General features: G+C 47.9%; 4 protein-coding genes across 4 annotated transcripts in view; 1 reads left to right on the top strand and 3 right to left on the bottom strand.

Moving 5' to 3' along the window:
* The window catches only part of VWA5B1 (von Willebrand factor A domain containing 5B1), a 49112-nt gene extending 1241 nt beyond the window's left edge, over positions 1-47871 (bottom strand). Inside the window, exons 1-20 of the mRNA XM_056865361.1 lie at positions 47733-47871; positions 46670-46819; positions 44710-44932; positions 43823-43968; positions 42737-42868; positions 41220-41344; positions 36353-36529; positions 32975-33085; positions 28702-28904; positions 28213-28327; positions 23191-23376; positions 21196-21391; positions 19138-19317; positions 10830-11075; positions 9011-9322; positions 6044-6181; positions 4025-4159; positions 2777-2851; positions 2249-2309; positions 422-545 (exon numbers count right to left, since the gene is read on the bottom strand). Of these exons, the coding sequence (XP_056721339.1) occupies positions 422-545; positions 2249-2309; positions 2777-2851; positions 4025-4159; positions 6044-6181; positions 9011-9322; positions 10830-11075; positions 19138-19317; positions 21196-21391; positions 23191-23376; positions 28213-28327; positions 28702-28904; positions 32975-33085; positions 36353-36529; positions 41220-41344; positions 42737-42868; positions 43823-43968; positions 44710-44932; positions 46670-46819; positions 47733-47871 (3174 nt within the window). The remainder of the gene's footprint in view (positions 1-421; positions 546-2248; positions 2310-2776; positions 2852-4024; positions 4160-6043; positions 6182-9010; positions 9323-10829; positions 11076-19137; positions 19318-21195; positions 21392-23190; positions 23377-28212; positions 28328-28701; positions 28905-32974; positions 33086-36352; positions 36530-41219; positions 41345-42736; positions 42869-43822; positions 43969-44709; positions 44933-46669; positions 46820-47732) is intronic.
* Positions 47872-70231: 22360 nt separating this feature from the next.
* On the top strand, positions 70232-100264 carry LOC130491495 (ATP-dependent RNA helicase DDX19B). The gene is made up of 12 exons (XM_056865242.1): positions 70232-70310; positions 77666-77714; positions 78983-79036; positions 81276-81411; positions 88626-88718; positions 89134-89236; positions 91681-91795; positions 94376-94553; positions 96564-96801; positions 97869-98031; positions 99318-99509; positions 100136-100264. The coding sequence occupies exons 1-12, from the start codon at positions 70254-70256 to the stop codon at positions 100195-100197; spliced, it is 1440 nt and encodes a 479-aa protein (XP_056721220.1). The 5' UTR covers positions 70232-70253; the 3' UTR covers positions 100198-100264.
* A 5511-nt stretch (positions 100265-105775) lies between these two features.
* On the bottom strand, positions 105776-113147 carry UBXN10 (UBX domain protein 10). Its single transcript, XM_056865360.1, has 3 exons — positions 113056-113147; positions 107707-107827; positions 105776-106750 (listed from the first exon to the last, which is right to left on the bottom strand). Exon 3 carries the CDS (start codon positions 106733-106735, stop codon positions 105845-105847), a length of 891 nt encoding a protein of 296 aa, XP_056721338.1. The 5' UTR covers positions 106736-106750; positions 107707-107827; positions 113056-113147; the 3' UTR covers positions 105776-105844.
* Positions 113148-133270: 20123 nt separating this feature from the next.
* FAM43B (family with sequence similarity 43 member B) lies at positions 133271-134398 on the bottom strand. The gene has a single exon (XM_056865367.1). The coding sequence runs from the start codon at positions 134393-134395 to the stop codon at positions 133271-133273; it is 1125 nt and encodes a 374-aa protein (XP_056721345.1). The 5' UTR covers positions 134396-134398.
* Between the last annotated feature and the right edge of the window lie 8292 nt (positions 134399-142690).

Here is a 142690-nt window from a genome sequence, read left to right as displayed (position 1 = left end):
CTTCGTCGGAGCTCTTTCTGAGCAAAAGAAAAGCTTTTTAAAACCAAGGCTTGAATTTCTCTCCCCTCCTTTCCTTTCAGATTGCTCCGTTTTTGTTGTTGTTGTTGCTTAAAATGCTTTTTTATGGGGCAGTTAGGTTTGGGGGGGGGATTTCCTCTCACAGTAAGCACTACAAGTAAGCCAATTACAAAGCAGCATTTATAGAGCGGGGACTTGATTTGAGCTTGGAGACTGATGGTGCATAGATTCGCAACAGGAAAGTGTGGGTCTAGCCAGCAATGGACCTCAGGTAAAACTCCCATGCAAAAACAACCTGTGTGCACCTCGTAAGAGACTATTGGGGTCCTTGCTATCCTTTCTGGAGGGCCATAGTCTGTTGTTCCCTCTGAGTTGTGGGGAACCCACAGCGTGAGATACTTACGAGAGGCAGGTAGTCGATGTTTTCATTGTCACTCTCCAAACTCGACTCGCTGGTCCTGGTGGAGGATTTGCCCATGAAGCCCTTAGCCGCTCGAGTCAGCAGTCTTGTTTTGTTAAAGGTCAACCTGGGCCAACAAGGCAGAGATGTCACAAAGGAAGGCCATTCCACACCGCCTCAAAGTCCCACTGCCCCCTCTGCCCTCTCCCCAATAGACCCGCTGTTTTTGTGAGAGAAACTTTCAGCCAGGTTTTTCCTTCGAGATGTGACATTGCACGATGTGTTGATGCCACATCCAGGTGAAAACCCAGATTGTCACAGATATGGCCAGAAATATAAGGAAACAGTTGCTGGACCTGACCAAGAAGATCACAGAAGATGTTGTGGCACGTATAAACAACAAACCTGGCCTCTCAGGGAAAGATGCCAAGAAGGAGGTGTGTGTGTTAAGTGCCGTCAAGTCGCTTCCGACTCATGGCGACCCTATGAATGAAAGTCCTTCAGAATGTCCTATCTTTGACAGCCTTGCTCAGATGTTGCAAATTGAGGGCTGTGGCTTCCTTTATTGAGTCAATCCATCTCTTGTTGGGTCTTCCTCTTTTCCTGCTGCCCTCAACTTTTCCTAGCATGACTGTCTTTTCCAGTGACTCCTGCCTTCTCATAATGTGACCAAAATACGACAGCCTCAGTTTAGTCATTTTAGCTTCTAGGGTCAGTTCAGGCTTGATTTGATCTATAACCCACTGATTTGTTTTTTTGGCAGTCCACGGTATCCGTAACACTCTCCTCCAACACCACATTTGAAAGGAATCTATTTTCTTCCTATCAGCTTTCTTCACTGTCCAGCTTTCACACCCATACATAGTAATAGGGAATATGATGGCATGAATTAATCTAGTCTTGGTGGCCAGTGACACATCCTTAAACTTCAAAATATTTTCTAGCTCCTTCATGGCTGCCCTTCCCAGTCTCAATCTCCTTCTAATTTCTTGGCTGCAGTCTCCCTTTTGGTTGATGGTGGAGCCAAGGAATAGAAAGTCTTGAACAATTTCAATTTCCTCATTGTCAACCCTCATTGTCATAGAAGGAGGTCTAGAGACCCGGAATAGAAGTTTTCAAGGCAGTAAGAAGACAAAATGGCAACAATTATATGGCCTTGTATAGATTAGAAGCTATGACGTAACCCAGAGGTTCCCGAACTGTGCTCCATGGAGCACTTTGTGCTCCCTGAAACATCTAGTGCTCCATGAAGATATTCTCTCCTGAAAAGTGCTGCTTTTCTCTGTTTTGAATCTCTCACCTCCCAGCTTCAGCAGATGACCCCACGTTCTGGCATTATGAGAGAGGGAGAAAAGTTTCTTCCTGTCCATTCTCTCCATACCTTGCATAATTTTATAGACATCTATCATGCCTCCCCTTAACCGCCTTCTTTCCAAGCTAAACAGCCCTAAGCGTTTTAACCGCTCTTCATAGGGCCGTTACTCTAGCCCCCTGATCATTTTGGTTGCTATTTTCTGCACCTTCTCAAGCTCTGCAATATTCTTTTTTTTTAGGTATGGTGACCTGTTTGTTGGTCCTCCAGGACAACAAGTTGACTGCTGCATGAAGCAGGATGCTGGGCCAAATGGGATGATCTGGAAGGCCCCTTTTATGTTCTTTCGTTCTTCTCCTGCACACCCAGAGGCCATTAGTGACTCCCCGCTGTTGTGCAAACCGGAGTCTGCTGTTATATCTGAACTGGCAAGCTACGGTTTATGCTTCAGGTGTAAACCATGATTATTATATCATTACCACCACCACCACCCCCGGTCTACCAAAAAACAGCCCTACCTGGCAGTAAAGAGGCCCTCGATGGATTTCTGGGAGGAAACTGAGGGACTGCGCAGGGGAACTGTGGAGAAACAGAGAGCCCAAAATTAAAACTGGGAATTGGCAAGCAAAGGGGCCACTAGTCTGCTATGTTCCCCCCTCCCCTTTCAATCCTCTGGCAATCCTACAGCTAGGATAAGGAACTGCTGGGGCTTTTCAAAACCAAGGCTTGGATTTCTCCCCCTCCCTTTTAGATTGCTCCATGTTTTTTATTATTATTTTTGGTGGTTGTTCTTAAAATGCTTTTTTCTGTGGCAATTGGGTTTGGGGGAGGGATTTTCTCTCACAGCAAACACTACAAGTTAGCCAATTACAAAGCAGCATTTAAAGGGGCGGGGACTTGATCTGAGCTCGGAGACTTCTGGTGCATAGATTCCCAGCAGGAAAGAGTGGGTCCAGCAAGCAACGAACCTCAGGTAAAACTCCCATGCATAAACAACCTTTATCTCCCACACACACACCCCGGATGCTTCACACGTCTTTCCTTACCATCTGGGAAAGTGTAGCGTTCCCAACCCGAGGAAGAAGGTGTGCTGCAGGGAGACAGGCTGCTCTCTTCTGTGTCTGCAGGGGAGAAGAAAAAAACAACCGGTGAGCACCTGAGGTCTCCCCCTTCACATCGCGGCAACTGCCAGGGTCTCCCCTGGATCCAGTTCCAGGCTCCAAGACAGCTGGCCACTCACTCGGCTTGGACAGCAGCAGAGGCAACAGGAGACCACCGCGGCCGAGAATTTCATGGATGTGTGCATTTCCCCAATCAGGCCATTTCACCCTGGGACCATTTCAGGTCAGGAAAAGATGGACTGGATCCAGAATAAGGGCGCTTTTCACACATGCTGAATAATGCACTTTCAATATAAAAATCTAAATTTAAAATAATAAAATCCCAATTAAAACTTAAAACACAAAATTGCAAAATTTCAAATGGCGCCTAACCACACTTGTATTGCTGGATATTTGCAGCAGGTTACCCCTCCGTTGACACTGATAATATAACAGGAAGGAAGGGTAATAGGGAGGCCAGCAGATGATATTTGTGGCTGTCCTCAGCCATAGGCCTGGCAGAATAGCTCTGTCTTGCTGGCCCTGTGGAACTCTTTAAGGTCCCACAGGGCCCTGATGTCACCAGACGGAGCATTCCACCAGGCTGGTGCCAGGGCCAAAAAGGCCCTGGCTCTCATCGAGGACAGCCGCACACTCTTAGGGCCAGGGACCACCAGTAAGTTGCTATCAGATGACTGTAAAGATCTTTGGGGGGTATACCAGGAGAGGCGGTCCCAAAGATACAAAATGACAAAATCCGCTTGCAAATGATCACTAAAGTGCATTGAAAGTGGACCGAAAGTGCATTATAAGTTTTATATCCGCAGAATGATACTTTCCCGTCTCCTCCCCGCCTCCCGCCCCCCTGCAGCTTCCATATCTCCCAGAATGCTCGTCCTGGAGGACTGGGGACCGAGGAACATCCCAAGTGGGTTCTGCAGCAGGAAAGCAGAATCAGTGGAAACTGTTAATATAGTTTGTCTCCAACCCGATTTGCTGTGCTTGCCTGGTACAGCACACCGTTTCTGCTAGAACAAACCCACTCTTTTCGCTAGGGAAACATCCTGAGCGTCGTAAATCCTCATGAGAGCATCAAGCGCTCTAGCTTCGGAGATGAAATTGCAAGGCTTAATGCCCTTGGGTCTCTGAAGTGAGCGTCCCCAGCGAAAAGATCGGAAAGAGCCCACGTCTTACTCATACTAGAGAATCCATCATCTGTTCCATCTTGCCCGTAGACCGACTGGGTGCATCCCAGGCCTGCAGAGAACCCTCGGTGTCTCCGGCTCTCGGAACCCAGGCTCCGCTGGCTGCCCGGTTTCAGAGCAGGACCTTGGCACAAAGAGTAAGGCACCATTCATATATTTTTAAAAATATATTTAAGGGGTGCAGAAAAGAAAAAAGGGAGGGAAGGGGAGTTACATATAGGGGGGGAAGTCAGTACATTCTATACATTCTGTGACCGTGCCCATATTAGCCCACTTTCCCATTTTTACCTCCGACTACAGTTTCTTTCTTAAAGATATACCGTAAATGCGTAAAAGAAAAAGACAATGGGTGAAAACACATGGTCGCTTTAGCCTCCTTTATTCCCTTGGTCAGCCAGGATTCAGCCAGAATCGAAGGCACGTTCGGAGAAACACATGCGTTTGAGCCTGGCTGTATCTTGGCTGAAACAGGGAATAAAGGAGGCTAAAGCGACCATGCGTTTTCGCCCTATAAATACTTCATTTCTATTCTATGCATCATCCTTATTCGGCCCACTTTACTTGAAGTCTAAACAGTTATGTGTTTGAACTTCAACTAATATCCTTTTGCTGAAACCCGCCCCTATCGTATCCCTTTACTCGTCAATTCTATATTATATTATGTAACTTCTCAGCTCTTATTTAAATCAACGTACTCTTTCATTTCATAAACATATTTTATTGTGCATATCTATCAAAAAATAATTGCCGTCTCTTCGGCACCGTTCGTATTATGGAGCGAGACAGAAAGAGATTTGAACAGGGTTGCCAGGCCAGAGCTGGCACCCTGTAGGAGCTTTAGGGAGCAGGTGCATGCAAAGAGGCATTGGGTCAACACCGTGATGTCACTTTTGACATAAAACAGGAAGTGATGTCACCCTGTTGGCGTGAGACTCTAGGATTCCCCCAGAAGTCTAGGTTTGGGGAATGCTAAATCATCATATCAACTCAATAACATCACTTCTGGGTTTGCGCCAGAAGTGTTGTTGTGGAACTGGTGCAACACCTATTCCCTCCCCCACATTTCCCCCTCACCACTCTACTGAGTGGTGGCAGGGGACACAAGGCTGCCAGGCGGATGGTTTCCCACTGGAGCGGGAAACCCTGGGAGCCCTAGACTTGAGTGTAGCCGTGGCTGCGATTCAAATTTGCTGGTGTTCCAAAAATTCGAAAAGATCTACTCTGGTCATTAGTTCTTATTTGGAGAAGTCCCCTTGCGGGGAACAAGGGCTGGATCAACTCTTGCACTAAGTCCTCTGCAGGATACAGCCCAAAGAACAGGTCTGTTGTAGGAGGTTCGTCAACTGGAGGATTCTCAAGGAAGTGCGCAGCCATCCAATTTCCAGTTGTTTAGTAATATGCTAGATCTACAGGCACACCTTGTTTTATTGCAACTCGCTTTGTCCCGCTTCGCAGATATCGCGGTTTTTTTGAGCAAGTCTATCGGTGCCATTTCCCCTACAGCATGTGCTCACTTCATGTCTCTGCATCACATTTTGCTAATTCTTGCAATATTACAGACTTTTTCATTATTATTACATTGTTTTTAGACATAATGCTACTGCACACTTTATGAAGTGTGCAGTAAATGTGTGTGACTCGCTTTATTGTGGTGGTTTAGAATTGAACCTGCAAAATCTCCAAGGTATGTTTGTATTTGGTTGCCTCATTGCATGCTGGTCTTTAACAGGAAGGATATTGGGAATGGACATCACTTTCAATAAGCTTTCTTACATCACATCATTCCCTCTCTCCTATCCTCTAATATTAAAGGGCCCGGCACAAACAGAATCCCCCTCTCTCCATTTTCACCCTTGTGCATGGGTTTGTATGCATTCACAGTTTACCCTTGGGTCCCCCCTCCCCTGTCCTCTGACCCAGCCCAGGTTCCCGACGAATGAGTACGGAGCTCTGGAGTACCCAGGGTGGCATCGCAAGCCTGTCTCAAGGGCCAGCCAGACTCCTTTACCTGCGTTGGGGTATTCAACCATGGTCGCCAAGTAGCCATTATTGCTCAGGTCAACAGGGAGGAAGGCCGTGTATTTGCTGATGACGTTGCAAGCTTTGCTGGTGTGCATGGCGTTCACCTGGTACCGCCGGCCAGACCCTGGAGCAGGGCAAAAAGCTGCCGTGAGGCCGGAGGCAGGTAATCGGTTTTCAAGAGAGATGCAAACAGATTGGGAGAGACTATGCTTCCACACACATATTTCTTTTGCCTCAGTGTCCTTTGGCCAAACAGGTTTTTGAAACAAGAGAGGGGGGTACCCTGTGAGTGGGAAGAGGGATGCCTACCACCAGCAGTGATTCCTCTTTCAAAGTTCATAAGAACATAAGAAAGGACATGCTGGATCAGACCAAGGCCCCTCAAGTCCAGCAGTCTGTTCACACAATGGCCAACCAGGTGCCTCTAGGAAGCCCACAAGCAAGATGACTGCAGCAGCACTGTCCTGCCTGTGTTCCACGGCACCTAATATATTCAGCATGCTCCTCTGAGCCTGGAGAGTTCCTACAACCCTCTGGGAAAAAAAACCTGTCACCTCTTTTCTGCTTAAGAATGAATGAGAACTTTGGAAACTCTACAGCAGTGCCTGAGAGCACAATCACAACTCCTGCACTTGAACACACGTGGCACTTGAACACATGAAGCTGCCTTCTACTGAATCAGACCCTTGGTCCATCAAAGTCAGTATTATCTACTCAGACCAGCAGCGGCTCTCCAGGGTCTCAGGCAGAGGTCTTTCACATCACCAACTTGCCTAGTCCCTTTAACTGGAGATGCCAGTTAACCTTGGGTAGGGTTGCCAACTCCAGGTGGCTCCTAGAGATCTCCCGCTATTCCGGTTGATCTCCAGATGACCACGATCAGTTCCCTGGGAGAAAATGGCAGCTTCGGAGGATGGACTTAGGGTCCTCAGTAGGGTATGGCATTATGCCCTGCTGAGGTCCCTCCCCAAACCCTGCCCTTCCATAGCTCAACCCCCAAAATCTCTAGGTATTTCCCAGCTCAGAGCTGGTAATCCTACTCTAGGGAGAGGGGCAGGCAAGCAAATGGCACAGCTATTGTGATTAGTAGGGTTGCCACGTCCCTCTTCGCCACCGGCAGCAGGTTTTTGGGGTGGAGCCTGAGGAGGGCGGGGTTTAGAAGGGAAGGGACCTCAATGCCATAGAGTCCAATTGCCAAAGCAGCCATTTTCTCCAGGGGAACTGATCTCTATCAGCTAGAGATCAGTTGTAATAGCAGGAGATCTCCAGCTAGTACCTGGAGGTTGCCAACCCTAGTGAGTAGTGCTCCTGGCTGCTCCCTTTCCTGGCTACAATTCTTGCACTCCTGGCTACTCTCTTTCTGTGGGGAGGCCGGCAGGGGGCCCACCCCCCAGTGTCTTTCCAAAGACTCCCTTTGAAAAAACAGCCTTGATGTGAAAACAGTAGAAAGGTAGGATAGAAATCTCCTTTAAAAACACACACAAATGTGTGAACAGGCCATAAGCGATATTGATTCTTTGCGGTAAAATCTTACGAAGGCTCAAAGATCTGATTCTTCCAAGGGAGTCTTCCCCGCCCCCCTTCCCGCTGTACTCTGGGGAGTCCCTTTTGTCTCCTAAGCGCGAGGCTTTTGCAAGAAGTCTGGTTTTTCCTGCCAGACACCTGCGTAAATGAGGACAGATCTATCTAATCATTCTAACAAGAGAGCGCAAGGCAATTTCCTCCTTCTTGTGACTAATGCTGAAACTTCAACAGATGCCGCAGGCTCTGGTCTCACGTTGGCACATTAACAGCCTCACTCCAGCAGCGTCAATGACTCCCTGTCGCCTTCAGGGCTCAATCCAACGGGCTGAGGCTTACCGATAAAAGCCAAGGCACACACGTTTTTAAAGATCAACTGGCAACGCTCCCTAGACTTAACATGCTGAGCCAGCATGGTGTAGTGGTTAAGAGCGGTGGTTTGGAGCAGCGGAGTCTGATCTGGAGAGCCGGGTTTCATTCCCCTCTCCTCCACATGAGCGGCGGAGGCTAATGTGGTGAACCGGGTTGGTTTCCCCACTCCTACACATGAAGCCAGCCGGGTGACTTTGGGCTAGTCACAGTTGTCTCAGCCCCACCTACCTCACAGGGTGTCTGTTGTGGGGAGGGGAAGGGAAGGTGATTGTAAGCTGGTTTGAGTCTCCCTTGAGTGGTAGAGAAAGTTGGCATATAAAAACCAACTCTTCTTCAGCACACCTTGTACGCATCCAGATAGGACTGCGAGACCATGCAGAGACGTGCTCTTAGAAACTGCCCCTGGAGCCTAACCTGAGTGATAGTGGAATCCCTGTTCTGCCGTGGAAGGCTGCTGGGCGACCTTGGGCCCATTGCACGCTCTCAGCCTAGCCTACCTCACAGGGTTGTGGCAAAGATAAAACAGAGGTGGGGAGAATGATGGAAACTGCTTTGCGTCCCCATTGGGGAGAAAGGCAGGGTATAGATGAAGTAAATAAATAAAATGAGGATATTAGATACTTGCCTGAATTACAGAAAATAAGGGTAGGGTAGAAGAGCTAGGGTGTGATACCACAGCAGCGATTTTCTCCAGGGGGACTGATCTTGGTCATCTGGAGATCAATTGTAATAGCGTAAAGACCTCCAGGTACCAGCTGGAGGCTGGCAACCCTAGTTAGGAAATTCCTGGTAGTTTGGGCATGGGGCTTGGAAAGGGCAGCTTTTGGGGAGGGGAGGGACCTCAGCAGGGTATAATGCCATAGAGTCCATTCTCTGAAACAGCTGTTTTCTCTAAGAGAACTGATCTCTGTGGTCTGGAGATCAGTTGTAATTCCTAGAGACCTTCAGGCCCCACCTGGAGGCTGGCAGCCTTAGCTTGAAACGTTCAGAAGAATCTCCCCGCGTCTCTCCCCCTACTTCCCTGAAAGGACAGAACTATTGGCCAAGGCAGGCAAGATACCGTGCTCGATTTCACATTCTCTCTCGGCGAGCTGTTCAAAGTCCCGGATGATGGACCTGGCAGCCAAGTGGTGAAAGGTCTCGTTCCAGAGGTCCTCTTCCTCTCTTCCTCTGTCTTGGAAAAGCGGCCCAACGTCAAAAGTGATCTCCCACTGGACTGGTTCGTTGCTCCGTAACCCTTTCACCACGGCTTTGCAAAGGGATCTCGGAGAGCGCGGCAAACTACTCCTGGCTGAGTCGACATCCGGGTCGTGGGTTTCCCAGGCAGAAGAAGACTCTGTTTCAAAGGTAAAGGAAGGGGGCTGGACAGAATCTGCAGGAGAATGACAGACAGACAAGTAACTTCTTCCATTTCATTGGAGTAAGAGATGCTTTAGAACAAGAGGCCAGGAGGGAACAGCCATTAGGGAATCAGCTGCCTCCATCACAGAAGAAAGTTTGGCTTGGAAGTGCCTAACATTACGTGGAACCACCCAGTTAGGGTTGCCAGCTCCAGGTTAGGAAATACCTGGAGATTTTGGGGTGGAGCCTGAGGAGGATGGGGTTTGGGGAGGGAAGGGACTTCAATGCCATGAGTCCAAGTGGCCATTTTCTCCAGGGGAACAGATTTCTATCGGCTGGAGATGAGTTGTAATAGCGGAAGATCTCCAGCCACCACTTGGAGGTGGGCAACTCTACATCCCTCCCCAAAAAAGGAGGGGGGGAGAAAAAGAAGAGTAGGCTCTTGCTGTGTACTGGTTGAGAGCGGTGGTTTGGAGCGGTGGATTCTGATCTGGAGAACCGGGCTTGATTCCCCACTCCTCCACATGAGCGACGCAGGCTAATCTGGTGAACGAGATTTGTTTCCCCACTCCTGCCCATGAAGCCAGCTGGGTGACCTTGGGCTAGTCACACACTCTCAGCCCCATCCACCTCACATAGGGTTGCCAACCACCTGGTAGTAGCAGGAGATCTCCTGCTATTTCAACTGATCTCCAGCCGATAGAGATCAGTTCATAGGGTTGCCAGGTCTCTCTTCGCAACCGGCGGGAAATTTTGGGGGTGGAGCCTGAAGAGGGCGGGGTTTGGGTTGGGGAGGGCCTTTAATGCCATAGAGTCCAATGGCCAAAGCGGCCATTTTTCTCCAGGCAATCTGATCTCTATCAGCTGGAGATCAGTTGAATTACCAGGCGATCTCCTGCTACTACCTGGCAGTTGTCAACCCTATCAGTTCACCTTCAGAAAATGGCCGCTTTGGCAATTGGACTCTATGGCATTGAAGTCCCTCCCCTCCCCAAACTCCTCCCTCTGCCCCAAAAACCTCCCGCTGGTACTGAAGAGGGACCTGGCAACCCTAACCTCACAGGGTGTCTGTTGTTGAGAGGTGAAGGGAAAGTGATTGTAAGCCGGTTTGAGTTTCCCTTAAGCGGTAGAGAAAGTCGGCATATAAAAACCAACTTCTCCTCTTCTTCTCTTGCACCTGCTCCATCTGGTAGTGCAGTGGCTAAGACAATAAACTGCGATCCAGGAAATGTCTGGTTCACAGCTTCTTCCTTCCCATCTCTGTCACCTGGAGATCAGTTGTATTAGCAAGGGATCTCCAGCCATCACCGTGTGGTTGGCAACCCTACACCCAACGCTTTGTGATCAGTCCCACCCACCTCAATGGCAGCCATTTTGTGGTAATGACCTCTACCTGTTTTCAAAAATTCTATAAGTCCCCACAGGTTCCCCAAAGTTGGGGGGACTCGTACCCTACATGGTTTGGGCTGTGCAAACCAACTCCTGGATGAGACCACCAGGATTCACTAGAAGGAAAGGAATGGAGGTGGGTTGCTTACCTAGATCTCCAGAGCTGCGGCTCTCCGAAAAGGATCCCACGACCGAGCCAGCCTCGAGCTGGTCAGAGCACTTCCCTGTCACTGTTTGAGGGGCTCCGACGTGCAGGTGCGGCGGATCCAAGTCCTGGCAAAACGAGAGTCGGCTCTGCGGCAGAAGAGACGGTCGCCTGGCCCCGACTCCCCGGATCCTTGGCGTGGAGACGTGGGGGCCGGCAGTGAAAGACTGAGAACATTGACGAGACAGAGCAGAGACGGTATGTTAAAACGGTTTCAGGTAGCCGGCTCAAGGTTTACTCAGCCTTCCATCCTTCTGAGGTCGGTAAAGTGAGTACCCAGCTTGCTGGGGGTAAAGTGTAGATGACTGGGGAAAGCACTGGCTTAGGGCTGTTTAGCTTGGAAAGAAGGTGGTTAAGGGGAGACATGATAAAGGTCTATAAAATTATGAATGGTATGGAGAGAGTAGACATATTTCTCATAATACTAGAACGCGGGGTCATCTGCCGAAGCTGGAGGGTGAGAGATTCAAAACAGATAAAAGGAAGTATTTCTTCAAACAACACTTAGTTAAATTGTGGAACTCCCTGCCCCAGGATGTGGTGATGGCCGCCAGCTTGGAAGGCTTGAAGAGGGGAGTGGACATGTTCATGGAGGAGAGGGCTATCCATGGAATATGTGGGAAGGGGGGCATCACGAAGTAAACAATGCCCACAAAACTATCGTATGATTTGCATTTAAGTTCTGCTAAGTGAATACAACAAATGGTATGATTTCTGTAAAAAGTACTGATGCATAATATTGGAACATATATTGGAACCAAGTATTGAAACATATCTCGACTGTACGATGTTTAACCTACTGTTGTTGTATTTTTATTTTGTTGTCGTTGTTATTATAAAATAAACTTAAAATAAAGAGTTAAAAAAATGGATACTTTCCCTTCCTTTCCTTTTATCCCTTAGAAGCTCCTTGATATCTTGAGCAGCATATATCTAGTGTTTGAGGGATATAAGGACTGAAATAAATCTTGCCACTGACAATGTAGCCTTGGGATCCCTATCGCTTAGTAGAAAAGGTATTATGTCAGAGACAGAGGCATTAGATTTGTATGTTAAAAGGGGGGAGATATAATGTGATCAAAGTTCCTCGTAAAAGCGGCATTCCAAGAGGGCATGAGCTAGTGAATCGATAGAGCCAGAAGAGCAAGGACAGGTCCTGTCTGGATATGGTATATTCAAAATTCTGCCCTGCGTAACCACAGAGGGGTTAGCATTCAATCTAGCTAAACAGAAGGCTCTAGAAAGACGAGGAGTTGTCAAATAATATGTATAAGCAGGCAAACCACGTGGTGGTGGTATCCCGAAGAACTGGGATGAACAAACGCGGCGAGCACGAATAGCAGTGCTGTTATAATCAAGCTCTTTAATGCGCTTTTTAATTTTGGTGAAAGCGTCACCAAAGCAGCAGCAGTTGTGAACGGAATGGATGGACCACCAGATCCCCTTCTAATGCTGCTAATTATTCATGCTCCTGCACAAAGCCCTTCCATGTAGGAAACAGAGCAAAACATCTCGTGCGAATAGCTGTCTGTGCGTGGCGGTCCCACGACAACCCTTCGAAGCGGGGTTGCACCTGCTACTTCTTTTGAGAATACTGTCACATCCTCATTGAGTTCAGAAACATGGCTTTTAGGGAGGCTTATCTTTCCTTCGAGGAAGACAAAGCAATATATATATATATGAATTTCATTCAGCCGGTTGTTTTAATTACAGAGAAAATGATAAGATACGATATACCGAGGCTCAGTTGCTTGGCAACCGAAACCCAACCAAGTTTGTAAAAAAGGCCTTTTCTAGGAAGTCTTAAAAACTCTGTTTGGGGGGGGGGGCTTTAAGCCTTCAAGCCCATGGTGTTTTCCTCATCCAAAACAACCCCGCAAGGTAGGACTGCCAACCTCCAGGTGGTGGCTGGAGATCTCCTGCTGTTGCAATTGATTTTCAAACAACAGAGGTCACTTGAAGAAAAATGGCTGATTTGGAAGGTGGTCTCTATGGCATCACACCCCATTGAAGTCCCTCCCCTTCTCACACCCTGCCCTCCTCAGGCTCCATCCCCAAAATCTCCAGGTATTTCCCAACCCAGAGCTGGCAACCCTACTGTAAGATCACATTGGGACAAATCTACACGTCCCCTGATATCGATTTCTAGTCCGTTGACAGTTCCATTCATCAGTGTAGGCCTTCTAAAGGTATTATTCTCTGCAAATAGATAAAAGCAGAGTCTGTAAAAAAAAAAACACCAAACTTATCTGTCAAGGCCAAGAAGAATCCCACATTGTTATGATTCCCTAGATGTACAATGGAATAGTTTAGAAGGGCTTCTTTTTTATGGTGAGACCTTGTGCTGTTAGTTCTATGCTTCACGATGGATTGTAATCTGTTTCCTTGGTTACCTTGGGCTAGCCCTTCTCTCTCCTTAACCTACCTCGCGGGTTTGTTGTGAGGATGGAACTGAGGAAGGAAGAACCATATCCATGAGTTCCTTGGAGAAAGGGCAGGATAAAAGTAGACTAAAAAGAGCTCCATGGCACAGAGTGGAAAGCTGCAGTACTGCAGTCAAAAGCTCTGCTCACGACCTGAGTTCGATCCCAATGGAAGTCGGTTTCTGGTAGCCGGCTCAAGGTTGACTCAGCCCTTCCATCCTTCTGAGGTCGGTCAAATGAGTGCCCAGCTTGCTGGGGGGGAAGTGTAGGCGACTGGGGAAGGCAATGGCAAACCACCCCGTAAACATAGTTTGCCCAGTAAACGTCGGGATGTGACGTTACCCCATGGGCCAGGAATGACCTGGTGCTTGCACAGGGGACTACCTGTACCTTTTTAAAAGGTAGACTAAATAAAAGTAACTAAGGCAGAATAGTGGGGTGAGGAGGGAATTTTACTTTGGCTTCTAGGCTCCTAGCAAGTTCAGGATTTCAAACTAAACTTTGGTGAAGATCAGCATATTTAATCCCAGTCCTATTATAGACAAGCAATTTCCTGTCTAAATGATTAACTGGGGCTCTTATCGCTCTGAATGCTATTTGTGAAGTAGCTCCTTGCTGTTTTATCTGTTTCTGAGAAGTCTGGTTGGCTGCTGTTTTAAATTATGGGATGGCTGCTCTTAGGTTGCCGTTGTAATTTGCTGGGCCTTGCAGCTTTTTAGCATCGTTGTTATAACGTGAGGCTGTGAACTGCCTTTGCTATTGTTTACAACAGAAAGGTGTGAGATGCATTTTCTAAGTAAATTCTAAAAGCCTACATTAATTCTGGGAGATCTCCAGGCCCCACCTGGAAGTTGGCTAGCCTACCCAGGAAAGCTTCAAGAGATCCCCAAGTGTCTTCCCAAGGCAGCCTCTGAAATAAAACACCTTTCTGTGAAGTACCCTCTACCACCCCCATGTTGTCTTATTAAAGATTTTCAAGTCTCCCGGGCCAAATGAGCCGCCCACTCTGATGGGCTAACCTTTTGGAGATGGGGAGAACAAACTCTGATGCCTTCCACCTTTTATGAAAATGCTGTTTCACTCAATAGCCTCATGGGGATCACGTGAAGCCTTCCTGGGTAGGCTGGCCAACCTCCAGGGGGGGCCTGGAGATCTCCCGGAATTACAATAGATTGCCAGACTACAGAGATCAGTTCCCCTGGAGAAAATGGCTGCTATACTGAGGTCCCTCCCCTCCCCAAATCCTACCCTTCCCCAAACTCCTCTCCCAAATCTCCAGGAATTTTCCAACCTGGAATTGGCAACCCTACAAATGAAAGCAAGCTGTCGTCGAATAACCAATGGCTTTTGAGAGCTAGCATGGCGTAATAGTTAAGAGCAGTGGTCTCTAATCTGGAGAACCAGGTTTTATTCCCCACTCCTCTGAATGAGTGGCGGGATCTAATCTGGTGAACCGGATTTGATTTCCCTCTCTTCCACATGAGCGGCAGACTCTAATCTGGAGAACCGGGTTTGTTTCCCACTCCTCCACATCCGCGATGGACTCTAATCTGGTAAACCAGGTTTGTTTTTCCACTCCTCCACATGAAGCCTACTGGGTGACCTTGAGCTAGTCACAGTTCTCTCAGAACTCTCTCAGCTTCTCCTCCTCCTTCTTGTCAATGACCGTAATCCCAAGAGCGGAAGGTTTCTCTTGCTCTCCAGCTTGCACGCTTTAATCCCTCACCACTGCTGGAATGTGAAGCTTTGCTGAACATCTCTGCTCATGCCAGGTGGGTCAGTGATTTTTCCTATGTAATGTGGAAATGACCCACCTGTCTTTGAGCAAGGATGATGCAAGTCAAAAACCTTGATTCACACAAACAGGAACCATGTGGGAAGTAGCAAAGGCGTACCAAATGACCTCTGCAACTGCAGGAGGAAGCAGGAATTTAGACACCCCCTAACTATTCAGCAAAGCCCAGTATTAGTGGTATTGTACTTCATTTCCCGGATTAAAATAGAGACATACTTGGTCCTTTATATTCATATGCAGATGGATGCCGATTTGATTGATTACACTCTGCCCAATCAGTTTACTATATTTCCTTTACCTGGGCAACAGCTCTAGGTCCGTCTTGGCAACAGGCGGGAGGTTTTAGAGGCGGAGCCTGAGGAAGGCGGGGTTTGGGGAGGGACTTCAATGCCATAGAGTCCAGTTGCCAAAGCAGCCATTTTCTGCAGGTGAACTGATCTCTATCGGTTGGAGATCAGTTGTAATAGCAGATCTCCAGCTAGTACCTGGAGGTTGGCAATCCTAGCTCTAGATAAACCAAGAGCATGGGAAACATCCATGTAGACAAATGCTCACGTCAATCTCCCTTTAGCAGGGATTTTGCAGTGTCCGAAAGAACAAATCTCCCCTGCCCATCTCCCTTTTCATCTTGCTTGTCAAATGTCTCCTTTCATATGCACGCACACACTGTCTTGCCCTCCTTTCTTATCTCTTGTGCCCTTTCCTCATGAAACTCTACGGCCACAGTTGTGATCTGCAGGTCTTTGCAAGAGCCTCAAAAGGCTTTGGATACCTTCTTTCGGGTTACTATAGAAACCAGGGCCCAGCAAATCCCTCGCTTCCCTTCTCAGTCAGGCCAAGATTGCTAAATGCAGCAACTATGAGGCAAAGGAGATTACAGTGGGAAAGAAGATGATGAAGAAGAAGAGTTGGTTTTTATATGCCGACTTTCTCTACCACTTAAGGAAGACTCAAACTGGCTTACAACCGACTGAAAAAGAATGGTCTTTGCCCAGCATGCTAATGACTTTAATGCTAGGTGAATCTCTCAGAGGACCTTATGCCATTTGCGAAGATGGTAGCATTTGATGGCAGCTCGTGACAAGAAGATAGGAAAAATGAGAAACACTAAAGAAGAAGAATTGTGGAACTCCCTGCCCCAGGATGTGGTAATGGCTGCCAGCTTGGAGGGCTTTAAGAGGGGAGTGGACATATTCATGGAGGAGAGGGGCATTCATGGCTATTAGTTAGAATGGATAGTAGTCATGCTGCATACCTATTCTCTCTCGTATCAGAGGAGCATGCCTATTATTTTGGTTGCGGTGGAACACAGGCAGGATGGTGCTGCTGCAGTTGTCTTGTTTGTGGCTTCCTAGAGGCACCTGGTTGGCCACTGTGTGAACAGACTGCTGGACTTGATGGGCCTTGGTCCGATCCAGCATGGGCTAGCTTATGTTCTTAAGAAGAGTTGGTTTTTATATGCCGACTTTCTCTATCACTTAAGGAAGACTCAAACCGGCTTACAATCCCCTTCCCTTCCCCTCCCCACAACAGACACCCTGTGAGGTAGGCAGGGCTGAGAGAGCTCTAAGAGAGCTGTGACTAGCCCAAGGTCGCCCAGCTGGCTTCGTGTGTAGGAGTGGGGAAACAAATCCAGTTCATCAGACGAGCCTCCACCGCTCATGTGGAGGAGTGGGGGATCAAACCCAGTTCTCCAGATCAGAATCCACCACTCCAAACCACTGCTCCTAACCACTACACCACGCTGGCTCCTGACCAAGAGGCACCTCACCAAGGGAACATGGGTGGGCCTCAGATACTGGGCAATTGACTACATCTGGGTGGGGGCTGTAACTCAGGTCATGGATGTATGGGAGTTTTACCTGAGGTTCGTTGCTGGCTGGACACACACTTGCCTGTTGGGAATCTCTACACCAGCAGTCTCTAAGCTCAAATCAAGTCCCCACTCTTTTAAATGCTGCTTTGTAATTGGCTTATTTGTAGTGCTTACTGTGAGAGAAAATTCCCCCTCCCCCAAACCCAACTGCCACATAAAAAAGCATTTTAAGATCAACAACCAAAAATCGGAGCAATCTGAAAGGTAAAAGGTAAAGGTCCCCTGTGCAAGCACCGGGTCATTCCTGACCCATGGGATGACGTCACAGCCTGACGTTTACTAGGCAGACTTTTGTTTACGAGGTGGTTTGTCAGTGCCTTTCCCAGTAATCTTCCCTTTACCCCCAGCAAGCTGAGTATTCATTTTACCGACCTCGGAAGGATGGAAGGCTGAGTCAACCTTGAGCTGGTTACCTGAAACCAACTTCCGTCGGGATCGAATTCGGGTAGTGAGCAGAGCTTGGATCTGACAAAATACTGCAGCTCACCACTCTGCACCATGGGGCTCTTAAATCTGAAAGGCGGCGGGGAGAGAAATCCAAGCCTCGGTATTAAAAGGCCTTTCTTGTGCTCAGAAAGAGCTCCAAGGAAGCAGGAAGTATTTGAATCCCCACCTCTGGACATGCTACTTTGTAACTGGCTGTAAGCAAAACCAAGCTTGTGTGTTCTGCCCTTTGCCTTCTGCATGGGGATTTCACCTGGGCTTTGCTCAGGGAAGATGGAAGAGTCAGGTTAACAGAGGAATGGGAAGACCCGGACATTGCGAGGGCTGGGCACGAGGTCATCTCTAATGGACGAAAAACTTATGCATTACTCCAAGGAACAACCGATAAAAATCTGGGGGTGAACGTGAGTGAACGTACCCATGCATAAATGACCTTTGTCATCCAAGAGCAGGGTCAAATCCCTGACACCCTGCCCAAGCCTTTGGACTGCATAGCCTGGACCCCTCATCAGCCATGGCAGTTACCACTAACTGGGAAGGGGTGGTAGCTCAAGGTAGAGCATCTGCTTGGCATGCAGAAGGTCCCAGGTTGAATCCCCGGCATCTCCAGTTAAAGGGACTAGGCAAGTAGGTGATGGAAAAGACCTCTGCCTGAGACCCTGGAAAGCCACTGCCGGTCTGAGTAGACAATACTGAGTAGGCAAGACTTGGCCAACCTGAGAAATCAGCAGTGGCTGAACATGGACTGACCCAAACAGGACACAGGGTCTTATTCCAAGACACTGAAATACTGGACAATTCTACTAAATATTTTGTCAGATTGCACAGAGAAGCCATTGAAATTCATAAACATCAGCACAACTTTAACAGAAAAGAAGAGAGTTTAAGAATGAATAAGGCTTGGCTTCCTGTCCTGAAAACCTCCAGACTAACAAAGACTACAGTCCACAATAGCCATGTGGATTAGCCTTGGATTCCACATGTTTAACAGATCACTTCAGGATACAGTGGTTCCACATTAACATACCACACCCTCATTAGCACATTATCTTGATACTTACAGGACAATGATTTGCACATTACCTTTAATACTTTGCAGGACAATGACTCAGCTCAAACCCAACCCCCCTTTCTGACTATATATTACTCTTCCTACACACTTGACACTAAGAGACACTGTCCTTCAGTGTTACTCCTCTGAAGATGCCTGCCACAGCTGTGGGCGAAATGTCAGGAAAGAAAATACCAAGACCACGGTTACACAGCCCGGATAACCTACAAGAACCAACAGACAATACTGACTTTGATGGACCAAGGGTCTGATTCAGTAGAAGGCAACTTCATGTGTTCTCTAGGGGAGAGGCTGTGGCTCAGTGGTAGAGCATCTGCTTGGCATGCAGAAGGTCCCAGGTTCGATCCCCGGCATCTTCAGTTAAAGGGACTAGGCAGATAGGTGATGTGAAAGACCTCTGCCTGAGACCCTGGAGAGCCGCTGCCGGTCTGAGTAGACAATACTGACTTTGATGGACAAAGGGTCTGATTCAGTATAAGGGAGCTTCATGTGTTCATGTGTAGCAATCTTTTTAGATTTTTTTTTTTATGCTGGCTGCTTTTGGTTAGATGTTCTTTTTTCTACACCCTTTTGGCAGATAAACAAGGAAGGCTTGGAGCGTTTTTAACTAAAAGAGCAAGAGACTTACCTGAAACTCCTTCTGCCAGGGCTGCAGTTCTGGGCTGAACTGACTGAGATCCTGTAGCTGGGTTTTCCGGAGAGGATTTTTGATCAGGGCGGAACTGGGATCGCTGGCTGTGGGAATCTTCCGGAACGGCTCACGGTCAGCAATTTGATTGGTGCTGTATGCCCTTCTCCGGGATGAGGTTTTAAGCTCTGTCCCTTTGGGGAACAAATGGTCTGTCTTATAGATCCAAATAACAGTGGAATGCCAGCCCATTTAACTATTATGGTTTTCCCAGAGCAGTAATTCCTGTGCCAGGAGAAATACATTGGGTTTCAATCTTACATACTAGTGCTGGGCGCACCACTGTGCCATTCACAAACTGCAAGTATGTCACAAGGAATAAATTACTTCCAGAGGCTCTGATCCCAAAGTAATTGCCTGCTGAGGAGGCTTGTGCTTGCGCCTCTGCCTAATTCACCGCTCTGACTTTGCCTCCTTCCAGTTGGCCTGGTGGTAGGAAGTAACGTCAAGTCACAACTGATTTATAGTGATCCCTCATGGGGTTTCCAAGGCATGAGATGTTTATAGCCCAGCTTTGCTGGGGAAAGGGGGATATAAGAGTGAATAAATAACGAAACAGAGGTGGTTTGCCATTGCTGGCCTCTGCGCAGCAACCTTGGTATTCCTTAAGAACATAAGAAAAGCCCTGCTGGATCAGACCAAGGCCCATCAAGTCCAGCAGTCTGTTCACACAGTGGCCAACCAGGGGCCTCTAGGAAGCCCACAATCAAGGCAACTGCAGCAGCACCGTCCACGGCACCTAATATGATAGGCCTGCTCCTCTGATCCTGGAGAGAATAGGTATGCATCATGACTAGCATCCATTATTACTAGCAGCCATGAATACCCCTCTCTTCCATGAACATGTCCACTCCCCTCTTAAAGCCTTCCAAGTTGGGGGTCTCCCATCCAAATTCTAACTAGGGCCGGCCCCGCTTAGCTTCCAAGATCTGACGAGATCAGGCTAGCCTGGGCCATCCAGGTCAGGGCTGCAATTGGCCTTGGGACAGACACATTCTGGAAGAAATTGGAATTTTCAGTCACTTCCAGTATATTTAGTCAGAGGCAATGCATCTCTGCATGAGTAACTGCTGTGGCTGTAGTTTGATCACTTGCTAATAGCCCGGGTTGTGTGTGTGTGAAGTGCCGTCAAGTCGCAGCCAACTTATGGCAACCCCTTTTTGGGGTTTTCATGGCAAGAGACTAACAGAGGTGGTTTGCCAGTGCCTTCCTCTGCATAGCAACCCAGTGGGCTGTTATTTGCTCCTTGGTGGCTGGGGAAGTTTCCTTAATGGACAGAGTCCAAGATCAGAGGTCCAGCACCGGACAGGGAATGTCCAAAAAAGAAGTAGCTTTGCAGTTTGAACGTGGGCAAAAATTGACAGGGAGCAGGAGATTTCGGAGCCCTTCACAATAGCTGCCTGGTGGGCGTATCACAGAATCGTAGAGTTGGAAGGGACCACCAGGGTCATCTAGTCCAACCCCCGGCACAATGGAGGAAATTCACAACTACCTATCCCACACACACACCCAGTCACCCATACTCCATGCCCAGAAGATGGCAACAAAAACCCTCCAGGATCCCTGGTCAGTCTAGCCTCGAGGGGCAATATGTGTTGCAGCTGTTTCCATCTGGAAATTGGATGCAGATTTAGCCATTTTTGCTATCTGTTTAATTAATTAATTGATTAATTGATTCCTGCTCACAACCTGAGTTCGATCCCAACGGAAGTTGGTTTCAGGTAGCCGGCTCAAGGTCGACTCAGCCTTCCATCCTTCCGAGGTTGGTAAAATGAGTACCCAGCTTGCTGGGGGTAAAGGGAAGATGACTGGGGAAGGCACTGGCAAACCACCCTACAAACAAAGTCTGCCTAGTAAACATCGGGATGTGATGTCACCCCATGGGTCAGGAATCACCCGGTGCTTGCACAGGGGACCTTTACGTTGCCTAAACCAGGTTATTTTACTTTTGCTACCACGATGCTAACATGCAAAGGCACCCTTTAAAGAGTGGAAAGGGGGGAGGAACAGACCAGAGTCAAGGTCAGACTCGCTCCCGAGGTCTCCGCCAATCCCTAGGAGTTCAGGGGTCCTGTCCGGAGGGAACCCGCTTTCCGAATCCTTGGGAGAGCTCCAGTGGTCGCCAGTGCTTCCTTCCTCTTGGGAGTGGAAAAAAACGGAGCTGCCTGACTCTTGGGAATACAGCATGCTGTACTTTCGCCTCTTGTCCTGGGAGAAGGAGAAATCAGGAAGGCAATGGATTACCATGGCGCTTTCAGTGCCCAACACAGCCATCACTTGCCATTTTTTCTTCCAGGGGCTGATTTCCAGGGGGCCAGGAACAGAAGATACTCCCCAAAGACTTGATGCAGTTTTTGAAAAAAACAAATTAGCAGATTTGGGCTTATGCTCTGAAGACTGGAGAAGGGTCGCTGGGGAGAGTGTTTAACCTTTTCCTTCTACGGCCTTTTACGCAGGGACGTATCCCCGCGGTCACCCACTCTGACTGCTTCGGGGCTTCCTTTGGATTATGTATGCCTTTTCTGCCGGTCAGAGGTCGCCTCGCCCTCCCCGTGCATTTTGCCCGTGTTTTCCAGATGCTCTTAGCCAGAATCTGGAAAATGCAAGCAAAACACGCGGGGAGAGCGAGACTACCTCTGACAGGTGGGAAAGGCATGCATAATCAAAAGGAAGCCCCGAAGCAGTTGGCGGGGGTGACAGCGGGGAAACGTCCCTGCATAAAAGGCCTATGACCCTTCCAGGATTTAAATAGCCCCTCCAAAGCTGCAGTTAGCTCTGTGGATCAGAAAAGACATATAATCCTGAACCCAACTGGCCCCCTGTGCACCTGCTATATAATTTTTTTAAAGGCCTGGAAGTTCCATTCATAGAACTCCTAGCCTCATGTCCAGTTTGGTCCTTAGTCGAGGAATCTGATCTCCTGGAGAATCCCCAGGAGATAAGGTATGATTCTGTTTTCTCGTCCCAGCTATTGGACCAGAAAACCCCAGTTTTGATTTTGCTTCTCCCTTGTGAGAATCAAACCTGTGATTCTTTATTTTCAAGCAGTTCCTTGCACTTCATTTCTCCCGTAAATGGAAGGCATATCCCCCGAGTGTTATATACGTATGTATATTACACATATAAAGACTGTGTCGATTGCATTTAAGAGCCAGCCCATACAAATGCGTACACAACACAAACCAACCTGCCAAACTAACAGCAAAAAGCAGACAACACGAACCAGAGAACAACAATTGAAATGAATAGAAATGAAATGTGTACGCAACACAAACCAACCCGCCAAACTAACAGTAAAAAGCAGACAACACAAACAAGATGACAACAGTATAAATGAATAGAAATAGAAAAGACTGTTATATATGTATGCATATCACACATATAAAGACTGCGTCAATTGCATTAAGAGCCGATACAAATATACACAACACAAACCAACCTGCCAAACTAACAGCAAAAAGCAGATAACACAAACCAGATGACAATATAAATGAACAGAAACAGAAATGACATGCGTACACAACACAAACCAACCTGCCAAGCTAAAAGTAAAAAGCAGACAACACAAACCATATTACAACAAAATAAATGAATAGAAATAGAAATGAAACAGGGAATTGCTCATCTCCTGTTCCTGGGTTCTAACCCATCAAGGCCTTACACCCTAAGGGAGGTGGTTCCTGATAGAAGCATAGAATAGAGTAATAGAATCATAGAGTTGGAAGGGACCACCAGGGTCATCTAGTCCAACCCCCTGCACAATGCAGGAAATTCATGACTACCTCCCCCCACACCCTCAGTGACCCCTACTCCACGCCAAGAAGATGGCGGGGGTGGGGAAAGAATCCCTGGCCAATGTGGCCTGGAGGAAAACTTACTTCCTGACCCCAAAGTGGCAATCGGCACTACCCTGGGCATGCAATATAATATATGATATGATATAATTTATATATATGATACAATTTCAGCAACAGCTCAAAGCTACACAGAAGGCTAAGCACACTCACCAGCCGGGGGTTAGAAACATACGGGGAAGTATCACAGACCGTGCTGTAGCCAACCAACCGGTCCCCTGGGAAAAGGCAGCTAGCGCTCAGTGGTGAGATTAAGACCTCCGTTGTTTCTGGGAAGACCCATTCCACCGAGACATCGCTGACAATGGGTGCCATTGCCTTCTTTAAAGACCTTATCATCTAGGGACACAGAGCAAGAAACTGGATTTCAACCTTTGAGACCAGTCATCTAAGGCTGCCAACTTCCAGGTGGGGCCTGGAAATCTCCCGGAATTATAACCTATCTCCATACAGCAGGGATTGGTTCCTCTCCAGAGAATGGCTGCTTTGGAGGGTGGAGTCTTTTTTTTGGGGGGGGGGTGTTGTGTCACTATTCATGATTGCAATTTGGCTCTATTGGGCTGAGATGAAGAGCCGAAAAACCTATTCGTTTGAGGGTTGCCAACCTCCAGGTGGTTAGCACAGGAGTGACACAACACTACAGTTACAAAGTGCAAAAAAAGTTCTATTTAGAAAAGCCACAAGTGATAAACCACATCAATATAGAAACAAAGTATCCAACATGAACAAAGTCCAATAGTCACTGATGCATGTATCTTCAAGGTACTAAAGCAGAAGAAACATTGCTTTGAAAGATGACACGGGGATACGGCCATTTCAAATTTCTTCAATTCAATTCTTCATGTCAAGAAATGTCAAGAAAACTTGATTCGAATAATTTTTGACTGCAATTAATGTTACAGGATAGTCACCATGTTCCATTTAGGATACAGCCAGTGTAGCAGTGCTATATTGATGTGGTTTATCACTTGTAGCTTTTCTAAATAGAACTTTTTTTGCACTTTGTAACTACAGTGTTGTGTCGATCCTGTGCTAATTTCCTAACTACTCAGTATCAGTACAGTGGTGTCTCTTTTTTCCTAGTAACCTCCAGGAGGTGGCTGGAGATCTCCTGCTATTACAACTGATCTCCAGGCAAGAGATCAGTTCCCCTGGAGAATATGGCTGCTTTGGAAATTGGACTCTATGGCATTGAAGTCCCTCCCCTCTCCAAGTCCTGCCCTCCTCAGGCTCCACTCCCAAAATCTCCAGGTATTGCCCAACCCGGAGCTGGCAACCCTATGTCAGGGTGGGGCATATGACATCAAAGGCAGCTCAGATATCCCATTAACAGGCAAACAAAAGCATGGAAATCCTGAGGGCCTGCTAGGGTTGCCAGGTCCCTCTTTGCCACCAGCGAGAGGTTTTGGGGGAGGAGCCTGAGGAGGGTGGGGTTTGGGGAGGGGAGGGACTCCGATGCCACAGAGTCCAATGGCCAAAGCAGCCATTTTCTCCAGGTGAACTGATCTCAATCGGCTGGAGATCAGTTGTGATAGCAGGAGATCTCCAGTTAGTACCTGGAAGTTGGCAACCCTAGTGCCCACTGCCCCCCCACCTTCTTTTTCTAGGATTCAGAGCTATATGGGAAAGGGCGAGGAGAGTCTAGAGAGAGGGGGCTTCCAGCACTGGAGACTGTAATTGATGCAGCCTCTTCTTTCGTGATGCCTATCTTGTGATGAAAGTTAACGGACTGAACCAGACAGGCCCTTCTTCCCTCGCCCTCCCTCCTCCACCCCCGCGACATACACAAAAGGGTAAATAACATCTCTCCGGTGACCGGGGGGTGGGGGAGGGCTTTTCATCTGACTCGCCTGGGCCCACTCACTGCGTGGGAGTCAAAAAGCAGGAAATTGTGCCAGCTGCCAACTGGCAGCCGCCCCCTCAGTCCTTCCAAAGAGAGAGAGAAAAATCATTCAGCGATCCCACGTTTGCTCAGCTGCAAAACCGACGTTATCTTGTCACGAAAGCCCAGAAAGTCCTAGCGGGACTTCAGAAGAAATGGAGGGAAAGAACGGGTAATGTTCCGCCAGGCCAAGAAAGCAACGTCAGGGTAGCCAAACTCCAGGTGGTATAGGTATAAGAATAAATAGCTCAGAAGGTAAGTACAGGTATGTTATTAGTCACAAGTATAAAGCACAAACCAAATAATCACAATCCTATATAACATCAAGGTCAAAAAAGAAAACCCCTCATGTGCAATCCACTAATAGTGCCTAAGATAATAGGCATGCTCCTCAGATCCTGGAAAGAACAAGTATGCATCGGGACTAATATCCATTTTTACTAGAAGCCATAAATACCCCTCTCCTCCATGAACATGTCCACTCCCCTCTTTTGAGAAAACCTTGGTTTCCTCAAACCCTGCAACTGGAAGCCAATGAAACAAGAGAGGGGGGCCAGGGGAATGCAAGCGTTCGGTTCAGAGAGAACACGAAGCTGTCGTTTATCTTCACTATGGCTGGTTTGCGAAACCAGGATTTGGTTCCTAGGGTGTCCCTCAAATGCCAACGAGTGATGGTAGGAGCCAGGGACTAGAGGTGCAGGACACGCCAAGGAACATGCTGTTGCAATGAAGCAGGACCCAAAGTTTCCTCTTGTGTGGGCAAAAAGCCTGATCTGCTATGGTTGCACTAGGGTTGCCAACCTCCAGGTAGTAGCTGAAGATCTCCTGCTATTACAACTGATCTCCAGCGGATAGAGATCAGTTCACCTGGAGAAAATGGCCACTTTGGCTATTGGACTCTATGGCATTGAAATCCCACCCCTTCCCAAACCCTGTCTTCCTCAGGCTCTGTCCCAAAAACCTCCCGTCGGTTGTAAAGAGGGACCTGGCAATCCTAGTCGCACCCCTAGTGTGGTTTGGTGGATAAACTACTGGACTAGGACCCAGGGTCAAACTCACACACACACACTCTCTCTCTCTCTCTCTCTCTCTCTCTCTCTCTCTCTCTCTCTCTCTCTCTCTCTCAACTTCACAGGGTCGTTGTGCAAGGATAAAATGAAAGAGAGGAGAACAAAGTTGTAAACAGCTTTGGATCCCCATTGGGGAGAAAAGTGGGGAATAAATGTCTTCATAAATACATTTCATTTCCCTGTGCCCTATGCCAATAAATGACTCAGTCATCTTTGTGAAATACGAGTTTTTATCTTGGCAGCGCTTTCCTCTTGCCCCTCGCAAGGAGCTTTGATCAATAATCCTAACACGCAGCGAGGAAAAATCCTCCAAGAAGCATCGGTCAAACACTTGGCGCCTTCTTAGCTCCCAAACTATAATGACCTCAATTACTGGTTCGGTCTTCACCTCTTGCTCCTTTGAAGTAGGTCCTACCCAACTAAAATTGAACTCATCTACCATTTTCTGGTTCCCCGTGCTGACTGATTGCAGCCTAATTCCTTTCATTACCCAAACTGAAGGGTCCATTACGCCAGGGCTTCAAAGTTTGCATTGGCTTCCTAGAGGCGAGGCTGGGAGCGGTTCTGCAGCCATGGAGAAATTGGAACGGTTCATCATTCTGAAGACCTCACATTTCGTTTTCAACAAACAGAAACCTCTCCCTGGATTGACACGCTTGGAAGTCACCTCCAGGCCTCTGCAAAGAGATCTTTGCCCCTCTGTATGACTCACAGAAGCAGAATATATTATGCAACGTTCATAAATGTCTGCAGATGAGCGCAGGCGGGTGGCTTTGTTCTGTTCTGCCTTTCGTTGAGAGTCTGTGGCCATTTGGCCACATTTCAAGGAGCTGATCACAAGCTATACCACTGAATTGTGTCTTCCTTTATATTCCACTATGATCGCCAAGACATCTGGAAAATGTCCTTTTGAGGTCAGCAGCGCATGAAGTTTTTGCATTTTCAGGTGGCATAAAGTTCGAGTTCCCAACGCTGCCTCGGCAAATGTCGGGAGATTTTAGAGAGCAGTGCCTGAGGAGGGTGGAGCTTGGGAAGGAAATGACATCACTTCCGGGTGATGCTCAAGGCTGCCTCCTCAAAAATGCTGCTCTGGGAGTTTCCCCTAGTCTGCGTCACCACAGAGACTAGGGGAAATCCCTAGAACATATTTTTTTTCTCCTGCTCTTCAGTTCCTCAGGGGCTGGAAAGAGGCTGGGGACAGGTAATACCCCTGCCCCGGGCAAGTAAATGGGAGGCCTACATAAAGAGCATCTGTTCAAAGATCAGGTAGTAGGTATGGTTCAAGACCTCTGCCTAGGATCTCAGAGAGCTGATGCCAGTCAAAACAGTACTGAGTTGACCTGGATAGACCAATGGTCTGGCTCAGTATAAGGCAGCTTCGTGTATTCATTGGCCCATCTAGTTTAATGTTATTGATTCTGACCAATTCTGAGGGGGCCATGGCTTAGTGGTAGAGCATCTGCTTGGCAAGCAGAAGGTCCCAAGTTCAGTCCCTGGCATCTCCAGTTTAGAGGATGAGGTAGAAGGTGGTGTGAAAGACCTCTACTGGAGAGCAGCTGCCGGTCTGAGTAGACAATACTGACCTTGATGGACCAAGGGTCTGATTCAGTATAAGGCAGCTTCATTTGTTCATATGTTCTGACCGCCACACAGAAGAAGGGTCTTCTCAGATCACTTACCGGAGATCCCTCAAATGGAAATACCAGGGATTGAACCTCGGACCTTTACACACAGAAGGAACGCTCTGGTACTGAGCGATGGTCCTTAAATATCAGAACATTTGAAACTGCCAGCTCAGGCTATTGGTCCATCTACAGTATTTTCTATTCTAGCTGGCAGCAGCTCTCCAGAACATCAGCCAGAGGTCTTTTCCAGCCCGGTCACCCCCCTTTTTAACCTAGAGGTACCACGGACTGGGGCCAGCTCCATGCAAAGGATGTGCTCTTCTATATCGAACTCCAACTTCTCTCTCATTTGATATGGATGAATAGAGTTGCCAGGTCCCTCTTCGCCACCGGCGGGAGGTTTTGGGGGCGGAGCCTAAGGAGGGTGGGGCTTAGGGAGGGGAGGGACTTCAATGCCATAGAATCCAATTGCCAAAGTGGCCCTTTTCTCCAGGTGAACTGATCTGTATCGGCTGGAGATCCGTTGTAATAACAGGAGATCTCCAGCTACTACCTGGAGGTTGGCAACCCTATGGATGAAGAAGGTTAAGAGGAGTACCTTCGGCTGCAGCCGCTCTCCCTCCACCAGGAATTCCGCACTTCCTTTGGACACAGCAGCCAACCCGTTCACCAGCCTCCGACAAGCGTTCTGCCCGATGCCAAAAGTGTAGCACCTGCGACAGGAGAAAAAGACAAAGGCCATTTTTGCATGGTCAGTTTTGATGCTCGCTCAAAGCTCTTTTTAAAAAATGCAACTTTAAAAACTGCCTATTCATGGTCCCAATGCAAAAGGAGAAATTCCACCACCACCCCTCGCCTGCTCCTTTGTTCCTGTTTTCATAGCCATTAGCTTGTGCATAGCTAACGCGATAGAGATCAGTTCACCTGGAGAAAATGGCAACTTTGGCAAGTGGACTCTGTGGCATTGAAGTCCCTCCCCTCTCCAAACCTCGCCCTCCTCAGGCTCTGCCCCCAAAACCTCCCGCCGGTGGCGAAGAGGAACCAGGCAACCCTAACCATGCCACCTTCTCTCCAGAGGCTCCTGTACCTGGTAGAAAAGGAGTTATTCCGGACGAGCTCAATGACTTTCCCCGTGTTGCTCACGGCTCCATCCGTCAGCAGGAAAAGCAGTCGCGGGTGGCCCCGGTGAATGGGCTGCCGGATGATCCATTTCAAAGGGGACAAGATGTTGGTGCCGCCCATGTCAGCCCGGATCTTCTTGATGCTCTCACACGCGACGACCAAGTTCTCCTGGGAGAGAGAAGAGCCACGCTGGCTGTGTTCACAGGAACAAACAACATGTGGTGTTTGCACAAGTAGGGTTGCCAGCGCCAGGTGGGGAAATTCCTAGTGATTTGGGGTGGATCCTGGGGAAGGTTTTGAAGTGTAAGGATGTGTCGCTGGCCACCAAGACTAGATTAATTCATGCCATCGTATTCCCTATTACTATGTATGGGTGTGAAAGCTGGACAGTGAAGAAAGCTGATAGGAAGAAAATAGATTCCTTTGAAATGTGGTGTTGGAGGAAAGTTGTTACGGATTCCGTGGACTGCCAAAAAAACAAATCAGTGGGTTATAGATCAAATCAAGCCTGAACTGACCCTAGAAGCTAAAATGACTAAACTGAGGCTGTCGTATTTTGGTCATGTTATGAGACGACAAGAGTCACTGGAAAAGACAGTCATGCTAGGAAAAGTTGAGGGCAGCAGGAAAAGAGAAAAACCCAACAAGAGGTGGATTGACTCAATAAAGGAAGCCACAGCCTTCAATTTGCAAGATCTGAGCAAGGCTGTCAAAGTTAGGACATTTTGGAGGACTTTCATTCATAGGGTCGCCATGAGTCGGAAGCGACTTGACGGCACAACACACACACACACACCTGGGGAAGGTGGCGTTTGGGGAAGAGAGCACGGCAGAAATGGGATGCCATAACGTCGATTCTCTGAAGCTGCCATTTTCTCCAGGGAAACCTATCTCGGTAGTCTAGGGATCAGATGGAATTCCAGAAGAACTCCAGGCCCCACCTGGTGGTTGGCAACCCGAGAAGTGCCAGTCATTCATGAGGCTGTTCCCTTATTCTGCAACTGTCCACACACCATTATAAGGAGACTATTCCATACCACCTACTCCCAAACAGAGAGAGACTCATGTTCTGTAAAGCCATGTGAGATAATCCCAAAGTTCTGCCCTCTGCAAAGGTCTTTCTGCCCTAGGGTTGCCATCCTCCAGGTAATCCAAACCAAAAAGAGCAGCAGAGTGCTGTAAGGAGAACTCAGATCTTTGCCTACTCAGGAATTTATTTATATAAGAATACTTTAAGAATTGACTGAAGAAGCCCAACGCAAAATGTGTGAAAATAATCTAGATCAAGATGTCGCGGCTCCTCCGCTTCCCCTTGGTATTTCATTTTCTCAGGTGTTTCAGACCTGTTTGTTCATTGCATTGCACAGCATTTGTAATTTTTTGAATTTTTGATATTGTGATTGGCTTATTCTTATAGTATTGTGTATTATATGTTTGCATTTTTGAGCTTGGGTGCTGGTTTTTTTATCCTCCAGGTAATAGCTGGAGATCTCCTGCTATTACAACTGATCTCCAGCCGATAGAGATCAGTCCACCTGGAGAAAATGGCCGCTTTGGCAATTGGACTCGGTGACATCGAAGTCCCTCCCCTCTTCAAACCCCACCCTCCTCAGGCTCTGCCCCAAAAACCTTCCGCCAGTGGCGAAGAGGCACCTGGCAACCCTATTCCACCCTCTCATTATGGCAGGCAAATGCATTCTGAGGAACAGCGCAGCAAGGCCTACTCTGGGTAAACTCACCTGGATAAAAGTTAGAGTCGCCAGCTCCGGGGTGGGATTTTGGGAGGGGGCCTGAAGAGGGCATGGTTTGGGGAGGAAAGGGACATAGAGTCCAGTGGCCAAAGTGGCCATTTTCTCCAGGTGAACTGAACTCGATCAGTTGGAGATCAGTTGTAATAGCAGGAGGTCTCCAGCTAGTACCTGGAGGTTTTCAACCCTAATAAATGTTACGTGTCGGTGCCCTTTCTTCGACAGCAGGGCCTGCTTTCTCTGCCAATTCCTTTTTAATGCTCAAGGTCACAGAGATATTTGGGGAGGGAGGGTTGAATATTAGCACAAAATCATATTTCATTACTTCTGCAATTGGGCGATTATTTGCTGGCTTTATTAGTCTGAGGGTTTCATTATCTTCCCCAGGCACTCAAGAGGAGGTGAATTGGAAATGAATCCATCGTGCATGTGAATTTCCCATGGGAAGGATCCTTCTGAGTATAGTCAGAATTCTGCTCGGCTTGCTACAAAGAGTCACTGTGGTATAACAAAAAGCTGGACCTGTGTCAGATAAGCTAACTTTCTGAAGGACCTTGTGGCCCAGGTACACCCTCTCAATTTAACTTAACTCGCAGGTAGCATTGCCAGCTCTGGGTTGGGAGATTTGGGGGGGTGGATCCTGGGGGAAAAGGGGTTTGGGAAGGGGAGGGACTTCAGCAAGGTATAATGCCTTCCTGGCCATCGGCGGAGGAAGGGTGGTAGAGTTGCCAGATCCAGGTTGGGAAACGCTTGGAGATTTGGGGATGAAGCCTGGGGGAGACAAGAGACCTCAGTGGGGTACAGTGTCATAGAGTCCCCCCTTCAAAGCATCCAATTCCTCCAGGGGAACTGGTCTCTGTGGGCTGGAGATGAGCTGTAATTTCGAGGGATCCCCAGGTCCCACCTGGATGCTGGCATCTCTACTCTGAAGTTCCCATTTTCTCCAGGGAAACTGATCTCTGTAGTCTAGAGATCAGTTGTCATTCTGAGAAATCTCCAGCCCCCACCTGGAGGTTGGCTACCTCACCCACAAGGTCAGTATGAGGATAAAACGGCGTGATCTATGCATCCTGCCCTTAGGAAAGTAGAACATGAAATAGTTGCTCTCTTGAGAATGGACAGAGGAATTCTGGGACGAGATGAAGAGGGCCCTACTTTGGGTATTGTTCCTCTTGCTCCTTTCTAACATTACCCTATATTCTCTCCCTGCTACAGCTAGTGGAGTGCAGCTAGGATTGCCAATCTCCAGGTGGGGGCTGGAGATATCCCAGAATTACAGCTCATCTCCAGACTACAGAGACCAGGTCCCCTGAGGTGAGGGCTCAGCTGTGGCTCAGTGGTAGAGCATCTGCTTGGTCTGCAGAAGGTCCCAAGTTCAATCCCCGGCATCTCCAGTTAAGGGACTAGGCAAGTAGGTGATGTGGAAGACTCCTGCCTGAGACTCTGGAGAGCTGCTGCCGGTCTGAGTAGACAATACAGGCTTTGATGGACCGAGGGTCTGGTTCAGTATAAGGCAGCTTCATGTGTTCACACTATCCACAGTGTCTCAATAGACTAGTCCCAGCCTTAGGCCAGGAAGTCTTGGTTCAAGCCCTTGCAAAGTCCCTGACAAATAAGGTTGCCAACCTCCAGGTAACAGCTGGAGATCTCCTGCTATTGCAACTGATCTCCAGCTGATAGAGATCAGTTCACCTGGAGAAAATGGCCACTTTGGCAATTGGACTCTATGGCATTGAAGTCCCTCCCCTCCCCAAACCCTGCCCTTATGGTTGCCAGGTCCCTCTTCGCCACCGGCGGGAGGTTTTTGGGGCTGAGCCTGAGAAGGGCGGGGTTTGGGGAGGGGAGGGAATTCAATGCCATAGAGTCCAATGGGCAAAGCAGCCATTTTCTCCAGGGGAACTGATCTCTATCAGCTGGAGATCAGATGTAATAGCAGGAGATTTCCAGCTATTACCTGGAGACTGATTAAACAAATAAAGGTATCACTATGCTTGTACCTGGAGGCTGGCAACCCTACCTGCCCTCCTCAGGCTCCACCCCAAAAACCTCCCGCCGGTGGTGAAGAGGGACCTGGCAACCCTAATGACAAATGAGAACAGTAATTTAAAATGTCTGTGATTTGTTAAACTAAAGTGACTGTATGAACGCAGCATCCGTCCGTCTCTCATATGTCACTTTGTGTTTTCCTTCTGAGCAGAAGAGCAGCTCCGTAATAACGAAGCAAACCATCTGTTTGCTTATTGCTGACAGCGTGTCTTTCGCTTGGGGGTGCTCCAGGCCTTGTTTTGGCCCAGGAAAGATACGCAGCTTGGAAACAGAGACTGCAAAATCACAAAAGAGAGTGAAATCCTGGGACAGGAGATAAGACCCCGGGGGGACCTGCAGCTTTAGGCCCACGATGTATGGAAACGCTACAAAGTCAGCGCCTGACATGCTAATGTGCTCGAAGAAAGGGATATACAAAGCAGACTCAGAAATGCCAGCTCTTACCTCAGAGTAGGCCTGGCTGGAAGGAAACAAGGCCTTAAACGTCGACCCAAACCCAATGATGTTGAACAAGCAGGTCGGCATGAGGCTCTTCAGTATGACCAACAAGGCGTCCTATAAAGGGTGGAAAGGAACAAAATATCATGACAGCGCAGCAATCTCCAACATGATGTTCATCATGGGCACTGTGGTGCCTGGAAATGTGTTCTCTGGTACCTGCCTGCTTCTTCCCCTAGAATAAAAAGCAAATCCTGGTTTTCCTTCACCTCACCAAAGCAGAAGGCTCTTCAGAAGAGTCTAAGAGGTATCACCTTTGAGTCTGCAGAGAGGATCCAATCAGGAACAGCTATCTAGGGTTGCCAACCTCCAGGTACTAGCTGGAGATGTCATGCTATTACAATTGATTTCCGGCCAATAGAGATCCTGAGGGCTGGCAGAGAGGTCATCTCTAATGGATAGGAAACTCATGCATAACTCCAAGGAACAACCGAGACAGACCGGGGGCAAACGAGAGTGAAAGTACCCATGCATAAATGACCATAGCTGCTGAAATGATACCTTTTTCTTTCCCAGGATTAGAAGCCCCCAGCTGTCTTTGAACCAAGTGACTGGATTATTGGAGCATAAAGAGTCTTTTTTCCAGGGTAGATTTAGCGGCATGTTCTTATTATTGAGGTTTTAAGTGGTGTTTTTATTTGAATTGATACTATCAGGTGTGCTTTGAGGAGCCAATGTGCGCGAAAGACAGTTTACAAGCCAACAGTCGGTCAATAAATAAGTATAGTACCACAACAAGCTAAAAATACTAAAAACAAATTCCGTCTTAGTTGCGCGACAATAAATCAGTGTTATACATGTACATGATGTGGTATAATCCATCAGAAATTGCTTATATCAACCGTTAAACAACAGTATCTTGAGCCAACCCTCGTTGCCCGATGGAATCGCTGTGTTCACTGTCAGGCTTCGAAACAATGAAAGGGAAATCAAGTAGCCTGAGACAGCAGAAGAGCGATTAATGGGAAGATCCTTGGGTTTTCTTGTCCAAACAATAAGCAAGCGTGACTTTATTCAGCTTAGAAGAGCCATTGAGTGCATTAAGGCCCAAGGAGCACATTAATTAAAAGACGTGAAGCTCGTTCTTAGGCATGTGGACTGCATGGCTATTGTGGACTAACAAAGCCTACAATCCACAATAGCCATGCAGATTAGCTTTGGATTCCACATGTTAACAGATCATTTCAGGATACAATGGTTCCACATTAACATACCACACCCTCATTAGCACATTACCTTGATACTTACAGGACAATGATCAGCACATTACCTTTGATTCTTTTGCAGGACAATGACTCAGCTCAAACCCAACCCCCTTCTGACTATATATATTACTCTTCCAACACACTTTGACACTGAGAGACACTGTCCTTCAGTGTTACTCCTCTGAAGATGCCTGCCACAGCTGCTGGCGAAACGTCAGGAAAGAAAATACTAAGACCACGGTTACACAGCCCGGATAACCTACAAGAACCGATTATATATCAGTCTATACCTAACTATTCTAGCAAATTATTTGTAATTCTGAAATATCAAATATAAACATGTCTTAAAAGTAGGGGGGAATCTAAGCATGTTCTCATACTTCTTGCAGGCTACATGAATTACAATATTTAATTATTATTGTTATGTATTGAGGGGATAGAGGGGAGAAGACTGAGAGGGGATATGTTAACCATCTTCCAGTACTTGAGGGGCTGTCATATAAAGGATGGTGCCGAGTAGTTTTCTGTTGCCCAAGAAGGTCGGACCAGAACCAACGGGTTGAAATTAAATCAAAAAGAATTAGGAAGAATTTTCTGACAGTCAGAGCGGTTCCTCAGTGGATCAAGCTTCCTCGGGAGGTGGTGAGCTTAGGCAGATGATGAGAGGGAAGGCATCTTCTGGTCATTGGGTGTGTGTGTGGGGGGGGGGAAGGTAGTTGTGAATTTCCTGCATTGTGCAAGAGGTTGGACTAGATGACCCTGGTGGTCCCTCCCAACTCTATGATTCTATGTAATTCCGCTTGTGTGTACTGAGCCTTTCAAAGGCCTTATCCATATGGCACCTATCTCACCTCTATAGTTGCCAACTTCCAGGAGGAGCCTGGGGATTTCCTGGAGTTACAACTGATCTCCAGACGAGTTAGATCAGTTTCTCTGGGGGGAAATGGTTGCTTTGGAGGGTGGAATCTATGGCATTGTACCCCACTGAGGTCCCTTCCCTCACCCTGCCTTCCCCAGGCTGAACTCCCAAATCTCCAGGAATTTTCCAACTCAGTGTTTGCAACGCTATGAGTCATATCTAATGAACAAGCTTCGGATGAAGAATAGGTAGGTTCATACTGAGGGAGATGGTCAGTCCTTAGGATACCCTGATCCTAGACCATTTAGGCATATTTGGTTATTCAGATATTTTGACTCCACTTCCCCCAATGGGAACCCAAGCAACTTTCAATGTCATTCTCCTCTCTTCCATTTTATCATCCCAACAGCAACCCTGTCATGTAGGCCGAGGCAGCCTGACTTGCCCACATTCACGTAGCAAGCTGCCATCAGCAGAGAGAGCTTTCAGTAGTTGTTTATGCATGGAGAGTTTTACCTGAGGTTCGTTGCTTGCTGGACCCACACTTTCCTGTTGGGAGTCTATGCCCCAGCAGTCTCCAAGCTCAAATCAGGAAGTATTTGAATCCCCGCCCCTTGAAATGCTGCTTCGTAATTGGCTGTAGTGAGAGAAAAGTTCCCTCCTCTCCCCAAACCCAACTGCCGCATAAAAAAGAATTTTTAGAACAAAAAAACCAAAAACGGAGCAATCTGAAAAGAAGGGGGGGGGGAGAGAAATCCAAGCCTTGGTTTTAAAAAGCCTTTCTTCTTCTCAGAAGGAGCTCCAAGGAAGCAGGAAGTATCTGAATCCCCGTCTCTGGACATGCTGCTTTGTAATGGGCTGTGAGCGAAACTAAGCTTGCATGTCCCTCACTTAGCCTTTTGCGCAGAGATTTCACCCGGGTTGAGCCCAGGGGAAAGGGAAGAATCGGGTTAACAGAGGAACAGGAAGGTCTGGGATTTGTGAGGGCTGGCAGCAGTCATCTCAAATGAAGGGAAAACTCATGCATAACTTCAAGGAACAACCGAGACAGATGGGGGGCAGGGTGAACATGAGTGAAAGTACCCATGCATAAATCACCAGTGTCTCAAACACTATTTTAGCACTCTAACCACTATGCGGCGCATGGAATCCCGCAATGAAATGGCCCCGAACCGGAGAGTAAAATGAACGCACCACACACAGACCCACACTTCCCACCCACCAAAGCAATTACCATAATTCGAACACCAGGCACAGTACCTTGACACGGTTGATGTTTACCCCGCTCATACTTCCGCTCCGGTCCACGAGGAAGATGAATTCTCCTTGAGTTTTCCGGAGGTTGGGCTGGACAGTCCTCAGGTCAGGGCAGAAGTTCAACATGATGACCGGGTGATGAGGGATGTCCTTGTGGAGACGTTTCCGAATAATTTCCGTCTGCAGTGAGAAAATCGACATGGCTATGATTGTCTTTTTCTTTGAAAAAAATGTCTTTAAAACGTTGAATCTCCTAATGGACTTACTTACACCAATTGCACAATAGGTGTGACACAAACTGAACACGCACCAGATTCACTGAGTTGAAGAGGCGGGTGGAGTGGGGGTAAAAGGAAACATTGTACTGGCCTTTTGTGACCATGGGCAGCCCGTGTGGATTTGGAGAGCCGGGTTCAAATGTAAACTCTGCTGCAAAGTTCATTGGGTGGCACATGAACACATGAAGCTGGCTTATACTGAATCAGACCATCGGTCCATGAAGGTGAGTATTGTCTACTCAGACAGGGAGTGGCTCTCCGAGGTCTCAGGTGAAGGTCTTTCACAGCACCTATCACCTGGTCTTTTTATCTGGATATGCCGGGGATTGAACCTGGGACCTTCTGCATACAATGCAGAGGCTCTACTACTGATATTGGTCCTGTCACTCTCCCTTACCCCATCTTACTTCACAGGATAGCTATAAGGATAAAATAAACAAGAAGAGGAAGAGTTGGTTTTTATATGCCGACTTTCTCTACCACTTAAGGGAGACTCAAACTGGCTTACAATCATCTTCCCTTCCCCTTCCCACAACAGACACCTGTGAGGTGGGTGGGGCTGAGAGAGAGTGACTTGCCCAAGATCACCCAGCTGGCTTCATATGGAGGAGTGGGGAAACAAGTCCAGTTCACCAGATTAGCCTCCGCCACTCATGTGGAGGAGCTCGGAGTCAAACCTGGTTCTCCAGATCAGACTCCACCGCTCCAAACCAACGCTCTTAACCACTACACCAAGAGGGAACTGTGTGCACCGCCTGAGATCCTCAGAGAAAGGGTGGGCTAAAAATCGGATACATCAAAAATTTGTACCCATTTACATTCAGGGGCACTCGAGTCAAGAGGTTTCCCTCACCTCACTCAGAGATTTCTCTTTGAAAGACCTGGGGAAAGGGGCTAAACTGTGAAGAACTCCTGCCGAATCACAACAACCCATTTCCAAGGCAAGGGAAACACCGTTGCAATTGGTTTATGAATAAAAGCCCCCGCAATACCCTAGGCATTACACAGAAATCAAATGAAAGAAGACTCTGCCTGAAGGCTTGCCTTCTTTTTAAAAAGAAAGAAAAAGAAAGAAGAGGGAGCCAGGAGGGAAACAGAGAAAACTGTGTACTGGTTGGGTTATACAATAAAAAATTAAATTTAGAGATTTTACAATGATTAATGGGGAATCAGACATCAAGTAGAACATCAGGAAAGAACGGGAAGAAGAAGAAGAAGGAGGAGGAGGAGGAGGAGGAAGAGGGGAAGTAGTTTGTTTTTATACCCTGCTTTTCTCTACCCTTAAGGAGTCTCAGACTGGCTTACAATCGCCTTCCCTTCTCCTCCCCACAACAGACACCTTGTGTGATAGGTGGGGCTGAGAGAGTTCAGAGAGAACTGTGACTAGCCCAAGGACACCCAGCTGGCTTCATGTGGAGGAGTGGGGAATTGAACCTGGCTCACCAGTTTAGAGTCCGTCGCTCTTAACCACTACACCATGCTGGGTCTTGTGGTAAAGAGGTTAAAAGATGAGTTTTTAAAATAGTTTTGTAAAGCAGGGCAAAGAGGATACCAGCCAAACATCAGAAGAAATAGCATTCCACACTTAAGAAGCCACAAGAGAGTAGGCACATATGCCATAGGGAACATACTCTGCTCTGGAAATGCACAGTGCAAGTGAGCACAGTTTGAGTAAGCAGGTACTTAGCTCTCCCAAAAGGCAAAATCGGAATAGTGGTTTACTATAGAGTGGTAGCAGAATATAGGGATTGTCCCTGGTTTATTGGGACAGTATGTGGAAACTGTACTGTAATGTGGACAGCAGTTTGGTGCTACATAGCAGAATGGCTCCTATCAGCATCAAATGTGATCTCTCTTTAACCATCTGGAACAGTCCCATGTGGCTGAACGGATGCAACATCTCCACACATGCCTGGTTGTTGTTGTTTTTAATGCACATTATCCAATTACGGCATAAACTAATAAAATCTCATTAGCGGCCCACAATTCCTGAGGACATTTGTTCCACATAATCCTGCTAGCTAACAAGCATTTGCATAGCACGTCAAAGACAAGAAATTAATTCCCATTCCCTGACGTTCCCAGGCTTAATGGCGTTTCAACAAAAGAGCAATGAGGCAGCCAACGAACGCTGTGAAGAAATGAAAATAAAAATGATCAAGCAGGTCACAAGATGCAGGATTGGCCACGAATCCTTGTTGATTGTACACTGGCACGCAAACCTGGGTTTGCTGCCAAAGGTTGTGCAGAATGGCCCAACGGGGTTCTACGAACAGACACAGCTGTTCTGTAAAATGCTGCAGCTCCTTGGGAGGGGGGAATTACCCCCCAAAGCTGGGCTCCTCCTATCCTTACTTTCACTGTTCAGCTGATGATTGAAGCATAATGCTCTAACGTATGAAAGCTTTGCCCAGGTTCTGTGGTGCTTTTAAAGGGGTCAAGGGTGTAGAAAAGAATATCTTTAAAATGATATAAAATGTTTTTAGGAGAAGAATATCTTTGTTTGCAGTAAACCCAATCTCTTGCTGATGAAGCATCTTAATGCATTGTAGGTTCAAAAATGAAAATGCAAGCACATTTCTCAGTGGAAAAATCTTATTATATCTTCAAATAGCGACTTTGATCTTCCATGTTGCTGAAAGATAAACTTCTTCTGAATTACATGAATTCCAGAGCTTTTGTTGGATATTTGTACAACCATTCGTAATATCTTCTTTGGCCTCTAAATATATTGTATATATAAGGGGTCGCCATAAGTCGGATGCAACTTGATGGCACTTTACACACACATGAATATATATATAGTATGTATTGTAAATATATATTGTGAATATATCATTACCCCACAAAGATGGGCTCCTCCTATGCAGTTCAGGGCTTCTGTTGTGACCCATTGGCAGAAGCAGAAGTCACGTTGTCCAAACGGGCCCCCTTGGTTAATTATCTTGCCCCCTGAAATGCCAGCTGAGAAGGAGGTATCCTTGCCCCTACTAATCTCTGGAATGCAATTAGCGAGAAAAGCTCGTGGCATCACTGCGGCTGCAGTTCTAACTCATTTGCAGTAGACCGGGACTATCAATCAATCTGTTTTCAGACTGGAGACAGGCTGTGGCTCGGTGGAAGAGCCTCTGCTTTGCATGCAGAAGGTCCCAGTTTCAATCCCCAGCATCTCCGGTTAAAAGGGATCAGGGTAATAGGTGATGTGAGAGACCTTGGAGATGAAAAAGACCTGAGATCCTGGAGAGCTGCTGCCAGTCTGAGTAGATGCATATCCGCCTTGAGTAGGTACAGATCTTGATGGACCCAAGGTCTGATTCAGTATGAGGCAGCTTCCTGTGTGTGTGTGTTGAAATACGATGGATAGGAATAACACCACCATTTTGGAAAACTGCCTTTCCTTAGGAACTGCTGATATCATACTGCCCTTGTACAAATCTATGGTGAGGCCACACTTGGAATACTGTGTACAGTTCTGGTCACCACACCTAAAAAAGGATATTACAGAGCTTGAAAAGGTGCAGAAAAGAGCAACCAAAATGATAAGGGGGCTAGGGCAACTGCCCTAAGAGGAGCAGTTAAAACGCTTAGGGCTGTTTAGCTTGGAAAGAAGGCGGCTGAGGGGAGACATGATAGAGGTCTATAAAATGATGCATGGTTTGGAGAGAATGGACAGGGAGAAGCTTTTCTCCCTGTCTCATAATACTAGAACACAGGGTCATCTGCTGAAGCTGAAGGGTGAGAGATTCAAAACAGATAAAAAGAAATATTTCTTCACACAACACATAGTTAAATTGTGGAACTCCCTGCCCCAGGATATGGTGATGGCTGCCAACTTGGAAGGCTTTAAGAGGGGAGTGGACATGTTCATGGAGGGGTATTCATGGCTACTAGTTAAAATGGATACTAATCATGATGCATATCTATTCTCTCCAGGATCAGAGGAGCATGCCAAATATATTAGGTGCTGTGTGCTGCTGCAGCCGTCTTGTTTGGGGGCTTCCTAGAGGCACCTGGTTGGCCACTGTGTGAACAGACTGCTGGACTTGATGGGCCTTGGTCTGATCCAGCATGGCTTTTCTTATGTTCTTATGTAAGCATCTGCAAAATGTCAGTGTTTCGAATCTGTTTTCAGTCAATGACCCGACTGCAAGGAAGATCTGTTTTTTGCTGGGATCTGTGTCAGAGGATCTCACTGGTGGGCAGATGGTCTTGTTGGAGTAAGTGTTGTAAGAGAGACAGCGTGGTGTAGTGGTTAAGAGCGGTGGTTTGGAGTGGCGGACGCTAATCTGGTGAACTGGGTTGGTTTTCCCACTCTCACACATGAAGCCAGCTGACTGACCTTGGTTCTAGGCACAGCTCTCTTAGAGCACTCTCAGCCCCACCTACCTCACAGGGTGTCTGTTGTGGGGAGGGGAAGGGAAGGTGATTGTAAACCGGTTTGATTCTTCCTTAAGTGGTAAAGAAAGTTGGCATATAAAAACCAACTCCTCCTCCTCCTCCTTCTTCTTCTTCATGTGAGACAACAGGGCTTTTTCCAAATTCAATCTGCCGATTCTCCAATTGTCTCAGCTGATACTTTCCCCTCTCCTCACCTTTTTCTCAGCACTGGGGTCCTTCTTTGTCCCTTTAATGAAATCACTTCGCCCCTTCAGGTGTTGCTCATACTCAGTGGAGGACATGTCACCTTCTTCCATCAAAACATGAGGCATGTGAGGCTCTGGAGGGCCAGACAAGAACAAAAATGAGGGGAAGGAAAAGAAAGCAGACAGAGTGGTTTATGTCTTGACAGACACTTTTAACTGTGGCCATGTCAATCTGCTACCGCAGTCTTGTGACACATAGCCAACACATATGTTTTTATGAGCCTCAATATACATGCTAAAAGTCGGCTACACCACAGGCAACACAAATTTATTGTATCATGCAATGTACTTTGTGTGAGATACTGCTGAAATGGACAATTGGGAAAACTTCCCCTCAAGGGAACCAGTAGTAATTTAGGGGTGACCTTAGACCAAATCTGAACTTCAAATCAAACCTTTCCCTCATTTCTTCAGAAAGTGACAAAGAACATTCTTTAAATTCAGGAGGAGTCTGCACAGCTTGCTTACCAGGTTTCTTGAACTATCACCTCCTGTTAATAACTCAAAAGGGGTTTTAATCTCTTCGGTTCCCTGAGGAGTACCACTACAATTATGTCTAATTTGCTGAAACTGAAGTAATTAAGGTCTCCCACTTCCTATAATAGTTACTTGTTCAAATGATATCATTATCTAATACATTTCCTGAAGTATAAAAAGCAGAGTCCAAACCACCACCACCCCCAGCAAAAAAAGCAAACTCCACACTTTGGGCCTCAAAACTGATTTAACTTTATAGCAGCTGGTCGTGTCTGAAGATCATTTATGGAATGTACCTTTCCTGTCTCTTTCCTAGAATCATATATACAGCTTTTAAAATCAGGTTTTCATGGTTTTATCTGGATAAAAGCACTCCTTCAAGAAGTCCAGCAGATATTTCTTAATATCATCTCTTCTTCTTCTCTTCATATATACACTGTGTTGACCATAGGAGGCCTAGTAGGCATGGCATTATACCCCACTGAAGTCATGGCTCAGTGGTAGAGAATCTGCTTGGCATGCAGAAGGTCCCAGGTTCAATCCCCGGCATCTCCAGGTAAAGGGACTAGGCGAGTAGGTGATGTGAAAGACCTCTACCTGAGACCCGGGAGAGCCACTGCCAGTCTGAGTAGGCAATACTGACTTTGATGGACCAAGGGTCTGATTCAGTATAAGGCAGCTTCATGTGTTCATTTGAAGCCTCTCCCTGTATCAAACCCCGCCCTCCTCAGGCTCCACCCCCAAATCTCAAGATATTTCCCAACCCAAAGCTGGGAACCCTACACAGTAAACTGATATTAAGGTAATCCAGTTTCTAGAAGATACAACGATTTGTGCATAGTTTGGAAGGGAATGCCATGGGCCTCATGCTTCAAACGATGAAACAAGAACACTCCATGTTTCCTGGAGAGCAGAGGACAAATCCTTGTTGGAGGAGAACACCCCCAACCGACCAGTCCCCAAAGTCTCAGAGAGTACAGCCCACCTACCACTGGGATGGATCAATATCTCCACAGGCCGGTCAAAGGTATGCTTGTTGGCGAGAGTGATCGCAATGCTCTTGGCAGATCTGGCTGAAGGATCGGCATCGGCTCGGATTTCATGAGTAGGACTTTCGACTCCTGGTTGGGGAAAACCAATGGAAAAAGAAGGGGAGATCCTAACGGAAGTGCGTGGAAGGGGCGGGATGAGTCCCACAGTTCTGATGAGGCATTTCTAACCCCCAAGAGGCTTCTCCTCAAAACTTTGTGACCTCCACTTAGACCACTTTGCTCTTTGGTTCAGCTTTCTTCATTGTCCAGCTTTCACACCCAAGACATAGTAATGGGGAATATACTATAATAACAATAACAATAATAATAATAATTTATTAGGTCTATGACTGCAGTCTTGCACCAAGGAAAGAGGGAAGGAGGGGAACACAAAGGAAAGATAGGAAACATAAAACGTAATAAACATAATAAACATAAGACAATATTAAATTAACAGTGCTAAAAACCAGGCGTCAGCCCGATAGAAAAAATTCCCAACTAAAATAAACTAGGGGCGGAGTGAACTAGCTAAAAGTTGCCAGAGGTAAGCAATGGGGAATACTATGGCATGAATTAACCCCAAGATTAGCCCTGTGTTAAATCTCATAAGAACATAAGAAAAGCCATGCTGGATCAGACCAAGGCCCATCATGTTCAGCAGTCTGTTCACACAGTGGCCAACCAGGGGCCTCTAGGAAGCCCACAAACAAGACAGCACCTAATATATTCGGCATGCTCCTCTGATCATGGAAAGAATGGGTATGTACATATCATCACTAGTATTCATTTTGACTAATAGCCATGGATGATGGATAGCCCTCTCCTCCATGAACATGTTCACTCCCCTCTTAAAACCTTCCAAGTTGGTAGCCATCACCACATCCTGAGGCAGGGAGTTCCACAGTTTAACTATGTGTTGCGTGAAGAAATACTTCCTTTTACCAGTTTTGAATCTCTCACCCTCCAGCTTCAGCAGATGGCCCCGAGTTCTAGTATTATGAGAGAGGGAGAAAAGCTTCTCCCTGCCCACTTTCGTCAGCTTACCTGCAAGTAAGCATGGCCCCCTGATTTCCAGGTAGAAGCTGAACTCATATTCAGTGGGGTTGGTTGCTTCTGTCTCCAAAAGCCGGGCCAAACAGAATTTACCGTCGAGATCTGGAGTCGATGTGCCACAGTAGTGCCTGTCTCTGCTAAGGGGAAGACAGTGTGTCAAGAGAACGCTTTTGCTGATTGCATCTTGCAATTGGTAAAATTCAAGACAAACCTATCAACTGATTAGGTTAACAGGGGCACCTGCTCTAGGTACACCTGGGACAGGACAGGTGTAAAATAATAACAGTTTGCCTTCCATACGGAATCATTATGTATGCGTAAGACCTCAGGATCACTAAGACCGCCCATGCCTGGACTTCAGAATTTTGTATCTCTATTTCCCTCCTCTCCACTGCCCTAATTGTAGTCTCCTCCCTCTCCTCATAACCCATAATTTACTAATGATGGGACATCATCATGTTTCTCTGCATTGGCCAATAGGGTTGCTTGTAGGGTTGCCAGGTCCCTCTCCACCACTGGCGGGAGTTTTGGGGGCGGAGCCTAAGGAGGGTGGGGTTTGGGAGGGGCGGGACTTCAATACCATAGAGTCCAATTGCCAAAGCAGCCATTTTTCTCCAGGTGAACTGATCTCTATCGGCTGGAGATCAGTTGTAATAGCAGGAGATCTCCAGCTGGTACCTGGAGGTTGGCAACCCTAGGTGAGGGCCTTGTCTGACTCACCTGGAGCATTCTGCTCTTGTTTTTTGCTGTGTGATTTCTGTGAGTCCTGCCCTGGCAGAGGGTATTTGGGGTCTTGGCAATCCTACAATGTGAGGAGTCTATCCCATATGTGTCCCCCTCTCCATCTGCAGCGCCAACAAACCCAGCAGGAGTCTTACAGTCGAAGGTGATGTCCAGAGAGAATGGTGGTAGCGTTGGTCACGTTCTGGGGGACCTTGGGGACACACACAGCTGGAAGGAGGACCCTCACGGCCCCACTGGGGAGGGTAGGCAGCTCTGAGGAGGTGCTGATGCAGATAGACACGCTTTCCTGAGGCGGCACCAGGCCCAAGTTGGCCACGAAGACTATCCTCTCCAAATCCTCATCTAGCACAATACGCCCTGCATTAAAAATGACAACAAGAACAACCACCCACGCTGGTGAGACACCAAAGCAAGATTTCCTCTGGCACCTACCGTATATTGCAGGCAAGATCCAAGGCAGTTCTTTTTGTATTATTATTATTATTATTTCCCATAATATTTTAGTCCAACATTTCAACAATTAAAAAGAGTTCTTTGACATTTTAAAAAAGACAAATAATATTGTTGATAATACATTATACTTTAAATTAATCAACTGTTGACCTCCCCTTCACCCCCTTCCATCTAATAATAAAATGTGTACTTTTTTGCATAACAGTACTAATCCCGATATTGTATTATACAGTAAGATATTATCACTTCATAGACTCATGTAAGCTATACTTATATTTCATTAAAACATACATTTCGTTATTAATATGATAATAAGAAGATTATAAAAAGGATTAGATCAACAAGTAACCTTTAAACATTCCCATTTGAAATTCATTTTCACAATAAGTTCTCCATGCCTCCCATTCCCCCAAAAACTGTGCATTGTCTTTTTGATTTATCAGCGCTGTGAGTTTCGCCATTTCCAAGGCAGTTCTCATTCAGGATGAATGGTTTAGAGCATGTGCAGAGTTCCCTTCCATAACAGGATTGTTAACTTTGAAGATCAACGGTAATTCTAGGAGAACTCCAGGCTTTACCTAGAGGTTATATCAAAATAGACACTACTGTGTACTAAATAGTTGAATGGGGAATAGTTCCCCATGTTTGGCCCACGTTTTCAAATTCGAGATAAAACAGGTCTCTGAAAAAGTGGGCAAAACGTGGGCAAATGCAGGGGTAGAGCGAGGCGACCTCTGACTGTCTGAAATGGCATGCATAATGAACACAAAGACCCAAAGTTGTGGGAGGGGTGGCGGTGAGGGAAACAGACAGGCATAAAAGACCTGTAAGAAGAAGCAGCGTTGGTTTTTATATGCCGACTTTCTCTTCCACTTAAGGGAGACTCAAACCGGCTTCCCTTCCCTTCCCTTCCCCACAACAGACACCCTGGGAGGTAGGTGGGGCTGTGAGAGCTCTAACTGAGCTTTATCTTGCCCAAGGTCACCCAGCTGGCTTAGGGTTGCCAACTGCCAGGTAGTAGCAGATCTCCTGCTAATTCGACTGCTCTCCAGCCGATAGAGATCAGACCACCTGGAGAAAAATGACCACTTTGGCAATTGGACTCTATGGCATTGAAGTCCCTCCCCTCCCCAAACTCCCGCCGGTTGAGAAGAGGGACCTGGCAACCCTAAGCTGGCTTCATGTGTAGGAGCGGGGAAACAAATCCAGTTCACCAGATTAGCCTCCGCCGCTCATGTGGAGGAGTGGGTTCTCCAGATCAGACTCCAAACCACCGCTCTTAACCACTACACCATGCTGGTGCATCCTGGTTGCCTAGCTTTTCCATATCCCTTAGAAAACCATCTGCCTGGGCCTAAGGCAGATAGGGCTAGCATTCTTGGGGCGAAAACGCACGGTCGCTTTAGCCTCCTTTATTCCCTGTTTCAGCCAGGATTCAGCCAGGATCAAACGCACGTTCGGCGAAACGCATGCATTCGATCCTGGCTGAATCCTGGCTGAAACAGGGAATAAAGGAGGCTAAAGCGACCATGCGTTTTCGCCCTTGGTATCCTGCCTCCTCTATGGGCCTGGAAGCTTCCCAGCCGAGCAGTCGGCGTTACCATCCCCTCAAGGTGCTCTTGTAAACATTTGTCTCACCACCTTCACCCGGAGCCCTTCCGCTGCAGCAATCAACGTAGCAATCGTCGATCTTGGCTTTGTCCTTGATCTGGACGGTCACCGCCCGACTGGAAATGACTGCTTCGAAGCCAACCACGGTTGTGTATTCATCCAGCGGATAGACAAAGAGGCCTGGGGAAAGGGAAGCCGTCGCTCAGGAAAGCCGACAGAGACGATACCGGCCACCAGACCAACCACATGCCTGGTGTCAGAGGTCGTCAGAGCCTGACGGGTGCCAAGGGCCAGACCGTTTGAGGGTCCCGTTTACTGGGATCCAGTGGGAGGCATCAAGACTCGCTTTCCTGGGCGGGTGTGCAAATGGTATCGAGAAATGCCAGGTACAGACCGTTGTTGAAGCTGTCTTAGCGGGCAGTGGCTTTGAGTACACCAGCACTGAATTTTGTGAGATCGTGCAGCTCTATGTGCGCTTATGATGAACAGGAAAAAGAGTGTGTTTTTATACCCCGCTTTTACCTTAAGGAATCTCAAAGTAGCTTACAATCACCTTCCCCCCCCCAGAAGAAGAAGAAGGAGGAGGAGGAGGAGGAGGAGAGTTGGTTTTGATATGCTGATTTTCTCTTCCTTCTAAGGAGAATCAAACCGGTTTACAATCTCCTTCCTCTCCCCACAACAGACACATCGAGGGGTAGGTGAGGCTCAGAGAGCTCTAAGAGAACTGTGACTAGCCCAAGGTCAACCAGCTGGTTTCATGTGGAGGATTGGGGAAACCAACCCAGTTCATCAGATTAGAGTCCACTGCTCATGTGGAGTAGCGGGGAATCAAACCCGGTTCTCCAGATTAGAGTCCACCACTCCTAACCACTACACCAACAGGCACCTTGTGAGGTAGGTGGGGCTGAGAGAGTTCTGAGAGAACCGTTGTGACTGGCCCAAGGTCACCCAGCTGACTTCATGTGGAAAAGTGGGGAATTGAACCCAGTTCTCCAGATCAGAGTCAGCCACTATTAACCACTATACCACACTGGCTCTTGACACAAACCCACAAAAAGGCACAGAAGTAGGCAAGAGGGCAAGTTCCCCTGACCTTCAAAAGGATGGCTCTCCGAGTTGCCGTAGGTGAGCGAGGCGGTCATCCCAAAGGCATAGCCGCTGACACAAGAGGTGACCTCCGAAGCTGTGAGTGGAAGGGGGCTGTTACTTGTCTGGTTGATAAGTCCAGGCATCCTGTTGACTGTATCTGGATATATATATTTAAAAAAAAAAGAAAAAAAAAGAATAGAAGAAGAGTTGGTTTTTATATGCCAATTTTCTCTAACTTTTAAGGAGAATCAGCCTGGCTTACAATCTCCTCCTCTTCCGCTCCCCACAACAGACACCTTGTGAGACAGGTGGGGCTGAGAAAGTTCTGAGAGAACTGTGACTATCTCAAGGTCACCCAGCAGGCTTCATGTGCAGGAATGGGGAATCATACCCGGTTCTCCAGATTAGAGTCCGCTGCTCTTAACCACTACACTGCATCAGCTCAGGAACGGGACCCTGCCAGGAGCCCAGATGCCAACTCTGTCCCCATATCCATCCAGACAACCTTATTAAAGAACCTAAGGACTTCACCTGCTCATCTGTCAATATGATATATGCCATCAGCCGCCAAGAACGCCCTCCTGCTCTCTACACAGACAAACAGGTCAGGCGTCATATAACAGAATAAACAGACACAAATCTGGCATCAGAAATGACAGCATTCAGAAGCCAGCTGGAGACGATTCCAATCTCCTAGGACACTCTGCAGCTGACCTGCGAGTCGCCGCTCTTCAATAATAAAAAAACGAATTTCAAAGGGAGAAATTTCCTGCATGAAATGGATGGCTGAACTCGGACGCGTAAATAGGCTTTGATTCCGTTTCATTTGGAAGGCAAACAAATCCAGGATTCTCTCTCCCGCTACAGGTGTTAAATTAAATCTCGGGAGATGGCGTTATCACCTATTACTGCTCTGGTGAATGTCAGCGTACTTATCTGTCTACGGTTGGGCTTTGCTTAGAAATGTCACAGACTGGATCTCTTGCATTTCATTTGCAACGCCACCCCCACCCCCACCCCCACCCATCCCTGGGTAGCCAACAGAGAATATACTTCAGGCACCGAGTGACGTGGGCTTTAGTCCACAAAGGCGATTACTCTTGAACGTTCCATAAAACTAGCTTGTATTTTTGCTGTAACAGACCTAAATGGTGTACAGGGGCTGTTCTCTCCAAAGCGGAAGCAGAAGCAGAAGAAGAAGAAGAAGAAGAAGAGTTTTTATATGCCGACTTTCTCTACCACTTAAGGAAGAATCAAACCGGCTTACAATCACCTTCCCTTCCCCTCCCCACAACAGACACCCTGGGAGGTAGGTGGGGCTGTGACTAGCCCAAGGTCACCCAGCTGGCTTCATGTGTAGAAGTGGGGAATCAAACCCAGTTCTCTAGATTAGAGTCCACCATTCCAAACCACCGCTCTTAACCACTATACCATGCTGGCGGGAGGCACCTGAGGCAAGGAAGAAGAAGAGTTGGTTTTTATACCTCAGTTTTCTCTACCTTTAAGGACTCTCAAACTGGCTTAAAATCGCCTTCCCTTTCTGCCCCACCACAAGCATCTTGTGAGACAGGTGTGGCTGAGAGAGTCTGGAGAGAACTGTGACTAGCCCAAGGTCACCCAGCAGGCTGTCTATGGAGGAGTGGGGAAACAAACCCGGTTCACCAGATTAGAGTCCGCCGCTCTTAACCACTACACCCTGCCAGCGCCTTGCGACTAGGGGGTTTATAAGCTTCAGTTTCCCAATTTAAGGCTGAGTAAGGCTCAGGACGAGGAATGATAAGTCCAGAAGAAAAAGCTGATGCTGGCGGCTCATTCCAGGGATATGAGTAGAAGTTCTCAGTGTCCACTGGAATTCCCTTTCCTGATCTGAGGCCCCTGCAAAGGGGGATGGAGGGGGAGCCCTTTCCCAATGGGGGAGGTATGGTCCAGGATCACCCCTGACATCTCAGAGGGCTTAGAAGGCTGCATTGATGCCTATCCTACTACCCCAAATTCACCCCCATGGCTACCTTTCTAAATCTAAATTTGGCTGCTCAAGCACTCTTGAGATCTGCTGCAAATTCCACCTTGATAGGACCAAGCAGCACCCGGATAGCTCCTTCTGTTTCCTGACCACTGTTGTAGTGCCACCATTTGGCCACCAGCAGTGATGGCGCTGAAGGACAGCAGATGCTGAGCTGTTGGCTTGCTCTCGGCTGTTCTTTAGCCCCATGACTGCAAACAGGCAGAATGTGGTATTGCAGCTACTCTTTTAACAGAGTCTGGGGACACAATGGGGCCGCTGGGGATCGTTTCAGGTGGGTAACCGTTTTGGTTTGCTGTTGAAGAGCAAGATTCAAGTCGGGTTGCACCTTAAAGACCAACAAGATTTCCAGGTTATTTGAAGAATGTGAGAAAAATTAGAAACTGTATTAAAGGTAAAGCTCCCCTGTGCAAGCACCGTGTCATTCCTAACCCATGGGGTGACGTCACATCCCGACGTTTCCTAAGCAGACTTTGTTTACAGGGTGGTTTGCCAGTGCCTTCCCCAGTCATCTTCCCTTTACCCCCAGCAAGCTGGGTACTCATTTTACCGACCTCGGAAGGATGAAAGGCTGAGTCAGCCTTGAGCCGGCTACCTGAAACCAACTTCCGTTGGGATCGAAAGCAGGTCATCAGCAGAGCTTGGACTGCAGAACTGCAGCTTACCACTCTGCGCCACAGGGCTCCTTAGAAACTGTATTACGACATCTATATTTAGATTCAGAAATGTTATAGAAGATGTTAAAATTGCTAATTATGATTACACGTGTTAAGAATTCTAATCTAATTTACTAACACAAACATATTGTTTAAGAAATGTCACTGAATAAGTCAAATGAGCTAAGAAATATATATAGACAGTGGACAGAAAAAACGAACAATTTATAGTTAACTATTCATATAATAACTTATACATCTACGGTCACATCAAATACGAAGATGTTCCAACTACATAATTATATAAGAAATAGCAAGGGCAAATTGTTAATCCATCCTTCTCCCTTGCTTTTTTCTTTTTAAAAAATATATATGATAAAATGCTGATAACGAAAGAAGGTAGAACAGAACAGCTATTCTGTGAGTAAAATAGATTAAGATAGATTATGTAAGATAGGTATGTAAATTCGAGATCAAGGTGTAATAGTCTGCATTGTGTTTGTATGGTGTTTATGTTTATGGTGTTCAATGTTTAGAAAAATAAAATTTACTTTAAAAAAAAAGATTTCCAGGGTATAACCTTTTGAGAATCAATGCTCCCTTTGTCATATACAAACTGCTGTAATGGAAGGTAATGGAAGGTAGATATAATAAGATTCCGCTTGTGAGGAGGATCTGTCCATGCGATCTTGGAGAAGTTGAGACTAGAGAACATATTTTCTTTAAATGCCCTATTTATAATCCACTTCGACTCACCATATTATCCCCACTATTGGAAAATCTATATGGTTATTCTAACAAATATAAACTTGGAAAACTACTGGCGGATGAAAACCCTCCGACCACAAGTCAGGTTGCCAAATTTTGCGTTGCAGAGGTTAAAGTACTATGTAAATTAAAAAGCAAGGATGCAGATAAATTTGCGATTAAACTACTGAATTTCAAAAGTGGAGAAACCTGATGGCTGTTTTGTTTATAGGAAAGAGATAATTGTCAAATTACTATGCAGTAATTTTGATTTTATATCCTATTTTATTTGAAATGCTGTAAGATTGCTACATATAGTGTGTATTTATTGGTCTTTGACCGCAAATAAAAACTCAATTCAATTCATATACAAACTAGGGGGCCACTGGGGTTTCAGTAGGGCTTCACTTGGTCCTCTGAAGCTCTGAGTCTCGCCAGCTTGCCTGCCTGATAGCCTTCAACCTGATGGTGGGATTTTCCTGAGCCCCCCCCCAAAAAAAAACTATACCGCTTGCACAAGATGTCCGGTGGTGTGACCAGTCCATTACATGGGAAAGCCTAACACAATACTGCTTGGTCTCATGTGATGTGATGGGAACATTTGTAGACGGGACTTGCTTTACTGAGGGGGATAATGAACAACGGAGGAGGCCCACTGATTCCAATCATAGCTCGTGGGCTTCCCAGAGGCTTCCAGTTGCATAAGGGATGCTACACAGATCTTATCCTTGCAGTTACAAACCTCACTGAATTAAGATAAAGCTACAGTTAAGGTGATGAGGGAGGGGTTTCAGCCTGCGACAACCACTGGTAAGATGCTAACGCCGGACACGCATGCCAACCGAGATTTGCGTAACGGGCAGGCAAAGCAACTGGGGAGCCGAAAAACAGCTGGAAGGATGTCAACGGAAGCACAGCTGGGAGTAAGGTTGCTAAGGGAAACACCAGCCCAGAGCTCAACCAATGGGAAACGCTCTGCACCCAGCATTGGAAACAGATATTAAGGAAATTCATCTGTTGCGAGTCGACCTCCAGCAGCTCCTGAATCCACCCAGACTTGAACAGCAACAGCTGACCTAGGGAGAGGCTGTGGCTCAGTGGTAGAGCACCTGCTTGGCATGCGGAAGATCCCAGGTTCAATCCCCGGCATCTCCAGTTAAAGGGACCAGGCAAGTAGGTGATGTGAAAGACCCCTGCCTGAGACCCTGGAGAGCCTCTGCCGGTCTGAGTAGACAAGACTGACTTTGATGGACCAAGGGTCTGATTCAGAATAAGGCAGTTTTGTGTGTGTGTGTGTGTGTGTGTGTGTGTGTGTTCATGAGGCACTGATGGAATTTATGGTTTTCCTGGTTCAGGTTTCATTGCTCCCATGCATGTAAACTACCGTCATGTCTCAGTCAACTCATGGCAATCCCTGAGGGTTTTCAAGGCAAGAGACATTCAGAAGTGGTTTGCCATTGCCTGCCTCTGCTTAGAGAGCCGGGACTTTTCCTTGATGGTCTCCCTTCCAAGTGCTAACCAGGGCTGACCCCGTGTAGCTGCTGAGATCTGATGAGATCGGATTAGCCTGAGTCATGTAGGCTGTTTCGTTCTTAGGAGGGGGCAAATGTTCTTGTTCTCCGTGTCCACTGGAATTGCCGGGATCGGTGCATATAAAATGAAATATGACTAGGTACAATATCATAGAATCAGAGTTGGAAGGGGTCATACAGGCCATCTAGTCCAACCCCCTGCTTAATGCAGGATCAGCCTAGAGCATCCCTGACAAGTGCTTGTCAGGCCTCTGTTTAAAGACTGCCAGTGAGGGGGAGCTCAGCACCTCCCTACGTAGCTGATTCCATTGCTGAACAACTCCTACTGTAAACATTGTTCCTAATATCTAGCCGGTACCTTTCCTCATGCAATTTAAGCCCATTATTGTGAGTCCTATCCTCTGCTGCCAACAGGAACAGCTGCCTGCCCTCCTCTAAGTGACAGCCCTTGAAACCTTAAAGAAAGCAATCTTGTCCCTCCTCAACCCCCTCTTCTCCAGACTGAACATTCCAAGTCCCAATAGGAATGGAGGAGGAGGAGGAGGAGGAAAAGTTGGTTTTTATATGTCAACTTTCTCTACCACTTAAGGGAGACTCAAACTGGCTTACAATCACCTTCCCTTCCCCTCCCCACAACAGACACCTTGTGAGGTAGGTGGGGCTGAGAGAGTGTGACTAGCCCAAGGTCACCCAGCTGGCTTCTTCGTGTGTAGGAGTGGGGAAACAAATCCAGTTCACCAGATTAGCCTCTGCCGCTCATGTGGAGGAGTGGGGAATCAAACCCAGTTCTCCAGATCAGACTCCACCGCTCCAAACCACTGCTCTTAACCCTACACCACACTGGAAGGGCCAACCCCCCTTTCCTTTCTATTCAATTCAGGGCTTCACGCATGCATCATTTTCCTTGTACCAGCTGACCGAGATCCGTGATCTCCGCACATCTGTTTTGTGCTTCGCAGGCTGTCAGTCAGAGAAGGGCCTTGTAGCCTGAGACCCTTTTAACAGAAGAATGCCGGTCACAGAGGAGGGGACTTTCTAGTTGCAAAGCAGGTCTTCTGCCACTGAGAACCCCCCACCCAGCTTAATGCTTCTGCTTCCCATGGGCGCCACGACTCCTTTCTCTTCCCTCGCTGTCTTTCCTCCTCCTCCTCCTCCTCATCTCCCTCCCCCACTCCACACACATCTACCAGGGAACCACTATGGTTATCATTTATCTCTGAACGAGGCCAGAGACGTGGACATTCTTCACTCACACAATTATGGCTGAGCCATATATATTACAAAATCCCAATCAGGGAACAAAGAGAGCAGAAGAGAAGGCCTTTGTGGTCTGAGCCAGGGTGGCAAAGTAGTTAGAGTGCTGAACTTGGGGAGTTTCTAGGGTTGCCAGGTCCCTCTTCACTACCGGCGGGAGGTTTTTGGGCAGAGCCTGTGGAGGGTGGGGTTTGGGGAGGGGAGGGACTTCAATGCCATAGAGTCCAATGGCCAAAGTGGCCCTTTTCTCCAAGTGGACTGATCTCTATCGGCTGGAGATCAGTTGTAACAGCAGGAGATCTCCTGCTGGTACCTGGAGGTTGGCAACCCTAGGATTTTCTGCATGGCTTTTTTTGTCGGTTCTGGCGCCATACTGCTTTGGTTTATTCCCTGATATCCACATGAATTTTGATGCTTGAGTTTTCATTTTCTTTCCACCACCACCCCGCCAAGGTTTTTTCCTGATGTTTTTCTGGAAGCCAATTTTGAGTTGGCTTTTTCCTAGTGTATAATTAGGGTTGCCAGGTCCCTCTTCACTACCGGTGGGAGGTTTTGGGGGCGGAGCCTGAGGAGGGCGGGGCTTGGAGAGGGAGGGACTTCAATGCCATAGAGTCCAATTGCCAAAGCGGCCATTTTCTCCAGGGGATCAGATCTCTATCGCCTGGAGATCAGTTGCAATAGCAGGAGATCTCCAGCTAGTCCCTGGAGGGTGGCAACCCTATGTATAATGGCCTTTTATGCATGGCTGTTTCACTTGGCATCACCCCCTCCAACAACTTCAGGCCTTTGTTTGGATTATGCATGTCATTTTCAAATTCGAATTGAAATTCGAGATGAAACAGGTCCCTCAAAACGCGGGCAAAACGCGGGGAAACACAGAGAAATGCAGGGGGAGAGCGAGGCAGCCTCTGACCACCGGAAACGGCATGCATAATCCAAATAAAGACCCGAAGTCGTCGGAGGGGTGACGGCGAGAGAAACAGCCATGCATAAAGACCTGTTTTGAAAAAATGAAAGGTGTAGAATACCGATGTTACATAATCGCTAGGGTTGCCAGGTCCCTCTTTGCCACCGGTGGTTTTTTTGGCAGAGCCTGAGGAGGTCAGGGTTTGGGGAGGGGAGGACAGGGTTTGGAGAAAGGTTTGGAGTAGGGTTGCTAACTGCCAGGTAGTAGCTGGAGATCTCCTGCTATTACAGCTGATGTCCAGCCGATAGAGATCAGATCACCTGGAGAAAAATGGCCGCTTTGGCAACTGGACTCTATGGCATTGAAGTCCCTCCCCTCCCCAAACCTGCCCTCTTCAGGCTCGCCCCCAAAATCTCCCGCTGGTTGAGAAGAGGGATCTGGCAACCCTAGTTTGGAGGGACATAATGCCATAGAGCCACCCTCCAACGCAGCAGTTTTCTCCAGGGCGAAGTGATCTCTGAGTCTGAAAAATCAGCTGGAATTCAGGGAGAACTGGAGGCCCCACATGGAGGGTGGCAGTTATTAGGGTTGCCAGCTCTGGGTTGGGAAATACCTGGAGATTTGGGGGGGTGGGAGCCTGAGGGGCGGGGTTTGGGGAGGGGCAAGACTTCAATGGGTTATAATGCCATAGAGTCCACCTTTCAAAGCAGCTATTTTCTCCCAATGAACTGATCTCTGTTGCCCGGAGATCAGTTGTAATCCCAGGAGATCTCCAGCCATCACCTGGAAGTTGGCTACCCTAGGAAGCATAGTGTCACATCATCACTACATACATGCAGCAATCAGTAAGTAAAGTGCAGAGTGATGTCGGCTGGGCGGGGGGGGGCAGTTTGAAATCACACCACAAGTAAGTCAAGTTGTCAAGAACATCGCTGTTGTTGGGAGTGATTTCCCCCCTCTTTTGCGCAAAGGTCAGGCATGTCACACCGGCTCCATCGATCTCCCGACGGAACTGTGCGCAACTTCTGATGGTATGAAATGGTTGTTGTCGCTACCGATGCAGCTCTATGGCTCCAAAGTCTTTTGCCCTCTGGAAGCGGCCAGAAGGACGTCGCTGTCAATTAGAACCAGAGCGTCCGACAAGCATTTTAATGAAACAAGTAACGTAAAGCAGATCATAGATCTGATGTCTTGCCAAAAACTGTGGCACTTGACAGCATCTCCAAAATATGTGGACAATTTTAAGCACCAGGTGTGCTTCTGGGCCAGTGTTCACCAAGAGCCCTGTGATGGAATTTATCAGGGCATGTGTAGCTTTGCATGCTGGTCGATCGGACACCTATTCATACATTGCAATCAAATATTTCCAGATATTCCTTGAAGCCCAATAGTGTCCCTATGTAGATCCCAACTTTCCTTGGGCATCATTGCTTAGGAGGAGGAGGAGGAGGAAGAGGAGGAGGAGGAGGAGGAAGAGGAAGAGGAAGACGTTTTAATGATACAAGGAAACAATTTAAGATAAAGAGTGATTCTCCTGCGGTTTGCTTTCTCCATTGCCTCCAGGTGTAGGTGTGTGTGTGTGTGTGTGTGTGTGTGTGTGTGTGTGTGTGTGTGTGTGTGAGAGAGAGAGAGAGAGAGAGAGAGAGAGAGAGAGAGAGAGAGAGAGAGAGAGAGAGAGAGAGAGAGAGAGTAGATCGGGCTATACCATGCTGCCTTCCCTCCCCCAGGCACTTACACCACTGGGAAATGGAAAAGTGACCCAATATCTCCAGAGTCGGCCTTCTGCCTAGGGTTGCCAACCTCCAAGTACTAGCTGGAGATCCCCCGCTATTACAACTAACTGATCTCCAGGCGATAGAGATCAGTTCACCTGGAGAAAATGGCAACTTTGGCAATTGGACTCTACGGCATTGAAGTCCCTTCTCTCCCCAAACCCCACCCTCCTCAGGCTCTGCCCCCAAAAAACCTCCTGCTGGTGGCAAAGAGGGACCTGGCAACCCTAGTTGCAAACCATACTTTTTACAAGGTAGGCAGCGTTCATTTTACGCTGCGTGCCAATCTGTCACAAGTTCCCTAAATAACCAGAAATCTTTGCACTGAAATACTTGCTAGTCTTTGTAGTCATAATGGCAGCAGAGAGAGCTGCGGTATAGTGGCAACCAGGACAGCCTGCCCCCCCTCTGCCCAGAGGTCTGGGGCAGCTACCCCTGCTGCCCCATAGCTAAGACCACCTATGATAGGGGCAGTGCCCTGAAAAAAACTAAATACAAACTCTGAAACGGCACCCTTTGACTCATAGTGTGTCCATTCATTATGCTACTGATTGATTTAATGAAACAGTGCATTTTTAGTAACCTGTTTGTTTTGGGTTTTTTGGCAGAAAAGCATAGTCATGGAAATTTCTTCACCCCATGTCCCTGGAGGTGGAATAGACTTTGAGACGGTTCTTTCCCTCTCACTCTTGCTCTCTGGAGCCATCAATCAAGGCCCTTTAACAAGCGCAAGGTTTCTTGAAAGAATAAACAAGGACGTGACATTTCTACTGAGCACAAATAAAGCAGAGGCTGGGTTGCCACATGCTCTGAAATGCAGAAGCTGGTGCTCCTTGGCTGGAGTGGTACCTTTGCGCCTAGAGTTTCACACAATCCACTGGCATACAAGAGAGCGCAGAGGGATTAACACATGGCAAAGTTGATCATTTGCATATTTAAACAAACCGTCACAGGGGTTTGCTTGCTTCTCCACAATGGAAGGGGGGGCATAGAAAGTCTGGAGCTCCCACAGTTATAGAGACAAATCCACAGAAAGCAGAACAGGTTTTTATGAGCTGGCACCAGGGCTTAACTAGAGCCCCAGAACCTGTTTGCAGTGCCAGCGCCAAGCCCAGAAATGGTAAGGGCATTAACAAAACCCTGCAAACAACAAAAACGTTGGCATCGTGATCGGAATCAAGGGCCCAAGCAGGAGTCAAGAAATCAGACTCGCTGGTGCTCACTGCCACGCTCTTGAGGATGTCTGCCCTACTTCACAGGGTTGTTGTAAGATTTAAAGCACAAAGGGGTGATCTGAGCTTTATCAGAAGCAGCAAGACAGTGCATACAGCGTGAGCTTCCGAGTGTCTGCAAAGGTGTCTTCTTCCCCCTCCCCTACTGACCACAACTATCATAGGCTACCAAAGAGGGACCCTGGGGTGGGGGCATGACTTCTAAGGTTTGGCTAGCAGAATTCTGTATTGGGACCACTGAAAAGTGCTAGATGCAGTTTACCATTCTAAACATGTTTTCATTACAAAGGGTTCATTGTACACACCAAAACAAAAACACACACCCTAGAACAGAACAGAACAGAACAGAACAGAACGGCATGGCATGGCATGGCATGGCATGGCATAGAATAGAATAGAATAGAATAGAATAGAATAGAATAGAATAGAATGGAATGGCTTGGCATAGAATGGCATAGAATGGCATGGCATGGCATGGCATGGCATAGAATAGAATAGAATAGAATAGAATAGAATAGAATAGAATAGAATAGAATAGAATGGCATAGAATGGAATGGCATGGCATAGAATAGAATGGCATGGCATAGAATGGAATGGCATAGAATATAATGGCATGGCATAGAATGGAATGGAATGGAATGGAATGACACAGAACAGAATGGCATGGCATAGAATAGAATAGAATAGCATGGCATGGCATAGAATAGAATGGCATGGAATGGAATGGTATAGAATGGCATGGCATGGCATAGAATAGAATAGCATGGCATGGCATGGCATAGAATAGAATAGAATGGCATGGTATAGAATGAAATGGCATGACATAGAATGGAATGGCATGGCATGGCATAGAATAGAATGGCAAGGCATGGCAAGGCATAGAACATTGTGCTATCTGCCCAAAAGACCTTTCCATTTACATTCCTGAAGTGTGTGTGTGGTGGGGGGAATGATAACAGGGCAGGAAGGAGCAGCAATTGAACCAAGAAAAAGGGTATGGGGAGGAATGACAAAGGCAGCCGGTCAGAATATTCCATAGGCGCTAGTGATTTAGCAGCCACAAAAACTATGATGGAAACGACACATGCGCGTGCCCTCCCTTCCCCACTCTGTCAAAACGCTGGTGTTTGGCACCAGGTAATCCTGCAGAGGAATGGGCTAGAGATGACCTTCAGTCCCCCCAACAGCCTCCTCCCTTTCCATTCCACAGCTCTGGCTTCTATCACCCCCAGATATGTCAAAGCAAGGGGTAGGCGAATCAGCCCAGACAACCAACACAGCCACTCTGAGAAGGTTTCATGATGACTCTCTGCTGCTGTTTGCGCCACACGGGCATCCCCTTCCCTATCCGAGAGGATTTGGTGCGAAGGAGCCCTGTCCCTGTCTCCCTTTCCACAAACCCCCTAGAAGGGAGTGATTTGGGTGGGCGCCGGCGCTCCAGCAGCTAAAGGACAGGATGAGATGCTCAAACTCTTTCTCCTTCCCTCCCTCCCTTCCCCAAAGTCTGCAGAAAGCAGGGGATTCGAATTGCCACTCCAACTAGTAGACACCGCTTTGGAGGGGGCCCGATTCCGGCCGCCCAGGGAACCCCTAGACACACACCAGCTTTGCAGAGATCTTCAGACCAGGAGGTGAAAACAGCTGCTGACCCATTCCCCCCTTTTCCTCTCTTACCTCTTTTGTCAGGCAGGAGGATGCTGGATCAACTTTGCAGGGTTTTCCTGACAGTCCCTTCCCTCCCCTCCTTCCTCGGAGTACCAGAAAGCTGGGACGATCCTAGGCAGCTGTCAGCACCTGCCACTTCTGCCGGCTCTGAAAACACAAAAGAGAGAGAGAGAAAACATAGAGATGAAGGGAGGGAGGCAGGGAGAGCCCGGCCACCTGTGGCAGCGCCCCCCCTCCCCCTGCCCGAATCCGCTCAGCATCCTCCCAGCCGCCCTGGACCACTGCTCCAGATGATGGAGGACTCCGCCTCACCTGGGACGACAGCGGCGGCTGCCTCTTCCCTGCCTGTCAGATCTGGACCGTTCCTTCCCAGCTCCCCGGAGCTGTTTGTGAGCGTGCGGGGAAGGCGGGAGGTTTTGCAGAGCAGGGGGGCCAAAAGAGCTTTGCATCCCTGGCAGCCCGCGAATCAACAGGCACACGCTTTCCCAGAGAGCTGTTTGGGTGACCATTAGGAAAATACTACCAGCAGAGAGGTAACCATAGCAATTCCGAAGTCACACCTTAGCCTTCCTTGGCATAACTTCAACCACCCCTTAGGCAGTCGAAGAAGAAGGAGGAGGAGGAGGAGAGTTGGTTTTTATATGACGACTTTCTCTACCACTTAAGGGAGAATCAAACCGTCTTACAATCACCTTCCCTTCCCCTCCCCACAACAGACACCATGAGGTAGGTGAGGCTGAGAGAGTGTGACTAGCCCAAGGTCACCCAGCTAGCTTCATGTGGAAGAGCACCTTGCCTTCCCCCCAACCCTGTGAGGTAGGTGTGGATGAGAGAGTTCTAAGAAAACTGTGACTAGCCCAAGGTCACCCAGCTGGCTTTGTGTGTAGGAGTGGGGAAACAAATCCAGTTCACCAGATTAGCTTCTGCCGCTCGTATGGAGGAGTGGGGAATCAAACCCAGTTCTCCAGATCAGACTCCACCGCTCCAGTCCACCGCTCTTAACCACTACACCACACTGGCTCTTTGGTCTCCTTCCTCCCTGTCCTAAGGACTCTGGAGAAGTTCTCCAATGCACAGCGATTTCCTTTCTCTTTGAAATGGTCTGGAGCTTTCAGTCACTCCAAGAAACAGGTGGTAAAACAGGTCATTCAATTAACCTTTCCAGTATGTTTGTCTCTCTGTGTGTGGGGGGGTGGGGGTGTCATATTTTTCCGATCCCTACAGACTTGTACTAGCTCCAACCCAAATTTACTTGCATCCTATTCTGTTCCCTTATGGTGGTTCTGGGAGGGAGGGGGAACAGCCTTGTGCTGAGAGAGAACTGCCTGGCATATCCCATTTGTGGAAGACTAAAAAAGAGAGCCAGCATGGTGTAGTGGTTAAGATGTCAGACCAGGATCTGGGAAACCCAGCTTCAAATCCCCACTCTGCCGGGGAAGCTTGCTGGGTGACCTTGGGCCAGTCACACACTCTCAGCCTCGACCCCGGCAAGTATTTGGATGGGAGACCTCCAAGGAATAGCAGGGGCGTGACGCGGAGGCAGGCAATGGCAAACCACCTCGGAACGGCTCTTGGCTTGAAAATGGAGGCAGGCAATGGCAAACCACATCTGAACAGCTTTTGCCTTGAAAACGGAGGCAGGCAATGGCAAACCGCCTCGGAACGGAAGGAAGGAAGGAAGGAAGGAAGGAAGGAAGGAAGGAAGGAAGGAAGGAAGGAAGGAAGGAAGGAAGGAAGGAAGGAAGGAAGGAAGGAAGGAAGGAAGGAAGGAAGGAAGGAAGGAATTTCCCATCCTGGATTTTGCAATCCTCGAAGCAGACAAATGACCAAAGTTTCAGCAAATCCCACAGCACGTCAGGGAATAACCCCAATCAAAAAAGTATTAGCAGCAAAAACGCCGGGGGAGGCCCAAAGGTGTGTGCTAAGCTCAAGATGCTCACTGAACTTGGAAGGAATTCCATACGGAGGTGCTACAACTGAAAAAAAGCCCCGCCTTGGGCGCTCATGCACCTGATTCCGGGAGATGGGGATTCAGAGAGCAGTGCCTCGCTCAGTTATCTTAACTGATGGGCAGACTTGTGTTGGGGGTGCTTGGTCCACCAAGTACCTAGTCATAAGAACATAAGAAAAGCCCTGCTGAATCAGACCAAGGCCCATCAACTCCAGCAGTCTGTTCACACAGTGGCCAACCAGGTGCCTCTAGGAAGCCCACAAGCAAGACGACTGCAGCAGCAACATTATCCTGCCTGCGTTGAACACATGAAGCTGCCTTATACTGAATTGGCCAACAAAGTCAGTATGGTCTACTTGGACCAAGAGAGGCCCTCCAGGGTCTCAGGATGAGGTGTTTCATATCACCTACTTGCCTAGCCCCTTTAACTAGAGATGCCAGGGATTGAACCTGGGACCTTCTGCAGGCCAAGCAGATGCTCTATCATTGAGACTATCTGGGGCTTTAATGGTTATAACTTTGAACTGGGTCCAGAAACAAATAGGCAGCCAGTATGACTGTTAAGATTTGATGATTATCAGAATGGGGAAGTGCCCAGCCTCTGTTTTGTTTCAAATTGTCACATATTCATGCATTTCAATTCGAATTTCTATTTTGTTTGCATTCGTTCTTAATACTGTCTGGCTCATCTGTTGCAATGTGCTGAACATACAACTGTCCTGGAAACACTTCTGCTAGTGCACGACACTGTGGCTCATCATGTGCCGGTAAAGGTGCAAACAATCCATTACCAACCCATGGGGTGATGTCATATCATGACATTTACTAGGCAGGCTATGTTTACGGGGTGGTTTGCCATTGCCTTCCCCAGTCATCTACACTTTGTCCCCAGCAAGCTGGGGACCCATTTTACCGACCATGGAAGGCTGAGTCAACCTCGAACTGGCTACCTGAAACCAACTTCGGTCGGGATCGAATTCAGGTTGTGAGCAGAGCTTGGACTGCAGTACCACACCTTACCACTCTGCGCCACAGGGCACCATTATATATGCCTTTCTAGTGGCACCATCCAGGTAATAGCAGAAGATCTCCTGCTATTACAACTGATCTCCAGCCGATAGAGATCAGTTCACCTGGAGAAAATGGCGGCTTCAGCAATTGGACTTTATGACATTAAAGCCCCTCTCCTCCCCAAACCCCGTCCTCCTCAGGCTCCACCCCCAAAAATATCCCACTGGGGGCGAAGAGGGACCTGGCAACCCTAGCGTGCAGGTGTGGCACTCTTGCTTTCCAATCACTGAACTTAGCAACAGGTCCTTCCTAACGGCAATGACGACGATACCATGGCAGCTCTATAGGACCCCGTGACGCATCTGCATGGGTCACGGGGCCCTATAGAAAGCTGGCGTGGTGTAGTGGTTAAGAGCAGCGGACTCTAAGAGCAGGGTTCAATTCCCCACTCCTGCACATGAAGCCTGCTGGGTGACCTCGGGCCAGTCACAGTTCTCGCAGAACTCTCTCAGCCCCACCTACCTAAGCAGATGATGAGAGGGAACACATCTTGGTCATCCTTCTGGGCATGTAGTGGGGGTCACTGAGAGTGTTTGGGGGAGGTAGTTGTGAATTGGGCTAGTCACAGCTCTCTCAGCCCCACCTACTTCAAAGGGTGTCTTTTGTGGGGAGGGGAAGGGAAGGTGATTATAATCATAGAATCACACAATCATACAGTTGGAAGGGACCACTAGGGTAATCTAGTCCTACCCCCTGCCCAATGCAGGAAATTCACTACTACCTCCCCCACATACCCCCAGTGACCCCTACTCCATGCCCAAAAGATGGCCAAGATGCCTTCCCTCTCATGACCTGCCGAAGGTCATAGAATCAGCATTGCTGACAGATGGCCATCTAGCCTCTGCTTAAAAACCTCCAGGGAAGGAGCATTTACCACCTCCCGAGGAAGCCTGTTCCACTGAGGAACTGCTCTAACTGTTAGAAAATCCTTCCTAATGTCCAGACAGAAACTCTTTTGATTTAATTTCAACCCATTGTTTCTGGTCCGACCTTCGGGGGCAACAGAAAACAACTCGGCATCATCCTCTATATGACAGCCCTTCAAGTACTTGAAGATGGTTATAAGCCAGTTTGATTCTTCCTTAAGTAGTAGAGAAAGTTGGCATATAAAAACCAACTCTTCTTCATCATCTCCAGTCCCCACCTGGAGGTTGGCAACTCTAGGTTGTACCTCCCCTGCTAAGTCATTGCCCCTTTTGCTTTTCAAAGCGGATCTCCCAGCCCTTCCTTCAAGAGGAAGAACTCCCGCGGTAATATCCAACTTGGCCCTTGGCCACGGATCTTTCCCAGCAGCGGCTAGGCCCGGGCTGAGACGCAGAAGGGTCGCGATTGTGACCGGCTGAAGGACGCGCCAAGAAAAAACAGAGACATCATAATGAGTAGGGCAGAGACGTTCCTGGCGGGCGGCCCAGCTTCTGCTCAGTCAATTAGATCATACTTCCACATTAACTTGTCAAAGCTATACAGTTCCCTGATGCTTGTAGATTTCAGGGAGGAAAAACAAACAAAAGGGAAAAGACAAGGCCCGGTGTCATTTCGCAGAGCGGCTTGGGGACCTTTTGGGTTTTTTATTATTTTTTACAGCTTTATTGCAGCCATGGGCTACGAGCGGTACTGAACCACAGATTGCTTCTCTCTCTCCCCCCACCCCCCGTTGAGAAGTGTAACTCATCTGCAAGCATCAGCGGCAAAGCACCCGGCCTTTTGTGACTCGGGAGCGACACAAGCCGCTATCCAGATGCCTGACAATCTGGATAGCACAATTTGCATGTCTTTGAAGTGTTCTTTCCCGCTTGAACTAGGGTTGCCATCCTTCAGGTGGGGCCTGGTGATTGCCTGGAATCGCAACTGACCTCCAGACTACACTAGGGTTGCCAATCTCCAGGTATTAGCTGGAGATCTCCTGCTAGTACAACTGTTCCCCAGCTGATAGAAGTCAGTCCACCTGGAGTAAATGGCTTCTTTGGCAATTGGACTCTATGGCCTTCCTCAGGCTTCCTCGGGCAGCTACCTCACAGGGTGTCTGTTGTGGGGAGGGGAATGGAAGGTGATTGTAGGCCGGTTTGATTCTTCCTTAAGTGTTAGAGAAAATCGGCATGTAAAAACCAACTCTTCTTCTTCTTAAATAGGCACGTGGGTCTATATAGAATGAGGCTTGGGGGGTACAAAAGCTCTTCACAAAACAGCTCTTTCCAAAATCTAGCAATTTTACTGATTGTCAGCTGTCAAATGCTGAATTCCGGGGCGCATTCTCAGCAATCAAATACCGACTGCCGTTATATGCCAGAGGCTTCTGCTTGTCTTTTGTCATTCAGCATTTCTGAGGCAACGTGAACCGCTTTTGACAATTCTTCTCTCTCTTCATGTTAATGACAACCTCAGGAAGTACGCCGATAAACGTTCCCATTTTACAGGCAGACAGCCGAGCCGAACAAGCAGCAGCCCACCGAAGGCCACACAGACTCATGAAGCTGCCTTATACGGAATCAGGCCCGTGGTCCATCAAAGTCTCTATTGTCTACTCAGCCCTGCAGAGGCTCTTCAGGGTTTCTGGTAGAGGTCTTTCACATCACCTACTGCTCCATCTTTTTAAACTGGATATGCTGGGGGTTGAACCTGGGACCTTCTGCACGCCACACCGATACTCTGCCACTAAACCACAGCCCCTCATCTCCCCACCACCTACTGGGCTCATGGCTGAAGAAGCACTCCAAATCTCCAGAAATTCCTCAACCTGAACTGACCCTAGAAGCTAAAATGACTAAACTGAGGCTGTCGTATTTTGGTCACGTCATGAGACAACAAGAGTCACTGGAAAAGAAAGTCATGCTAGGAAAAGTTGAGGGCAGCAGGAAAAGAGGAAGACCCAACAAGAGATGGATGGACTCAATAAAGGAAGCCACAGCCTTCAATTTGCAGGATCTGAGCAGGGCTGTCAAAGATAGGACATTTTGGAGGACTTTCATTCATAGGGTCGCCATGAGTCGGAAGCGACTTGACGGCACTTAACGCACACACACAGCTGGCAACTCCAGACCAGTGGTAGCTTTGTGATAGGACTGGTTTTTAGTTGTGGCTCTCCCATGTGACGCGTTAGTTGGCGAAGAGGAAGAGGAAGAGGAAGAAGAGGAGGAGGAGGAGGAGGAGGAGGAGTTGGCTTTTTTAATTTGCCGGCTTTCTCTACCACTTAAGGAAGAATCAAACCGGCTTACAATCACCTTCCCTTCCTTTCCCCACAACAGACACCCTGTGAGGTAGGTGGGGCTGAGAGAGATGTAAGAGAGCTGTGACTAGCCCAAGGTCACCCAGCTGGCTTCGTGTGGAAGAGGAGGGAAACATATCCAGTTCACCAGATGAGCTCATGCGGAGGAGTGGGGAATCAAAGCCAGTTCTCCAGAGTCCACCTCTCCAAACCACCGCTCCAAACCACTCCTGAATTATTATTATTTCTTCTTCTTCCTCTTCTTCTTCTTTTTTGAGATTCTCCTGTCTGTCTTTTCAGGCCCTCCTGCTTTGGCTCTTCATCTTGCCTTTCCGACGGCTGCTGTTTCCCGTTGGCAGTCTCCTTGTGGCTCTTGGTCCAGCGACACGTTGCCATGGCGAAGGCTGTGATGTCACCCTGGAAAAAAACAAGGCAGCGAGACCCCAAGTTCATGTTGGCGCAAAGCGAGCAGCGATTGGAAAGAGAAAGTGAATTGGGCAAGGGGAGGGGAGAGAGCAGGCCAGCGCTGCCCGCCCCCCCCCCAAATGCAGCACACTCTAACATCAAGGAGTGTCGTTCATACTGAACAGCAAATATTCTGGACGGAGGTAATTCTGGAGCCTGGAACAACAACCTCCAGACAGACAAGAAGAAGAAGAAGAAGAAAAGTTGGTTTTTAAAGGGGAGAGGGTCCATAGCTCATTCATACAGCACCTTCTTTGTATGAAGCTTCAATTTCAGGCATATCTGCTTAATATATCTCAGCAAGTGATAGAGGAGGAGGAGGAGAAGAAGAAGAAGGAGAAGGAGAAGGAGAAGAAGAAGGAGGAGGAGGAGGACGACGAGAGTTGGTTTTTATATGCCGTCTTTCTCTACTACTTAAGGGAGAATCAAACCTTGAGGTGACCTCTGATGGTCGGAAATGGCATGCATAATGAACACAAAGACCCAAAGTTGTGGGAGGGGTGGCGGTGAGGGAAACAGTCAGGCATAAAAGGCCTGTAAAAAGAAGAAGCGTTGGCTTTTATATGCCGACTTTCTCTATTACTTAAGGAAGAATCAAACCAGCTTACAATCACCTTCTCTTCCCCTCCCCACAACAGACACCCTGTGAGCTAGATGAGGCGGAGAGAGCTCTAAGAGAACTGTGACTAGCCCAAGGTCACCCAGCTGGCTTCAAGAGGAGGAGTGGGGAAACCAACCGGGCTCAGCAGATTAGAGTCCGGCATCATGTGGAGAAGCGGGGAATCAAGCCCAGTTCTCCAGATTAATGTCCACTGCTCCTAACCACTGCTCTTAACCACTACACCACCCTGGCAAAAAGAATGGGGAGGGGGAGATGAGAGGGGAAACAAGGGAGGAATTGGACATTTGTAAGGGGGGCGTTCCCCCCCTTTTTTCCTGATTGAGAGACAACAGAAATTCAAAAGGTATGGTGCCTTCTTTGTTTCTCTGGACAGGAGCTGTAATTTCTAAGAAAGCTGCACCCGTGAATTTCTGCATGTCCTGCAGCTAGATCAGTCATGTAATCTGGTTTTCCCAAACAGATAATGGGGATAAAACAATGGGAAGCCCCATCACTATAGTCCCATTCTAGATGTTTGGCTGAGCATGCTGGTAGGGCTGCCAGCCTCTAGGTTTGTGTTTGATTGACACATTTGTATCCTGCCTTTCCTTGGGGTTCAAGGTGGCTTACAACAATAGTTAAAGCATTTTCAATTAAAAACAAAAAATAAATTAGTTTACATCACTCTCCTCTCCTTCATTTTATCCTCACATGAACCCTTTTGTGTAGGCTGGGATGAGAATGTGTGACTGGCCCAAGGTCACCGAGCAAGATTCCAAAGCAGAGTGGGGATTCGAACCTGAGTCTCCCACACCCTAGCTCAGCACCCTAAACACTATATCACACTGTCTCTCTATCCATCCATTAAATATCAAATATTGCACTCAAAGCTCTGGCACAAAAGAAATATTTTGACTGCTCTTGTCCTTAAAAGGAAAGCTGCATATCTGATATTTTTTCTTGATCCCAACCCACTCAGGGCTCTAAAACGTAAAACCACTTATTTGCACTGGGCCGAGAAATGAATTGGAAGCCACTGAAGAGTCAAAGCTCTCACATACCTGACATCAAAGTGTATCTGACAAAGGGAGCGCTGACTCTTGAAAGATTATTATCCCCCAAAATGTGTTGGTCTCAAAGGTGCTACTGGACTCAAACCTAGATGTACAGAAATCGAAGTGTACGAACAGTTTTAGATGGATATGACTATTCAGGAATTAATGAATGAGTGACAGACACGTGGCTAAATGACAGTCAGGTGGTTAGCGAAGATGCAGCTAAAAACTGAGGATAAGAACATAAGTAAAACCATGCTGGAGCAAACCAAGGCCCATCAAGTCCAGCAGTCTGTTCACACAGTGGCCAACCAGGTGCCTCCAGGAAGCCCACAAACAAGACAACTGCAGCAGCGTTATCTTGCCTGTGTTCCAAATAGGGTTGCCAACCTCCAGGTACTAGCTGGAGATCTCCTGCTATTACAACTGATCTCCAGCCGACAGAGATCAGTTCACCTGAAGAAAATGGCCACGTTGGCAATCCCCAAACCCTGCCCCCCTCAGGCTCCGCCCCAAAAACCTCCCACCGGTGGCGATGAGGGACCTGGCAACCCTGGTTCCAGAGCACCTAATATAATAGGCATGCTCCTCTGATACCAGAGAGAATAGGTATGCATCTTGACTAGTATACATGTTGACTAGTATACATGTTGACTAGTAGAACATGACCACTCCCCTCTTAAAGCCTTTCAAGTTGGCAGCCATCACCACATCCTGGGGCAGGGAGGATAAGATGCTTTAGCAAGTAACCACGTGTCCTTCTGTTTGCTCTGCAAAACAATTGTAATTGACAAGTTAGAGTCTCTAGAAGAGGATGATACCACTTGTTTCAGGTTTCTGAGTCACTTGGCCATGAAGAAAAATGACTGGAGCCAGTGTACATACCACAAAGTTTGCGTGTCTACTTTATATCAGATGTGCAATGGGAGTTTTGTCCTTTTTGTCCTCCCAGAAGCATGCTGGCCTTTTTCTGTTCCTGATTGTAGAACGTGGGGAGAAGTAACTTCATTCTTCCCTATTGCAAGATCTCATTGTGTCCTCAGACCACCCATGCAGCCACTATTGACTCTGCTTCAAAAATTATGCATATCGACTGCATTATGAAATGCATGTGTGGTTTTAATGTCAGTGTAGAGTTGGGAGACCATTGGACTGCAAAATGGTGGCCCACAAGAGGAAGAACTACTTTTATGGGAGTAAGTCCCACTGAATCAAGTGGGACTTACTTCCAAGAAGACCTGCTTAGGATTGCTCGCTTCCTTGTAGGAAGGCTGAACTAAAAATTTAATAGTGAACTAACTACTCCCGGTCGTCTTCCAACCATTTATAAGCCGTGGTATCCAAAGACCCTTTTAAAGCGATGTTTTTTATAACATTTTATTTTCTTTTTTTAATTATAATTTTTTATAACATTAAACAAAACAAACAAACAAATACAACAAAAACGTTATAAAAATAATGTTTGCACTTTGTTTGGCCCCTTTAGCTGTGAAGACGTCTTCCAACCATTTATAAGCCGTGGCATCCAAAGACCCTTTTAAAGCGATGTTTTTTATAACATTTTCTTTTCTTTTTTTAATTATAATTTTTATAACATTAAACAAAACAAACAAATACAATAAAAACGTTATAAAAAACAATGTTCGCACTTTGTTTGGCCCCTTTAGCTGTGAAGACGTCTTCCAACCATTTATAAGCCGTGGTATCCAAAGACCCTTTTAAAGCGATGTTTTTTATAACATTTTCTTTTTTCTTTTTAATTATAATTTTTTATAACATTAAACAAAACAAACAAATACAATAAAAACGTTATAAAAAACAATGTTCGCACTTTGTTTGGCCCCTTTAGCTGTGAAGCCGTCTTCCAACCATTTATAAGCCGTGGTATCCAAAGACCCTTTTAAAGCGATATTTGTTATAACATTTTCTCTTTTTAAAAAAATTATAATTTTTTTATAACATTAAACGAAACAAACAAATACAACAATAATAAAAATAAAAAAACTAAAAGAAAATACAAAAGAGTATCAATTATATACTATTATTAATACATTCTTAGTGACAAATTTTATAACATTTTCAAGCTCTTTTTTAAAAAAATTTTTTTAATATACTTTTATAATTTTCAAGCTCTTAATACGTCGCTGGGAATACAAAGTGCCAGACAGGGGGAGGAGGACCTTGCCTTTTCCGGAACTGCAGCGAGGGGGTTGGCGTTTCCCGGACGGGCGCTTTTCACAGAGCACCCCTCCCGGCTCTTTTTCTCTCTCCTGCGCCTGCGCAGTCCCTTCCCGCGGCGCCATTGCGGGCGGCGGCGCGTGTCCGGCCTCACCCGCGCCCTCTTTCCTGCCCGCCCCTTCCTCCCCCCACCCCCCGGTCCCCACACGAAGCATGGCGACGGACTCCTGGGCGCTGGCGGTGGACGAGCAAGAAGCGGCCGCGGAGTCGGTGAGGGGCGGCGGCATGGCGATGCTACCGGGGGGCGGGGGGCTCCGGACGGGAGGCGGCGGGGTTCTTTGGGTGAGGGGTGGGCGCAGTGCTTCATGGGAGTGACTTGGGGTGGGGGTGGGGAGCAGGGGCCATGCCCCGTGGGGAGGCGTTGGTCTCCCTCGGAGCACGAGCGATGAGGCAGGCAGTGCCGCGTCGTGGTTGGAACGCTGGCCTTGCACTAGGAGGACCCGGGTTCGAATCCCCCGCTGCTTGACCTTGGGCTGATCCCTTTCCTGCTTAATCCATTTCACGGCTAAATATGAATGTGAGGGGGAAGGGGTAAAGATCAAGGTAGAAGAGAGGGGGGAAATTCCCCAAATGTTGAAATTATCAAATATTATCACATGTTACGGATTCCGTGGACTGCCAAAAAAGCAAAAAAACAAAAACAAATCAGTGGGTTATACATCAAATCAAGCCTGAACTGACCGTAGAAGCTAAAATGACTAAACTGAGGCTGTCGTAATTAGGTCACGTCATGAGACGACTGGAAAAGACAGTCATGCTAGGAAAAGTTGAGGGCAGCAGGAAAAGAGGAAGACCCAACAAGAGATGGACTCAATAAAGGAAGCCACGGACCTCAATTTGCAAGACCTGAGCAAGGCTGTCAAAGATAGGACGTTTTGGAGGACTTTCATTCATGGGGTCGCCATGAGTCGGAGGCGACTTGACAGCACTTAACACACACACATCACATGTAACAGTTTGCAAGATCTGAGCAAGGCTTTCAAAGATAGGACATTTTGGAGGAGTTTCCTTCATAGGGTCGCCGTGAGTCGGAAGCGACTTGACGGCACTTAACACACACACGACACGATTACAAAATATGCTTTAAATTGGGGAGGGGCTGTGGCTCAGTGGTGGAGCCTCTGCTTGGCATGCAGAAGGTCCCAGGTTCAATCACCGGCATCTCCAGTTAAAGGGGCTGGGCAGGTTGGTGATGTGAAAGTCCCCTGCCCGAGACCCTGGAGAGCTGCTGCCAGTCTGAGTAGGCAATACTGACTTGGATGGACCAAGGGTCTGGTTCAGTATAAGGCAGCTTCATGTGTGTTCATATGTGTTCAAATAAAGGCATTGCAGTTACAAAAGTAATATCACTGGCGTCAAAATGTGTATATTGGGTCACTGGGGGTGTGTGAGGGGAGGTAGTTGTGAATTTCCTGCATTGTGCAGGGGGTTGGACTAGATGACTCTGATGCTTCCTTCCAACTATGATTCTTTTTTTATGAGCCTTTATTTAAAACCTCTTTTGTCACCATTGTTTGTGTGTGTTAAGTGTTATCAAGTCGCTTCCGACTCATGGCGACCCTATAAATGAAAGTCCTCCAAAATGTCCTATCTTTGACAGCCTTGCTCAGATCTTGCAAATTGAGGGCTGTGGCTTCATTTATTGAGTCAATTCATCTCTATGTTAAACCATTGTTTAACATAGTAATATTGTGAAGCCTAAACAATATATGTGATTTGTATTGTTTTACACACATTTGTTAATTTGTAAGCATTGTGTAATAATACTTGATAACTCCAATATTTGGGGTATTTTTTCTACATTGGAGTGTAACCTACTTCTCAGGGTTGTTGCTACCAAGTGTTTTCCACTTCTCTGCAAACCACTTTTGGGGAGAGAAGCGAGTTAGTTACAAGTACTTTAAACACGTTATCACTATACTTGGTTCCTTGGATGATTTTAAAACAGGGATCGCCTATACAGAAGGATGTTCTGGCATACTCCACTGTTCTCAAATTCATGTTTCTATATATAATAAAGTATATAGACAGGCTGGGGTGGAACTGACCAGGAAACCTTATGTATTGTTTAGAGGATGGTGGCCCCAGAGGTGGCTTTTCCCCCAGAATATGACAGCCAGTCCTGGGTTGCCAGAGGACCTTCTAGGGAAAGATATATGTGACCACACAAAATTGCCTTTTGCTGAGTCAGACTCTTGGTCCACCTAGGCCAGTGGTTTTCCAGGGCCCTCAGCAGCGCAGCAAAGTCTTCAATCCCTGGCAACTCCAGTTTAAAAAATGTCAAGGCACTGGAGAGATGTTGCCTGTGCGCATAGAAAATGCTGGGATAGGTAGACCAGTGGACACAAAGCCAAAGCGTATGTTTGCAGTTTAGGAAGCTGTTTCTTAAAGAACTACGCCTTTGAAGCTGCATGAACACATGAAGCTGCCTTCTATTGAATCAGACCCTTGGTCCATCAAAGTCAGTATTGTCTACTCAGACCGGCAGCGGCTCTCCAGGGTCTCGGGCAGGGGTCTTTCACATCACCTACTTGCCTAGTCGCTTTAACTGGGGATGCCGGGGATTGAACCTAGAACCTTCTGCATGCCAAGCAGATGCTCTACCACTGAGCCACAGCCCCTCCCATATGCAGACCCTTCCCTTGCAAGATGGAGAGGGGAAGATTGTGCATTTATTTTACTTCTTTGATGTTTGGGGCATTAATCGAACATTGGTGCCAGGTGAAAATTTATTATTAGAAAATGGGAGCATGCAGATTACACAAAGTGTCAGCAGTCTTGGCATCAGCTTCGTTTTTCTGCAAAGCTGGTCCGTTGTTGTGGTGTGGAAGGGCAGAGAGAGATTTCCACCTGGCCCTTGTGCTGAGGTAACTAAAGGTATGGTGCTCTTTCATATTCCATTCCAAAGAACCTGATGCTTAGGAGCACTAAAGAGCAGTACTGAAAAATAAGTGATGTGATAATCGAGCTGTGTACATATTCCTCACTTTTTGTCTTTTTGACCTTCACATTTGCATAAAGCTTTTTCACTTCATATCTTATATAACTCAGCCTTATGCATCTGTTGTATCACGTTATTCCCAACATGTTTGCGTATTTGATGTGCCCTGTAAGACTAGGCCTGTTCTTCCCTCCTCCTCTTTCCATACTTGTTTGTATCTGATTTCTTGCTGAATCTTGATCCAGTTCTGATCATGCCATTCTAGGAAGTTCCTTCAGACCTGGTGATACTTTGCCATGTTGTAGTTTGTTCTGTACACATTATTCCAAAGTCCCTACAGTGTGACCTGGATAGTGCTTTTGCATGAAGATCCATTCAGAATGAGACACAGTGAATGAATCTGAAATCCTCAAGATCCCAGTCTGTTTTCTAGCATGCACAGAGCCAAGAGCGAACACTTTCTTGTTTAAGAATTTTTTTATCCAACCACACTTGTTGGGACTTATAAATTCCTCTGGCAGTGAGATTTGTGAGATTTGTTTCCCCACCCCCCCAAAAAACCCTGAGCCAGTATGGTATAGTGTCGGATTAGGGAGATCTGGATTCAAATCTTCCCTCTGTTGCGATGAAGCTTGCTGGGGACCCACCATTCTCTCTCAGCCTACCCTATCTCACAAGGTTGTTATGAGGGTCAAATGAGGAGGATCAAACTATGTATGCTGCCTGGAATGCTTGGAGGATAAAAGTGCATGAGGCAGATAAATTCTTAACCAGATCCTGATATCCCAGATTCTGCACAAGAAACCAAAAAAAACTTGAAGGTCACTCTTTAAATCTGTCCGGGGAAAGCATCATGGATGCCAGCGCCGTTAGTCAGCATTTTAGCCTGCCAGCAGGAATCCTGTTTTCTGATGTAGCACTGTTTCCAACCTTTGCTGAATTGAAACATGTGGCAGTGACTCAAACCCGGATTTTTCAATAAAACTCGGTTTCTGACAGTTTGGAAATGGAAGTTCACTGGGATTTTCTGGTGATATTTTGCTTTACTAGAACTCCAGCATTGTTTGTTCGTTTGTTTGATTTTTACTGCTATCTTTGTGTTTTAATGTTTTCAGTTTTATATTCTGTTGCCAGGGCCCTGTCTTTAAAATGTTTTAAACATTTTGGTGCTGGTCTTAGTCTGTAGGGTTTTTTTTTTTTTTTTTTTTTTTTTTTTTAGAATTTGGTGTTATTTCAGTGTCTTAATGTGACATATCGTTTTTATGTCTGGGTTGTTGGGTTTTTTTGTAAACTGCTTTGTTCTTGGTTTTGCAAGGTGTTGTATATAAATACACAGATTTTTGAAAAATTGGCTAGTTCACATGTACAAAAATATTTTGTTTTGAATGTGGAGGCAGAAATCTCTGACTCAGTGCGGGGGGGAAGGTCTTCAACAAACTCCTTCAAAACAAGAATGATTGTTTCTATTCAACAAGGGCTCAGAATTCTGCGTATTACTAAGCATTAGAGAAAATTGTTTTAAAACTGCTTCTCAGTTGCTCTTGGAAATGACATAAACTATGTCATTAGCAGCAATAAAGAAAGTCACATAGTTTGGAAGGGAAAAATACCCCCCCCCCCAGATAGACTAGTTTGGAAAATAATTGACATGATAAAACCGGCAGCATACCAAAACATTTATAAGTACACAAAAGTTTTGAATAGATGAACCCTTGAAGCTGAATGCATTATGGATGTAGATGGGATTTCTTGTACATATTTGGTTAATTGGAAACTGATATGAATAGTCGGTTTTGTGACTTGTCACTAAATCATAACATTCTGTATTTGTGTATTGAGTATGACAATCAAATTATGCATAATGTCTAAATCGCTTTGTGCTTTATTTAATTTGTTCCCTGAAACACATTATTTCATTTCGGTGTTTGGCTAACAAGGGGGAAAAACCCAACTTGACATATTTCTACAGCACATCAAATAAATACAGTGCTCTTTTACATTTTGCTTACTAAATATAAGTGGAGTCTCTATTTCCCTCACGTTGCAATTCTAATCTTCCTCCAGGCAGCTAGGGACACCATTAATGGTTTACCTCCCTCTCTATCCTAACCTCAAAACAACCCTGTGAAGCAAGTTAGGCTGAGAGAGAGAGACTAGCCCAAGGTCACTAGCATGGCCAAATGGGGATTTGAAGCTGGGTCTCCCAAGTCCCACACTCTTAAGCGCTGTGAAGGAGGGGAAAAAATTGAAGCTTCCTTCTAATGCTTTAGCCCAGGGTTGGGTCCCTCAGGTAGAAGGTGAGTTGGTTTTTATACCCTGCTTTTCTGCACCTTAAGGAGTCTCAAAGCAGCTTACAGTTGCCTCCCCCCATCCCACAACAGGCCCCTTGTTAGGTAGGTGGGGCTGAGAGAGTTCTGAGAGAACTGTGACTGGCCCAAGGTCACCCAGCAGGCTTCATGCGCAGGAGTGGGGAATAGAACCCTGTTCTTCAGATTAGAGTCCGCTGCTCTTAACCACTACGCCACGCTGGCTTTCTACAGGGGCCCGTGACCCATGCAGATGGGTCACGGGGTCCTATAGAGCTGCCATGGTATCGTCGTTGTTGCCATTAGGAAGGACCTGTTGCTAAGTTCGGTGATTGGAAAGCAAGAGTGCCACTCCTGCACTCTAGGGTTGCCAGGTCCCTCTTCGCCACCAGCGGGAGATTTGGAGGAGCAGAGCCTGAGGAGGGCGGTGTTTGGGGAGGGGAGGGACTTCAGTACCATAGAGTCCAATTGCCAAAGTGGACATTTTCTCCAGGTCAGGGGTCGGCAAACTCATTAGTCAAAAGAGCCAAATATCAACAGTACAACGATTGAGATTTCTTTTGAGAGCCAAATTTCTTAAACTATATAGGTAGGTTCACTGTTTATTAACTTAATAAACTTTAATTAAAGTTTTAAGTCTTAATTAAACTATAGATACACTGAATAAAACTTGATATCATACTTAATAGCGATCTTATTTATTGATAAAAATTAAATTGTAAGTCCCTGCCATTTCCCCCTCCCCGTCCGGAGTCCTCATCTGGAGGCCTGGTCTACCGCCATAAAAGCCTATTGGTAGACCTGGCCTCCGGCTGAGTCCCATTGGGAGGCCAGGTCTACCCATTGGCTTTCTTGGCAGTAGACTTGGCCTCCGGAGGCCCATAGAAGCCAATTGGTAGACCTGGCCTCTGAAGGGGGACTTTCCCCCCTCCTTGGAGTCCAGGTCTACCCCCAAGAAAGCCAGTGGGTAGACATGGCCTCCCAATGGGACTCAGTCGGAGGCCAGGTCTACCAAAGGAAGCCTGCCCCGCCCAACAGCTAATAGGCGAGCGGGGCGGGCCAGGAACCGCCGAGCCGCCCGCCCAGCAATCGCGCGGCTAGAGGGGAGGGGAGGCTTTAGCTTCCCAACCATTGAGGGCAAGGGCAAGGGGGACCCGGCCATTCTCCACGGTGGGGGGGGAGAGACAGCGCGCCTGCTCTCTCTCTCTCGCTCGCTCTCAGGCGCGCCAGCTCCACAGCCTGGCTGCCGGCGTGAGCGGGCGCGAGAGCAGGGGCTCCGAACCAAGTTCGGAGAGCCGCACTCAACGGGCCAAAGAGCCGCATGCGGCTCGGGAGCCACGGTTTGCCGACCCCTGCTCCAGGTGAACTGTTCTCTGTCGGCTGGAGATCAGTTGCAATAGCAGGAGATCTTCAGCTATTACCTGGAGGTTGGCAACCCTACTGCACGCCGATAGGAGCAGCTGGGACTGCAAAGTGTGAAGTCACTCAGAGACTCTGGCCCCTCCTCTTCTGTCGTGTCACTTCTGATGTCACTCAGGGGCTCCCTGCTACCGGCTGGGGATTAAAGATGGGTCCTAGTGCTAGAAAGGGGTGAAGACTTCCTCTTTAGAATGCCCACCATGTATTTTGAGTTTGGTTTGTGACCATGAGGTCTAGCAACCTTGTAGACAAATGCTGAGCCTTGGTATTCACCCAGGATGTGGTGGTGGCTGCCAGCTTGGAAGGCTTTAAGAGGGGAGTGGACATGTTCATGGAGGAGAGGGCTGTCCATGGCTACTAGTCAACATGAAAACTAGTCATGATGCATACCAATTCTCTCCAGGATCATAGGAGCATGCCTATTGTATTAGGTGCTTTGGAACACAGGCAGGATGCTGCTGCTGCAGACACCTTGTTTGTGGGCTTCCTAGAGGCACCTGGTTGACCACTGTCAAGACTGCGGGACTTGATGGGCCTTGGTCTGATCCAGCATGGCTTTTCTTATGTTTTCTTATTCTAATATAATCCTGTAGTCTGCAAAAAAGAAAATATCTGGTACAGCAAATTAGTGCAGCATAATATTTAAGCTGTGGAATAGGAAGGTGATACCGCAGCAAACCGTTCCTCCTTTAAGCCTCAGTCTCCCAGCTTCATGGGGCTGTAGGAAAGGTTACAGAAAACGTATTTGGAACACCTAAAATGTATTTAATATAATAAAGGGGTTTGTTTAGCTAAATTGAAGAAAGGGGTTTGTTTAGCTAAATTGAAGAAATGTCTTCAAATTCAGCTGCTGTAGATTTTGAGTGACTCTTCTTCTTTTTCTGTCTGCATGTGTTTAGTTGAGTAACCTGCATCTGAAGGAGGAGAGACCCAAACCAGAGTCCAATGGTGAGTATGGTGTAGTGGTTAAGAGCGGTGGTTTGGAGCGGTGGAGAACCGAGTTCAATTCCCCACTCCTCCACATGAGTGGCGGACGCTAATCTGGTGAACCGGGTTGGTTTCCCCACTCCTCCACATGAAGCTAGTTGGGTGACCTTGGGCTAGACGCAGCTCTCTTAGAGCTCTCTCAGCCTCACCTACCTCACAGGGTGTCTGCTGTGGGGAGGGGAAGGGAAGGTGATTGTCAGCCGGTTTGATTCTTCTTTAAGTGGTAGAGAAAGTCGGCATATAAAAACCAACTCTTCGTCCTCAATCTGGGTCCCGCCCACCATGTTGTAATGGCCTTCCAAAACCCACTTGTGGGGTTTTGGCCAGGGTGAAAGGAAAAAGTGAAAGCAAGCCAGGAATAGAAAGAAAAAAAAGGAGGAATGGGGGGCAGGGAGAATGTCAGGAATAGAAAGAGGGGGGAAAAGAAAGCTGGGAATTACGTTGTCAGTATTCATGTTGTTCCATCTTCTTAAATATGAGATAGGTCATCATAAGTCCAGAATTGCTCAGGGAGGTATAAAAAAAGTCTTGTGTTGCTTAAAATCTAGCAAGTATATAAGCTTTGGTGAGGTAGATACTTGGAAGTGGTAATCGCAGTGGGCTGGGCACGTCTAGGCACAGAGGAGAAAAAGTACAGTCATAAGGCACAGTTGTGTCACTACTAAATACAACGTGTGGGTGTGACCCACTACCAACTAACAGCAACGGGTTATAAATCTGCTCAGCGAGTTAGTTGGAACTCCAGATGTGCGACAGTCACTTTGTGTAGCAACAACGTGAATCTGTGTTTTTCAGTACCAAAACCCCCAGTGGATTTTGATCTGGCTGTTTCAGCCTTCCTTTAAAAAAAGGAATTTTAAAGGTGTGTTTACTTCACAGAACGTTCTGTTTTGATCCGCCGTGCGCAAAGGAGATCAACTGTAAAACTCATACTAAAATTAAAAGAATTTTAAAAAGCAAACTTGTGCTTATTTTACTCCAGTGAAGGTTTTGAGGAATTGGACTAAAGAAAGACACGGGGAAGTCCGTGGGCTGCATCTGGCCTGGTTAGATACGGAGCAGTGCCAGTACAGTTGCATAACGTGTGGTTTGGTTCTGCAGCATGAGATGCACACAGAACAAGTGGCATGAAACACTTTCCTGAACTAGCTGGCAGAACAGCTTCAGGTTATGAAGGATTGTTACGTTCAGGGGATCTGTGTTCTAATCACTCTTTGTCCAAACGACAGGCACCGTTGTCAAGACAGAGGATAATGCAGAGAAGACAGAAGAAGAGGAAAAGGGTAAGTTCTCAGCATCAAAGAGTGAAGCAAAAAAAAATGTCCTCACTAAGTTCTGACTATGTCCTGACTAGGGGAGCCAGCATGGTGTAGCGGTTAAGAGCGGTGGTTTAGAGCGGTGGACTCTAATCTGGAGAACCGGGTTTGATTCCCCACTCCTCCACATGAGCGGCGCACGCTAATCTGGTGAACCGGGTTGATTTCCCCTCTCCACATGAAGCCAGCTGGGTGACCTTGGGCTAGTCACAGCTCTCTTAGAGCTCTCTCAGCCCCACCTACCTCACCAGGTGTCTGTTGTGGGGAGGGGAAGGGAAGGTGATTGTAAGCTGGCTTGATTCTTCCCTAAATGGCAGAGAAAGTCGGTGTATAAAAACCATTCCATTCCATTTATTTACTAGCTCCTTTGACCAAAGGTCTTGTATAAAAACCAATTCTTCTAAGTGGGGAAGGGCTGTTGCTCCGGGCTAAAGCCTGTGCCAGGTTTTTGGCTTCTCCCGTTAAAATGGAGCTGTGTTGGCAAGCCTGGAGCAATCCTTGGAGCATTGGCAAAGAGTTGCCAGTGCCAGCCCAAACAGGTGTTTGGCTCAAACATGGCCTGGCTGCTTCTGTGATATAAAAATGCTCAGTTGCCAACCCAATATTGAGGGTTTCATGTACCTTCAGGCCATTCAATGAGGTGGGGGCCACAACAGAGAATGCATTTGTACCGGTGGTTGTCGAGCTTGCCCATTTGTAGGGTGGCACTGCAGAAAGGTCCTGATCAGATGAGCAGAGCTTCTGGGGCAGAGGATGGGGGAGAGGCGGTCCTGCAGATATGAGCATCCAAGGCCATAAAAGGCTGTGTATGTGATAGCCAGCATCTTGAATTGAACCCACTAACTGATGGGCGAGGAGCCCCATGGCGCAGAGTGGTAAGGTGTGGTACTGCAGTCCAAGCTCTGCTCACGACCTGAGTTCGATCTCCACGGAAGCCGGTTTCAGGTAGCCGGTTCAAGGTCGACTCAGCCTTCCATCCTTCCGAGGTTGGTAAAATGAGTACCCAGCTTGCTGGGGGTAAAGGGAAGATGGCTGGGGAAGGCACTGGCAAACCACTTCGTAAACAAAGTCTGCCGAGTAAACATCAGGATGTGACATCATCCCATGGGTCAGGAATGACCTGGTGCTTGCACAGGGGACCTTTACCTTTAACCGATGGGCAGTCAGTGGAGTGACTGCAGAATGAGAGTAATATGCATTCTCTGCCTAGCTCCTGATAATAATTGGGCATTTGTTTTTATTTGGGGCATTTTTTGGTACCCTTTCTAAATTGCCTTGCTGCTACCAAGGGCGATGCAGGATAAAACAACATGGCTCCCCTGTTTGAAAGAGTAATCGGTTGAACCAAGTATGTAGAAGCATTTTAAAAGCCTTTGCAAATATAAAAGTGTTTCACATGATGGCTGGGAATGTACCGAACGAGAGGTCCAGCAGGCCTCTTTAGGGAGGCCGTTCCTCAGCTGTTTGGCACAACTCAATAAGCTTCTGCCCTTAATGCAGTTGCATAACTACCTTAGGGGACTGAGCAATTGCTGTTGGCTCGGATGGCTTTAAGGAAGATTACAAAAAAGGAGAACGGAAACCTCTGAACAGCCAAGAACAAGGGGCACAGAGCACCCGAGGGTCTAAAAAAATAATTGTAGAAGCATCAAAAAAATACCAGAAGGTGTATATATAATTCAAAAATTGCAGAATGTAATGGAAAATACAAAAGATTATTACAGGTTGAGTATCCCTTATCCGGACTGCTTAGGACCAGAAGTGGTTCTTGTTTTGGATATTTCTGTATATTGGAATATTTTGGAATTTTTGCATATACATAATGAGATACCTTGGGGATGGGACCATTCATTTATGTTTTGTATACACTTTATACACATAGCCTGATTGTAATTTTAAACAGTATTTTAAATAATTTTGTGTACATTGAACCATCAAGCAATGGCAAACCCCCTCCAACCATTTTTTGCCTTGAAAACCCTACGGGGTTGCCATAAGTCAGCTGTGACTTGACAGCGCGCACACACACACACACACAGATGCCATTTTACCCACAACTTGCACAATCCACAATGCAGGGCATCACTGGCTGCTTCTTGGCTGCGCCGTTTAGCTTTGCCTGCCGCCTTTTCATCGCAGCGTTTTTTTCACTGTTGAGATAAAGCTGAAAGTGGTGTTTGTTTGTCTCGTTCCTTCCTCCTGCTAGAGGACCGAGCGGCCCAGTCACTATTGAACAAGCTGATCCGCAGCAACCTGGTGGACAACACAAACCAAGTGGAGGTGCTGCAGAGAGATCCCACGTCGCCCCTCTACTCCGTGAAGTCTTTCGAGGAGCTGCGGCTGTAAGTGCCTCTTTTTTTGCTACTGCTGTGGGTGTTGCTTGTTGCCGACAAGCCGTTCATAAGAACGGCCCTGCTGGATCAGACCAAGGCCCGTTGTGTCCAGCAGTCTGTTCACGCAGTGGCCAACCAGGTGCCTCTAGGAAGCCCACAAACAAGACGACTGCAGCAGCATTATCCTGCCTGTGTTCCACAGCAACTAATATAATAGGCTTGCTCCTCTGATCCTGGAGAGAATAGGTATGCATCATGACTAGAACATAAGAAAAGCCATGCTAGATCAGACCAAGGCCCATCGTGTCCAGCAGTCTGTTCACACAGTGGCCAAGCAGGTGCCTCTAGGAAGCCCACAAACAAGGCGACTGCAGCGGCATTATCCTGCTGGTGTTCCATAGCACCTAATATAATAGGCATGCTCCTCTGATCCTGGAGAGAATAGGTATGCATCATGACTAGTTTTCATGTTGACTAGTAGCCATGGCTAGCCCTCTCCTCCATGAACATGTCCACTCCCCTCTTCAAGCCTTCCAAACTGGCAGCCATCACCACATCCTGGGGCAGGGAGTTCCACATTCCGCAGCCCCCCTCGCCCATAATGCATGTGGCTCATTCCCACACTGCTTGGCTGGTGGCGAAAGACCCCAGCTGCATGGGAGGCAGGCAGTGGCAAACCACCTCTGCTCATCTTTTGCCTGGAAACCAGTCGCAATAAGTCAGCTGTGACTTGACAGCATTTTCCACCACCATTTTCCACCACCAAGAATCAGACTTACAAGCCTCTGCTTACCTGGAATATTTGTCTCCAGGCACTGATGCTTATGTAACTGCAGAGTCTGTTCTCTTTCCCTTCCTTTTTAGCCTGTCATTGTGCCATAAATGGGTAACAAAATACATGTGGGTAGACAGGCAAGTAACTTTCGTGGGCATTATTTGCAATGCTGTTAAGTGTTAAATATCTTGGATGTTTGCCTGGTGCACATAACGCAATCTTAATCTCAACATTAGATTGGGCAGGGGATCAATTGTAACTTTGCCAACCAAAACATCAGAAGTAGCAGCATCTCTTGGCACAGACCAGCTAAAGCAGCTCACTTAGCTCAGGTGAACAAGGACACCCATTCCCTGGGCCGTTTTACCCTTAAACGAAGGGGAAAGCAGGATTTGGGATGGCTGGTTTGAAATTTTAACTGGCACAGAATATGGCAGCCCAGAGCTGAATGCAAAATTGCAATCTTTGGCAGGCTCCTGATTTGATACTTTGGGGAGGGAGAGACATTCTCCCTTTAAGGCCTTGGCAGGGAAGTACCTTCTGGACTGCCTGATTCTTCACGAAGTATCTTTCCTTATGTGGAATGTATCAGTTCAGTGTTTGAGAGCCAGCATGGCGTAGTGGTTAAGAGCAGCGGACTCTAATCTGGAGAACTGGGTTTGTTTCCCCACTCCTCCACGTGAACGGCAGACTCTAATTTGGAGAACCGGGTTCAACTCCCCGCTCCTCCACATGAAGCCAGCTGGGTAACCTTGGGCCAGTCAGTTCTCTCCGAACTCTCTCAGCCCCACCTACCTCTCAAGGTGCCTGTTGTGGGGAGGGGAGGGGAAGGGAAGGCGATTGTAAGCCCCTTTGAGACTCCTTAACGCTAGAGAAAAGCAGGATATAAAAACCAACTGTTCTTCTTTGTTCTTTCTTCGTGCAAAATGTCCGAAATCCCTCAGATACTTACAAGGTAGAGTCAGAATGGACAAATCCCCCTATTACATTGAAAGGCTGGCACAATTTTGCTATAAATATAAAAACTTTTTGAAGCAAAAGAAATCACAGTAAAATAGAGCACAGTGGGAAGAACTAGCCCTGTCCATCGCTAACAAAAATAATAAAAAAATTTGGGAGCTGATTGCCCGTGGCACAAGATCTAGTAACTATGTGATGGCAAATATTACACAGGATAGGTGGCATAATCATTTTGTCAGGCCTTTGCTACAATTTCAGGCCTTGTGCTACTTTTGAATTGAAGTCTGGTAATTGCAGTCCAGGAGCTGGCTTACCGTCAAGGCCGAAAGCTGGCTGCTGGTCAAGGTTATCCTGTTTACCCTGTCTCTGTGTTATGTCTTGGGTTCTCTGAGAGAGAATCCTTATCTGGTCGTTACTATGGTTTCACTCTGTCTTGCGTTTTGCCTAGAATGCATTTTATACTGTAACCCACCTACACTGACTCCATTAGATCCCTTTCTTTCCCAAGGGGCAGTTACCTTCTGTAAATCTGTCTTTTTGCTCTTAATAAATTAGCATGCTTAAGGAACACCTGCCTGAGCGTGTTTGATTTATAAGATGCTAGGGACAGACGCCTGAGCTGACACATTTCGTCTCCCTTTATGGCACCCCTAGGGATATTTCTCCCGTGGAAGTTATGTTTAAAGAACAAAATTCATTGCCCACATGGGACCCGGTGTCACCAGATGAATGTGTCCAGTTGATCAAGGGGCTAGTTGGGGGGGAAAGCCCCGAAGAAGATTATATCCCTCCAGAATTATTTAAATCGAATATCCATTGGTGGGCTTCAGTGTTAGCAGCTCTATTTACAACAATTAACAATCTATGCGTGATACCAGCCAGATGGAAACAAAGCATCATCGTCCCTATCTTTAAGAAGGGGGAAATGTCAGACCCTGCCAATTATCGATCTATCAGCCTCTTAGATGTTGCCTCTAAGCTATATACTCGCCACCTGTTAAAAAAGTTGGTAGATTGGGCAGACCAAGTAAACCTCCTTAACCAGGAACAAGCCGGTTTCCGTAAGGAACATAGCAAAATTGATCAATGTCTAGTTCTTAAAGCCCTGATTGAGAAATACTTGGTCAAATTAAAATGTCAACTTTTTGTAGCCTTCGTTGACCTGTCCTCAGCTTTTGATTCAATCGACCGAAATAGGCTTTGGCAGAAGTTGGCGGATACCTCTATTGACCAGAGGCTTTTTAGATTGATAAGGGAATTTCATACAGACCTCACAGCTAGAGTCAGAGTGGAAGGAACTGGAAGTTTAACGGAACCGATTCCCCTAACGAAAGAAGTAAAACAGGGTTGCCTGCTGGCTCCTCTCCAATTTTTATATTAATGATATAGTACAAAAGATGAATGCATCAACACATTTCTCCCCCGTTTTGGCTGGAAGGAAAATAACAACCTTATTATATGCCGATGATATGGCTATTTTGGCCCTCACGGAAACTGGGCTAGAGGAAAGTCTGAAAACGCTGGTTGAATACTGCATCAGGGAATCCTTAAAGATTAACTACAACAAAACTAAAATAGTTGTTTTTGGCAATTGTAGGATTTCTCACAGTTGGACAATAACAAACCAAAAAGTAAAACAGGACCAGTTTTTTAAATACTTAGGCATAATTTTCCAACCCGCATTGTCATGGCAAATGCAATGTAAATCTGCTATTCTGTCAGACCGTCGAACTATGAGTGCCATTTTTAAATTCTACTATTCCAGAGGAGGCTGTATGGTTGCCCCAGCAATTAAAGCTTTTGTGGGGAAAGTAATACCGCAGTTGTTATATGGAATTGAGATCTGGGGGCAAAAACCAAAAATATTGCACGATTTGGAGAAAATCCAAAATAGTTTTATTAGGAAGATCTTGGGTTTACCCCAAGGGGTTAGGTTTACCCCAAGGGGTGCCTGCAGCATTCCTTAGAGTGGAGGCAGGCTTGCCATCCGTTGCCATGAGAGCCCATTTAAGAATTTTACTTTTCTACCTAAAACTGAGAAAATCGATTAACTCAAAATTGGTGTATTACAGCTATATGTTCTATTCAAAGGAAAACCATTGGGATAAGGTCATACCCATCCTACAATTGTATAATTTGCCTTTGCTAGAAATCTTAAACACATGGGACCCAAAAGATATCAAAAAATGGATTGCTGACAAAGAAACTGATAATGATATGTGCCTAATACAAAAGTCCAAGTTCTCCCCATGGTATCCGTTATTCAAATCGAATAAGTTCTTTTCAAATTATTTAATGGAACTTTCAGACCCAGGGTTAAGGAGAGCATTTACTACGGCTCGATTCCAAACGATGCCTTCAGCATTCACCCATGGTAGATATAAAAAAAATCCTCATAACCTAAGGCTATGTCCCTGCTCCTCAGGTTCAATAGAGGATCTCCCACATATTTTGTTTAGTTGCCCATTTTACAACTCTATTCGTTTTAAATTAACCCAGCATATCCCAGATGTTTTAGACACAGTTGAGGGCTGAGTTAGATTTTTAATGGCAGACATTAATTCAAAGATCACGCTTAATGTGGCCTTTTATAGCGTCTAAGCTAAGGAAGAAATTTGTTGAAAATTAGACCCCAAAGTTGACACCGAAAGAATAATTTAGGAGAACTATAACATTCAATTCAGTAATCAATATGTATATATGTGGCTGTCTGTGACATTTAAAAAATTTTATTCATGTAACTCTGGGTGTTGTGAGTTGGAAAAATTTTTTGACTGAAGCACTGGGTGGGGGATTTTCCCTTTTCACACAACCCCTTTCATTGTTTTACTCTTCTGTGGCCCTCTGTTAACCTCAAACTGTATCCCCCCTCTTCCCCTGCCAATTGCTCCTTTCCTCCCCCCATGTCCCCCCCCCGGTTTGGCTCGTTCCCTTTCACTGTTTCTGCTGCTCTCAAACACAAGCCGCTGTTCTGTCGTCCTTCGCACCCTCTCCTCAGTCTGTAAGGTGGAGGTAATAAAGGCAACCTCAATCTGAAGTAGACTACTAAGGGAATTCGTGCGAAGTGTTTTTGAACTCTTAAAAGGACAGCGCGAAAGACCCTGACTGCATCTACAACTTCCGAAATGGCTCTGAGCTGCTTCTCTGTTTCCTTTGGGGGCATCTGCTGGGGACAGGTTGGCTGCCGCAAGCATCCACACGTCACAGCACCGGCAAGGGGCAGGCATAACTAGACTCGTTTAAATTCTCTAAAGAAAAAGGTGCATAAATCTGTAGTTTATTGCCGCTGCTTCCCCAAGGAGGGCAAGTGCATCTTATTGGGAGCAAGCGCCTCTTCCGAGACATGACCTTTCTGCGTGGCTGAGAAGGGGGCGGTGGCAAATCTCCGTGCGCCTTTCTCTCTTAAATGTCAAGCGGGAGAGTTTTAAAGGGGCTAGATAAGATAGGGCTGTTTCTCCTTGGTTTATTGCGCGTTGCTTTATTGCACCCGGTAGATATTGCGTTTTTGAGCAAGTCTGATATTCGCTTTATTGTGGTGGTTTGGAACCAAACCTGCGATATCTCCAAGGTATGCTCGTACGTCTTTATAAAAGAAATCTGCCGTTCCTGTCCTTGGTTTTCCATTGTATCCAGCCCCGAACTCCCAACCTAACCCAGCTTTTCTGACTCTTTCCATGAGACAAAGTGAATATAAGGAAAACTCCAATCTATCCAGTGGTTTAAATATAATTGAGAGTTTTCCAGGAGTACAGAATTGGGGAGGGGGGGATGCATCATAAATCCTCTTCCGTGTGCGTGACACCCTCGCTCCAAGCCCTCAGCTCTCAGATTCCTCTAATCCTGGGCCTTTCCAAATCACCGCTTGTGTTTTCCCACTAGCTCTGCTGAGGAATGTGTCAGCGGTGCTGAATATTTTGTCTGCTGCTGATCATTAAATTATTCTCGAGGGGTTCTTTCTACCTGTTGTTGTTCCGCCCCGTAATTGGTCTCCGCATCCTATTCCTGCTGGTGTGTCCCTACGGGGCGCCCGCAGCAGCACAGGTTTTGCCGTGGCGTCGACTGGCTTCGTTTTCATCCGCGACGCTTTGTCGCTACAAAGGACTCTTTAGATCATGTACTCTTGTCCTGTTAGGTTTTTGAAAGCGAAGTATTAGTTGAGAATCAAAGGCAGAGTTAATGGCAGCCGTGCCTGGATTAAGCGAGTCTCCTGTTTCACTTACGGTGTAACCCTGGCAACCGTCTGGGTAGATCTCTCACTTCTGAATGAGACCCGGTTTACCTTTGCAAAGGGCTTTTCTATCAGCCAAACTAGACACGATGACGGGGGGCCGTCTTTGAAGGGGGGCTGCCCCAGTTGTGTTAGGGGAGGGGCCGTGGCTCAGTGGTAGAGCATCTGCTTGGCATGCAGAAGGTCCCAGGTTCAACCCCCGGCATCTCCAGTTAAAGACCAGGCAAGTAGGTGATGTGAAAGACCTCTGCCTGAGACCCCGGAGAGCTGCTGCCGGTCTGAGTAGACAATACTGACTTTGATGGACCTTGATGGTCTGATTCAGTAGAAGGCAGCTTCATATGTGGGTATAAAGGGGGGGAGGTTGGGAGCTCAGATTTTCAGCGCAATGGGGATGAATGGTTAATTGTTATTGTCTCTCCCTTACTGTGGCATATAACTTACACTTCCAAAAATTTCTTAGTCTCATGGAAAGTGTCAGAAAAGCTGGGTTAGGTTGGAAGTTTAGGGCTGGACAGAATGGAAAACTGAGGACAGGAATGACGGGTTCCTTTTATATAAAGGTGTACCAGAAGAGGAAAGTTAGGGCTGGTTGCATTGGGGGCAGAACAGAACAGAAAGCCAGCATGGTGTAGTGGTTAGAATGCTGGGCTCTGATCTGGGGAACCCAGGTTCAAATCTCCTTTCTGCCATGGATGCTTGCTGGGTGACCCCAGGGCACGGTTTTAGCATCCAGGCTCTGAATGTAGGAGAAAAAAATCAGCTAGGAGAAAAAGGCTTCAGACAAGGACAGTAATGGGAAGATTCAGCATTCCTGTCCATCTGCTTTTTTTAATCCCTCTGTCATCCCAGCAAAGCATGACAAATAGAACATTCATCTATTGGCCCAGAGGGGAGAACCGTCTTTTAAAATTCTTATTACAGAATAGACGGGTCTTTTCAGATTCCGCATCTTTCTCTCAAATACGCTTATTATGTTTAACTGGACTTCAGAGAGGAAATGTACTTTCAGGGCAGGGTGGGAAGTTTTACTAGAGCCCAGCACCTGATTTTTATCTTAGCACCACCTGGAAAATTGACTTGTGCATCTGTTTGAGGCGAAACGTGGCAGAAGCACCATAATTTCAGAACATGGAGACGGCATGTATCGTTGCGAGGGCAAACCGGCTATAAAATTTCACTAGCTCGTGGGGAATACAGAGGCCGTGAGGTGGAACTTAGAGGCCTTTAGCAACATACAGAAATGTTTTTGTCTTCTAGGAAGCCGCAACTGCTACAAGGTGTCTACGCTATGGGTTTCAACAGGCCATCCAAGATCCAGGAGAACGCGTTGCCTATGATGCTGGCGGAACCGTATGTATTCACACATGCTTTAACCATGCATGCCTGCGTGGGATGTTTTTGGTTGGTGGGGAGAGCAAGGGAGGGGCCATGGGTCAGTGGTAGAGCATCTGCTGGGAAGCAGAAGGTCCCAGGTTCAATCATTGGATCTCCAGTTAAAGGGACTAGGCAAGTAGGTGATGTGGAAGACCTCTGCCTGAGACCCTGGAGAGCCGCTGCCGGTCTGAGTAGACAATACTGACTTTGATGGACCAAGGGTCTGATTCAGTATAAGGCAGCTTCATGTGTTCATTTGGTCGTAGAAGAACCTGTTAACAGTCCTTGTTATAAGCTTAAGGTCTGCTGCAGGCCAGCTTTTTACTCATATGCCTTTTGTTTTTGTTTTTTCTGCCTGCATTGAAATTCTTCTCCTTCGGTGTGTGTCCAGCCCACAGAACCTGATTGCACAATCTCAGTCCGGTACTGGCAAGACAGCGGCGTTTGTCTTGGCCATGCTCAGCCGAGTAGAACCCGAGAACAAATACCCGCAGGTAACTCCGTTACCCTTTGGATTCTCACAGCCAGGTAGTTTTCCCTCACGAAGCCTGGTCTCCTCCGAGGAGGGGGCGAGGGCGCACTCTCTTGCGTTCAGATATGTCTTCCCATAAGGAATGGCTGCAGGCTTTGCTGAGCAGATTGGCCAGCTAAGTCTTCAGTTGATCGGCAAGTGTTTTCAAGCTCTGTGAGCCATTTCTATGCAACAGTCTCAGTTGCGATGCTAGTGCAGTTTGGAGTGCATCTCCCTAGGTGGCGCTAAATCCCCGCCTAGATTCACCCCAACTCTTCTTCTTCTCCTTCCTTCCCATCCCCAATTCAGAAGCTGCATTTGATAGGGGGTTGGGGAAAATTTACTTTGCCCCTTTCTTCTGAGTGTGCTTCTGGAGTGGCGAAGGAGCCCACAGGAACCCGTTTCCCATTCCTTGGTGGGAGCTGTCAAGAGCCAAGCCAGCCTCCTGTTGTTTCTCCACATCACCTGTGTAGCTCTGCTCTGGGTTCTGTTTCTAATTAACACCGTCTAGCACCTGATGGGCCCTGACGTGGACGGCCCAGGCTAGCCTGATCTGGTCAAATCTCAGAAGCTAAGCAGGGTCGGCCCGGGTTAGTACTTGGATGGGAGACCACCAAGGAATATCTGGGTCACTGCTGCAGAGGCAGGCAGCGGCAAACCCATCTCTGTTCGTCTCTTGCCTTGAAAACCTTACTGGGCTGCCATAGGTAGGCTGCGACTTGGTGGCGCTTTACACACACACACACACACACACACACACACAGTGTCTCGTGGAGTACAGTACATGGCGTTTGGGAAGAAGAAGAGTTGGTTTTTATACCCCGCTTTTCTCTACCTTTAAGGAGTCTCAAAGCGGCTGACAATCTTCTTCCCTTCCCCTCCCCACAACAGACGCCTTGTGAGGCAGGTGGGGCTGAGAGATTCCCAAGAGAACTGTGACTAGCCCACGGTCATCCAGCAGGCTTCATGTGGAGGAGCGGGGAATCGAACCCAGTTGTCCAGATTAGAGTCCTCCACTCCAAACCACTGCACCATGCTGGCTGGTGGTGCAGAGATTCCCTGATCGCCTATGAGTGGCGTGAAAAATAAGAGCCAAGCCTTCTTTGTAACCTGCATGTTACTGTTAGGGTAGAACGAGAAGGGAATCTGAATGAAGCAAGATCTGCTTTCTAGCTGTTATGTAGCACCATCTAGGGGAAGCACCCCAGATTGTTCTTGAATTGCATCTGAAGCTGTTGCATCGAAAATGTAGAGAACTGGCTTTCCTCCAATACTCTCAAATAAGCCGCTTTAAAGGATTGTGGACTGCCTTCGAAAGCACCATGCTGGGCCCAACCGCTTTCTAAAAACACTTGGGTGCCAGAAAAGGTGTTGGCACCCATGGACGCACCATGTTGGGGATCCTTGGAATACATCCTCACTTCCATCACCCTGAGGAGAAGGGATTCGTCCCTTCTATGGGTCTTTGGGGAGTAGGAAGGGGGACACTTGAAAGGCTTTAAGAGGGTAGTGAAGAAGAGTTGGTTTTGATATGCCGACTTTCTCCACCTTCCCTTCCCCTCTCCACAACAGGCACCCTGGTAGGTTGGTGGGGCTGAGAGAGTGTGACTAGCCCAAGGCCACCCAGCTGGCTTCATGTGGAGGAGTGGGGAAACAAATCCAGCTCACCAGATTAGCCTCTGCCGCTCATGTGAAGGAGCAGGGAATCAAACCCGGTTCTCCAGATCAGAGTCTACCTCTCCAGACCACCGCTCTTAGCCACTACACCACGTTCATGGAGGATAGGATGGCTACTAGTCAAAATGGATACTAATGATGCATACTTATCCTCTCCAGTATCAGAGGAGCAGGCCTATTATCTTAGGTGCTGTGGAACACAGGCAGTATGGTGCTGCTGCAGTCGTCTTGTTTGTGGGCTTCCTAGAGGCACCCTGTTGGCCACTGTGTGAGCAGACGGCTGGACTTAATGGCCCTTGGTCTGATCCAGCAGGGCTTTTCTTATGTTCATCGTTCCGCTGCTGGGGTCTCTGTCAGTGATGACTGAGCCACTCAGTGTCAAGGGGTGGTGCAGAAAGGGGCAGAAGCTCCCCGGATCCCCCAAGGGCTGCTTGGTCTTATTGAGTAAGTGAAGCCACGTCCTCAGGGATATCATCATCGTTGGTGCATTGCAGCTGAGGAGTGTCAGTGTTAGAACCTCTGCTTGGCATGCAGAGGGTCCCAGGTTCAATTCCTGGTATCTCCATTTAAAGGGACCGTCAAGTAGGTGATGTGAAAGACCCCTGCCTGAGATCCTGGAGAGCCGCTGCTGGTCTGAGCAGACAATACTGACTTGGATGGACCAAGGGTCTGATTCAGCAGAAGGCAGCTTCATATGTGTTCACGGGTTCCACAGAACGGCCTCTCAGAGTTATCTTTTCCCTCTTGCAGAGCTTGTGCCTTTCCCCGACATACGAGCTGGCGCTCCAGACTGGAAAGGTGATCGAACAGATGGGCAAGTTTTATCCAGAGCTGCGTCTCGCCTACGCAGTTCGGGGCAATAAACGTGAGTGTGAACTGTCTTCACTGGAACCATTTTGGGGTGGTGGGAGGAACTTCCCTGTTTTGCGTTGATCGGACTAGGAAGCGAATTCCCTCGGACAGGCAGAGAGGGCAGGATACTTTTCCCATGCTTGAGAAAAGACCATAAAGGGGTTGTAGAGTTTATTTATGTATTTTTTTAGACTTATAACCCGCCCTCCGCAGCAAGCCAGCTCAGGGCGGGTAACAGCATTTAAAAGCACAACAAGCAATATATATACAATCCTTAATAAAACCAAACAGTGAAACTCTAAAACCCTAACATAATGGCGCACAAATTTTAAGTAAGCTGTAGGCACCATACAAGTGGCAAGCCTTCAATTTATATTATTCCCATGCAAGGGAGGGGAGGGGAGGCCAGTAAAAATGGTATAAGATGATGTAAGCTGGTATAAGCAGCTGTCCTCAGTTGCAGGCCTGGTAGAAGAGCTCTGTCGTGCAGGCCCTGTGGAATACTTTCAGATCTCGCAGGGCCCTGATGTTACCAGGCAGAGCATTCCGCCTGGCCTCTGACCTTGGGGGATGGCAGCCGCTGCTGAACCAGAGAATCCTGGTGTGACATGACCCTTTCTGGAGGACACAGGGTCAGTTAAAATAACCCAGGTATTTCCCATGGCTTATTTCCTATTCTCTTAGTCAGCAGGTTTGCTCTCACGCCTACAAAGCTTTCTTTGCTGGAGCTGTGTGAGAAAAGAGAGAGGTAAAGAAAAGGAATGCAGTGTAGGAAATGAGAGCCTAAGGGCTGCCGTGCTTTCTCCTGCAGCAGGGATGTCAAACATAAGGCCCATGGGCCGACTCCTGCCCCCTTGAGAGTTCGTATCCGGCCCACAAGCCAGCCATGGCAGCCACACACACCCCGGTCCAGATCTGGGCTGGCGAGGCATGGCCCAGCCCAACCAAGTGACATTTATGTCATATATGGCCCTCATAACAAATGAGTTTGACACCCCTGTACTAGTTTTTCAGAGATGCAGTTCCACAGGTCCTAGGGAGAGAACCCAGTTGCTCATAGGGCCGAGACCCCTGTTTTCCTTCTGGCAGGGGATCACATCCAGAGGGTCCTGAACATAACTCGCAACTGGTCCAAGCCAACGGGATCAGGACCAAGCCAGCTAATTGCTTGCCTTTTCCTTTTCCTTTTCTCCCTTAGAAGCTCCTTGATCAATTGATCTTGAGCAGCATATATCTAGTGTTGGAGGGATATAAGGATTGAAACAAATCTTGCCACTGACAATGTAGCCTTGGGGTCCCTATCGCTTAGTAAAAAAGGCATTATGTCAGTCACAGAGGCATTGGATTTGTATATTAAAAGGGGGGAAATATAGTGCGATAAAAGTTCCTCGTAAAAGCAGCATTCCAAAAGGGCATGAGCTAATGAGTCAATAGAGCCAGAAGAGCAAGGGCAGATCCTGTCTGAGTATGGTATATTCAGAATTTTGCCCTGCATTACCATAGAAGGGTTAGCATTCAATCTAGCCAAGCAAAAAGCTCTACAGAGACGAGGAGTTGTCAGATAATATGTATAGGCAGGCAAACCACGTGGAGGGGGTATTCCGAAGAACTGGGATGAACAGACGCGACGAGCACGAAAAGTAGTGCTGTTATAATCGAGCTCTTTAATGCACTTTTTAATTTTGGTAAAAGCTTCAGTTTTCCCAAGATCTAATAACATATCCTGCGAGAAGCCCAACAACAACAGTTCCTCATCTAAGATTTTTTGCCATGAGGATTTAAAAGGGTCATGCTTCAGAGAAGCTAGGAACCCCTCAGTGCTAAAGCACAGTTTAAGATGTAGTTTAAAGGCGGCCAACCATGCCCTAGCTTCAAATGACATTTGGCCAAACTCGGAACGAAGAGTAACGCCAGCAACACATTTAGGAGTTTTCGTAAGAACTGAAGCAGTGGACGATCTATAGATTCATTGATGACTGTTATCCAGATGGCAACACCAAAGAGGATAATTGGGGTAATTTTCAGGTTAAAAACCTGAATAGCCTCTGGAATATATTTGCCACCTTGCTAATTGCTTGCATCAGCAGTCTCCATCCACCACTCAGTCTTGTGAAGTATCCCTATCTTTGGAAGAATGGCAGTGAATTCCATCACTCTCCCGCCAACACACACACTGAAGACCCTCACTCCTCCCCTTGCTATTCCTGATGCATACCACCAGGAAATAAATTTGAAGGGGCGCCTTGGGTGGGCGAAGGGGAAAATCCCTCTCTGCGAGCAGATCTTGTTGTGCACAAGCCACTGTTTCTATGAACAACGCAATAGCTAACTCGCAGCATTGTGGTTTTCTGGTCATCTGATCGATGACCATATGCTTGAGGCCCTGCCACGGTTCAACCGAGGCAGAAGAGTCACTTCCCTCGGGTTGGATAAAGTTGAAAAGCACTGCTTTGAGCGGGGCAAGGGTATGACTTCCCTCCAGCAGGGCTCGCTCAGGAAAAGACGCCCAAGTGGATTGTGCCTCTTCTGCTTAGCGGAAGGCGGCACCTTCCGAGGTTCTCCTGCTCGAAACAAGCCCTGATCTCTCTAACAGTGGAGCGTGGCCAGAAGCTTTCTGAGCAGATCGTCATCGGCACCCCGGGCACCGTCCTGGACTGGTGCTCCAAGTTGAAATTCATAGATCCCAAGAAGATCAAAGTCTTCGTCTTGGATGAGGCAGATGTCATGATAGCCACCCAAGGACACCAAGACCAGAGCATCCGTATTCAAAGGTATGGAGAAACGCCTGTCTTGTCTCGCGGGGTGCATCACGTGTTTTGTGTGCGAAGCTGGTTTTCCTGGTGCGACTGTTACCCAGGTTCTTTCTGTGGGGGAGGGGCTGTGGCTCAGTGGTAGAGCATCTGCTTGGCATGCAGAAGGTCCCAGGTTCAATCCTCGGCACCTCCAGTTAAAGGGACCAGGCAAGTAGGTGATGCGAAAGACCTCAACCTGAGACCCTGGAGAGCCGCTGCCGGTCTGAGTAGACAGTACTGACTTTGATGGACAAAGGGTCTGGTTCAGTATAAGGCAGCTTAATGTGTTCTTGTGAGCCACAGACAGCAACGCAAACTAAATTTATTTTTGACAAGATCTTGATCATCTGAGCTGTAATTAACTGGCAACGTCTGCATCAGAGAGCCGGTAAATCATGCAGTTGTTTCGAGGGTGTTTGTGTGTACTGAAGCAGGCGCCATTCTAGAGGGGGCTTTCCTGCCCATGTGAAAATGGGCAGGGACGTGCCTCTTCCGAGATGGTGTTTACTGTCTGCAAGTAAGGCTTTTGTGGCTCCTGAGTGTTGCTACAATAAGGGAGTTAAGAGGAAACCACTGAAGATAGGTTTCTTTCTGCATCACAAAAAGAATGTCCCTGCCAGGGGATCTCAGAGCACAGGGAGAGGCCTTCTTGCCTGTCGCACTGACCGAAGAAGCTCAGAAGCTCGTTCGGTGAGAACACGAGACAGGGCCTTTTCACTGACAGCCCCACGATTATGGAATAGCCTCCCCAGGGAGGTGCGCCTGGCCCCCCTCACTCTCGATCTTTAGGAGGCAGCTGAAGACAGCTTTATTCATGACAGCGTTCGATACCAGCAGTTTTAAATTACTGATTTTAAACTAGGGGGTGGTGGTTATATGTTGTTTTGTTGTGTTTTGTTATTGTTTGCATTTGTAAGCCGCCTTGACTTGCTGTAAAGTAGAAAGGCGGCCAATACATGTTTCAAAGGAACAAACCAAACAACAACAAAAAACACCCATCTTGAGGGTTTGGGGAAGTGCACATTTGATTAGAGGCATTTGAGCTGGCCGCATACAACTGTAGCTTTCTCTGAAGGAGGCCAAGGGTGTGCCCCTTGCTTTTAATCCGCCAGGCTTGAGGGTCACAATCCCGATAATGTGAGGAAACATTAATAATCTCATCCAGTGAGAGAAGAAGAAGAGTTGGTTTTTATACCCCACTTTTTCTCTCCCCTTAAGGAGTCTCAAAGTGGCTTACAGTCACCTTCCCTTCCCCTCCCCACAACAGACACTTTGTGAGGTAGGTGGGGCTGAGAGAGTTCAGAGAGAACTGGTCGTTATCTTGGTGTTCCCCTTTCTGATAGATTTTTCCCTTGTTCAAACAAAGAGATTGAAACTATCCAACATGTTTTTTTTTTTCCGGTGCCCCTTTTATCAAATGTTACATTTAAAATTCTTAAATTCTATCTTAACTCAGATTGAGGAATTTCCTCAATTATTTAACGGTTCTTACTCTTCTTAATAATCAGGACCCTAATATTATAGAAACCGTGGCTAACTTTCTTGTTATGATTGCAATCCGTTCTGCCTTATAATAGCTTTCTGTGTGTTTTACTGTATTCTGTCAAATGTTATGCCAATAAAGGTACCTGAATTGAAGAGTTCCGAGAGAACTGACTTGCCCAAGGTCACCCAGCTGGCTTCATGTGGAGGAGCGGAGCGTCGAACCCGGTTCACCAGATTAGAGTCCACCGCTCTTAACCACTACACCACGCTGGCTCTGGAGGGGGAAGCAGGGAGTGAAATGTGGGGTGTTCTTTGAAGGACAGTTGTAGGTCGCTCAGCCCTGGGAAGCGACGCTGGCCATGCCCAGGTTTGTGCCGCCGCCACTGAAAATTCCTTGGCCGTTTTGCCCAAGCAGATGCCTCAGGCCCCGAGCGCGAGCGCCGGCGTTGCAACGGGAACCTAGCTTGGGCCTAGATCCTTGGCTTTTTCTCCCCAATCTCCCAGGATGCTGCCCAGAGACTGCCAAATGCTTCTTTTCTCGGCCACCTTCGAAGACTCCGTGTGGAAGTTCGCCCAGAAGGTCGTCCCCGACCCGAACATCATCAAGCTGAAGCGCGAGGAAGAGACGCTGGACACCATCAAGCAGTACTACGTCCTGTGCAACAGCCGCGAGGAGAAATTCCAAGCCCTTTGTAACATTTACGGCGCCATCACGATCGCGCAAGCAATGATCTTCTGTCATGTGAGTGTGATTGAGGGGAGGATGACTTGAGGGGGTGGGGGACGCAGAACAAGCCGACTTTGACACACCCAGGTGAGGCTGCTGAAGGCTTATAGGGAGGGCCAAGGCTGTGTGAGTCTTTCAGAAAGGCCAGGTCTGGGGATGCTTCCCTCTTGAGCGGAGGAGTTCATGTGAAGAATGTCTCTGAGGGGTTGCTTGCAGTAGGTCCTGGCTGGGCAGGGTGGATACAAAGGTGACGGGGTGTTCACCGTGGGGCGGTTCTTCATCCTGAGATGGAGCAGTTCTCTGAGGATAACTTTATTCTCTGAGAACTCCTCTGAGGAGAACTTCATTCTGAGGAGATGCCAGTGTCAAGAAGGAGATGTGGAGGAGATGCCAGCAAGGTGTAGTGGTTAAGAGCGGCGGACTCTAATCTGGAGAACCGGGTTGGTTTCCCCACTCCTAAACATGAAGCCAGCGGGGTGATCTTAGGCACCCAGCTCTCTCCGAACTCTTTCAGCCCCACCTACTTCACAGGGTGTCTGTTGAGGTGAAGGGAAGGTGATTATAAGTTGGTTTGATTCTTCCTTAAGTGGTAGAGAAAGTCGGCATATAAAAACCAATTCTTCTTCTCAATCTTTCTTCTCAATCTTTTGAAACCAAAACAAAATTCACCAGAGAGATTCTTGGGGTTTTTTTTTGAAGAAAGTAAAGTGTCTCCTCCCCTCACACACCTTGTGCCATTTCACAATACACCTTTAAAAAAGGGAATCCATTGTTCTGGGGTATTTCACATCGCTTCTCTCCCTCTCTGTTTCTTTCTTGAGGGTTTTTTACCAGAAGGGCACTGAGGGTCAGTTAGACTATCCCCTATTAAAGCGAAAAAAGGGGGTGGGAGGAACGAAGCAATGGACGTCTACAGTAACCGGGAGTCTAAATTACCCCCCACGTTGGGGAAACTCGACATTTAACAACACAGCAGCTACCTTCCTGTTGATGGGGGGGGTGGGGAGGCTTAACTGATCAGTATTGTTTCCCACTGGAGTCATTTGCCAGAGGCATTTGTTTGTCGGCTCTGCCCTCCGCAGACTCGCAAAACGGCTGGCTGGCTGGCAGGCGAGCTTTCCAGGGAAGGCCATCAAGTGGCCCTCTTGAGCGGCGAGATGATGGTGGAGCAACGGGCGGCGGTGATCGAGCGTTTCCGAGAAGGCAAAGAGAAAGTCCTGGTGACCACAAACGTCTGCGCCCGAGGTAACTATGGCACCCGGCGCCGGAGAAGCTTCCGGCAAAGACCTGCTGCTGGCTGTCTATGCAAGTGTGGAATTTGCTTCTGAGTGCATGTTGAGAATCTCTGGAACAGGTGTCGAACTCATTTGTTACGAGGGCCAGATGTGATATAAATGTTACTTGATCGGGCCGGGCCATGCCTCACCAGACCAGATCGGGACTGGGGTGGTGGGGTGGCTGCCTTGGCTGGCTCGCAGGCCAGATAAGAGCCCTCAATGGGCCGGATGCGGCATGCGGATCATATGTTTACACCCCTGCTCTAGAACCTTTTCATCAGATCTTGTCAACTCTTCCTCCCGGTCTCTTCCAATTGCCCTCCTTACCGTAGCCTCTGTCCCATGTGGCCTTTGCCGACGCGGCTCCCACAGTCCTGGGCAGGGGCCCCTTCCTCCCTTATTTCACCAGTGCAAAAGCTGATAGGCCCTCTAAAAACAAGTGTCAGTCACCTGTGATGATTTCCCAGGAGGTCCCCCTTTTCCCAAAAGCAAACATCAAAACAAAAACCCCAAGGAGTTCTGCAGTGCCGCATTTCGACAAATGTCCTGTGGCAAATCTTTCGTGGGCCAGAGCCTGCTTTGCCAGGTGGACAATGAGTTAACTTTCACCTGATTGTGCATTGGCAGAGCAAAGAGTTTTTGAACAGGAGGAGAGGGGCTGTGGCTCAGTGGTAGAGCATCTGCTTGGCATGCAGAAGGTCCCAGGTTCAATCCCCGGCATCTCCAGTTAAAGGGACTAGGCAAGTAGGTGATGCGAAAAACCTCTACCTGAGACCCTGGAGAGCTGCTACAGAGTAGACAATACTGACTTTGATGGACCAAGGGTCTGATTCAGTATAAGGCAGCTTCAGGTGACAAGTCATGTGACATGTGACCAGGAGTCCTGTTGCCGCACCTTCCTGGCACGTCTGAAGACTGGCTGTCCCAGCAGCAGCTTCCTGTGCTTTCAATGGGCATGCTGATTGCTGCATGCGCCACTGAAGGAGCTTAATGGGCCAACCTACACGCCTCTACAGCAGGGGTGTCAAACATATGGCCCGTGGGCCGGATCCGGACCCTTGAGAGCTCTTATCCGGCCCGCGAGCCAGCCAAGGCAGCCACCTCCCTGCCCAGTCCCAATCTGGGCTGGCGAGGCATGGCCTGACCAAATGACATTTATGTCATATCCAGCCCTTGCAACAAATGAGTTCGACACGCCTGCTCAACACGGTTTGCCTTTCTTTTGCTCTCGCCTTGCTGCTTTTCCTCCCTCAGGGATTGATGTGGAGCAGGTCTCTGTTGTCATCAACTTTGACCTCCCAGTGGACAAAGACGGCAACCCGGACAACGAGACGTACCTTCACCGCATTGGGCGCACGGGGCGCTTTGGCAAGCGAGGGCTGGCCATCAACATGGTGGACAGCAAGCACAGCATGTACATCCTCAACAGAATCCAGGAACATTTCAGTACGTCCCTTCTGGCTATTTTTCTGGGAGGTAGTGGTTTGGAGCGGCGGACTCTGATCTGGAGAACTGGGTTTGATTCCCCACTCCTCTGCATGAGTGGCAGAGGCTAATCTGGCAACTGGATTGGTTTCCCCACCCCTCCACATGAAGCCAGCTGGGTGACCTTGGGCTAGTCACAGCTCTCCCAGCCCCACCTACCTCACAGGGTGTCTGTTGTGGGGAGGGGATGGGAAGGTGACTGTAAGCCGGTTTGATTCTTCCTTAAGTGGTAGAAAAAGTCGGCATATAAAACCCAACTCTTCTTCTTCTTCAGCCAAGACGATTGTAAGGGGGTGGGAGCACCTTCCCTAGGAGGAAAGGTCTGGGGGCTTTTTAGCGCAGAAAAAGAATGGCGGGGGGCATGATAGAGGTCTGTAAAACTATGTATGGGGTGAAGGTGTGGGGTGAATGTATGGGCTTTTCCTCTCCCTTAATTCACATCCAGGTGGAATGCCCCTAACTGATCTTTCCTTGCCTCCTTCCCTCTGGGTGAAATGCTCATAGCATTGATTCTTGCAGGAATGGGCTTCTGTTGACTTGGGCTATAGACTCTTAATGTTGAACCCTTGGTGTTTTCTCCTTTCCAGACAAGAAGATCCATAAACTGGACACAGATGACTTGGACGAAATAGAGAAAATAACTAACTGACGTGCAGCTGCCGGAACTGGCCCGTGCCCTACCATGGTAGCTCTCCCACTACAAATTGGATCAGCATTCTGATTGGCCCAAACCGTAGCCAGTCACACGCAAAGGGGCGTTTTTAAACCTAACAAATATACAGAAATTACCTCATCTTTGGAAAAACAAATTGTGGCTGGACTTGATTTTAAAAGAACGTGCAACTCTGGGGAAAGAAGAAATGTTTACAGAAACTTTTTCTTTAGTTTAGCCTTAAAATGGGAAACTTTTCAATTCTAAAGATGTACTGATGCCAAAAACGTAGCCAGTTAATGCACAGGAGGATGCCCCCCTACATTATCTCTGTCAGTGGGGAGTAGCTTTTAAAAAACACACTCAAGCAGTATATTTAGAGGTTCAAAAAACCAGGTGAGCTTTTTATTTTTAAAAAGAGAGCGCGCAGAATCTGGCTTAAAATTGAAGTCTTAATGAAACGGTATTTTCATTTTGAGCTCTCATTTCTAGGTTTCTGATAGGCTGACCTGTTTTTCCTCGGCTAAATGATCCGGAAGCACTGCTTTTTGCTGGTTAGTATGATCGAAAGGACAAGTTATAACCTTGGTGAGCCCCTCTGTTACCTGGCAGAACTACAATTCCCAGAGTTCCTTGAGGGGAAGCCATAGCTGTTGACACTCGAGTCGCAAAAGTTCACAGTACCAGAGGGTACCTATAGAAGCCGATTTAAATTGGTGTAGTGATGGAAAGTGTATATGTAGCGCGACGAGCATTTAGATTAAAGATTTATTTTAACTTTGCTGTACCAAATAGGCAATCTGCAAAGAAGTGCTGGATCAACCAGGAAAAAAGGGGGTAGAAACGTGGCAGCCAATCTGTCCGGGCTCTCGTTGGTCAAGAAAACCATCCAGTATTGCTGGGAAATCAGCACTTCGTGGTGAGGGACGCACATTTGAAGAAGTGGGGGGAAGAGTGTGGGTGATTCAGTCTCTTGACAAATCTGGTTCATGCAGCTTCCAGCTTTGGGGTCGGAGGATGTTACAGGCAAGGGCTGTAACCGTCTCCCTCCTATGCCGGCTGCTTTTATAGCCCAGCCAGATTTCTCTCCCCTTTCCAAAGGTACTGAATCCAACACACCAACTCCCTCACTTGCTGAAACAGGGGGGTCAGCACAGGAACAGGAGACAACTGGTGGAGTTAGGTGGAACCGGCTTGTTACTAACCTAGTTCTTTCCAAAACATGCTTCTGGGCATGTTTTTCCCACCCTCTCCAAGGAGTTAGAGATTTGCTGTCTGTTTAAGCAGGTGTCGGTTTTTAGCAACGCCGTTCTCCTCGGAGCAGCCCTGGACGTCGGAGGACAATCCGCCAAGTGGCCTGTCGGATAGCCTCCATTTTGGCGGCCTCTGCACAGCGAGGAATAGAGGTCCCTGGAGAAACGCTGCTTGGTTGAGCACAGCTAGTCTTTCTCACGGGAGTTAGACTCGTGCTAGTCAACTGCTTTCAAATTGGGGGAGTGCTTCTATGTGCGAGAAATGCACAGACGTTGTGCTGACCAAGAATATTCTTTAGTGGGTCACACCGCCTTTGCCTGTATAAAGCATGGCCTGGTCCTTCCGCTTGAGTCGGTCCGTTCTGCTACCTGCTGGTTGGAATCCATCTATTTCCATCGCGCCTGCACTTCAGTAGCCCCCAGCACAGATTTCCTTTTCAGTTTGCGTCTCCCAATTCCCTCGTAGCAATCTTTGATGTGCAACGGGGGTTGGGATCATCCTTTGATTGTTTTTGAGCAAATTAGGGTATTTTTCCTCACTGAAGTCCAAGAATTGGAGCCAGTGTGGAGCAGCCGATGACCCCCCTGCTCCGAAGAGTCCCCTCTCCCAACCTTTCCCCAATTTTGGCTGCTATTCATTCTGTCCAAAGACAGAATTGTGGATTCTTTTACCGAGTAAAACGAAACCAATCCCACAAACACAATAAGCTTATTTTTAAAATGTACCTAAAATTTTAGGAAAACTTAAAACGTCAACCTTTTATCAATTTGTGTAAATGGCTTTCGGGGGTGATGGTGAAGAGTTCAGGGGTGGGAAATCCACACTTTTGTATTCTGAGGTGTATCTATTTTTATTCTGCCGGGAGCCTCTCTCGAGTGGCGGGTGAGTGTGTGCTTGTGTGGCAAGCGGCCGAGGGCTTTCGGACCCCCCCTCCCCTTTAGTACTGCTGAGCGACAATGTGAGAGCAGCGTGCTGGCGTTGAAACGGCCGCACGGACGCTGCTGGGCCAGTGTACTCTTTCTAATGTAACTTTTCAATTGGAATAAAGAACACAGAAATAACTGCAGTGAGTCCTGGCTGCCTTTTTTCACACCTTTCTCCTGGGATAGAGGGGGACCGAATTGTGGTCCCCCCCAAGAGGTGATGCTCCGCGGTCTCGGCTGCATTGCTGGAGAACAGGCTCTCCCAAATGTTTGCAGCCGACCGTACTCTTTAATGTGGGAAGGCCAAAGTTAGGAGGGGGCCCAGCTCTGCTTTGGGGTGTTTTTGTTTTGTTGGGGAGCCAGCGTGGTGTAGTGGTTAAGAGCGGTGGACTGTGATCTGGAGAACCGTGTTCGATTCCCCACTCCACATGAGCAGCGGAGGCTAATCTGGTGAACTGGGTTTGTTTCCCCACTCCTACACATGAAGCCAGCTGGGTGACCTTGGGCTAGTCACAGCTCTCTTAGAGCTCTCTCAGTCCACCTACCTCACTGCGTGTCTGTTGTTGGGAAGGGAAGGTGATTGTAAGCCGGTTTGATTCTTCCTTAAGTGGTAGAGAAAGTCGGCATATAAAAACCAACTCTTCTTCCCTCTATGGCTGAGAGAGAGGCAGGCTGCGTAGACCCATTCTTCTGCCACTTGCTTGAGGCACCCTCAAGGGAAAGACCTCTCTAGCCCCACAATCTAGCTGTTCTTGGGGTTTCTTTATGGCGCTACATATCCAGATGCAGTCTCTCTCTCTCTCTCTTGTACCCTCAGAGCAGCTCTTAACCAGATGAGTCACTTTGGCAGTGGGACGGTGGCCACACAGGAACAGGTCAAAACCTTAAACCTGCTCTTGCTTTCTGTTAACGTCTTTCCAACAAGCTACCACATATTAAAAAAAAACAACGATCACTTTCATGGATTTAAAAACAAGCAGTCACACCCAGAATATCTTTTATTGAGCCTAACACTACATATAACAAGTTTCATTTTGAATTAAGTGCAAAAAAAATCATAACACTTTTTCTGTACATTAATTTACTGTTTCAAGCTTGATTTTCCACCCCCCTCGACTGTTCCAGAAAAGGACACGGAGTGCGTCACGCCTGCATTTCCCTCCCAACGGGCTTACTGTGGTCTGAGGATAGCTTGCTTGACCCTACCCAGAGAGGGAGATGCAGTCCCTCGGGTGGCTTCAGGCAACAAGAAAGAGGTGCTTAATATCAACTCCTTGGTCCGCATCTTGGAGAGTCCTCCCCCCCATTCAGCAAGGAAAATGTTGTACTGCAACTCCACTGCCAATGAATAAGAATCCAATTAGGCTACCTCATACGCCCCTCTTGAACACCTCCCTGAACATCCGTAACCAGCACTGTGAGGGGTTCAGCCTCGTCTTAGTCCTGACGTGCTTTTCTGCACGGGAGGGCGTTTGCTAGACATCTCTCCCCGCCCCAACAGCCTGAACCGGTATGCCTTTTGAAAAGCTTGATGTCCACCGCATGTCTACACTGGTACCTGCTTAGTTATAGCTACGGCATCCTTCCCTGTCATACCGGTTCTGACCCGAGCTGGAACAGCTCTCCCAAATGAACCCCCCCTGCAGTAAACCATGGGGTAGAAGACTCAGCGGTGCAGATTACACGGTGCAGTTTGTCCGACTCCATCCCTCCTGAGCAAAAGGGCTTAAAGTTGTTGTGTGACAGGCTTTTAGGGAAAGCGAGCCGCTGCTGCTTTCCTATTTGGGGGAATGACTGACAGAACAGCAGCTCCCCTTTCCCTTGCTTGCGCTGCCTGAATTGGAAAGGGTTCTGCCCTCCGGTACACATGTGGGACTCTGTGGTGTTGCCAGAATTGGGCCTTGCCTCACGACTTTATGCTAACATTGATTCCCGAAGAGACAACGCTGCCTGTCACCTAGGCCTCACACAACCTGCAGCCCAGAACGGTCAGACTTGCTTTCCGGTGGCTCCTAAAACTCTGCGGGGAACTGACAGGCAGAGGAAAGAGGCGTGTCATTCCCTGCCACGGCTCTTTTTAATTCGCTGCTTCCCAGATTGCACAGATCGCTGCTTACAGCCGAGAGCCGCAGGCAGCTTGCAAAGGAGGTTTGGCTGGGAACTCGGCAGCTGCAATCAAAGAAAGGACTTATCTTAAGGACTGGTTAGGGCCACCATTTCTGCCAGATGGGGAGGAAAGGAAGTCAAATTGTCCATTCAGTTCATGTGGAAGCTGCCTATCCAGTGGCCCTAATTAAAAGCAGCAGTGAAAGCCCCTTCTAATCTGAAGAGGTTAGTTTGGCCACTTCATTGAAGAAAAGCTGACATTTGTTTATGAGAAACAGACGCCCAGGAGCGGGCCCATTTGGCAAGCAATCCAGTAGGTTAATAAGAGCTTTTGTATAATACAACCTGTCCAAGACCTAAAGGGTTGCCTTTGGATAGGTTCTTCCCCTCACACACATGCAAATACAGATTACTGTTTTTTTACAAGAATATCAATGGCATTTTGCTAAATACAAAGGTTGATTTTTTTTAAAGCAGCTTTCTTAGAGAGCTGTGGTTTATACACAGGCAATTAGCTCAATTTAGAGAACAAGAATACCAAATTAACACAAGTTTGCAATTAACTCCTGTTCAGGAAAAAAAGGAAAGGTTTTTACACGAGCTGCCAAACACTGAAACGCACATCTATAATGGATAACCCATTCTGTCAAGACCAATTTGTCCCATAATGTTGTAAGGAACGGCTGATTTAAAATACTGTAACGAACCCGGTTAGGTGGTCAGCGAAAGCAAACGCCACTTATTCTTGAAGGTAGAGAAAAAGCATGGAAGTCTTTTTTTTGGTCTCCACAACCAAACCCAGATTATTCTCTGAAGAGAGAATTTAAACTTAAAAATACCAGCACTGGGCACAGCTACTAGAAACGTTCTGCACACAGAGGCTGCCACTGGATGACAATTTGCTTAAGCGGGATTTGTCAGGAAACTATCCTGAAGAGATCAGACCCCTGGTCTCCGTCTCCCCGTCCTACAGGCACTAACCTGGACTTACAGCGGGGACAAGGGATCTGCTTCTAGAGCCAAAGGAAACTTAGTCCTCCCACTGAGGAAAAAGCGAATCAGAAATATGAAACAAACGGGCAGGATGAGTGACCTTCTTAAAAGGCGTGCTGCGGCCTGCTGAGGGAAAGGCACTTGGAAGGATTCCAGAGCGGGGAAGTACAAGGAAAACTGGGCGGCGGAGACACAAAAAGGAACTGAAATGGGATGCTCGGGAATGGCCCCCTCTGAATGTGCAGGGAACAGCTCGGGAAACGGCTCTTGGGCCACACAAAGGCGCCTGCGGGGCTGAAGAAGTGGACATCAGGCGGAGATCCGTGGCCCCCAATGGCATTTTAATACAGAGAGCAGCCCCTGGCTGCTTAAAGCTCTCCTTCGGACTCCTCCTGCAAGATACACAGCACCGACTTGTGGAGGATCGCGCACTCTTGCAAGGACTTGGTGAGGTCCGAGAAGGTCCGCCGAGGCACTTCCATGGTTTCGATACTACAGCGCTGGTACGCGGTGGAGTTTTCCCGCTCTGCCACCGCGAGGACGGTCTCGAGGCTGTCGGTCGGCCGGAAGTGGTGTTCAAACCGCTGACCCGAAGGAGACCTGACGGCCAAGAGCAACCTGGGCTCCCTCTCGGAGGGCTCTTCTGGAGCCGGAGCTGGCCAGGTGCTTCCTTCCTTCATTTTACCTAATGGCTTTGCTTCCAAGGGAGGGGGCGACATTTTGACGTGTTCGCCGCCACCCCTGTTGTGTCTTGCCACGGCAGAGATGGGCAGCCTCTCTGGGGGGCGCGCTTGGATGCCCTGCTTTTCCTCCTTCGGCCGGGTGCTCACTCGGAGCTGGCTCGCCTGCTCGGACATCACCTCCACCGCGCCTCTCCTCAGCTCCTTTCTGCTGATGGACGGGAGCACCCGGTACTTGTTCAAGGAGGAGGAGGTCCGGGCGGGCACCTGCTGGAGGAGGTCGGGGATTTCGGCCGGAGGCACCTGGACAGGTTGGCACAGCTGCTGGGAGGAGGCCGCCCTCCGGCCGCTCCCTGGCTCGTCGCAGGGAACCAGCGGCTGCGGGGACGAGGGGGCTCGGCAGGAATAGGCCTCCATGCTATGGGAGTAATTCAAGCTTGACCGAGTGCGCCCCTTTGCAGATTTCGGCCGGGTGACGTGCATGGCGACGGAGGACGCCTGCCAGAGGGGAGGCTCTGTGATGCCAGAGGAGGTCTGCCGTTCAGGGGGTGCTCTGTTCAGAGGTGACGCAGCAGCCATTGCTTTTCAGGACCCCTGCAGAAACGAACGGGCAACAACGTCTCAAGGAACTGGCAGGATCTGACGTGTTTGCTGGCTGCAGCTGCGGCCTATGGCACATTGCCAGTTATTTATTTTTTTCAATTTATAACCCGCCTTCCCCGGCCAAGACCAGGCTCAGGGCGGGTAACATCAGCCAAAACACATTAATTATCAACAATAAAATCCATAATAATTCTAAAATTAAACAATAAAACCCTATTAAAACCTTAAAAACTCAAGATGGCGCCCAATTTAATCCATAGTGCCTGGCATAAGCAGCAAGTTGCCTCCCCTCCAATTAACAAGAGTAGCATAGAGGTGCGGGGGGGGGGGGGATAGGGAGCCCAGCAGAAGATGATACCAATGGCTGCCCTCAACTGTAGGCCTGGCAGAAGAGCTCTGTCTTGCAGGCCCTGCAGAACTCTTTAAGGTCCCGCAGGGCCCTGATGTCACCAGACAGAGCATTCCACCTAGCTCTCGTTGAGGACAGCCGCACACTCTTAGGGCCAGGGACCACCAGTAAGTTGTTATCTGCTGACCGTAAAGGTCTTTGGGGGTTATGACAACAGCCCTGGTTATCCTCCTAGCCAGCAGGCCACTGCAAGAAGTTGACACGGTCCATGGGGAAGTTTAGATGTATGCATCTCCCTTGAAACGACCCATCTGTTATCACAAGGGCACATGCATGAGAATTTCCGGCTAGATTACACCCCTTCTGCTTTTTCACACCCCCTGTGTGCGCAAAATGTGGAAGGGAGCGCATCCACCTCAGAAGTGAGCAACAGTTAATGCTCTGTATGTTAGCTATCTAGCTACTTCAAGCAAGGTTATGCCTGAAGCTGCCACTGACCATATCTGAACAGGGGAGGTGGGGACAAAAGCAGCTGTAACCATACAGCCAGTGAGAGAGGAGGGCCGTGGCTCATGTGAAGGGGGAGAAACAGACTCACCTGCAGAAGATGCTCCATCGGTTCCAAAGGACTGGCAGCTCTAAAGCTCCCACTGGTAAATAGGCCAGTCACTCTGATATGATCTTTAACGGCAGCTGAAGGGAGTCACAGATCTTTGAGTCTGAAAACCAGGAAGAGAAGAAAGGACAGACCTGACGTTTGACTCTGCATAGCCTCTGTTGCCCTTTCAAGGGGAGGGCTGGGGTGGGGGGTCCTCTAGAACACAGGGAGCCTAAGCCTGCCCCCAGTTTTTTCCTGGCAAGGGCATCTTAAGCAGCTGAAGAACATTCAGCAGTGGCAGCTTTCCCAGTGACAGAGACACACTAAAGCAGTAGAAGAAGAGCTGGTTTTTATATGCCGACTTTCTCTACCTTTTAAAGAGAATCAAACCAGCTTGCAATCTCTTTCCCTTCCTCTCCCCACAACAGACACCCTGTGAGTTAGGTGGGGCAGAGAGAGTTTGGACAGACTAGCCAAGGTCACCAAGCTGGCTTCATGTGTAGGAGTGGGGAAACCAACCCAATCCACCAGATTAGAGTCCACCGCTCTTAACCACTACACCACACTGGCTCTCAAGTAGTTTGCCCCCGCCCCCAAGGTCTCATACCTTGCTAGAGTGTACCTTACTAATAGACCATACAAAGAGCAGAGACTCATCCCAGGATCTCCGAGAACATGGAGAAACATCTGGGCGAAGGAGCTCCTGAAGGTGCGCCAGGCTCATTCTTAAAGGTCACTGCCAGCATCTTGAACAGAGGCCAGAAGTTGACTTGGTAATTGAAACCTTCAAGCTTCATGTCTATTGAATGTAGCCTCAGACGCGTCAGGCTACGGTGCTTTTCCTAAGCGCCAGGCATCTTTCCCCTGGTCCAGCTTAGATGATTATTTGAATTTACGTAGCCTTGCATCTAACCCACCTTCCGAGTCCAACATATCTCAAGTCCACCCCAACCTGGAACAGTGCATTAAGAACATGGACCTATCGTCACACTGTGCTCCTTCCATCTTTGGAAAAACAGTCACTTTGAGGCTGTTTAACACCAGTTTCCTCTGGGTTTGGTTATCATAATCTAAAAAATGGGAACCAGGAAAATGGAAGAAGAAGAGTTGTTTTTTATATGCTGACTTTCTCTACCACTTAAGGGAGACAAACCAGCTTACAATCACCTTCCCTTCCCCCTCCCCACAACAGGACACCCTGTGAGGTGGGTGGGTCTGAGAGAGTATGACTTGCCCAAGGTCACCCAGCTGGCTTCGTGTGTAGGAGCAGGGAAACAAATCCAGTTCACCAGATTGGCCTCTGCCACCCATGTGGAGGAGTGGAGAATCAAACCCGGTTCTCCAGATCAGAATGTGCTGCTCCGAACCACCGCTCTTAACCACCACACCTTGTTGGATATCCTGCAATGACAAAAGTAGCCCAAGTCCCAGAGGTGGGGGACGCTGCTTCCACGTCTAGCTAAACAGATGCAGAAAAAGCCGGCTTGAGTTGGCAGCTCAGCAGAATCCAGGCCCTGAGGCGACTCCTAGCCATTCCACAGGAGTGTCCTCTTTTCTTAAAAAGAGCAGGCATCGTTTTGTTTATTCGGTTTCATACACCCAGCAACAGAACCTCCAAGGCAGCACAAGCAATACAAAGAGCCCGGGCGACAGCGTCACAAGCCATGTCAAATCTCAGTCTGGATTAATCACCTATTGACGTGGGCGAAAAGAATGAAATCTCAGGCTTCTGCTGCCCAAGGCCAGGGGGAGAATATCTCTGCTTCTCTTTTGTAAATAAGTCTTTGCCTTTTTAAAAATTGAGATGGGGCAGACATTTGAATACGGGCAGTGTCACTTCTAAAGCTTTTCTTTTACAGCAAATCTAGAATGTGTGTATGCACGTGTGAGGAACTGTGCTTTTTTAAAAGAAGATAATGGAAGTTTGATGGACAAGTCCAGTACAAAAATTAGTCTGGAGAAGCAGGACATCAATGTTTAAAGACATTAAAGGAATACTCTATAAGTGCGTCTTCTTTGCTTCAGTAATTCCATGAAGAGCGATGTATGTTGAGGACACTGAATAAGCATGTCTATTTCCTCCACTTAAATTTATTGGTTTCTATAACATAACCGCCCTGACCAGGATGGCCCAGGCTAGCCTGATCTCGTCAGATCTCAGAAGCTAAGCAGGGTCAGCCCTGGTTAGTATTGGGATGGGAGACCACCAAGGAAGTCCAGGGTTGCTATACAGAGGAAGGCACTGGCAAACCACCTCTGTTAGTCTCTTGCCTTGAAAACCCCATAAGGGGTCGCCACAAATCGACTGCGACTTGACGGCACTTTACACACACACACAACAAAACCAGCAAGCAGCCAAGATTTGAACAACAATGTCAATGTTTTGGAAACTACCCATTCCAAGTTGTAATTAACAAGTATACAGCTATTTCTCAATAGGGTACCCCCTCTCCCCTAGGCCTTTTCGATCCAAATATGGCACATATAAACTGTGAATGAGAACCATGGGCACAGCTCTGAGCTCATTGGAGAAAAGGTGAAATAGAAATTCACTAGATAGATGAATGCTGCAGCCCACAATGTTTAAATGGGCCATGAACACATGAAGCTGCCTTATACTGAATCAGACCCGTGGTCCATCAAAGTCAGTATTGTCTTCTCAGACTGGCAGCGGTTCTCCAGGGTCTCAGGCAGAGGTCTTCCACATCACCTACTTGCCTGGTCCCTTTAACTGGAGATGCCACGGATTGAACCTGGGACCTTCTGCATGCCAAGCAGATGCTCTGCCACTGAGCCACAGCCCCTCGCCATCACATAGACAACTTGCTCATCACCTCAGAACCATTGCATGCAACAGTTCCTGTTTCCTGTTCCTGGTAAATTACAGCCCCTATTTTGCAGCCAGCATGGTGTAGTGGTTAAGAGCAGTGGACTCTAATCTGGAGAAGTGGGTTCAATTCCCCACTCCTCCACATGAAGCCTGCTGCTTGACCTTGGGCCAGTTACAGTTCTCTCAGAACTCTCTCAGCCCACATAGAGGCAGGCAATAGCAAACCACCTCTGAAGGTCTCTTGCCTTGAAAACCCTACGGGGTTGCCATAAGTCAGCTATGACTTAAAGGCACTTTCCACCACCACCGTTTTGCAAGAACTTCTAGGGGTGCATTTTAAAAGCCTCAGCATGATTTTCCAGTCTAAAAGTGGCACCCCTACAGCTGCTGGCGGGGTTAGCCAGCATCCCAGTCCCAGCAAGAGAAAGGAGGAAAAGGTATACACTTGCAGAGTGGGGAGCTACACACCTTAGTGCAATCACACACCCAAATCACATACTCCCAAGACACATAAAAAACAAATGTTATTTTTATCAGATATATATGCAAGTTATATAAATATGTAGCATTAAAGCAGTGCGAAGAATTCTTCACCACCACACTTTGCAGGACATTGCAGTTGCAGCGCCGACAGCGTCAGATGAGGACCAGGGAGATGTGCGTTCAAATCCCCTCTCAGCCATGAAGCCCACTGTGTGACTTCAAGGCCAGTCATTCTTCGGCAAACCCAGTTCACAGGAGGAAAAGTTAGGAGAAGCCAAATGGTACCCTGAGCTCACCGGCGGAAGGACAGGCTCCGAATATGAGGCTAGATCTGGGATTCAGCGATTTTGCACCTCTTTTTAAAAAAACAGGGCTTTAGCCTCCACAGAAAACTCCAGCGCTCCGTTAAGTAAGAGGGGCATGGTAGGAATGAGGGTGTGGCTTTTTGTTATTAAAAATTTTGTGTCCACCACTTTCTCCTGCGTTTGGCCTTTCAAACCTCTCCCCACCCCCATTTAATTACCCATAACATCGCAAGCTTCTTGGGGAAAAGAGACTAGGGTTTAAATCAGCCATGAAGATCATTGGGTGAATATGGAACAGTCATGCTCTCCAAGCCAAGTAAGGTTGCCAGTCTCCAGTTGGGACCTGGAGTTCGCCTGGAATTTCATAAGATCTCAGACTACAGAGATCAGTCAGATTTTGTGGCATCACAACCCCTGTGAGCTCCCTTCCCTGCCCAAACACTGGCCTTCCTGGGAACCACCCCCAAATCTCCAGGGATTAGCCATGCCAGAGTTGGCACTGGCAGCCTTAGAGCCTGGCTTACCATACAGGGTGGTTGTAAGTACAGAATCAGAACCTTAGGGCCTGGCCTACCTTACAGGGTGGTTGTAAGGACAGAATCATAGAACCTTAGGGCCTGGCCTACCTTACAGGGTGTTTGTAAGTACAGAATCATAGAACCTTAGGGCCTGGCCTACCTTACAGGGTGGTTGTAAGTACAGAATCATAAACTCTTAGGGCCTGGCCTACCTTACAGGGTGGTTGTAAGTATAGAATCATAGAACATTAGAGCCTGGCCTACTGTACAGGGTGGTTGTAAGTATAGAACCTTAGAGCCTGGCCTACCTTACAGGGTGGTTGTAAATACAGAATCATAGAACCTTAGAGCCTGGCCTATCTTACAGGGTGTTTGTAAGTATAGAACCTTAGAGCCTGGCCTACAGTACAGGGTGGTTGTAAGTACAGAATCACAGAACCTTAGAGCCTGGCCTACCTTACAGGGTGGTTGTAAGTACCGAATCATAGACTCTTAGGGCCTGGCCTACCTTACAGGGTGGTTGTAAGTATAGAATCATAGAACATTAGAGCCTGGCCTACTGTACAGGGTGGTTGTAAGTATAGAACCTTAGAGCCTGGCCTACCTTACAGGGTGGTTGTAAATACAGAATCATAGAACCTTAGAGCCTGGCCTACCTTACAGGGTGTTTGTAAGTATAGAACTTTAGAGCCTGGCCTACCGTACAGGGTGGTTGTAAGTACAGAATCATAGAACCTTAGGGCCTGGCCTACCTTACAGGGTGTTTGTAAGTATAGAACTTTAGAGCCTGGCCTACCGTACAGGGTGGTTGTAAGTACAGAATCATAGAACCTTAGGGCCTGGCCTACCTTACAGGGTGGTTGTAAGTACAGAATCATAGACTCTTAGAGCCTGCCCTACCTTACAAGGTGGTTGTAAGTATAGAGCAGGTCAGGGGATGAAAAGGGACGTCGCCCTCATTTTCTTGCAGGAAGAGAGAGCAACATTTAAGAAAGAGGGTTTGCTTTTGGCAGTAGAACTGAAAGGTGGGAGCAACCCCTCCCACCCAATACAGCGACGCAATCCGATCCCCACTGAGGCGGGCGGGATTGGCGGGCTACTCACCCACCCCTCTCTCCCTCTCTCCCTCCCTCCCTCCCAGCCGGCCACTGCCGGGGCAAGGCAGGAAGGGGCAGCGGCCGGCGGGGTCCAGAGCAGCGCGAGGGCCTCTCACCTCCCACTGGCTCCATCCAGCGGCCCCGCTCGTACCAGGCCCCGTTCTTGGTGGCAAACAGCGGCGCGTTTCCACGGCAACGCCCGTCAGCCGTCCACTTCCGGCTCCCTGACCGGAACCAAGCGAGCGCTCCCGGAGCCACAGAGTGGGAAGCTAGAACGTCACGTCGAGGGAGGGGGAGAATATGGAGGGACGCAGAGTGGTCCCCCAGCGGCCGCTCTAGGCAATGCCTTCTCTGTGTTTCTGAGAGGGAAATAAAAAATAAACGGCACTTGAGCGAGGCTAATATTTTTTTTCCTAACTCTAGGACCGCCACGACTTCTTATGGCGAGGGAAGCCAGGGTTGCCAACCTCCAGGTGCTAGCTGGAGCTCTCCTGCTATTGCAACTGATCTCCAGCAGGTAGAGATCAGTTCCCCTGGAGGAAATGGCCCCATTGGGCATTGGACTCTATGGCATTGAAGCCTCTCCTTCCTCAGGCTCCACCCCCAAAACCTCCTGCCGGTGGAGAAGAGGGACCTGGCAACCCTCGTAGCAGTTCTCTTACAAAGTGATTTCAAAGGGAGATTAGAAAGAGAGACCGCTGAATTACAACTTAATAATGAAGCTCGAGACTATGCATCCTCCGGGACTTAATAGAGATTTGGGATTCCTGTCTCATTACCAATGCTAAATTCTCCACGCCTACCTAATCCAGTCACGCCTGCTAATGTCATTGACTTCCTTTTGACATTTACATTGCCAGCGCATGTCTAATTGATGGTTTTATTATGGATGTTACTGTATGTTTATATTGTATATTGTTGTGTTTTTAAAATGATGTTACCTGCCCTGAGCCGGCTTGCTGGGGAGGGCGGGTTATAAGTCTAATAAATAAATAAATAAATAATTCACTCGTCTCTGCTTGATGGATGGAATCACATTCTAGCTGTATCTGAAGAAGTGAGCTGTGGCTCACGGAAACACATACCCTGCCAGAAATTTTGTTAGTCTTTAAGGTGCTACTGGACCCTCTTGGGCCTTTCTACTGAGGAGGCTGTTGGCAACCCTAGGGGGCAGGCTTAGACCCCCCCCTTCTCCCTGCACACCATGGTCCCAATCCAAATTGGTCCCCCACATGACTGGGAATTAAGTTTCAACCTGAAACTTCCAGCTCGCATTTGGTTCAATAGGACATGGGGCAGACCCATCAAGAATATAGCGTGTAGTTATGCCCCGCTGCCAAATCCAGCTTGGGAGATTCCTGAAGACTGGGGTGGATGAAAGTTGGCGATAAGGTTGCTGGCTCTGGGTTGGAATTTGGGGGGGGAGGTGGGGTTTGGGGAGGGGAAGGACTTCAATGGGGCATAATGCCATAGAGTCCGCCTTCCAAAGCAGCCATTTTATTTAGGTGAACTGATCTCTGTTACCTGGAGATCAATTGTAATAGCGGGAGATCTCCAGCCACCACCTGGAGGGTTGGCAACCCCAGCTGGTGGGGATGAGTTGCCAGAGAGCCTGCCCTTTGAAGCTGACATTTCCCTTTGATCTCTGTAGTCTGGAGATTCGTTGTAATTCCAGAACTCCAGGTCCTGCTTGGGGGTTGGTTACTCTACACTCGGTGCAACCAAGAACTGAGAATAGTAATGTGCAGATCAAAGACTTGATTCTCCCTGCTGGGGTCCTCAGAGGCGGAAACAAGGTTTAGCCTCCAGCCCGGCTGAGTCCTTGAGCATGTTGCGTTGCTTTTCCGTCAGCTATGCTCAACTAGAGATCTCAGCATATACCTGTAGAGGCCAGATTGTGTGTGTGTGTGTGTGTGTGTTAAGTGCCTTCAAGTCGCAGCCGATTTATGGCGACCCCTTTTGGGGTTTTCATGGCAAGAGACTAACAGAGGTGGTTTGCCACTGCCTTCCTCTGCACAGCAACCCTGGTCTTCCTTGGTGGTCTCCCATCCAAATACTAACCAGGGCTGACCCTGCTTAGCTTCTGAGATCTGACGAGATCAGGCTAGCCTGGGCCATCCAGATTATGCCCCTGCAATTATAATTCAGTTGAGTCAATTATACATACTTTATTACACTGTGGATTTTATCGGGAGGTTAGAAATAAGCTGGTTTTACCTGTGTTGACTAGAAATTTCAGAAATGTTCACCATTCAGCTGATTTTATTGTTAATAATTTTTTATTAGAAGATAAAGATGCTTTTATTTCTTATTCAGTGGCAAAGTCCTGTTATGTAGCCAGTATGATACAGAGGTCCTCAGTTGGGGTTTTTAAACTGTAATTTTGTACTGATACTTGCTGATCAAATGACTAAATAAACTGAACTGAGCATGTTGTGTTAATGCCTCCTGCATAGTTATGGCTGATATGACAGAGGATGTTCTTTAACAACAGCGGAATGTCTCTGTGGGAATTGAGAGAGTGAAGACAAAGACTCGGTGTCAAGGAAAACAGACCTCTGGTCTCAGAGCTGCGTTTTATTTATAGGAAGCAGTAAATACTAACTTGTAAGTTGCAACTGTTGTGAGTAACCATGGTAGCGGCAGAGATAGCAAACTAGGTCATACAAGCCTTTGTCTATTGTTCTACCCCCCCCTCTACAGAGGAGGGGCAGTCTTCAGTGACGTGGTCTGCCAGCCATCACCTGACTGCCCCACCAAGGCCGGGCATGGTATAGCGGCAGTTTGCCAACTCGCTAAACACGGCCTAGTGGTCATAGCGGTGGTCTGCCAGCGTCGCCAGAGGGCCACAACCCTACACTTCCCCCTTTTTCGTTTTAAGCTGATGATATGCATAAGACAGAAAGTGACGTTGCACATGCTCCTTAGAGAAAGCACACATATTGGAAAGACCAGGAAGACATTGGACAAAGCACCCCAATGCAATAAAACCAGCAATGATTCCAAGTAACGCTAAAAAAGTTGCTCGCAGCCACCCAAAGTCAGGTAGCCAGCTGGTCAACCAATCAAAAAGACCAGGAGCTCCGGAAGTAATAACATTGTTAGTGAGCATATGACGCAATTTCTCCAGCTCGTCCTCAATGGTTTTGTTGAGGTCATGGAATGTGACTTTGCAACCTGCCTGACCAACAATTTTACAAAACCCACCTTGACGAGCCAGGAGAAAATCTAAGGCAAAGCGATGCTGTAAGGTGATTTGATGCAATTCAGAAATCTCTTGCTGTAATAAGCGGCTTGTAGCATTGACAGTCATTTCTAACCTACAAGTGAGGCCTAAGATGGAACGGCGGTTCTCCTGGGCAATGATCCCTGGGTAGCTCCCCAGAGTCAAAATCCCAGTAAGACCAGCCCCTATGGCGCGACCCCAGTCGCTTCCCCCACTGAGTTGGGTGTCCACAATAACCTCATCTGAACACCCGGGGCCAAGGGGGGCCGCTGCGGCACGCCTCACTTTGTGAGTGGCTAAAGGTGTCCCAGAAGCATCCAGGACTTGGACTGGCAAGGTAAGATACCCAAGAGCTGCACACTGATATTTTCCAGGATGATAGTTGGTAGCCCACCCTGACCCCCAAAAGAACCAAAGGTTGGGGTCTCGGATGAGCCAATTGCCACAAATGCTTCCGGATGTGAGCAGGGAAGCATTTGGGGAAAACATCGGCAGACGGTGATACAGCTGTCGTGTGGTAGTGTTCATGAGATGGAGATTGGGTTGGAAAGAAGAGTTAAAGGTACCCCAAAGGTAAAAACGGTCAGAACAAGCAGTATAATTGGCTGCATTAATTCCCCACATCTGATCAGCAGCAGTCGTATAAGTCCAGTGGGAAAACAGAGGATTGCTAGCATAACATCAGAAGCACAACCCAGGTAGGTAGCGATGAAAGCGAAACCTTTGGAAAGGAGTACTGTTCCAGTGAGGGGCAGTGGTGGAGGCAAACAGCATGGAGTGGTTCAAATGTTGTAGTTCAGACAGAACCAGTTCAGGAGAGTTAAAGGGAGTAGGCAAAAAGGACATAGCAGAGGCAGAGAGAGGAGGCTCATAAATCAGAGAAACATTCTTGCCATGAAAAGCAAACATGTAAGAAGCATGACGAACCCATAAGTTCGGGGCAGAGGACTCATGCTTGACCCCCTGCACTCCAGAGCTCAGGAGACAAAAACACAAGATGATCATAACTGAGTTCACAGTCAGCTGAGCAAAAACAGCAGCCAGAAAGTTCTCTGGGGTCATAGGCAGGTGCTGCTTAGCCAACTCCTGTTGGGCTTGCTCAGACAAGCGTTTGATGGCCCCCCAAGTTACTGGAGGGCTCGCTCTGCGACGACCACGACGCCTCTCGGCCATAGGCTCAGGGTCCACCAACTGAAGGCGGAAGCCAGGAATCGGGTTGGCTGGAGGACTCGGGTCGGGGGGAATCAGGTTGGCTGGAGGACTCAGGTTGGGGAGATCCTGCTGCCACGCCATGGAGATCAGGGCGAACACACCGTGCAGGCACCCACAACGGTCCGGTAGATGTTTGGACTGCGGCGTAGCCCCGGCCCCACGTGATGAGAGGCACCGGCCCGTGCCAAAGGGGGTCGGGGAGACGGCGGTAGCGCACCAGGGGCTGTGGCAGCGGCTTGTCGGCCTGGAAATGCCGCTGAGTCCTAGTAACAAATTTTGAGTTAAAAGAGAGAAGGTTAAGATGGTTGAGGGTAAAGAGAGCCTGAGCTAGTAGGCCCTCTTTGTCCAAGAGGGAGAGGCCAACTCCCCCTTGTTTTTTCAATTTTTCAAGCATTCTTTGAGAGTGCCATTGGCACGTTCCACGATGGCTTGGCCCGTGGAATTATATGGGATGCCAAAGGTATGGCGCACTTGCCACCGATCACAAAAGGCAGCAAAGGCGGAGGAACAATAGGCAGGGCCATTGTCCTGTTTTCAGAGCAGAGGGAACACCCATAACCGAAAAGGCACGAATTAAATGGGTGCAAACGTGCTTAGCCTTCTCACCCTTTTGGGGAGTGGCAAATAGGTAACCAGAGAAGGTGTCCACAACCACATGGAGACATTTCCAGGGAGCAAATGAAGAAAACTGAGTAACATCCATTTGCCACAATTGATTGGCACCAAAACCTCGGGGGTTGACACCAGTGGAAGGAAAGGAAGCCTGTCCAGAACACTGAGGACATTGCCGAATGATGGCAGGGGCTTCTGCAAGGGGCAAGTGAAATTGGTTCGCCAAGGCTTTGGCGTTTTGGTGATGCATGGCATGGCTCTCAATGGGGGAGAGAGCTGCATAGGAAACAAGGGAGTCAGCCCGGGCATTTCCTTCAGAGATGATGCCAGGAAAGGGCTGACGACTGCGAATATGAGCAACAAACAGCAATCCAGTGCACTTTGCCAATTGATTGCGCAAAGCAATGAACAGACTCAGGAGATTGTCATCACAGGAAGGAGACACGTAGCTTCCTTCCACCTGAGAAATGACATTACACACATACAAACGATCAGAGATGAGATTGACTGCATCATGAGGAAAAAGACCAATGTGACAAACATGAAACAAATTTCCAGAAGTATTTGAAAAAGTAAAAAAAAAGGACTAAGCAAAAGAAAAAAATGTGGAGATTTTTTATAATTTTCATTAATTTTAGTATAGAATTGCAAAACGCAAAAATAAAATGGGCCCATACAAAGGGACCCTAAAAGGACAAAAAGTGTTAGAACTGCAGTTGACTTAAGCACAGAAAGTTATTTCCAAGGAACAATAGAACCTTTTAAACAACTAATTCTTTGGTCAGGAGATGCTACTGAAGGTCTTTGCCGTAGCAACGGGAGGGGAGTACAGCGAGCTGGCTGGCATAGAATTGTTGCAACTTTAAGAATGTGAACGTGTTTGTGTGCTGTTTAGGCACACTGAGTGAAGTGTGTAGCAGAGAAACAGAGAGCAGGAGAGAAAAAGAGGGGGAAAGGTTTATGGCATGCAGATCCAGAGGCCAAAGTGCCCTGGGTGTCACACCCACAAAGACAGCATAAACATTCAAATATATACATTTTAATGGCTGGTGGGAAACTTCTGCAGTTATTTGCTTCGATGCAGATGTAGTCTAATTAAACATAGTTACCACTGTAGAATCATTCACATTTATACAATCCATTTCTTTCACTGACTTTGTTATTAAGATTCCATCTTACCACGTGTACCATGAGCTGCAGTCTCATGTTCCCACCTTCCTTTGAAGAACTACATTGTAAATTCATTAGTTTCTCTACACTAGTTGTACATATTATAACCTTCATAACTTCCACCAGAATATGGACATGGGGGTGTCTCCCGGAAAGGCCTGGAGAATCTCCCGGAATGGCCTGGAGATTCTCCCGGAATGGCCTGGAGATGTGATTTTTGAGCATCTGGTGCATGCTATTGCCGTTGCAGACACTTATGGATATTTTGGGAGTGTGAGGTGACCTAATAAGTCCACAAAAATGGACTTATAGACAATGTGACTGCTGAGTTTAAAGGCAAAATATTTTTGATCCTGAGGCTGTAAGGTCAATGATAGCCATATTACGAGGGATCATGTTTGGGTTGGGTAAGCCACACTGTAAGGCACCCATAGGTTTGATAATTTTATTGATGGCGCGCAAATCATGCTTTGAACGCCATTTGCCAGATTTCTTTTCGATGACAAACACTGGAGTATTGTAGGGACTAGTGGAAGGAACCAAATGACCCTGCAACTAGGCGTTGCAAAGCTTCCAATTTGTCACCAGGCAGTAGCCATTGGTCGATCCACACATAGTCTGTAGAAAGCCATGACAAGGCAAGGGCACGAGGCTTAGTCATTAGTGACTAAAGTAGCCTCCTATTGAGACAAAAGGTCTCGTCCCCAAAGATTGACTTTAAGTGGGACGACAATGGGAGTCACGTACCCCACCTGCTGGTCAGTTGTGGTAGTGACAAGGAGAGGCCGAGCACTTTGCTGTGCCGGCGTGGAACCCCCCACCCCCCAGACAGCAGCTGACTGTTCTAGAGGCCAGGAGGGGTCCCAATCCTGAGGGGTGATCACAGAAACATTAGCACCAGTATCGAGAAGACCTCTTAATTTTTTACCTTGTACCTTATACTCACGAATTGGCTTCTGGTGCCAGATGTTCTCGGTGACCAAGGCAATCTGTAAGGAATCAGAAGAAAAATCCCCCTTGTCCACTCCCGAGGGCGGGAGCGGCACAAGGTGTGCACAGGAAGCACCTTCCTTTAAATTCAAAGGAAGAGCGCTCCAACACTGCAAAACAACAAATACAATTGTCCTGGACCACAACCTTGTCCGGTTGCACATTGATCCCCTGTTGCTGGGCTGCACAGGTAAGTAAGGCCAGGTATGTGCCAGGAGGAGCCTCAGCACGCATGGAAACAAGGGCAACCCCACCAGGGAGGGTTTGTTGAAGTGCTTGTGCAACATAGAGTTAGGAGTGTTAGCACCACTCCCTCGGTAGGCTCCCCCACCGGGGGCTCGGCACTTATTCCTAAAGTGATTGGGCTTTTGGCAGTGAAAACAGTGAGATGGCATTTTTAAGCCGATTTACAAAACTTGCATATGACTCATTGGGACTTTGTTTCAAGGCAGAGAAAGATTTACGCAGGTGGATCTCCCTCCCACTCTTCGGAAAGATCCAGGTCCCCATTACAGCGGGCTGCCTGGACTGCCAACGCCACTTTTGATCGAGGCGGTGGACAAGCGGGAGAAGGAGATAAGGGAGCCAAAGACGAGGCTGCAGGGAGGAGAGCCGGATAGGGGGGCGGTGTCACCTCCATAGCAGGTTTCAAGAGCATGTTGTCCGCTGGCGTCCCAGCGCAGACAGCTCCAGAAACCTTTTGCCAGGCAAGAATATATTGCACTGGTGCATGGGGCTCACCCTTCAAGTCCCTTCCTATCTGCTCCCAGTCCCCTGGTTTGAGAGTGCCTTCCTGGGGATACCAGGGACACTGACAATCAATCTCCCGTAGGAGATCCTTAAGGTCTGCTGTCGACACTGAGTCCCCGCTATGTCTCACCAATTGATAAAGTTCTTCAGCATGCTTTACCTGCTCTGAAGATAATGTTTCACCCATACTTACCAATGGGGGCCGAAGCCGAGGGGGCCGATGAGCCGTGGGAGCCAAAGAGCTGAGAGTACGCGTAAACCTTTTCCAGTCGTGGTAAGCAGGCGAGACCCAGTGAATCACGTCGAATCACGTCGGCGGCACCAGATGTGGGAATTGAGAGAGTGAAGACAAAGACTCGGTGTCAAGGAAAACAGACCTCTGGTCTCAGAGCTGCGTTTTATTTATAGGAAGCAGTAAATACTAACTTGTAAGTTGCAACTGTTGTGAGTAACCATGGTAGCGGCAGAGATAGCAAACTAGGTCATACAAGCCTTTGTCTATTGTTCTACCCCCCCCTCTACAGAGGAGGGGCAGTCTTCAGTGACGTGGTCTGCCAGCCATCACCTGACTGCCCCACCAAGGCCGGGCATGGTATAGCGGCAGTTTGCCAACTCGCTAAACACGGCCTAGTGGTCATAGCGGTGGTCTGCCAGCGTCGCCAGAGGGCCACAACCCTACATGTCTCTGCTTAGAGAAGAGAGGGGTACACATGAAGCTGCCTTCTACTGAATCAGACCCTTAGCCCATCAAAGTCAGTATTGTCTACTCAGACGGGCAGCAGCTCTCCAGGGTCTCGGGCAGAGGTCTTTCACATCACCTACTTGCCTGGTCCCTTTAACTGGAGATGCCGGGGATTGAACCTGGGACCTTCTGCATGCCAAGCAGAGGCTCTACCACTGAGCCACAGCCCCTCCCCATACATTACAGAAACTTCAGGAGCCCTGGGATCTGCAAGGCTTCCTCTCTGCATCGCAGGCATTTTGTTGGCAATAAATCATAACTGTTAACGGCCACTAGATTGCAGTATAGTTTTATCTTGAGTTTTCTCTCTCTTCTGTTCAGCTTGTCACTGTGCTCCCGCTGCTTCTCCCTTTACAGTATTGCAAACGCATGCCCTTTCTCCCCCCTCGCTGAAAATGCTGCTTCCTCCACTGGTCATCTCTTGCCAACTGCAACTTCCTCCTCTTCTCTGTTCCGCTATTGTTGCCTCTGGGGCCTCTTGCCTCAATCCAACACTCTGCCCAGGGTTGCCACCCTCCAGGTGATCAGCAAACTAGAAACAGCACTTCACAAGCTAGACACCCTCCAGGTGATAGCTGGAGATCTCCTGGGATTACAACTGATCTCCAGGTGACATAAATCAGTTCCCCTGGAGATAGGGTTGCCAGGTCCCTCTTCTCAACCGGCGGGAGATTTTGGGGGCGAAGCCTGAAGAGGGTGGGGTTTGGGGAGGGGAGGGACTTCAATGCCATAGAGTCCAATTGCCAAAGCGGCCATTTTTCTCCAGTTGATTTGATCTCTATCGGCTGGAGATCAGTTGAATTAGCAGGAGATCTCCTGCTACTACCTGGCAGTTCAGTATAGGAATAGCTATGAGCAATGCCAACAATATTCTGGCTATATATTCACAGTACGTGGTAATATACCCACCAATGACATATATTCCCAACAAGCATATGTATTTATTTCTTTTCCATGTAAAATTTCCCCAAAGCACAAGTTCACAACAATTCCTATGTAAGGTAAGTATGGAATAAAGTCAATTGAAATGTCTTTAAAGATGTACTTCTTTTCTTTGCAGCAGTTGATTAATTGCAGGAGAAGACGATCGTTCTTCAAGATTATATTGCGTGCAATTATTCATCATCATCCATAGTCTCAGGTTTCAACCGAATAACCCATTTATGAATAAAATATACTATACTTCCCCAACAGAGGTAAGTAGAAGGATACCATCCATTACAGGTAAGGATCCTAGTAATTGAATGCCACTAGGATCCTGAGACTATGGATGATGATGAATAATTGCACGCAATATAATCTTGAAGAACTGAGGAAGAATTGGGCTGTGTGCCTTGAAACGATCGTCTTCTCCTGCAATTAATCAACTGCTGCAAAGAAAAGAAGTACATCTTTAAAGACATTTCAATTGACTTTATTCCATACTTACCTTACATAGGAATTGTTGTGAACTTGTGCTTTGGGGAAATTTTACATGGAAAAGAAATAAATACATATGCTTGTTGGGAATATATGTCATTGGTGGGTATATTACCACGTACTGTGAATATATAGCCAGAATATTGTTGGCATTGCTCATAGCTATTCCTATACTGAATTTCTCATCTTATGATAAGTGTATAGAGGTGTCTGATTTGGTTTTCACTACCTGGCAGTTGGCAACCCTACCTGGAGAAAATGGCTGCTTTGGAAGGTGGACTCTATGGCATTCTACCCCGCTGAGGTCCCTCCCCTCACAAATCCTACCCTCCTCAGGCTCCACCCAAAAAAATATCCAGGTACTTCCCAACCCCGAGCTGGCAACCCTAACTCTGCTGCCAAAATCAGTCACGGCATCATCGTTCTGACGTTGTGAGGCCCTTCCTAAAATTCCTATAATGTCTTCCTGTCTGCTCCTGGTTCCAGCACAAACTTCAACCTCCCTTTTGAAGACCATAGTCTTGTCCTTCTGATCTCTCTGTCCTCTCATCTTGACACACTCCCAACAAAGACCTTCCTTCCCCCAGCTCCATTGTCTGAAGTCCAAAGCTCTTCTGCTCCACTAGACTTTTTCTCCCTAGCTGCACCGTTTGCCTGGGATTACCTGCCACAATACCTGTGTGATAGCATCTCTCTTATTTCCTTCCAATCCCACCTCAAAACCTACCTTTATTTAAAATAGCTATAAACCCACTTCCCACCCAAGCATTCTAAACAATCTAAAACAATTTGTTAAAACAGCAGGTATCAGCACGGCCAGATCAGGCATCTGTAAACAGAAAGCCAGCTTGCTAACTACATGTGTGTGTGTGTGTGTTAAGTGCCGTCAAGTCGTTTCCGACTCATGGCGACCCTATGAGTCAATGTCCTCCAAAGTGCCCTATCCTTAACAGCCTTGCTCAGATCTTGCAAATTGAGGGCTGTGGCTTCCTTTATAGAGTCAATCCATCTTTTGTTGGGTCTTCCTCTTTTCCTGCTGCCTTCAACTTTTCCTAGCATGACGGTCTTCTCCAGTGACTCTTGTCTTTCATAGTATGTCCAAAGTACGACAGCCTCAGTTGAGTCATTTTAGCCTCTAGGGTCAGTTCAGGCTTGACTTGATCTAAAACCCACGGATTTGTTTTTGGGGTTTTTTGGCGGTCCAGGGTATTTGTAACACTCTCCTCCAACACCACATTTCAAAGGAATCTACTTTCTTCCTATCAGCTTTCTTCATTGTCCATTGAGTTCACTGAGAACTACATGTAGCTAGGTAAAAAACGGGTTCAATTCCCCACTCCTCCTCATGAAGCCTGCTGGGTGACCTTGGGCTAGTTACAGTTCTTTCTGAACTCTCTCAGCCCCACCCGCCTCACCAGGTGTCTGTTGTGGGGAGAGGAAGGGAAGGTGATTGTAAGCTGCTTTGAGACTCCTTAAAGGTAGAGAAAAGCGGGGTACAAAAACCAACTCTTCTTCTTCTCAGGGCAGGGACTTGCCTGTGGTCTTTAAAGGGACGTGTGGGATTGTGACATGAGGTTTGGGCAGAGGGAACCACTCAGGCTGGTGAAGTCCTCCCTCTGTTGAATGCTTCACGATGCAGCTGAGAGCCAGGCCTGGTGAGATGCTATAAAGCTTGCAAAGCCAGGGAGAAAGGGTGGCTTTGCTCCTCCTTGGCTCCCCCCACCCCCAAGATGCACAAACAGAGACACCAGTGTCCCTGGGTGAGCTCATGTGAAAGCCAGAAGAGGCACGGAGCGTCGCAGACATCTCTGAGATATGATAAAGGCGGCTCAAACCACTTGTCACGACAGCCGAGCAAGCCCCAAGGGCTGACCCTGTGCTGTGCCACCCAGTGCATAGCGTTGGAAAAGTCTCTGCTTGGATTCTCCCTCCAGAAAGTGGTTAGACACCAGGAGTGCCGGCATGGTGTAGCGGAGAAAATCTATCAAACAGGCTCTGCGGACTTAGGACTCTCTGTATGAAAGTTGGGTGTTCTCTTCAGGATGAACATATGTGGCTGTTTCGTACCGAGTGGAAACAGAAGTCAGTTCCTCCCTGTCTGTTCCAGCGGTGGTTGTACAAGAACTCAACTGAAGCAGGAGCTGTCCTACAGTTTGATCCCCCCTTTTCCAGCAAACCAAGTTTGCCAATTTCTGTGAGGTCCCTGTTTTTTTTTTAAATTGTTCACTATTGTGTATCCCCTACGGCAGGGGCCTCCAACCTCTTCTTCAATGATAGCGACTCTTTAGTCATGAAAAATACTTTCTCCTCTGCTACCTGTATGATTGACTCAGCCTTCCATCCTTCCGAGGTCGGTAAAATGAGTACCCAGCTTGCTGGGGGTAAAGGGAAGATGACTGGGGAAGGCCCTGGCAAACCACCCTGTAACCAAAATCTGCCTAGGAAACGTCGGGATGTGACATCACCCCATGGGTCAGGAATGACCCGGTGCTTGCACAGGGACCTTTACCTTTTTACCTGTATGATACCAAGGTTTGTTCTGTCCTAGAAAGAACAATGTCTAGGAAGAGTGCCAGAAATCAAACCGTCAAGATCCTATTAATTTTTAATTTATTTTTAGAATTTAGAGCATGTGCTCCCACCCTTTGAAAGAGGGGGACCACAATTCTGTCCCCTTCCCCTAAGGTGGAGAGTCCCTGCCCTGTTCCTACAAAATTGAGACGGCTCTGCTTTTGCCTTCGCTTGATGGGTATGAGATAGCGTTGCCAACCTCCAGGTGAGGCCTGGCCATCACTCAGAATTACAACTGCTCTCCAGATGACAGAGATCCATCCCCCTGGAGAAAATGGCTGTGTTGGAAGGTGGACTCTATGGTATTATATCCTGATGAGTTCCTCTCCTTGTCAAACCTTGCCCTCCCCAGGCTCTACCCCGAAATCTCCAGGAAATTTCTGGCCCAGAGTTGGTAACCCCAGCATGAGGGCTCATCCTTTGCCACTACAAAGGACTCAGAGACCCCTCTGGAGTACCCTTGTGGATGCTCAGGGAACCCCAAATACCAATTTGAAACTCTGCCCTACACTATAAGACCCCAAATGTGTTCAGTGTGTGTGAATGAGGCGTTTCCAACCCAACATATGTTTCAGGTTTACCATCATGTGAAATGTGAACCCACGAGTAACAACATTTCTTCCCCCAGCTCCTTGGGTTGGGTCCAGACTAAATTTTCCATCAGCAAAACACAACTTTCCTGCCTCCCCGCCCCCCACCGAATATCTCCACGAAATGCTGTTCATGGGGGATAAAGAACTGCGAAGAATGACGTAAGAAAGATCGGTGGCACTGAACGGCCTGTCTGCTCTGGATCCAACCCTTTTGTGTGCGCGCCCAACTAAAAGAGGAGATGTTATCACCGAGAACAGAAATAACCGGGGTCCCTCACGTGATCTTTTCCACCGTAGTATTTCAGGAACAAAAGATGAAAAAGCTAATCTCAAATCCTTTTCAGCCTGTCAGAAAAGGAATGAGCTTGTGTAAGGTTCTTAAACCTCAAAGGCAAGAGACAAGGGGAAGGAAGATGTGCAACCTTCTTAGCTCGGTGAGCCAACCGCCGCGGCGGCAGAAGGCCACTGTGTTATACCCATGAACCATTTGTCCCAAAAAAAGCTGGTTGCCATGACCACTCAAAGGGGGATATTTTTCCTCCCCCTTTTGACGGATGTTTCTAGAACACGAGTTGCTGTGGCAATAGAATGGAGCTTACAACGTGTGCAATCTTCTTTTTTTCTCCCACGAATCGCGTCTTCTTTTCCAACCCTCCTCAATTTATCCGTTCCTCCCTCAAATCTGCGGTGATGGAAGAGCAAGACTAGCGAAGCAAAAAAACAACAAGCCAAAAACCCTACTCCTTTGTGTGTGGAGGATGACAAAATATCCCTTCTCTCAGTAGTGAATCTTAGGAGGTCTGCCATGTGCATCTCAACCAGCCCCTGTGGGTTGACACTTGACACTTAGTTGTGAGAGAGTGTCCTCTCCTGCCATCTCCTCGTGGAACATTGGAAATGCCATCCCGGGTTGACGTTCGATCCCCATACAAAACAAACATAATGGCCCCACAAGCAAGCGTTTCTCCAGAGAGCTGAGAGGAATGAGAGGGAAATCCTTCATTGGAATTCCAGTCCATAAAGGCAATACGGAGCTCACAGAGCATTTGGGTTGGCTTCATTGTGGTGGGGGGCGGCCAAGAGAAGATTGGGCAGTGAAAACGGCCCTGAAGCAAGTTAAACCGAATGGCCTCTGTGGAGCTACAAACCAGCCCTGCAGGGATCACCAAGCTCAATGAACAGTATTAGTTCACCCATTGCTTCCTCCTGAAAACAGCAGGACAAGACATTTAGTGAATTGACACCCATAACCATTGCAGATGAAGGGTTTGAGCCACGTGGCCCCGGAGGCTCTGGCAGAGCTGGCAGAGCTCGGTTATGCTTCCTCTGGGCCACTAGTGGCCCTCTAGGGCAGTGGTCCCCCAGGAAATTTCTGTGTAAGTTCAGTAGCCGGTCCACACCTGGGCATGGCTCAGTGGTAGAGCATCTGTTTTACGTGCATGATCATAAGGACATAAGAAAGGCCATGCTGGATCAGACCAAGGCCCATCAGGTCCAGCAGTCTGTTCACACAGTGGCTAACCTGGTGCCTCTAGGAAGCCCACAAACAATACGGCTGCAGCAGCATTGTCCTGCCTGTGTTCCACAGCACCTAATATAACAGGCATGCTCCTCTGATCCTGGAGAGAATAGGTATGCATCATGACTAGTATCCATTTTGACTGTCGTGAATACCCCTCTCTTCCATGAACGTGTCCACTCCCATCTTAAAGCCTTCCAAGTTGGCAGTCATCACCACATTCTGGGGCAGGGAGTTCCACAATTTAACTAAGCGTTGTGTGAAGAAATACTTCCTTTTATCGGTTTTGAATCTCTCACCCTCCAGCTTCAGCATATGACCCCGCATCCTGGTATTATGAGAGGAGAAAAGCATCTCCCTGTCCACTCTCTCCATACCATGCATAATTTTATAGACCTCTATCATGTCACCCCTTAACCACCTTCTTTCCAAGCTAAACAGCCCTTAGAGTTTTAACTGCTCCTCATGGGGCAGAAGGTCCCAGGTTCAATTGGTGGAATCTCCAGCAAAAGGGGCTCAGAAAGACCACTCTATGGCTGGAATGTTGAAGAGCTATCTGAGTAATCCGTACTAGGCTAGACAGTTTACTCACTGACTCAGAATAAAGCCACTTTGTATGTTCAAAACAATGGATGGTGACAGTCAACCGATAAAGGTGGTCTTTAGCTGGAGTCCAAAATGGTACCAGGAGGATGCCATGAGCCCTGACCGGAATAGCCCAAGTTAGAATAATAAAATCATAGAGTTGGAATGGGCCATACAGGCCATCTAGTCCAACCCCCTGCTCAAATGCAGGATCACCCTAGAGCATCCCCGACAAGTGTTTTGTCCAGCCGCTGCTTGAAGACTGCCAGAAAGGGGGAGCTCACCCCCTCCAATCTCATCAGATCTCGGAAGCTAAGCAGGGTTGGCCCTGGTTAGTATTTGGATGGGAGACCGCCAAGGAAGTCCAAGGAAGTCCAAGATCACTATACAGAGGCAGGCAATGGCAATCATCTCTGAGTATCACTTGAAAACACCAAGGGGTTACCATAAATCAGCTTATGACAATATTTCATAGGGGACATCCCCGGGCAAGAAGAACATGACTCCTTTTGCTAGCTGCCCTGAAAAGGTGTCTAATATTTTGACAGCTGCCGAGATTTTATGCCTAACTCCCCAAATCAAAGGTCCCCCATGGCTCAACACACTTAAAGCGAGTAAGGCAAAACTGTTCTGTTTGAAAATTCACGACTAATTTCAAATTCTCGTTCCAAATGCGAAATGCTGGCAGTGCTTACGAATATCTGTGAAAGTTCGGTCTGGATTACACGAAATGTGCCAAAGGATACTCCAGCTGTGGGGACTATACTGAACACAGCTAGATGAGGTTATGGTACGTACATAAGTGTCAAGTCACAACAGACTTACAGTGACCCCAGCAAGGGGCTTTCAAGGCAAGTGAGAAGCAGACGTGGTTTGCCTTCCTCTGCAGAGGTCCCCTATCCTTTGTGGTCCTTTGTGGTCCCCTATCCAAGTACCGACCCTGCTGAACTTCTGAGATCTGATAAGATCAGGCTATACCATGCCGCCTTCCCTCCCTCGGGGTTACAATAGTGTTCCCGTTTCCAAAACAAGGGAACTGCAGTGACCTCAGAAACAGACGGCCGTTATTCCCTGCTAAGGAACAGTCAGATTCTCAAACTCTAGCCACTAACTGATATCAGCCCTTCTCCCTGCCCCTCCCCATTATTAAAACTCCCATGGCCATTTCAATCCACCCTCTTTCCCAGGAAGCTGTATCAGCTCAATCGTAGAGCCTCTGCTTGGCATGCAGAAGGTGATGGGAATAATACCCTTGAGAGATCCCAGGTTCAATCCCCGGCATCTCCAGTTAAAGGGACTAAGCGAGTAGGTGATGGGAAAGACCTCTGCCTGAGCCTGGAGAGCCGCTGCCGGTCTGAGTAGACAATACTGAATTTGATGGACCAAGGGTCTCATTCAGTATAAGGAGAGACTTAGGGAGTTGGGTTTGTTTAGTTTGGAGAAGAGAAGGTTGAGGGGAGACATGATAGCCAAGTTTAAATATTTGAAGGGATGTCATGTTGATGAGGGAACTAGCTTGTTCTCTGTTGCTCCAGAGGCTGGGACACGGAGTAATGGATTTAAACTAATAGAAAAGCGATTCCACCTAAACATTAGGAAAACTTCCTAACGGTGAGGGCTGTTCGATGGTGGAATGCCTTGCCTCGGAGGGTGGTAGAGTCCCTGTCTTTGGAGGTCTTTAAGCAGAGGCTGGATGGCCATCTGTCGGGAGTGCTTTGATTGTGGGATCCTGCATGGCGGGGGGAGGGTTGGGGTCACTGGGGGTGTGGGGGGAGGTAGTTAATTTTCTGCATTGGGCAGGGGGTTGGACTAGATGACCCTGGTGGTCCCTTCCAATTCTATGATTCTATGTGTTCATTATGCATCCCAGATCCTTTCTGTCAGGTAAAGGGATCTTTATCCTTTTCTCCTACATATTGTGAACAGCTTCTGCTTAGGTAGAGCCCTTTGCCTGGGAGGGGAAAGGAGTCAAGAGTACATATTAAAGGGAAGGGACCTCAGGATTTGGGGATTGTCTGGGGCTGGAAGAGAGGCTGCTTGGGACTGAACTGGGACGCCATCCCTAGTCTAAACACTGCAGATGTTTACAGGTACATTTGTGGTTCCAAACCCTTCCCCCAAACCATGAGGACTAGGAACCTGGTTTCTTAAATGAGATCTACACCAGCCCCAGCTGGAAGGCTCAAAGTTTAACTGGGCACACAGTAGCATGTGAAACCAGAACACATAACCCCCCAAATATGGATCGATTCCCTTTCGCACTTTACAAACACTTTGCAATTCAGTCCTCTAGCTAAAGAAGCCGGACTAGTGGTCCAATAAAATAAAATAAAATAAAAACACTTCCCTTTCAGCAAACCCACTTGGCCATCTGTGAAGACAAACTCTTCCAGACATGGCGGTAGCTATTATCGCTGCAGAGATGATAAAGCCTGGCTCTGGCAAGAGAGAATACAGCAGGCTCTGTAGCAGGAAACACAGGCAAAGACGACGTCCAAAGCTCAGCACGTAATCCAGCCAATGTCTGTTTGCATGAGTGCAGGCTTGGGGTGGCAATGAGAGAGGGCTGCTGAAAATCCATGTGGCCCATGCAGATCTGCCCCCCTCCCCGAGACTTCCCTTGACTACCCTCTACATGCCCGTGGGTACTAGTACCACCTGCTCATGTGCACCCATAAGCACCACCTCAAATGTTGTCATTGAGGCCACCTGTGTGGACATTCAAAGGGTAGCGACGCTTTTTAAACGAAAGTCTCCCGTTCTAAAATGGGAGGGGTCGTGCATAGAGGAAGGGGCTTCCCAATGGATTGCGCCTCTTGGAATCCCCCCCACCCCCGGGCTTCAAAATCCATAAGATCACGTCACTAACTCAAACATATGTAGGCAACGGCCAAATTCTGCTGCGGCTCAAGAGAACTTATTTGGGCTTACCCGTTGGTCTAATAATCCAGCTGACTTCTATTTGCATGGATGCAAAGCAATTTGTATACCTAAAAAGGGCTACTGGGCAGCCCCTATTCTCTGTCGCTCCACCAGATTAAAAAGTGAAAAACGGTTTCCTCAAATGAGTCCGGTTTGAATTATTTAGTTAGTTCGATTTGAAGGCTCAAAGCATCTAGCATTTCTGGACACCGAATGTGTTACTTCACCAGATAAGATTGCTATTTGCTACCTCTAATGGGCCCAGGTTACTGGGCCCATTAGAGATAGCAAATAGCAATCTTATATGGTGTAAAACTGAATTAAATCTCTTTTAGAAATCTTGGTTGAAAACTGACACCACCCTCCATGACATAGCTCCAACTGCAGCCGAGCTGCCTGGTACAAACATGTACAGAACTAATTTTCCACCCTTTATTCTGGTAGAGAGAGAAGGATAAAAGCTAACCAAGAACAATTATTTCATGGATTTATTTATTAAAAAAAACAAAAAACCATATTCTGCCTTTTAGGGTGGTTTACCTCAACAAAATTAAAACCAATCCAGCATCAAGCTCAATCCAAAACAATGACCCCCCCCCCATGTGTTGCATTGCACTCATGGATTTGCCACCTGGTGACCCCAATCAAAAGCAGGTTTCCTAAACCGAATCATAGAATCATGAGTTGGAAGGGACCACCAGGGTCATCTAGTCCAACCCCCTGCACAATGCAGGAATTTCTCAACTACCTCCCCCCCACACCCCCAGTAAACCCTACTCCATGGCCAGAAGATGGCCAAGATGCCCTCCCTCTAATCATCTGCCTAAGTTCATAGAACCAGCATTGCTGAAAGATGGCCATCTAGCCTCTGCTTAAAAACCTCCAGAGAAGGAGAGCTCACCGCCTCCTGAGGAAGCCTGTTCCACTGAGGAACCGCTCTGTTAGAAAATCCTTGCTAATGTTTAGACAGAAACTCTTTTGATTTAATTTCAACCCATTGGTTCTGGTCCGACCTGGGGAACACAAAACAACTTGGCACCCTCCTCTATATGACAGCCCTTCAAGTACTTGAAGATGGTTATTGTATCACCTTTCAGTCTTCTCTTCAGGCTAAAAATACCCAGCTCCTTCAACCTTTCCTCATAGGACTTGGTCTCCAGACCCTTCACCATCTTTGTTGCCCTCCTCTGGACACGTTCCAGCTTGTCTGCATCTTTCTTAAATTGTGGTGCCCAAAACTGAACACAATACTCTGGGTGAGGTCTAACCCGAGCAGAGTAAAGCAATACCATTACTTCACGTGATCTAGATGTTCAATAGGGTGTTGGCCCGCCCCACTCCAAAAAGAACAGATGCAAATTCAAAGGGCAAATGTTCTTTACATATATACACATACACACCACACACAGAGAGAGCTTCTTTTAAGACGCTTTCCCCCCATTTCGAACAAATAAGAAACAGATGTACAAGTTAATGCAGTTTTTTAGCCCTCTCTGCAGAAATGCAGAGATCAAATCCGTGTGCTCGTTTCTCCTTCTGTCCCACTGAGGCTACGCTAAAGGTGTGCAGTATCAGCCCACCGCTGTGCAAATGCGTACCCCCCTCTCCACCCGAAGGCTAGCTGCCACTTGCCACCCACTGCTGCATTGACAGTCGTTGTACGTTGGCACAGCTGGGCATTTCATCTGAGCATCAAGTCTAGAATTCTGGGAGACCGGTTAGGATGACCACTTCATTGTCCGCGGGAGCAAACACAAACGGACTTGTCGTTCTGGGCAAAATGAGAATTGGGCCATAAAAGACCGGCCAGGTAGAATTGGCACACACCGTCGGTACGCACCCATCAAAAAAGGCATTCACAGCAGTCCGTCAACCCGAGACGTACAGCCGGCAGCCAAGGGAACACGGAAGGGAAGCAAGCAAGCAGAGGGAACATGATGTTCCATACTCCTACTCCTCCAAATCCATCGCCAGAAAATCTGGGGGGAGGGGTGAATAAACCATGATAGTTCCAGAGTTCCTAAGAAGATGGACAAGAAGGCTTCGCGTGTCCAGACGTGTCCGGCTGGGGCAGGGGGCTTCTCAGAGTGCAGACCCTCAGCTCCTGGGCCAAGGTCAGCACCTCCGACCTCTCTCTGCCTTTGCCCATCTTGGAAACCGGGGTGGTGGCAGTTTTGCCACACAGAGCCGTGCCGTCGCTGCCACCACCGGAGACACGGACGCCCCCTGTGCCACGCTCACAGCAGGTGCCGACCGTCAAGCCGGTTGCAATCCGGTCAACATAGCAAGCTGGGCCACAGGCCCGTCCGTAGGGGTCGCCGGACCCCTTGCCCTCCTTCTCCCTGCTCTCTTCTTCCTCTTCCTCCTCTCGGATGGCGCTCAGCCTGGGGGCACTGCGGTTCCTCTCCGGGGGAGGCCGGTAGGGGCACTTGCAGTTCAGGAGTTTCCGGAGGGGGGCCCAGGGGACGATGGCCTCCCCCAGGAGCTGCTGCTGGCGCCGCCGGGCGTCGTTCTGCCTCTTGAGTCGCCGGAACTCACCGAAGGCAGAGCAGGAGGTCTGGCAGAGGAGCAGGGCCATGGCGTGGGCCTTCTCAGCCCGGGAGACCAGGACGGCGTGGCAGCGCAGCACCACCGCCTTGTTCTTCACCTGGTGGCGGTAGACCCAGGCAAAGACCTTGGGGTGCCGGCGGTCGGCCCCGCAGTAGGTGATGCGGTGGAGCAGGTAGGAGTGGCCGGGCCGGCGGGGGCCCCCCTTCTCGCCGGGGCCCACCCGGATGCCGTGGGGCCCCAGGGTGAGCCTCATCTTGGCCCCGCCGGCCCCGCCGCCGCTCTTGGCCCAGATCTTCTCCACCGCCTCCTCGGTGCAGCCCTCGCCCTTGGCCTGCAGGGTGACGGCGTTGCCCAGGTACCAGACGGTGTAGGTGGGGTCCTCGGGGTTGAGCTCCACCGTCCGGCGCCGGCCCCCGAAGACCCCGCCCAGGCGGCCCAGGGGGCAGGGGGGCAGGAGGGCCGGGCAGGAGCGCACCAGGCCCGACAGCAGAGAGGCGTAGCTCAGGCCGGGCCCCAGGCTCTTGGCCTTGGCCGTGCGCTCCCCTTCCCCCACCAGGACGAACTTGCTCCGGCGCCAGGGCAGCATCGCCGCCATGGGGCGGCCGGACGCGCTAAGGGGCCGGCCACGGTCGCCACCCGGGGGCGGGAGGGCCCCGATCCGGATTGAGGGGCCCCGATCCGGGTTGGGGGGGCCCGATCCGGATTGGGGGGGCCCCGATCCGGGCCGTTCCGAGCGGTCCCCGGGTTCCGGCGGCTTGGGGAGGGAGACGCCTCCCGGCTCCTGCCCGGGGGAGGGACGCCCGGGCGGGGGAGCCCCGCTGGAGGGGCCAGGTCGAGCCTTCCCACCTGCACGGGTCTCCGGGACGCGCGCCTCGCCGCAAGCCCGCCGCTCTCCCCGGCCAGCCTGCGCTCCCGGCCGGCGCCGCCTGCGCTCCGCAGCCAGGCGCTGGATGGAGCTCGGCTCCGCCTCCCTCCCCGGACCCTCCCCGGACCCGCACGCGTGCCAGCCGGCGCGCAGACCGCGAGGACCCCCCGCCCGGCTCCCGACCCGGGCACGTGGGGAGGCGCGCCCAGCAGCCCGGCGCGGCGGAGCGTTCCAGGCGCCGATCCGCCGCCTCCGGCCGGAGGCGCACCGCGCTGGCCCCGGAGCCCCGCCCCCGCCCGCCGGGCCCCGCCCCCGCGGCAGGCTACCGTGGGAACACCAAGGATCGGGTTGCCAACCTCCAGGGAGCCACCAAGAAACAAACCAAAGGTGCCGTCATACAAGTAGCCAGGGCATCGACAGCGCACCAGCTCAGTGTATCGCAATACTCTCGTAGTTGTTTTCCAGATTTCTTAAGACGATGTGAATTCCCATTTCAGTGGGCTTTATAAATAGGTGCGCGACCAAACCAATTCCCATTTCACCTAATTCCCATTAGGCGCGCAACCAAACCATTTCTCAGGCTTAGACGGTGCCGAGAAAGAAAAGGGGATCTCTATATCACTGTCTCCTTTTCTTTATTGGCATCATCTAAGCTCAGTGTATCACAATACTCTTGTAGTTGTTTTACAAATTTCTTAACATGATGTGAATTCCCATTTCAGTGGGCTTTATAAATAGGTGCGCAACCAAACCAATTTCCATTTCACCTAATTCCCATTAGGTGCGCAACCAAACCATTTCTCAGGCTTAGACGGTGCCGAGAAAGAAAAGGGGATCTCTATATCACTGTCTCCTTTTCTTTATTGGCATCATCTAAGCTCAGTGTATCACAATACTCTTGTAGTTGTTTTACAAATTTCTTAACATGATGTGAATTCCCATTTCAGTGGGCTTTATAAATAGGTGCGCAACCAAACCAATTTCCATTTCACCTAATTCCCATTAGGTGCGCAACCAAACCATTTCTCAGGCTTAGACGGTGCCGAGAAAGAAAAGGGGATCTCTATATCACTGTCTCCTTTTCTTTATTGGCATCATCTAAGCTCAGTGTATCACAATACTCTTGTAGTTGTTTTACAAATTTCTTAACATGATGTGAATTCCCATTTCAGTGTGCTTTATAAATAGGTGCGCAACCAAACCATTTCTCAGGCTTAGACGGTGCCGAGAAAGAAAAGGGGATCTCTATATCACGGTCTCCTTTTCTTTATTGGCACCGTCTAAGCTCAGTGTATCACAATACTCTTGTAGTTGTTTTACAAATTTCTTAACATGATGTGAATTCCCATTTCAGTGTGCTTTATAAATAGGTGCGCAACCAAACCATTTCTCAGGCTTAGACGGTGCCGAGAAAGAAAAGGGGATCTCTATATCACGGTCTCCTTTTCTTTCTTGGCATCGTCTAAGCCTGAGAAATGGTTTGGTTGTGTACCTATTTGTAAAGTATACTGAAATCAGAATTCACGTTGTATTAAGAAATTTGTAAAACAATTACAAGAGTATTGTCGAAGGCTTTCACGGTCAGAGTTCATTGGTTCTTGTAGGTTATCCGGGCTGTGTAACCGTGGTCTTGGAATTTTCTTTCCTGACGTTTCGCCAGCAACTGTGGCAGGCATCTTCAGAGTAGTAACAACTACTCTGTAGATGCCTGCCACAGTTGCTGGCGAAACGAAATTTTCAGGAAAGAAAATTCCAAGACCACGGTTACACAGCCCGGATAACCTACAAGAACCAATTACAAGAGTATTGTGATACGTTGAGCTTGTGTGCTGTTGATTTCCTAACCTCCAGGGAGCGGCTGGAGATCTCCTGCTATTACAACTGATCTCCAGCCGATAGAAATCAGTTCACCAGGAGAAAATGGGTGCTGTGGCAATTGGACTCTATGGCATTGAAGTCCCTCCCCTCCCCAAACCCCGCCCTCCCCAGGATCCACCCCCAAATCTCCAGGTATTTCCCAACCCAGAACTGGCAACCCTATTTTATCGTATGTATGGAAATGAGATTTTTAAAAGATTATCCTAAGCTGCTGTTCACTTGGGCCATTTATGCGGGGTCCATTTTGAAGCTCGCTCATAGCTCTTTTTTAAATGCGACCTTTAAAATGAATATTCATGGTCCCTATGCAAAAGGAGCAATTCCTCCCCCCACTCGCCTGCTCCTTGTTTCCATAGCCATGGCATTGAAGCCCCTCCCCTCCCCAAACCCCGCCCTCCTCAGGCTCCGCCCCCAAAACATTTACCCCCCCCCCACGAAGAGGGACCTGGTGGCAACCCTAATCAAGAAGACAAAAGTAATGACTACAGGAGAATTACTCAGCTTTAAGGTTGACAAGGAGGAAATTGAAATAGTTACAGGCTTTCTGTTCCTTGGCTCCATCATCAACCAAAGGGGAGACTGCGGCCAAGAAATCAGAAGGAGATGGAGCCTGGGAAAGGCAGCCATGAAGGAGCTAGAAAAGCCACGTGGAGGGGCCGTGGCTCAGTGGTAGAGCATCTGCTTGGCATGCAAAAGGTCCCAGGTCCCATCCCCAGCATCTCCAGTTAAAGGAACCAGGCAAGTAGGTGATGTGAAAGACCCCTGCCTGAAACCCTGGAGTGCCGCTGCCGGTCTGAGTAGACAATACTGACTTTGATGGACCAAGGGTCTGGTTCAGTATAAGGCAGCTTCATGTGTTCAAGATTCTTAAGTGTAAGGATGTGTCACTGGCAACCAAGATCGAATTAATTCGTGCCATCATATTCCGTGTACCGTTCTTCGATCAGTATTCCCTATTACTATGTATGGGTGTGAAAGCTGGACGATGAAGAAAGCTGATAGGAAGAAAGTAGATCCCTTTGCAAGGTAGTGTTGGTAGAGAGTGTTACAGAAACAAATCGGTGGGTTATAGATCAAATCAAGCCTGAACTGACCCTAGAAGCTAAAATGACTAAACTGAGGCTATCGTATTTTGGTCACAATATGAGAAGACAAGTCGCTGGAAAAGACAATCAGGCTAGGAAAAGTAGAAGGCAACAGGAAAAGAGGAAGACCCAACAAGAGATGGATTGACTCTATACAGGAAGCCATGACCCTCAATTTGCAAGATCTGAGCAAGGCTGTTAAGGATAGGACGTTTTGGAGGACTTTCATTCATAGGGTCGCCATGAGTCAGAAGCGACTTGACAGCACTTCACACACACACATCTCCAGGTTAGAGGAAAACTGTCGAAGAACAAGCATTAATATTTGCTCCTCCCAGTTTAAAAAAGTGAACAGAGTCCTGCATATCCCCCATGATTACCCCTTATAACAAGCCTGGTTTGATCATCCTGTCTTGCCTGGAAGATGGATGAGGTTTAGGTATATTTTCCTCCAGCTCTTCTGAATACAAGCACCTGTTTATCCGCAATAAGATTTAGAACCACTATGAAAGGGGAGAGACCCTTGTCAAATATATATTGTGTGTTTACAGCTTGCAATGTATCGAGAAACTTCAATCAGACCTCTCTAGCAAGGGAAATAAAACAATAGGGCAGCCTTATTTAATTCAATAATAATAATAATAATAATAAAGAAATTTACATTAAAACACCAACCCTTCAGAGGGTGCTTAGCAGCCAAACGCCTCTATTAGTTCAAGTTGGTAAGGAAATGAGAACCCCCTGACTAATTCTTAGTTGGCATAAGCTCATGTTCCCCGTTTTGTTGCTTTTTGTATCCATTTATATTTTGTTCATGATCTGGAGCCTCTGATGTTGGTTTTGCAAATTTTATGTACTGTGCATCCACACTGCACATTTTTTTCTAGGCAATTGTTTTCCAAAGCACCATAGAATCATAGAGTTGGAAGGGACCACCAGGGTCATCTAGTCCAACCCCCTGCACAATGCAGGAAATTCACAACTACCTCCCCCCCCACACCCCCAGTGACCCCTACTCCATGCCGAGAAGATGGCCAAGATGCCCTCCCTCTCATCATCTGCTTAAAGTCATAGAATCAGCATTGCTGACAGATGGCCATTTAAACTCTTCTTAAAAACCTCCAGGGAAGGAGAGCTTACCACCTCCCGAGGAAGCCTGTCCCACTGAGAAACCGCTCTAACTGTTAGAGTTACCGTATTGGCCATCAGAGTTACTGTATTGGCCTGGGAGAATTAAATTCACAAGAGCCATCATGGGGACCAATTCAAGATTACATGGTGTTATGGGAGTTTCCAAGATATGCAGAAAAGTCTTCTTTTTGTTCCATTGACCCTAGAGGAAGAGGACTAAAAAGCTAGCACAGAGAACCTAGGCTAGTCCTAATAAAGGTAATTCTAAGGCTTTTTAAAAATATATATTTATTTTGTTAAAGCAGTTATAAATTGACCTTTTCCTCAGATCCGAAGCAGGTGGTACCGAAGCAGGTGGTACCAAAAACATAATTTTAAAATCAACGCAGTTAAAACAATCGTTTGGGGATGGGGATACTTTAAAATTCAAGCCATCCACAAACCAATCATCATGGGAAGCCGAATTCTCCCCTAAACAGTCCTGCATTATAAGCTCTCTTGCAAGAGAGGTGTCGATGTTCCAACGTCCTCCTACTATTACAACTGATCTCCAGCCGATAGAGATCAGATCACCTGGAGGAAATGGCCGCTTTGGCAATTGGACTCTGTGGCATTGAAGTCCCTCCCCTCCCCAAACCCCACCCTCCTCAGGCTCCACCCTAAAAATCTCCCACCGGTGGCAGAGAGGGACCTGGCAACCCTACCTTTGCATTCCACCCTTGACTCCAGATGTTGTGTCTAGGGTTGCCAGCTCCAGGCTGGGAAATACCTGGAGATTTTGAGGATGTAGCTGGAGGAGGCCAGGGCTTGGGGAGTATAAGGCCATAGAGTCCACCTTCCAAAGTGGCCATTTTCTCCAGGTGAACTGATCTCTGTCCCCTGGAGATGAGTTGTAATAGCAGGAGATCTTCAGCCACTACTCTACTGAGGCCCCTCCCCTCCTCAAACCCCGCCCTTCTCAGGCTCCACCCCCACAATCTCCAAGTATTTCCCAACCTGGAGCTGGCAACCATTCTGACCATTAGGCGGGGGTCCGTACTGTTCTAGAGCAGCATTATAGAACAACCGTAATTCAGCACACTATCACGGGTGTTAGATTACAAAACTGTTTTGCTACATTTTATGGCCATATTTTTCTGCATCAATGCACATAACCCGGTCTGGTGTACATTCAGCTCAGAAATCCAAAATTCTTGGGGGAAGGGGGATCTCTTCCTCCCCCTCCCCAGCCTTTCCTTTCTCTCCTCCAAAAAAGCTCTTTGCAAAATGTTCATTAATTCATTTTCGCTCCCTCTTTGAATAAGAAGCTTTTTTATGTCACCTCTTTTTATAGCATGGTTCGATTTTGTCACCTTCCCCTGGTAAGGAATCAGGGGAGGAAGCTCAGCTCCTAGACCTCTGCCGTAACCACTCTAAAAAAAGAAACAGGAGGATATAGCAAGTTGATTATTTTCCCACCTATAGGTCACAAGATGTAATTTGAGACGGCAATGCATTAAAAATGAGGGTTTAGCAATAAGCATGTGATTGCCACAGCCCTGTGTGATTTCAGGGATTGAATTACAGGCAGTTTTGAGTATTGCTCTGCATCTAGAGGCCGTCTGGCAACCCTGCTATAGCCTCTCCCCCTTCTTCTTCCTTCTCTCCTTCCCACCCACCAAGTGACCTTTTACCTATCCCCCACCTTCAGTTATGTACATTGACTTCATTTATACCCTGCCTTTTCTACAGTGGGAACCCAAAGCACCTAACACAATCCCCCTCTCTTCATTTTATTCTCACAACAACTCTGAGGTAGGCTAGGCTGAGAATGGCCTGGCTTTCATAAGCCAGCTCTCAAAGGCCAAAACAGCCCCAGAAAAGGCCCTGCCACCTCCCCCAGCCTTTCACTGACCAAGACTTGAAGGCTGGCAATACTGTTGTGGCTGCCTATTAATGGTCATTGAGGGCTTTTGTTCTTAAAGCTACCTGTGGTTATTATTTATTATTTTGGGGCAGTTTAACTCCCCCAGTGTATTTTTGTTTGTTTGCTTGCTTGCTTGTTTTCTTGTTTTCGTTTTATGTTTTTTAGATTTCAGATTTTTTCTGCAACCCAGGGGCTTTTCTCAGCTTTGTAGAAAGAGCTGTCTTGTTTGTTCATGCCTCCAGTCCCTGGATTTAGGTATCCACAGATCTGGCCACGTTGAGCATTAGATATATTTATGACTCATGTATTAATATTATTATTGGAGAAAGAGAAATGGATGGTTATAGCCAGACGTAAGAAACACAGGAAGCCAATCACACCCCCTCCCCTAATTTAGAGGAACAATAATCTTTTCTTCATCAACTGTAAGAGTTGGGAGCCCATTATTCAAAACATTAAATCATGGTACATTTCCCCCCCCCCAACTGAGATAGTTTCAAGCTCACAAAGGATTTAAAATTGTCTGACGCATAATGGAAAACATCAGCTTGCAACAAGCTAATTCTGTCGTGGATGAATGAAGAGCTTTACATCTTATAAATAGTGATGCAAATGAACATTCTGGTGTAATTGCTCGAAACAGTACATCCAAATAGCCATTTATTATTTAAATAGACACCAGGGCTGTGTTCTGATTTGCCTTACCCCCGCCCCACACACACAAACACACAGTGTTAAGAGAGTATGTAGATACGGATCCCTCATCAGGACCTGTTGAACATCAGCCTAACATGCAGTGGTCATAAGAACATAACAAAGGCCATGCTGGATCAGACCAAGGCCCACTGAGTCCAGCAGTCTGTTCACACAGTGGCCAACCAGGTGCCTCTGGGAAGCCCACAAACAAGACGGCTGCAGCAGTATTATCCTGCCTGTGTTTCACAGCACCTGATATAATAAGCATGCTCCTCTGATCCTGGAGAGAACAGGTATGCATCATGACTAGTACCCATTTTGACTAGTAGCCATGGATAGCTCTCTCCTCCATGAACATGTCCACTCCCCTCTTCAAGTCTTCCAAGCTGGCTGCCATAAGAAACATGCTGGATCAGACTAAGGCCCATAAAGTCTGTTCACACAGTGGCCAACCAGGTGCCTCTAGGAAGCCCACAAACAAGACGGCTGCAGCAGTATTATCCTGCCTGTGTTCCACAGCCCCTAATATAATAGGCATGGTCCAAAGCAGATTCCCACAGGTGTTGCCATGCCATGTAAAATAATTAAACAGAGGGTTCTGTGAACTCTACAGATGCACCTAGAAAGTTGGCTTCCCGGTGCATCTCTGCATGCTGTACTGTTCTGGATTTGCTTCTTTCCAACTGCGCAAGGCAGATCATTCTATCTCCCTCTCATCCGGCTGGAGCATTCAGCCAGCAGCGACCCAGAAGAGTTGGAAAGGACTTCCTCACAAATGCTTGTAGAACTCACTGCCATCGGTGGAGTGAGAACCAGCAGTGGCTAACCAGGCAATAGATCTGAGGTCGTGGTAGCTAAGTTCAATCAAAATGTCAAGTCTATGCATCACCCTGTGCCTACGGTTGCCATCCTCCAGGTACTATCAGGGGATCTCCTGCTCTTACAACTGATCTCCAGCCGACAGAGATTAGTTCCCCTAAAGAAAATGGCTGCTTTGGCAATTGGGCTCTATGGCATTAAAGTCCCTCCCCTCCCCAAATCCTGCCCTTCTCAGGCTCTGCCCCAAAACCCTCCTGCTGGTGACGAAGAGGGACCTGGCAACCCTACCTGTGCTTCTATTGTCATGCATAAATCAGGCCTGGGTCTTCTCTGGGGGAAGAGTGTGATTTCTTCACCTTGGGTGGCTCCCGGTGCGAAAATTAGAGAACGTACCATAAACCCTCACTGTCTCCACTCCAGCCTAGCCACAGCAACAATGAAAACAAATGGGGTGCAATTACTGCCAGCAACACATGGTTAAATTCACACAATGCATAGTTCAATTGTGGA

The sequence above is a fragment of the Euleptes europaea genome, chromosome 19, assembly GCF_029931775.1.
Source record: "Euleptes europaea isolate rEulEur1 chromosome 19, rEulEur1.hap1, whole genome shotgun sequence".
NCBI lineage: Eukaryota > Metazoa > Chordata > Lepidosauria > Squamata > Sphaerodactylidae > Euleptes > Euleptes europaea.
This window is presented reverse-complemented; position numbering and strand designations above follow the sequence as displayed.

Bases quoted from the DNA above. Each gene is read 5' to 3' on its own strand.
- LOC130491495 (XM_056865242.1), top strand. From the start codon at position 70,254: ATGGCGACGGACTCCTGGGCGCTGGCGGTGGACGAGCAAGAAGCGGCC. The intron at 94,554-96,563 runs GTATGGAGAAAC...CCAATCTCCCAG, and splicing joins CAGAGCATCCGTATTCAAAG to GATGCTGCCCAGAGACTGCC. The intron at 99,510-100,135 runs GTACGTCCCTTC...TCTCCTTTCCAG, and splicing joins CAGAATCCAGGAACATTTCA to ACAAGAAGATCCATAAACTG.
- UBXN10 (XM_056865360.1), bottom strand. From the start codon at position 106,735: ATGGCTGCTGCGTCACCTCTGAACAGAGCACCCCCTGAACGGCAGACC.
- FAM43B (XM_056865367.1), bottom strand. From the start codon at position 134,395: ATGGCGGCGATGCTGCCCTGGCGCCGGAGCAAGTTCGTCCTGGTGGGG.